The sequence below is a fragment of the Amblyomma maculatum genome, chromosome 8 (genome assembly GCF_055883805.1).
Source record: "Amblyomma maculatum isolate TAMU_Amacu chromosome 8, ASM5588380v1, whole genome shotgun sequence".
NCBI lineage: Eukaryota > Metazoa > Arthropoda > Arachnida > Ixodida > Ixodidae > Amblyomma > Amblyomma maculatum.
The window spans coordinates 26,951,936-27,096,114 of NC_139351.1; the positions used below are offsets into that span (position 1 = coordinate 26,951,936).

A 144,179-nucleotide genomic window follows, 5' to 3' on the forward strand; every position below is an offset into this window, starting at 1 on the left:
ACTGAACAACACTTTCTTTAAAAAGCCTTTCATGTAGGAATGAGGTTCCTTGAACTAAGAGGAGTGAAGGAAATCCTAATGCATTGTGTAGATGTGCATTAACTCTAGCCACTGCTATAAACTTTCACAGTAGCACAAGCCACATAACAGTGACTGTGGTCAATTCAAAGGTCAACTCACCAGTGCAAAAACACCCGTAGCAGGCTCAACGACCTCTGTGAAATACCGCTGGCTGGCCCTTTTCCTCGGCCCTTGAAAGGGTTTATTTTTCCAAAGTACCTGTAAAATATGAATAGTAAAATAAATTAGATTGATTTGGTGAGCGACGCTGCTAACAATGGTGCATTAAAAAGCAGAGGGGTGGGAGAAGCACAAAAGTAAAGATATGCATGGAGGAGTAGTTCCAGCATATACTCAATAATTTGTCTAAAAATGGCAAGGCCAGTGATGGTACGAAGGAGCACTGAACGAGGATAAAGAGGGTACGCCTCATTTCGCAAGTCGAGCCAATGTTTCGATAAGTAGACTTGTCTTCGTCTGGCATGACATGGAAATATGACATGGAAATGAATTTTGAGTATGTCAAGAATTGTTTTCCTTGGCTCCTCTTTTCTAATTACTTAGCTTCGTTAGTGTCGCAAAAATGAAATAATTGTTAAACCTAGCTTGCCATTATTTTGCAGTTATATCATGGGCACATCTTCCATATATTCTTATAAACTGAGGCAAATTCCCATATTTTTTTTCACCTTTCCCACGACTTTTTAGTTGCCTGTATCTATGCATAATCGAGCATTAAACACTATAATGCTCAACAAAAATATTGATTTATTTATACCACGCATTACTTTTGATTAGGATAGCACATGTTACCTCAAATATCTCCATCACCGGCCTTGGTAGAACGAGAGGAAGAAGATGGTTTACACGGTATGATGGAGCACTGAACAAGGTTAAAGGGGTACGCCTCAGTTCGCAGGTAGAGCCAACGTTTCGACAAGTGGACTTGTCTTCGTCTGGGCTTAGACGAAGACAAGTCCACTTTTCGAAACGTTGGCTCTACCTGCGAACTAAGGTCTGCCCCCTTTACCCTTGTTCTTAGATGAAGACAAGTCCACTTGTCGAAACGTTGGCTCTACCTGCGAACTGAGGCGTACCTCCTTTACCCTTGTTCAGTGCTCCATCATACCGTGTAAACCCTCTTCTTTCTCTCGTTCTACCAAAACCAGTGATGAAGATATTTGAGGTAACATGTGCTATCCTAATCAAAAGTAATGCGTGGTATAAATAAATGAATATCTTTGTTGAGCAGCATAGTGTTTATTGTTTGATTACGCATAGATACAGGCTACTAAAAAGTCGTGGGAAAGGTGAAAAAAAGTTTATGGGAATTTGCTTCAGTTTATAACAATATATGGAAGATGTGCCCATGATATACCTGCAAAATAATGGCAAGCTAGGTTTAACAATTATTTCATTTTTGCAACACTAACGAAGCAAGAGTAATTAGAAAGGAGGGGGCAAGGAAAATCACTCTTGACCTACTCAAAACTTATTTCCATGTCATATATAATATGACTCATATATTTTGGCATATAGTTGTCTAGAATGCCTTGAATGTTTATAGTGCATAATCTTCTTTTAGACTGAGTATGCTGAAGTGGTGAAGAGAAACATGCTTGGGACATCCTGATGGCAGACATGTTTACACTCTTAATATGCTCAACTATACAGAATCATTTCCTACTATACATGCTTCAAGAGGAAAAGAGGGTAATCTTCAATAGTAGTAGGTTGCAGTTAGGGCAAAATACTTAACTTACTTCAAGATGCAGCTAAATAAATCGAAGCAGCCTCTACATATGACGATGAGCAACAGCAATGACACAACATTTTCACATTGTTACAGTGAAAGCCTTAAATATCAGCCCAGAACACAGGACGCGAACTCAAAACCTTCAGGTAGTTACGTGGACATCACCTAGAGTTCAGTAAAGGAGGCTATTAGATCTCATTAACAAATTGGTTGCTTCCTATTCAACAAAGTAAATAGAATGTACTGTCATGCTCAATACGAGTTGCAACGCATCACGAGTGAATCAATTCTGGCATCCATGCAACAATAAATTAGTGAGCATTTAGGGAGAGCATGCAACTTGTAAAAATAATAAATGAACTCTGTTATCCATTTCTTCAACTGAATGAATAAATTGTGAGCAAGGCTATAGTCAGTGTGTGCCAAGAACATAGCTCTTACTGCACCTTGTGCGTTGTAGTGCATATTAAGTGCGACAGTACATTTTCAGAAACTTTTATGCAAATCAGAAATGTATTAAGCACTTGATGTAAAATGCATTACTAATATGCATGATACATGGACTTTTGGACTTTGAAACGCCCCTGCTACGTTTGAACGCATGGTGGACTCCTTACTCCGCGGCTTCAAATGGACGACTTGTCTATGTTACTTGGATGACGTGATTGTCTTCTCGCCCTCGTTCGAAAGCCATCTTCGTCGCCTTTCTTCCATCTTGGCACTTTTCCGCCGTGCCGGACTTCAACTGAACTCAAAGAAGTGCAGTTTTGGTCGCCGCGAACTTAAAGTGCTTGGCCATTTGGTGAATGCCACCGGCGTGCAACCCGATCACGACAAAGTTCGCGCTGTCAGTGCGTTTCCATGTCCCGGTTCACCCCGTGATGTCCGCAGCTTTATAGGACTGTGTTCTTATTTTCGCCGGTTCGTCCCAAACTTTGCCGCTGTTGCTCGTCCTCTCACCAATCTGCTGAAGAAAGGCGTTCCTTTCTCATGGGGACCAGAGCAGGCTAACGCATTCTCCACCCTCATCACTATTCTCACCAATCCTCCTGTGTTGGCCCATTTCAACCCGTCTGCCCCGACGGAACTTCGCACCGACGCCAGTAGCCATTCTTGCATTGGTGCCATTCTTGCACAGCGACAACGCGGCCAACATTGCGTTATTGCCTACGCCAGTCGTCTCCTGTCATCAGCAGAACAGAACTATTCTATTACGGAACGGGAGTGCCTGGCTCTCGTTTGGGCCGTTGGAAAATTCAGACCCTACTTGTTTGGCCGACGCTTCACTGTAATTACCGATCACCACGCCTTATGTTGGCTCTCTTCCCTCAAGGATCCTGCTGGCCGCCTCGGCCGCTGGGCACTGCGCTTGCAGGAGTATACATTTTCCGTTGTAAACAAATCCGGTCGGCTTCACCAGGATGCAGACTGTCTGTCCCGTTATCCTGTCGATCCCCCTTCCTCTACTGACCATGAGTCGGACCCCTGTGTCTTCTCTATATCGGATTTTTCCCACATAGCCGACGAACAGCGGCTGGACCCAACCCTCAGTTCTCTTATCGACCGCCTCCGCACACACAGCCGTGACTCTTCCCTCGCCCTGTTCTTCCTTCATGGGAATACGCTATACCGCCGCAACATGCGACCTGATGGCGCTGAGCACTTGCTGGTCGTTCCCCAACACCTACGCTCCGCCTTTCTCGAACAAATGCACGACGCCCCTACAGCTGGTCATCTTGGCCTCTCACGCACATACGACCGCGTGCGCCGGCGTTTCTTCTGGCCTGGACTCTACCGCTCTGTCCAACGTTATCTAGCCGCTTGCGACCTCTGTCAACGCCGGAAGAAACCCCCTGTGCTACCACCTGGACACCTGCAGCCGATTGCTATCCCGACTGAGCCATTTTCTCGTGTTGGCCTTGACCTCCTAGGGCCCTTCCCCGAGTCCTTGTCCGGAAACAAATGGATCGCTGTGGCCACCGATTATGCCACGCGGTACGTGATCACTCGCGCCATTCCAACCAGCTGCGCCACAGACGTTGCTGACTTCCTTTTGTACGACGTCATACTACACCATGGTGCTCCCCGTCAACTCCTTACCGACCGTGGCCGCTGTTTCCTTTCCCGAGTTCTTGAGGAAATACTTCGTTCTTGCTCCGTTCGGCACAAGTTCGCCACTGCGTATCACCCTCAGACGAACGGCCTTACGGAGCGTCTTAACCGCACACTCACCGACATGCTCGCAATGTACGTATCCGACAGTCATCGCGACTGGGATATTAGTCTGCCATTTGTCACCTTTGCATATAACTCTTCGCGTCATGACACTGCTGGGTACTCTCCATTCTATCTTCTCTTTGGAAGAGACCCCTTACTGCCCTTCGACACTTTGCTTCCCGCCGCTGGCCCCGTCACAACCTATGCCCGCGATACCATCGCCCGAGCCGACGCTGCTCGCCAGATTGCTCGTCAGAATCTCACCATCTCTCAAGAAACTCAAAAACGCCGCTACGACGCTCACCACCGCGATGTGCACTATCCTCCCGGATCTCTGGTGTTGCTCTGGCTTCCGTGCCGTCGTGTGGGGTTGTGTCAAAAACTTCTGCCCCACTACACAGGTCCTTACCGTGTACTACGCCCAGTGACCAACGTGACCTATGAGATTTCACCGCTCCACCCAAAGTCACCGACTGCTACAACCACTTCCGAAATCGTACATGTCGCCCGCCTAAAGCCATATTACTCCCCCTCCACATCGCACGCATAATACGCACCGGGACGTTGCCTTTTGCCGAGGGGGGTAGTGTTACCTGGAAACGCGGTACCAAAGTGATGTGCTCACTGACGAAGATGACGACCGAGGAACACGGGCACGACAAAGCGCTGAGAAAGAGGACGACGCTGACAGAGTGGACACTGCACGGCTACTGAAGTCTCAGCGTCGAGTTCAGCCCATCGCAGTGCTGTTACATTAAGTACATCCCCGTAACAATATTTACTAGTGTAAATTATTTAAGACTGCCATCTTGCCATGCTAATTACTTGCTAAGTAATTTTTTTACGCATGATAGGCACAACTAAAGAATGAACCAGCAGTTGTTCTACAGGCCCCTTCAGCAATTGCCATCAAACAGTTTCATGATGGCATGGTTGATCCAAGTGCAGAGTGTTTATTCACCTTTCCTAGTCATCAAAATAAAAAATATCACTTGTGCAAGTTGTTCTATGGAACCCCAATATATACAAAGCCTCATCAATGATTAAATTGCTCAAAATCTAGAGATGAAATTCTATTTATTTCCTAGCAACTAAAGGGCTTTATCCTTATAATAACACTTATGTCTTAAATATGTAACCAGTACAGAAATTACAACACCTGATGAAAAGATTTTTTTCCATCATTTGAAACTCATTTACCTCTGAGAAAACACCATAGTAAGAGGGCGCCAGGTGGATAGAAGATATTGAACACGAAGAACGCTCCAAGTAGTAGTGCCATTGCTTTCTCCATGCTTGCAATACTAATGCACTCTTCTTCATCTACTGCAAGCACAACTCGATGGATGTCCCCCATGTCTGAGCCTGCATGTGAAAACCACATTACTTCACATAAAACGTCATCACGGGTACACAAAACAATTATGATTTGCAACATACTTTGCATAAGTACACTGACAAATATGAAATGAATCTCGAGCATAATAACATACAGGACTATTGTTTCTATATTAATATAAACTGCCCAGTTGTAAGATGAGCAAGAACTCTCAGCATGGTGCAACCCGCCTTTCTTGATTTAGAACAAGTTTTTCTAGCAAGAGCACTGCTTCTACAAAATGAGGGTATCTATTAATGAGGAAATATAATAATATATGTACACAAAATAGACTCGATTGGAAAATGACTACTGACAAACCATAAGGATTACAGCTATCTTTGCCCATCTAAATAAAAAAAAAATGTTTACAATATCTTCTAGTTCTAGAAACAAAATTATATAAAAGTAATAGCACTGCGAACTCATACTATATTTGACTTTGTTTTGGCTCAAGAGAAGATGCCCCTGCGGTCGAAGAAAGACAAAATCTTGTTATCAAACACCTTTCTCTGCGCATGCGACCATGGTGGCGGCGCTGCCACGGAGGCGGCTCTCTGGGCAAAACGCAGCAGCGGGCAGCTCTACTGTGATGTTGACTGGAGTGTAACGCTTGGCACGCGGTTTTTTCCGCGCGTACGTTCGCCTACTTACGTACAGAGAAAAGCTGGCTGAGGCTCTCAGCGAACATCATCCCAGCAAAAAGAAAAAAGAGAAGGCATTGTTATCAAACACCTTTCTCTGCGGATTGGAGGTGGTCACGCGGTAGACGAAAGACAAGCTGGGGCACCATGGCCGCACTGTGGCCCGCAGCGACGAGTTATATGATAGCTCCCAAGAGCAGCGCCGAAGGACGCAGGTGTTCAGGCGGGCGCTAGGCCCCGTCGCTTGAGCAAATCGACTATGAGCGTCAGCAAGACGCCATCTTCCAAATTTTCCGCGCACGCCACATACCCTGCCCTGGCGGCTAGGCGTCAAAGAGAGATAAAACGATCTTCAAACAGACGGCAGCTCGCCAGGCATCGGATGTTAATCCTTTCAATGTCTGCAGTCACCAAAAGTAGCAAAACACTCAAAATTGATCCGTGCATTTTGATATAAAGAAAACAGCACATTAAAAAAAAAAAAAAGAAACCAGCCAGCGTTGTCCTGTGCTTTTAATAGGCGAATGCACACGTTGAAAATATGAGCCTCGTGACATCCCTCCGGTCAACACCGCAATATTTCAACCCGCTGCTGGGTTTCGTGCTTTTGAACACGCGAGAGCCCTCTCTGACTGCTGCTCTTCAATCACCGAGAACAACGTACCATTTAACTTATGCACCTGTATCACGCCCAACCTGCGGTCCATGCGCGCTTTAAACATTACTTGCACAATGCGCCGTGAGCACCCTGGCCGTGAGCCACGCCATAATCACATATATTCAGCAACCCCATCTCCACAGCAACTCCTTCCTAATCACCTCACGTAACCTTCCAATTTGTGACGTTAAGACGCACAAACCAAACCATGGACACACTTTGCACAAATACGCGTGAAAAAATCACGTTCTCTATACAAATATATCGCGCCTACAACTTTCCCTTAACGAATGCTAGCGGACAGCCTTCTGTCCCGGTGAGGCTGCCACAGCTAACGAAGCAAAGGAAATTGCAGCTAGGAAGGCTGTCACTGACCTGCGGCTCCACCCACAAGGTGTGTATATTAAGTGGAAGATATGTTTTGGGAAATCACGGTAATTGTAAATCATTTTTCAACCTGGTGTATCAACGGTTGTAGAATCTCGTCACTGAAAATATGATTGATATGAATTCACTTTGATGCGACCTTTGTACAAAATGCGGCAAACTTTGCGAACCAGAATAGCTGTACAATTTTGAAGAAAAAAAAAGACAAAATTTGCACCAAACAGCTCCAATTTACTGCTTTCAAATTAGGCAGCACTGGGTGCCAGAAATATAAGTGGATGTAACACTGGTTGTAGGTGCTCTTCCTAAATAGTGAACACTCACTGAAGACTGCTTGTAGCGAACATGACTCTCTTGTTCCTGCACGTACTTGTATGAGATAGTTTTATGCCGTTACGCAAGCCATCAATGGTCCGGAAGAATATTCGTACACGTTCGAGTTGCCATTCTATTCTATCTTGCTTAAAAATAAAAGCGTGGGCATCGATATGGAGGCTGATTCGCATCCTTGGGCTAGCGTTTGTCTGCGATCTTTGTGGGCATAATGTCGGCAGGCCAGACAATTAGGTGTAGCATGAATCAGTCGATTGAAGGATGTGCTTAATTATGATTTACCACTAATTTGATGGCATGATTCTATATCTACCAACATCCTCCCAGTTTGCCCAGCATATCAGATATTTGACACAGCTTTAAAACTGTGCGACCATTACACTAAATCTCCCAGAAAGTTGCTACTGCCCGCGCAAAAATGGTTTTCTGAAACAGCACCATGGAATATGTACAGCTGTATTGTGATTCCCAGCATAATCATTTGCTTAGGAGCCTATCAGATTTAAATAATGTTTGCTGTTGAAACAGCTTGTGCTTACGTCTTGGGTTAGCTAGGCCAACTGTATGCATCATGAGGTCATGAAAAGGCAAACCTGTATTTTGCACAAGTGGATGGAACGACAACACTTATCGCAGAGGCAATGGGAATGGGAAATGTAAATAACTGAATTCCTTTCATCATAGTTGTTGCAAACGCCAGCGGCCGGCGTTCGCCTGCCAACGGGTCGGCGGCGGCGAACCCGTTAGAGCCCAACGAGACTGATGGCTGGGGCAGAAATAACTCGGTTTATTGTCTGGCTTGGGTTTTTATACCAAGGCAAAGAAAAAAAGAAGAACGAAAGGAAAGCTACAAGCAGAGGCTGCCGTGACGCTTGGTGATGACGAGCAGAGCGGAGGCGGGCACACGTGGCGCTGACGAATCATTTAGCAGTTAGCAGCATCCCCCTTTTCTTGGAATCCATATCTTACTACGGGCCTCCTGACACGTGTTGACCGCCGCAGCACCGGACCCTCGATGTCGCTGGCTGTGGGAGCCTCCGTTCTCTCCAGCTCCACGTCTGAGTGATCCGCAGGTACTCCAGGGCAAGCAGGGGGAGTTGAAGCAGCAATGGGTGCATCGGTGCTTCTTCTGCGGAGCTGGTCCATGTGACGATGAACAACCCCGTTGTCTGTCTCCACTTTCACGACACGCGAGCCCGTGGTTTCCTTGACCTTGCCCGGCGTCCATTTCTCGCCGCTGCTACAGTTGCGGATGTATGCCGGATCTCCTGGGGCAAAGCTCCAGCCGGCGTCTTCCCGTGACTGGGCCTGGTCGACTGTCTTGCACCTGGGCGGGAAGCACATATCTAGTCTCGTGCGCAATCTGTACCCGAGCAACATTTCGGATGGTGAGCGCCCTGAGGGTAGCGGCGTGCTTCTATAGCTGCACAATATTCTTGCCAGGGCCTTCGTTATATCCCCTTCTGAGCACCTTTTAAGTCCATCTTTAATGGTTCGTACAGCGCGTTCAGCCAAACCATTGCTTTGTGGGTGATACGGCGGTGTTCGAATGTGTGTCACGCCGTTCCGCTCCATAAATTGGGCAAATTCCCAACCGATAAAAGGCGTCCCATCGTCAGAGACAACTGTGCGGGGTAGACCAAACTGACTGAAAATTGTCCGGAGGGCCTTGACTGTGGTGCAGGAAGTGGCGTTGGATAGGGGTATGGCCTCAATCCACTTGCTATGCGAGTCTACGATGACCAGGATCATCTTGCTTTGAATAGGTCCCGCAAAATCAATGTGCAACCGCGACCATCTTTCCTGCGTCTCTGGCCAGCTAACAGGTGCGTGGGTAGGCGGCATTGGAAGCACTTGAACGCAGGTTTGACACCCAGCAGCCACCCGTGTAATATCTGTGTCGAGACTGGGCCACCAGAAAGTAGACCGCGCAACGGTCTTCATGGAAGAAGCCCCTTGGTGTGCTGCGTGTAATAACTTCAAAAATCTTCCTCTGGCTGCTACCGGAATCACAACACGGTGGCCCCAGTAGAGCAGGTTCTGACTAACGGACAGCTCGTGTCACCTTTTCGAGTATTCCGCCATCTCCCTCCCTTCCATAACCAGGTGCCTCGGCCAACCCTCCAAGACACACCTACAGACCTTCGAGAGCACTGCGTCTGCTTGCGTGAGCACTTGCAGCTCCTTTAGGGGCACGGCAGGCTGGTCCCAGGCGTCCAAGGTCAACACGTACTCTGCCTCGTCCTCCGAATCCTCTGGAACCTGCTGAGATGGTAGCGGTAGGCGGCTTAAGGCATCCGCGACGAACATGTGCTTACCAGGCTTGTACTGTAACTTATACTTGTATGCGCCAAGCAGAATGGCCCATCTCTGTATTCGAGCAGCTGCCATGACGGACGTTTGCCTGTCATGCTTTAGGAGACCCAACAAGGGCTTATGGTCTGTAATGAGCGTGAACTCCCGCCCGAGTAGATAGTCTCGAAAACGCTGCACACCGAAAACTAAAGCCAGGGCCTCCCGCTCAATGTGAGAATAATTCCTTTCAGCGGCGTTTAACGAGCGCGAGCGAAATCCGATCGGACGATGTTCGCCATCTATGCGATGGGAAAGCGTGGCCCCAACACCATAGGGTGATGCATCGCATTCTAAAAATAGCTCTTGTTTCGGGTCGAAGTGCGTGAGCACCGGGGCCGTGGACAGCGCCTCCTTCGCTAAGGAAAATGCATCTTCTTCCTTAGAACTCCACACCCACTTAACACCCTTTTCGAGCAACCGGTACAGGGGGGCTAGCAACGTAGCCATGTCAGGCAAAAACTTGTTGTAGAACGTTACCATGCCCAGAAACGAGCGCAGCTCGCTCACATTTTGGGGGGAGGGCGCTGATTTGATGGCATCAACAGCTTTTTCAGTCGGATACAGTCCGTCCGCATCAATACGGTGACCGAGATAAGTGACAGACGTCTCGTGAAATCGGCACTTGTCAGCACGCAGCTTGATGCGATGCTCACGAAAGCGCTGAAGAACCGCCCTGAGGTGATTGCTTTCGCCATCGTGGTTTTCCGCAATTAGAACGTCATCGAGGTATGCTTGTACCCCGGGCAAGCCTTGCAGAACAGTTTCGATACGCCTCTGGAATATGGCCGGTGCAGAAGCAATTCCAAAAGGCAAGCGATTGAAACAAAACAACCCTTTGTGGGTGTTGATTACGGCCAACTGGCGGGATTCTTCGTCTAGCTCAATCTGATTGTAGGCATCCCTCAAGTCCAATACGCTGAATCGCTGCCCTCCTCCCAACTGAGCAAAAATATCATCTATAACTGGCAGCGGGTACTGTTCTATTTCACACACTAAGTTCAGCGTAACCTTAAAATCTCCACATATGCGCACTCGCCCATCTTTCTTGAGAACTGGTATAATAGGTGTGGCCCATTCGGCGTGAGTGATTGGTGATATTATGCCAGCTGCCACAAGCCTGTCCAATTCCTCTGAAACTTTATCGCGTAGAGCGTAAGGTACTTCTCTTGCCTTGCAGAACTTCGGCTGTGCTTGTGGCTTGACCTGCAGGTGCACTGGTGGACCTGTCATGCTTCCCAGGGCCTCCGTGAATAAGTCTGCGTAGTCCTCCAGAACGGCAGTCTGTACAGCAGGGGTCAATTAGCTGCGGTCCTGTGGCGAACGCAGAACATGTAGCACAGCTGCTTCTTTGGTTTCGAGTTTCTGCAGCAAATCCCGGCCACAAAGTAGGGGTCCTTCGCAATCTAAGACGATGAGGTTGCAATCGACAGCTGCAGTCTTATAGCGCACCCGCATAGGCAACACTCCGAGTACCGGCAGTCTCCCTAGATAGCAAGACAATTTAATCGTCGGTTTCTGCAACTTTGGCCATTGATTACTGTGTGCTTCGTAGGTTGTACTAGGAACGACACACACTGGCGATCCGGTATCTACATCCATTAACAGCTTGATGCCATTCCAGCTGAAAGTTTTTCTAATTGGTGGCACCAACAGTTCGTTTGTAGTCACTGACCATAGCTGGGCTGCACTAGTTTCGCTATCGCTCTCTGTATGCGCTGTGACGTTCACCGAATGGTTTCTTTCCTTTCGGCACATTCGAGCCAAGTGGCCTTGTGTGCCACAACTGTAACAGCGTCGGTGACGCATCCAGCGGGCGGCATTATCATGACCGCTGTTTCCACAACGCTCGCACTGCTTGTCACTCGCGTTCCGCTTCGCGCGCCAACGCCGCGGCATCTTTAATGCTAGCAAGTCAGAGGAGGCTTCTTCGTGGCTTATCTTCTGCGAATCAAGCTCTGCATGCTCGGATGCTATCGCAAGTGCTGTCGCTTCAGCTAAGGTAAGATCTTTTTTTGCTAGCAATTGTTTTTGCAAGTTCTTCGAACGGACGCCACATACGATGCGGTCTCTCAACATCCTGTCGAGCATTGTTGCAAAGTTGCAGTTCTGAGCAATTCGTCGTATTTCGACAATAAAATCTTGTACTGACTCCCCTTCGTGGTGTTGCCGGTGAAAGAACTTGAAGCCGAATAGATCTTTGAATACCCTCCGGCATGGCGCCTGACTTGCTACAGTGTGAGATATTGTCTTTCTCGTCAGACCTTAAACTAAGTGATCACTTCCCGGGTATGGTTATTCTGCAGGCAGGCCCTGGCCGTGCAAAGAGCCCTCTGGTGTGGAGCATGGATGCAGCGGTACTCCACGATGAAGAGTGCATTGCTGATATACGCCGAAAGTTGTGCTTGTCTGTGGAAGGCGCGGCGTGTCCGCATTACGACCGTGCTGAATGACGTTCTGCGCCGTATGCGCATAGTATACGTGGCGGTGAAACGCTTAGGTTCGCGATGCGCGAATATCTCGAGAAGCTGCGCGAGCGTTATCATCGCATCCTCGATTGGATTGAATTGCAAAACATTTATTTCGTCGCTCAAGCAGGTAGAAAGAGAGACGTACTAGATGGCCGCTAGTCCATGGCTGGCGGAGACCTCATTAGCCCACTCGATGGGCCGTAGTTGAATCTTCGGGTCCGAGCTGACCAGCACAGCTTCCCACTGCTCGGGAGAAGGGAGCTGTAATAACTCCACCGCAGGTGGATCATTTGAGCAGTTCCAGAGAATGTGACCATATGTCACTCTTTCACCGCATTTACTGCAGTTTGGGTTGTACTGGCCTGAGTAAATCAGGGCAAGCACCGCCGGATTTAGGAGGGAGCGTGTTTGTAGTCGGCGCCAGGTAACTTCCTGCTCCTTTGTTAAAGATTTCTTTTTTTTTTTTTTTTGGGGGGGGGGGATATGAGCGCCTTTTCAGCCTCAACTAATGGGGAATGTCATGAAAAGAAATTAACCCGTCCCTTGTGAAATTCGGGTCGGAGGGCGCGCTCACTGCCCGGTCGACGAAACCTCGGGATTGCGCGTGAGCCGCCTCGTTGCCCGGATTAGACGAGTGGGCCGAGACCCAGATTAGTTCAATTTTCCTAATCGGAGCAGGGGGGCTTTGGAGGATGCGGAGGGAGGTAGACGTGATGCGGCCCCTCACGAAATTGCGAATGGCTGTTTTAGAATCACTGAATATAATATCGGCGGACGTGTTTGCAATAGCTAAGGCTGTTGCCGCTTCCTCCGCCGTCTCGGAGGAGGTGGTTGCGATTGATGCGGCCGCCAACGGGGAGCGTTCCCATTCACAGCGGGCCAGTGCGAACGCTTGTCTCTGTGTATGCCGATATTCCGCCGCGTCCACGTAAGCTCGCCATGCGTCGGCCTTCGTGGTGCGCGGGGTGCATATTCTTGGGCAAGGGTTTAATGAATAGAGCTGTCCTAATGTGTGTAGGTAATTGTGTTTTCACGTCCTTCTCTGGAAGTTGTTCGCACATGTCAAGTCTGTACAGGATGGACCTTCCCGCGTTCGTGCGGGTGAGCCAGCTGGGAGACAAGGTGTGCCTCGCACAGCTCCGATGGTGTGTTGTGAACCCCAAAGGCTAGCAACCTTTCCGTAGATGTGCTTGCGGGAGCCCAAGGGCAGCCTTGTAGGCTCTCGACCATCATTCTCTCTGCAAACTGCAGTGGCAGGTACAGGAGGATTAGACAATCATGTTCAGTACAAAAGCCTGCACTTATCGACAGACATCTTTTTCTTTCATTCCTTTTCTTTTGCTGGCGATTCATTTGATGCGTCCTAGTCTTATTCACTGTGGCAGTGAGTCTGTTGATTGTTTCGGTGTTTTTGCGATTGTTCTGTATGTATACATGACCAGTATGTGCATGGTTTGAACCTTCCTGACCGGTTGCCCTCTCACACACACATTCAGGGCGATCGGGGTTGCCTGGTTTGCATTTCTTCCGCGCGGCTTGGCCCTGAAAACCAGCAGTTCCGATTTTGCGTGCGAGCATTCAAGGCCCGCTCCCGACGCGTAAGTTTCGATTATGTTGACTGCCTGCTGCAGCGTATCCTCTATTTAGCCGTCATTTCCCGTGGTTACCCACACGGTGATGTCGTTCGCGTAGAAAGTGTGCTGCAGCCCCGGCAGGGCAGCGAGCTTGGGGGGAAGTGTAATGAGTGTAAGACTAAAAGGCGAGAACACCGAGCCCTGTGGTGTGCCTCGGCTTCCCAGAGGAATGAGATCCGATTTAAGGCTAACTAGAGTGAGCTCTGCTGTCCGCTCGGATAGGAATCATCGGACATAATTAAATATTCGTTCACCAGGGTCCAATTTAGAAAGATTCGTGAGGATTGCCTCGTGCGAGACGTTGTCGAAGGCTTTACTTAGGTCTAGCCCGAGTACCGCCTTCGTCCCAGTTCCACATGGAGGGTCCAGCACATCCTTCTTAAGCTGTAGCATCACGTCCTACGTGGACAAGCTTGCCCTAAGCCAATCATTGTTGGAGGAAGGAAGTCGCGGTCTTCTGCGTAACTTTGCAGTCGGTTAAGGATGACATGTTCCATTAGCTTTCCGATGGAAGACGCGAGGGAGATGGGTCGTAGATTCTCGATCGAGAGTTTCTTGCCTGGTTTTGGGATGAATGTGACCCGCGCGTGCCTTCATTCCTGAGGGATCTCGAATTCCCTCCAGTATATGTTAATTAGTTCCGTCATGGCCGCGACAGACGTGTGGTCTAGGTTTCTGAGCGTTTTTTTTTGACACTCCGTCAGATCCCGCCGTGGTGGTGGTACGGAGCTGACTGAGAGCAAACCAGACCTCAGCATCTGCTATGTCGGTATCCAGGGTGTCGTTGGGGAGACCCTCATATGCGGGTAGAGGGTCTGTGTGGGATTTGTTCAGGTAGCGTGTTCGCAGTTCGGCAAGTAGCTCAGCGTCCGCGCCCTGGTATTGGTGAATTAATTTCGTGAGCCGGTCTCGTTGTGTGCATTTTGTCTGTGTGGGGTCGAGAAGTGTCGGAAAAAGAACCATGTCTTTCTGTTTCCAAGCTGCCCGTTCATATAATCACAGATTTGGCCGAATTGTTTTTCCTGCAGGTCTATAGTGTACGCTTCGATATGGCGCTCGAGTTGCGCTATACGCTTGCGTAGATTTCTATTGTGTCTCTGTCTCAATATTTTAGTAGGCTGGCATGCGCTTCCCACATGTGGAGTAGTTTGGAGTCAGTCGTCTGGTGCGGCTCCTCAGTCGGCGTCTCGACCGTAGTGGTCTTGACGTCCTCTTTAAGTGCAGCAATTCACTCCGTTAGGTTGTTTATCTGACTGGGGGCAGTTTTCTCTTGTAAGCGTCTGAACCTATCCCAGTCGGTGATGCGTGTGCGCATGTGGTGCAGTTTGTGAAATTTGTGTCAGATGTTGTTGTTGTTCTCCTCTAATGTGATGGCACATACCCACACAGGGGGATCGGCCAAGAATTGGGGCGCAGATATTAGATTTTGAGATGTATAATTACATCGGAAAAATAAAAAAAAAAATAAATGCTAGGGAATAGAAAAGGAAATGTAAATATGATAAACCAAAATATGAAAGAGTAAATACTAACGCACGCAGTAGGAGAATAGTAAGATTTATATGTACAGATTAAAACTTCGAAGCATATTAGCGAGGTAGACGTTTTGTTTCTATTAAAAAGTTTCTATTAAGAAGTGTGGTAATCTTCGTCTTCATAGCCACTGCCATGCATCGCGTGCTGGCGCGCTCGAGGACGAAGAAGTTGGTCGTTGTCGGTGTGAATCGCTACGCCTTACGCCCCGCTGCGAGTTCATCCCAAGCAGCTGGATCCGTCTGCATCAACTAAATAAACACACCCCTACAATTTGTGTAGATGCTGCTGGGTACGTTCCCGTCCACCCTGGAACTAAGAAGCCGCACATTACCCTCTGCTTCCAGTATGCCGGACGACACTGCCTCGACATCATCGCCCCTCCCAACCACCGTGCTGTGTTCTGGAGCTCTACGGCAGCGTGATCCGTGCCTCTTCAGTGGCACAGCCGACCAAGACGTCGACGACTGGTTGTCGGCATATGAACGCATCAGTAGTTACAATAGATGGGACGACGCTAGCAAGCTAAGTAACGTAATCTTCTATCTGACTGACGCGGCGAACCTCTGGTTTCGCAGCCATGAGGCAGACCTGCCATCTTGGTCTGCATTTAAAAAGAATTTTGCGGAAGTGTTCGGCCGCCCTGCAGTTCGCAAGCTCCGGGCAAACAACGCTTGCGTGAGCGCACTCAGCATGCCGAAGAGTCGTTCACCAGTTATATAGAAGACATCGTGGACCTGTGCAAGCGTGTCGATCCGCTAATGTCTGAAGCGGATAAGATCGAAAACATCATGAAAGGCATCTCTGACGACGCGTGCCAGATGCTCTGGGTGAAAAATCCTGCCACGGTCAGTGACCTTATCAAACTGTGCCAAAGCTACGACGTGCTTCGTAAGAAGCGCGCTTCTACCCGGCGGTCCGGTGGTACAGACGACGCCATCTCTACACTGGCGCTGGGCGGTTCTACCCCATCAGAAGACAGCCCTTTGCTTCAACAAATCAAAGCCTTCGTTCGAGAAGAGGTCGTCCGCCAGCTATCACTGGTCCCTCAGTTACAGGATACTGGCAGCCGTGCTCCTGACATGGCTCCGTCTTTGGCCCCTACCATACGGCGTGCTGTGCAAGATCACATCGCTGATATCCTTCCGCCCAGCCCTGTGCTGCCGCCCAGCCCCGTGCCGGCGCAAGTAACGGCACCACTGACTTACGCCCAAGTTGCGGCCAGGCCGCTAATGCCATCAGCATCTCTTTCCTACCAGGCCGCTCCTTCCAACCTTCCTTCGCCTTTGCCTGGGTCTGCATTCCATGTACCTATTCCAAGGGTACGCCAACGCCCTACGAACCCTTGGCGTACCGCGGACAACCAGCCAATCTGCTACTCTTGCGGGCTGCCGGGCCATGTCGCACGCCTTTGCCGCCAACGCCTTCCACCTTCTCGACCTGACCTCTGGAACTACTACTACGATACAGACCAGCCCTCGCTGAGAACTCCGCCCTGTTCCGACTTCGTATCTCGTGACAATCAAACGTATACAACTCGCCGATCACCTTCCCCTCGTCGCCGTTCCCCGTCTCCTCTTCCCCGACGTTCTACCGGCGTTGTTGAGGGAAACTAACAGTCGCAGTTCCCGGGGCAAGAACTGCGCTTTGTTCGAACTCTTCAAGTGTTCTCCCGCTAACGTAATACAAGTGTTTGTCGACGGCGTCGCAGTTCTCGCTCTTGTCGACACGGGCGCTGCCGTATCCGTCATCAGTGAAGCTCTTTGCCGTCGTTTTCATAAGGTGACCACCGCGCGCTTTCCGACTTTTCGCTTCGCACCGCCTGATCACAGCGCATTCATCCCTCAACGGAATGCACGGCCCGTGTTCTCGTCTTCTATGCCAACGCGGTCAAACGGACGAGCAGGGCAGGGTAACGGCTGCAACGAAACAGGGGACTTCTGAGGAGTTTTTCGGCGTTGAAAAGATTCGCAAGTGCGCACGAAATGTCGTACAAAGCGGTACATTCCACGCCAGTAAAATCGCAGACGTAGGCGCGCGTAGGTTTTCAATACGCCACCGTGAGCACATTGTGGGTCACCATGGTACGCAGCACAAATGTCGGCACGGAGATGACGCAGGATGACTAGAAGCCACTTCCGTCCATCAAGCATATAATTGCGGCGATAGAGAAGACCGTCACGAATGGAGAAGTGATGGGCTTGGCGGACGAGCGCTTTGGATGAATGACCGGGAGTAGGACTTGAGAGGAAATCCAAAAGTGCATTGATCCACGGGTCATTCCGCTACTCGGTAACCATGTCGACAATGGAAAGAGTCGGCAAATTGTAAGCACAGACGTGCTCAGACGAGGTATCTCTAGGCAATTAATGGCGAGCGGGAAAGAGCATCCGCGTCCGTATGCTTCAAGCCTGATCGATAAGTGACATGAATGTCAAACTCCTGGAGACGGAGAGCCCAGCGAGCAACGCGACCGGATGGGTCTTTCAGAGAGGCAAGGCAATTAATAAAGTTCACTCACTCACTCACTCAGAGAGGCAAGCCAGCACAAAGCGTGGTGATCGGTCACAACGTAAAACGGTCGGCCATACACGAATTTGCTCAGTTATGTGACAGTGTTGTCATTTGGCGTGTCATGTCTGATAATCTTCCAGTTTTTCAACCCTATCATAATGGGTATCAGATAAATCGGCTTTCAGCGTGCAAATGCAATTATTACAGCCAAACGATTCTGCCGAGACATGTGGCCATGTTACGTGATTTACTGTGACAAGCGTAAAAACATTACTTTTGGAACCCTTTTGCAAAGTATATAAAATGTTTCGCTTTATAACGCGGAAGAAGACTGCCGTCAGTGTCAACTGCTTTCGCTAACTCATCGCACGCTGTCATGTGACATACATACCATGCCAACAACGGAATATTCAGCCTGAAAAAAATCTTTAGGCACCAGCATGGAGCCACCCTATGAGCCAGCCGCTGCTGGGCAAGAATATGGGGTTAGCAGACGAACCTATACTGTCGTCTGCTTGCCATCATGCTGAAGCTAATATATTCATATATATTATTTCAGTAGAGAAACGCCAAAAATTTCTGAAGTAACTGAGTTAAAAAGAAGAGAAGTGTATGAACTACTGCCTGTACACAACAATATTGCCGTCTGCTAAGGGTGTCTGCTAAATGTCTCCGTTGCTTTCTCGCTTACAGACGACGTACTCGAGCGCAGAGCGGTTGCCACCAAGTTACAGCGTGAATGAGATAGCAAAAGTAAAATGACCTTAGCTACAGCTATCATTTGGAGGCAGAAAAATAAATGTGCGCTTATGCATTTTCGGGAGTGAAGAACGGCACATATTGAACAGCTGACAAATATGGAGAACTCCAAGAAACGAGGGCGGCCAACAAAATTACCTGGTGAGAGCAAAAAAACTTAACGGCATGTGTCTCCAGCCGACCGCGAACGAATCATCTATGTGGCTAGGCGTAGTGCAGACCTGAATAAGCTTACTGCTGCACTTGGCATAAACATAAAGACTGTTCGGTCTATTGCAGCCACTGACAGGAAAGAAGCGAAGAAGAGCGGTGGCTCTGTCCAGAAGCTTGGCGCAAACATCAAGGGCGCATATTGCGCGATATTGTTGACAGTAATCCATCGTCAACCCTGGTTGAGATCCGGAGTTGCCTCATAGAGAAGTTTCCGGAAATACAAATAAGTACATCCACTATCGACCGCCTTCTCGACGGACATGGCTACACTCTGAATCTTGCCACACCAAGGCCAATGGAAAGGAACCGTTGTGATGTGAAGCGCGATCGCCGAGGATACGCCCAATGGCTGCAGGACCACGGAAACACTGTAGCCCGCTACTACATGGAAAAAACAAACTACAATGTGTGGTGTTCGCGAAGCTTCGCCAGATCTAAGCGCGGTGTGCCAGCTGTGCAACTCTTGCCTAGCACGAAAGGCGCAAACGTGAACATCTTGGCTTGCATCTCCCTAGATGGACTGCTTCACTACAGGGTAGTTGAAAGGGTTCACTGGGCCGTATTTAATGAATTCCTTACTGAAGCCTCGCAGAAAGTATTGGAACAAGACGCTGATTTGCAAGCAGTTTTCATTTTCGACAACGCGCAAGCACATAGCCGCGCCGAAAGTGCAGTGCTGGCCTCAGAATGCCACTCTGTGAGATGGCTGCCTCCATACAGCCCATTTTTCAATCCCATATAAGAATTTTTTTCGAAATATAAATCTGCAGTGACAGCATTCTTGCGCGAGCATCAACAGGATTTGTTGACAACCCCACAAAATGTCACAAAGAAAGCCCACAGACGCGCACTTTTGGTCGACGCCGCGAAGAGGCCTAGGTGTTTGCAGCAGACTGACCCTTCCGAATGCGCAACACACGAAAGACACACATTTCCTTCGTTGAGCCGGCTCTAATTGCTGATGACATGTAAAACGCACACAACAGTTCAACGTGCACTACTCTCCTGTCCGAAGCTGGAACTAAATTATCGGTAGAAGAAAAGTTTTTTGTACGCAAAATAACCTTTTGTATATCTTGTTGCTCTTATAAAGTTCTGCATTGACGTCTTTCGTGATCACTCGCATATCATTGCATTGACACACGCATTTTTTTTTTTTTGCTTAAAAACAAGAGTCGGATCTAGCGTGTTGGCAATCAATAAACCACAAAACTTGGATATAGTCAACGTCTTCTTGACACGTTTTACATTGTTAAGGCGATTGGCGGGGCCACTAGTGCAGATTACTTGCTAACATGAGGTGTCATTGGCGACTGGGGAGCTATATTTTGTCGGTAGTATAAAATGTCTCTATAACAGCACCACGCGCTTGCAAAGGGACGGTAGCACAGACGCCTCACGTAAAAAAAATAATAATTTTATGTGTTATACGCACACAAACGTAAATAATAGGGACCGGACAGCTGTATGGGTGTCGCCGCCTCTCGGCGCAGCGCTCATTGCTAGCATGCGCCGGCGGGGCGGGCGCTTTGGATCGCGCTCTTTGTCGTTGGTTTGTGCGGAAATTGGAAATTTTATTGTTTAGATGATGTTGTGCGTGCATATATCCCCAGAAGAGTAGAAAGTTGGGCTAGTTGTGTTAATATGTTCGGTGAAATGAAGTCTGGCCAAACACGGCTGGCGAAAAGTGGTGCGTTGTTGGCTTCACCAGCAGCTACGCGAACTCGTCGGGCGCTTTTAAGTCGAATAATTTCTACGGGTTTCCACACAAGCATGAGTGGCGGAGGGCCTATAAGCACGGTTCTTTGAAAGACAGAGGCACGCATATACGTAGTTGGGTACTGTGCGGTCGTGGAAAGTGTCGAATGTTTCAAATTCCGGTTGCAACCGGATGCTTTGTGCCTTCTGTTCCCCAGGTGTGACGGCACGAGAGTTTCGAAGCCGAAGCCGCACTCATTCATCTGTAGTTCCTTTATTGGCAATTAGAAATTGAAGGAATTCAACAGCGTAAGTTACGACGCTAGCATTTCTTCGCTTGTGTACAAAAAAACTGCAGCACGGAAAAAGAAAAGGCAGCCACCATCATCGTTCAACCGCGTACGCTCTTCAGTGATGGGCAGAGACAATGTTTGTGCAGCTACTTTCACTGACAAGATAATTTACTTTTTCTCTTAATAGAAAGAGCAGATAAGGGACATGAACAATTCCTATTACCATGGTCTTTTTGTCCTTTCCCACGAAACACAAAAAGAGCTAATTGACATCTAGAATATGTCTAGGCCAAGAAATGGGCACTTAAAGAAGACTCATTTGAGTCGTTCTGTAGACCCAAGAGCTACAAGCCTTCCTGTAGCTCCGACTTAGCTCTGCTAACGCTACGCCAATAGAAGTCTTGAAAACTTCTCGCCTAGAAAATTTTTATACTTGTTCTAGACATTGCTTCTAGCTGTAGCTCTGCTATAGCTGTGCTAGTAGACATCTTTAAACCCTCTTGGCTAGAACGTTTCTATTCTTGTTTTAGATGTGTAACGATTTGCAGTTTGTGCTCATTGTCCTCAATTCTGCATGTGAGGTCACAGTGCTCTGCTTTGAGAGCATTTTTTTTTTCTAAATTTAATGAAATGACAGTTAAGTAGGAAGAAGCCGAATTGATGAAGGCTTGCACTTTGTACAACACAATAAGACACAGCTAGAGATGGTGCAAAATCAGTTCGGCTGAAGAGAATTAAAATTTTAATTTTTTTTATAGAATTTTCAATTTTACTCCTTTACCACCCCACCGATTATGTGCCTTCTCTAGCTGTTTCTTATAGTGCTGTAGAAAATGCAAGCCTTCAACAATTCACCCTCTCCCCATTTGACTGTAATTTAAAATTTAGAAAAAAGAATGCTCTCAAAGCAGACTATTGTGTGATCTCACATGCAGAATTGAGGACAATGAGCACAAACTACAAATCGCTATACTCAGTAGTGAATGCACATGCTGAATGTATGAAGAAAACATGCTTCTCCAGTCCGAATTTTTATTGCACTCCATCTACAAAAGTAAAAGCAATCAGCAAATAAACTTGTTGACAATATGGATTTTAGAAGCCTTTTTTGAAGGTTCTTCTGCAAAAGTAAATTCCAAACAACCTGCACTGGCAAAAGACAGTTAAGTTACGGGCATGAATGCAAATGCACTGGTGTAAACTCACTGGAACCATCCGGCCCGAAGGTTCTGCATAAAAATATTTTTTATAACTTGCATAGATATAAAAAATCATAATGCACACTGAAGGCATTGGCTGATGAGCTAAATTCAATGGCTTATCGTAACCTCCAGGTTCTGCGTTTTCCAGGGGTCTTTAAGACAGACAAGATTCCAGCAACCTGCAAGGACACAAAAAAGCTCAAAATAATCAAACGAGCCCAAGGCAGTGGCTTTTGAGCTACATGCCTGAGTTTTGTGGGGTTTTTAAGAAAAATATGCACGGAGAAAGGAAACACCAAAATACGGTGATACCACTAGCATCTATTCAAAATGCCCGGACCTACCATGAACGCCATTGAAATCATTCACCTAGTAGGCCATGCATGAAAAAAAAAAAATCCCTCATAGTTCGCACCACAAAACGAGGTCGAGGCAGTGGCCTTATGCTTAGGGCATTGACCTACCGTGAACTTGTAGTGTGTTTTAAGAGAAGAAAGTTTTATTCACCCTGTACATACACAGAAAACCTTAAAATGAGCTGAGGTTACTGATTTGAAAACGCTACGGTGCAAAGATGACAACAAAAACGAATAGGACACCATATGCGCACAACTACCAACTATTTATTGGAAGAAAACACGAATATTTTACATCTGATGCCAGTGAAGTGCCGGAATTTTTTTCAAACAGACTCATATAATTCCACATCTTCAACACGACCATTAGCAACAAAATAACTCCTCAAGATATATTACTTCAGTTCTACATTTGCTACCGCACATACTTAGTACGCATCAGTGAAGTTAACAAAGCCAATACAATACAGCTAAGTTGCTTGTTGGGCGAGTTGGTTGGACAGTACGTTAAAACAGCGCTAGAAACATGGACAGATAGAGAGACAAACACGCATTGCTATCTACCCGTGTTTCTTGCGAGCTAGTCAGACGCATCTGCGGTTCAACTTCGGCGCGCTGCATTCACCATACAAGAGAAGTGGAAAGTTACTTACTGTTGAGAAATATGAGCTCCATATCACAGCTCAGCAGTGGTTGTAAAATACAGCGCGGGAAAGCTGCAAAATCAGCGTAAATGTTCAAGCGCGGGAATCAAAGACAGCTCACCGAAAACACACCATCGAGAGCACGCTGAGCAACCGTTGAGCATGTCGAAAGACGGGAAAAAATGAGTTGAATGATCGGTGCGCGCGGGTAGCAAGCAGTCGCTAGAGACTGCAACGCCAAAATGCTAATAAAGCAATAACTGCCTACAAAACCCAACTATTAGAAAAACAATTATGAGTTTAATTTTATTTTGTTTTTTTGTTTTCAATTTACCCTTATGTTTTGCAAAGAAACAAGAAAAAAAAAACCTGAATTAATAAAGCAATTTTGACAAATTGTAAATTGCATCGGCATCGAGCAAAGCGCCACCACGCAGCAGGCTTCAGCGTGGGGAACGATGTATGAGCGTACGATCGGCTCTCCTGCTGACTGTTCTCTTGCCCAAGCAACAAACAACATTATTTGCTATGCATTTTCCGGCAGTGCGGTGGTTTTCTCGGGCTCCCAAGCAAGTCGGAGTAGAAGCATGTCATTCGCGTGCCTCCCGTTTTCTTTCAGGACCCGTATGCTACCCCAGTGCGGCCTTACGAGCGACAATACAGTGGTTTTCTGGTGTTGGCCAGGCAAGCTGGAATGAAGAGGCATTCGTAGCATAAAAAAGTGTTGTCATTCGCGTGCCTCCCCTCATCTTTCAGGACCGGTGTGCAACCCAGTGCAGCCTTAAGAGCGGTAGGTTAGCTGGACCGTAAATGACGGGGCTTTGGTTCCCGCTAGAACGAACCGCAGTTTCAAAGTTCGAGGTTATTTTAAAGCGGTCTCTTACCTTCTGTTCCTGATTATCAAATAATCAAGTTGAGACATTGGAGTAATGCAAAGCTGTCTAACAATTTATGTGCCGTAATTATTGCTTAATTCCGTGGCTGCAATAAACCATGCGTAGAAAATGTTCGCTGTGATTCGTGAACATTCTTTGAATAGGGATTCAACATTCTGAACAGGGGAAACATGGAGTATGTTTTGTGGACTTTTAGAAGTAAACGCTTTCTACAATAGTATTTGTGAAACGTTTCTGAATAAACATCGCTGAGAGGTCTTATCGAAAAATTTCTAATTGATGTCTCCAAAAAAACATATCTGAGACGTCTTTGAAACGGCGTCTTAGTATAGACGTGCTAACGAAGTTTTCCAGGAAACTTCTTTCCGTCGACGTCTGTGAGAGGTTCTGTTCTAGAACAAGATGTTTGTAGCCTTCCAGAGCTGTTTAAAGAAGTTTATTAAACGTTATGTGTTTCGTGGGTTTTCCTCTTCGTTTGTCAACCAATGACAGTGACATTTCAGAAGTCATTCAATACCGTAGGGTCACAAAAACTGCTATCGGCTTCATATAAAAGACGAACAAGAAAAAAATACATTTAATTGTTGAAAACGAGCATGAACGCAGTATTTTTTTCCTTTAATTTTGAAGGCACGCAGACTGCCGTTCGGAGTGTTAATAGTTCCCGCAGATATTTCTTCTTGAGTAGCATTATTTGTTTTTTATTTCGCATTCGCCTTGCACTTGACATGCGTTTACGTATTTTCTCAGCAGCGCCCATTCCCTGACCCGTCTAAATACAGTGTTTCTCATTGGCGTTTTAGTGAACGCGAGATTTCGTAATTATGGTAAAACAAGATGTTTTACCTCTCAGAAATTGCTTGTGTGGCAAATGTGTAAACAGACTGAGCGGCAGTCCAGCAAGCTGCAGTGACAATATATGTAAAAGAAATGGCTTTCAGTTGTCCGGAATCATTGACATGCAATAAGAAACTACCTACGTGGTTGTATCCCCGCCCACTCATCAGGTATCGCGGTCAAGTGTCGGCTCCGCAAGTTCGTGGTACGCTGAGAAAGTAGAAAACCTAGTAAGGAGCCATGTTCTTTTTGCAGTTCTTAGTTCCTGCTTCCTACAAGTTCTGGTTTGGAGTTTTCTTGAAAGCCTTGTATATCCCTGCTTTCTTATCTAATTGATAAACGCAGCTCCTTGTTAATCCGCGGTTTGTCCATTCTACGCGTCTAGATGATACGACCCTAGAGGAAATATATTTGGCGACCAAAGAGAGCAGTTTGTCTCTGAACATGTCCCATAATGTTTCTACATTGCGCTGACTGCTACGTTCCAGAAATACAGGCAGGAATAATTCCAACTCCTCATTTATGGCCTCATAATTACCCTGTTCATACATAAAAATCTGTCTAGGGCAATTCTTTACAATTTCTGACTGTTTGCATACTATTGCTGCACATACAACCTCATGATCACTTATTCTTGGCGCTGCCATAACTGATTCCACCAAATCTTCACTGTTACTAATGGGCAAGTCTAATGTACTCCCTCCAGCTGAGCCATAACGTGTTCGGAAATTAACAAACTGAACGAGTTAATTCTTCCGTACCAGCTCACAGAAGGCAGACTGGAGGCCAGAGCCGCTTGTTGCCACAGGATAGCGGTCACGCCATACAATTTCAGGCATGTTAAAGTCAACTCCCAGTAGAATGGTTTCCGATGACAATGCTGACAGTGATTGTGAAAGGCTACGAAATGGCTCTATGCTTGTTGACGACGGTGGCTTGTAAAACGATCCCACCACAAGGCTCCTACCGCTAGAAAGCAATATTCTACACCAAACACACTCTGAACAGACGTCATCGTAGTGTAACGGCGCACTCCGTATTCTGTTATGCACAAGGATGAGCACTCCTCCGCGCCGTCGTTGCCAAGCGCAGCAATGCGGCCCGCTAACTCGAGCGGTTGATCTGCGCGAGACGAGGCATTTCAGAGAGCAACAGAAGGGGAAGTTGGGCGAGTTGTAGGTTGTTCATGATGGTTTCGTGGGCGCTCTTTAACACAGATACAGATATGTCTGCTTAGTGAAGGTATTCATCACACATTTGGACAAAAAGGATAAAAGGTTGGTGTGCATTCAGATCCCAAATAGCAGTCTTCGAGTGTGCTTCATAAGGAAGGTATAAAACTGAACCTGAACCAGCGCACACATGGGCTAGAATTTGGAGGCTCATGATGGTTACGCTGAAATTGGTGACAACACTAGGAGCTGTGAAAAGGAAAATGAGGTGTCTTGCACACCCATGTGGTAAGAGAATCCATTCTGTGAGAAGGAAATTGTAGCAGAGAGCGGACGAGAATCGAGTGGTGGATGAGATTGAGAAGTCTGCATAACTAAAGTTGGCTACAGCTGGCACAAGTATGGAAGATTCTGCCTTGCAGCAGACTTCATTTGGCTGATGTACAGCTAACCAGTGTTCCTATCAGTGAACTACTTGTACCACAGCTAAAAAATTCACTGCATCAGCCTCGAGCAACACAAATATTTAACCATGTCCAATCCAGGCTAGCTGGTGATTCGTGACTTCCTGTAACACAAGGGAGAAAAAAGCTTTGAAAAATACATGGATGAAGGCTGGAATCTCACCTTCCTTCATCCTTGAGTGTTTGCTTGTCTGTCTTGTCCGACATAAAGCTTGTATGCATCTGGAAAGTTTCTACACACTGCACTGAGAAAGAGCGCTAGTCTTGCTGGGTAGTTTGCAGCGCATCTAAGTATGGCAAAGCCTGCTGAAAGTAGAAGCTGTCCAGCTTGAATTTCATTGCCAGCCTATTATCCATGCCTCTGCAAAAACTACAATATGCGTCCACTGTAGTTCTAAACAGTACATTTGCCCCATAACTTGCACAAAATATTCACTTGATTCTTTTAGGTGTGGAACATCATCTATAATTTCGACACAAAAGTCTTCACATGCAACTGCTTCTTGAAGTGACGAGGCCCTCTTACTCCACGGACACTTCACTTCGATGAGCCCAAAAGGAGAGTTTTCTTTGGGGTTATTGGGAACCAAAGCTGGAGTTTGGATGGGATGGATGGAATATAGGAGCGTCCCCTTTGAAACGGGGTGGTAGCAGTAGCTATCATGCCCATTTTTCTCCCTATATCTTAATTATTGATTTAGAATGGTTACCTAAACCATCATTCTATTTATTAAATTTTGTTCCTACATTACTAACATTATGTCACTTCTCTGTTAGTTTCCACCGCCGGTTTAATCACCAGGCCACTGTTATCTCTAAACCCCAGAGCTTCAGGAACAGTGATTGCGCCTGCACCAACTTCCGGATGGATACCATTACATTCGATTATAATATGGGCAATTGTTTCACTGGAGTTTCCCCATACAGCACATGCGTCATCTCCATTGTTAAATTTCTTTTTGTAGCTGCGTGTTCTAACCGCCGTATTCACAAACACGCCTTCACTCGAACTTCTACTCCAAGCGGCCCTCGAGGCCTGCTTTTCGTTTCAGAAAGCAATCTCCACTCGAATCGCTCCTCCAGCGGCGGAGAAAACGAGTTTTCTCGAGAATCTCGAGTCTGCGACGACGCTACCTTGGTCGCTCCTCGACCGCCACTCCGCTTGTAAACATGGCCGACATCGCATCGCTCGCTCGCTGTGTGGAATTCGTTCTACCGGTATACCAAACTTTTCACGAAAGAAGATACGACAAGGATGCACCGAACCTTTCTCTAAAGCATCAGCTGAGAGTGACAGTGACCCGGGACTTCTGGTACGCTATCGTTTTATGAATGCGGCCATGGCTAGCCTCCGTCCGTCCCTGCCGCTCACGCCGAACATGGATAACCGTGATCAGCCACCGACGTCTGTGCTGTTTGATCTTCGCATCATCGCATTGCGCTTGTGTGGCGCGGGCACATTTCAAGTCGTCACTGGATAAATGGACAACCTTTTCGGAACCCACCGAGTGCAGAGTTGAGGCGCTATTTGACCGTAAATGGTGAGCTCGCCCGCGGCCGCAGTCGAGCGGCGGCGGCGCACTCTCCGGGGCTCGCCCTGCGCGCTTCCGGAGACGGCGCCGAACTTGTGGGGGAACAACGTGTTGTATGCATTAAGCTGGCGAGCACCGGAGGCGCGGTGGGACTGTGCGGACATTTGTGCTGCACCCCGCGCATCAATGGCTCGCCCGTCGCCCGAGGGTACGTAGTACGTCTTCGGACGCGCGGCGCTGTCGAGGGAGCGCGTTGGTGTGCTCGTCCTACGGAGAGATATTCGCGGCTGACAAAGAGCATGGCTTTCCAAGCACGTTTTCAATTAGAGCTCCCTACTTCTTTGGAAACCGCGCGCGGCATTTTCTTCTGGAGAGTCGAATTCAGTGTGCAAGAGCTGCAATGCGCTGCCAGAGCCATATGCCCGTAGACGGCCGGTCTCCGGCCGTGGCCCGTAGGAGTTCGCGGCTTGTACTTTTTTTTTCCTGCAATATATTTTGACGTCTGTCAAAGCCCCGCCGACAATAAAAAAATGTCTGCCAAAGCCTGGAAAAAAAAGAAGGTCTGTCAAAGCCTGGCAATAAAAAAAAGTAAAAAGGCAAAGCGGCAAAGGCAGAGCGTAGATCTCACACCAAATAATAAACCGAAGTATTCACACCATTTCTCGAAGCCTACGTGCCTACGTCACCAGCAGCGACGGTTGCCAGATGCAAAAACATTTTCGGCCATTTTTCACAGCGGTCCTTTTCATCCAGCTCCCAAAACAAGTTACACTATGCTGTTAATGTCAAAGTCGCTTGCGAAAGTTGGTTAGAAGACTTGGCATGAAAGACTGAGCATGTTACACAGTTCAGCACGCAGTTTTCGGGCCAAAAGTTCATCTTAATCTCGTCCACATATGCTACTTGCGCTGCTCCGAGTGGAGGAGGTATTCTCGAGGAGAACTTGTCGGAGGAAAAGCCGAGGGGCGTTCATGAATCCGAATCGGCCCTGGAGTGGAGTAGTGGCTGTATTCTCCGCTCCGAGGAGTGGAGGTGGAGCGTCGAGTCGAAGCGCGTTTGTGAATACGGGCGTAAGGCACCCTGATCTAGCTTCAAAAAGTAGGGCACTGCCTCTTGAGTTATCAAAGAAGTTTGCTCCGCGACGCCAGCGCTCGATTTCTAGCGGAGCTGAGAGGAACTACAAAACCTACGCGCATCCGCGCCCGCGCTCCGCACGACTGTCTGCGGAGTCTGCGCAGCCCACTCGCTCGGGAGCGCGTGCCACAGGCAGACACACGTGCAAGCGGAGCGGGAGAAGGAGAATGAAGACGAGGAGGGATGGTCGTGCGTCTGCGCGCGCAAAGCCGGCGCTCTTTGCCAGTGGGGTTTCTTATTTTTGCTTTTTTCTGTGCCCCGGCTGACTAGAGGCTGGGTGGTGGTGGTGGTGAAAATTTAAATTTTATAATACATATAGGTATGTACACTAGGTGGGATGCCTAGACAGGCACTCCATTGGCGTTTGCCGCAGCCCGGGCGCGCTGCGTTAAGACCTTTTGGGCCTCTAGGGTGCAGCAGCCGGAGAGGGTCGCCTCCCAGTTCTCTCGGGTGGGGTTGGGGATAGGGGGCAAAGATGGGGTTTTCTGGCAGGCCCACACCATGTGGTAGATGTTAGACACCTCCCCACAGTGCGAGCACAGACCGTCGAATTGCGGATCAAAATGTTTTAGAATAGCCGGGCACAACATTGTATTGGTGAGCAGGCGCAGGAGCACCCGCTAGTTAGCCTTCCCCACCCCTTTGCACGGGGTGGGAAGAGTTTGGTGCGTAGATCTGTAATATTCCCATATTTCTTTAAATTTGTACACTGGGCTGAATCAAAATCCCGGTCCGCGTCGGGTCCCGTGGGAAATGCCCGGAGAGAAAGCGCGCGGGCGGCGGCGTCGGCTGCCTCATTCCCTTGGAGACCTTGGTGACCTGGAGCCCGAACGAGAGATCGGTACGCGGGATCCGAATCTCGACTGCAATTTTTGTATATGCGGTAAGCTAGAGGAGCAGTCCACTCTTGATGGACGTTCCGACAAGCCCCTCGCGAGTCGGTTATGATGTATTTGGAGGAGGAGTCAGAGGCTGCGAGGGCGATGGCAACCTCTTCTGCGTGTGTTGGTGACATCTACTGTTTTGCCTTTGTGGATCACCGCGGCTGTGTACCAACCCCTAGGGTTTGGGCCGGAGACATCCACATAGAAAACTCCTGGTTTGCTTCCATAATGGCAGTCCAAGGCTTCCGCCCGCGCCAGGCGCCGACCATTATGGTCCTCTTTGGACATGTTGGCGGGGAGAGGCCGCACATGGAGGGCGCATCTCCATTTTTCGGGAATGCGACATCTCTCCTCTGTGAGTTGGGTGTGTTGGATGTGAAGTCGGGCAAGAAGACGGCGACCCGACTCTATCTTTGTTAGACGCGTGTACTGATTGGTGAGGTGGGCCTCCCGAAGCTCCTTGAAAGTATTCACCACACCCAGCGCCATGAGACGGCTGGTAGAGGTGGAGACCGGGAGGTCCAGTGCTCGTTTCATGATTTTACGGAGGATAACTTCGAGAGTATCCTCCTCCTGTTTCCGCAGGTGGAGGTAGGGAGTCGAATACAAGATTCGATTCGTCACGAATGCGTTCGCCAGCCGCAAGGCGTCCTTGCATCGGAACCCACCGCGCTTGTTGGAAACCCGGCGGACCATGCGGCCCACCTGGTCCGCCACCTGCCGGAGCTTGGCGAGTATTGTGTCGCATCGTCTCTGGTTGTGTATAAAGAGTCCAAGAACTCTGATTTCCTTAGATTCTTGAATGGGGCCGCTTTGCAAGGTGAGATTGATTTGAGTCGAGCATGAGCGCGAGGGGCGCAGATGCACGAACTCAGATTTCTGCGGTGAGCATTGGAGACCACAGCCGCGGGCATAGCGGTCCACTATGCTAGCAGCCATTTGCAGGCTTGTCTCCATGTCCCCCAGACGCCCTTGCGTGGTCCAGAGGGTGATGTCGTCGGCGTACAGCGCGTGCTGCACACCTTCGACCGCACCCAACAGAGCAGGCAAGCGCATCATTGCAACGTTGAATAGCAGAGGGGACAGCACTGCGCCTTGCGGAGTGCCCCTCGTGGTGAGCAAAAAAGGTCCGTGTTCTTGATCCTGTATTCGGATATAAAACAGTCTGTCTGTGAGAAATTGTTTGATGTAGTTGAAAGTGTTCGTGCCGCAGTGCGTTTGACTCAAGTGCGTGAGTATGACCTCGTGTGTTACATTGTCGAATGCCCCTTTGAGATCCAGGGCGAGGACGATTTTGTCGTTTCTTGTGCATGTGATGGGGTTCAGTATTTCGCGGTCGAGTTGAAGCAGGACATCCTGCGCGGATCTGTGTGGGCGAAATCCGAACATGGTGTCCGCGAAAGTGTTGTGTTGTTCAAGGTACTCAGACAGCCGATCCCGCACCATCGTCTCCATCAATTTGCCCACACACGAGGTGAGAGAGATGGGTCGGAGGTTGTCCGTGTCGACTGGTTTCCCAGCTTTGGGAATAAAGGTGACGAGAGCCGTCTTCCATTCAATGGGAAGGGGGGTTTCCCCTGTCCAGATTGCATTGATATAGTCAAGAAGGCACTGGTGCGCCGTGTCAGGGAGGTTCGCCAGAAGTTTAACGGTGACCTTGTCCCTGCCTGGCGCAGTGCCCTTCTTCATTTTGGCCAGACTGGCCCGCAGATCGTGGAGCCGGAATGGGTTATCCAACTCGCTGCCTGCATAGGAATAGGCCGATCCGCGGGGGTCCTGAATTGTGCACAGGTAGCGATCGCGTAGCGCCACTGCCAGCTGCATTGTGTTTCCTTGGAATAAGTGCATGGCTTTGTGTAGGTGTTTTTGCGTTTCCGTGCGTGTCTGTGTTGGATTGATGAGGGCTCGGAAGAGCCGCCACGTGTTGCGGCTCGACATTTGCCTCGTCGCCGTGTTGCAACGGTCCACGCATTTAGAGTCAGCGAGTTGGGCCGCGTACTCTGCTGCCTGCCTGGTGAGATCCGCAATGCGAGCTTTCAGCTTCTTGTGTTTCTGACGCTTCCAGCGGCGCGTGAGGCCACGGCGTGCTTCCCAGAGATGCAGGAGGTGGTTGTCCACGTCCGTAACTTGGAGGCACGTTTTTTATCGGTGCTTTCGAAAGTGAGACATTATGATTAATTGATCGCCGCGAATATTGTTTTCAAAGAGCTCTTGTTGGCAGGCTCAGACATTAAAAAAAAAGCATGAAAGCGAATTCGCTACTCGAAGGCAGGCCCCGCCGGGGTGGTGCAGTGGTAAGACGCCCGACTACTGTGCCGGAGTTCCCGGGATCGAATCCCGGCCTCGGCGGCTGCGTTTCGATGGAGGCGAAACGAAGTGGCGTCCGTGTGCTGTGCGATGTCAGCGCACGTTAAAGATCCCCAGGTGGTCGAAATTACTCCGTAGCCCTCCACTACGACCCCCCTTTCTCTCTATCCACTTTCACTCCCACCTTCATCCCTTCCCTTACGGCGCGGTTCAGGTGTCCACAGAGCAAGTGTGACAGACTGCGCCTTTCCCTTCCTATGAACCAACCAACCAACCAACTCGAAGGCAGAGGCAAGCGACAAGTATTTTGAAGAACTTGAGGCGGCACCTCTTGATGTCTCTTCCACGTTGTTCAGAGAATAGGGTCCAGCCTTCTCGTTGAGAATGGACCATTTGCGGAAAAGCTCCTGCGCATGCGCGACAAAGGAGCAACTAGCGCCCTCTGTAGGCGATTTGGTTGGAAAAGATGACAAGCCAGCGCTGCCTGGCCGTGCATTCTTGCGCTGTTGAGCGGTGGATGATTTCAGTTTCTTGTCTCGTGTGTTTCTTGTGTGTGCCCGTGGCTCGAGATAACTTATGCATTAAAAAAAAAAGTCGGACACGTGAAAAAAGGCCGTCTGGATATTTCATGACTGGTCCCCGAGCGCGCGTCGTCTGCTAACGTAGTGTGCTCGGTGTCCTCTAACGCTGCTGCATTGCGGAGGCGCTTTTGTTCTCCCCCGTTTTTTTTTTCTTCATTTTTTTTGTCGGTGCCATAATCTATTCTTATGAGTTTTGTTTCCTTCTAAAGCCGCACCATTTACGGAAAAGGGGCCATCTCTGCCTTCAGACAAGGTAGTGTAGAGCTTCCCTTTGACACATAAATTGCTGGAGTGAGTTCTATACCTTCACCAAGAACTATCGACTTGCACAGTACGCCCGTGCAAGAAGAAGCATCCTAGTGCCCTCACAGAAACACTCAACAGCAGCCGTGCTACATGCTGACAGGTTTCGCTGAGCCTTCAATAAGGAGTAAAGAAACGCAGCATTGTTCACTATTGCATGCAGTCTAAAGACAACTATTTGACTGGAACGCCTTCTATCTAAGTTAAGCATGCGCCATGCAACAGCGACACTTGTACGTATATATAAAGAGGACCACGACGACATACAAGGCGCGAAAGACGAAGCCGTTGATGAGGTCGGTTGGGCCCATCCGGCCCTTTCCGAAGTAGCTGGGCGTTCTTGCTGTATTTGGCGCTTGCTGCCAAATCAACACATATCGGTTTTATAAGAGTTCTTCCATCGACAGATTCGGTGGGAAATGAATTTTATATACTTGTATGAACATCCACCGTAAATCCAACAATACAATAACAAGGTGCGCTATACCTGAACAGCGGGAGCACGGCAGAGTGCAGTTTACGCAGGAAGCGGTCTGTCAGTAAGCGAAGCTCTCGCGTATGAGCGCAAGCGTGGTTGAGATAATACGAGTCGTTTAACAATCAGTAAAGTCTGGACTACATCAGAAGCTGCAGGGACGAAGTCAGCAGGAACTCTTGCCTTACATCAGAAAACGCAGACAACATTTGCGCGTGTTACAAAATAGTGCATCCCATGTCACTGCAACACTCATCTGCGCATTAGCGCTCATGCAATACACGTTCATTTTGTGTACCAGCATTCTGCACAAGAATGATACACATGTTTCTAACCAAAATATCTCACACCGCAACGCAATCGCAGTGAGTTCAAACGATGTGGCCCGAATCAACAGCGAACCATGGCATTGTCGCATAAACACTGCGGTCTTCATGGATGCTGCTCACTTTCACCATACTTATTAGTGGTATGAATATTCAAGTTCCTGACATGGCCTTCCTCCTTTAAGAATCGGCCGGGATGCGCCTGCAGGCGAACAGTTGAGGACGGAAACTGCACGTATTGCTCATACATGGCCATTATTCTGGCTACAACCCGAAAAGTCGGCGCTCTACATCGTTCTCCTTCTATGTTATCCTCTTTCTTGAGCATATGCACGTTTTCAGCAAAAGAGCAACACTAAAACAACAATTTAAACGCACGTGAAGCGCCGAACGCTGCCTTGCGCATGCCAGTTCGAGAATCCATTTCCAACCAAAAGTGCCGGCGAAGCTTTCCATTTTGGACGACAGGTGGCACTCGCTTTTCCGCCACTATCGTCAACGTAGGATTTCTCAACCTCCATGGAGCGAGGAAGGCATCTAAATGGGTGGAACTATATGCGGCGCTGAACGACGAAAATGTCACCCTCTACGCTGTTGCAGAGACCCACCTACGTAACTCAGAAGAGCCTCCAATTCACCCCGGATGGCAATGGGCTGGTTGCAACCGCAACGGGGACTGTCGCAAGGGGGGAGGCGTGGGTGTACCTGGCGCAGAAACGTCTCATGGGTACCAATGACGGACTCTTGTGATGAACACTTGTGGGTGTCTGGCAACATCGGCGTGCCGGTGCTTGTGGGCGTCGTATATCTCACAGTTGCACGTGGAAAACACGATGGAAATGACAGAGTTGTGCAGTGCATAATCGAAGATGTAAAGCGACGGGCTCCACATGAGGTGCTATTGATGGGGGACTTCAATGGACACATTCAGCCTACTGACGGATTCCAGGACCGGAACGGGGAGTTGCTGATGCGATGTGCCCACGAGCTCTCAACTCGAAATCGTCAACCTTCGGGCCGACTGCGTGGGTGAATTCACATGGTGCGCTCGCAGCAGCCGTCCCACTATAGACTATGCACTGGTGTCCTCAAAATTAGCGGCCCATATCACAAAGCGGCCCATATCACTACTATGTGGTGGCGTAGCGGTAGAACATCCGCCTCGCATGCAAGAGGACCGGGGTTCAAATCCCGGTGCCGCGCAATTCTCCACCGGATGAAAAAAAAAAAAAAAGAAAAAATCCGCGTGTCGATGGAATTGCATAAACAGGTTTGGGGTGCGACCTGATGCCGGTGAACACTTCCGGCAACGCACTCCCTCACCAGAACAGGAGTTGGCCACCCTGGTGCAGTAATTGGCCACAACCTCCTATGATAAGCTCCATAAAACCCCGGCCCTCAGTCACCAGCGGCTGCGTAACAACTGACCACGGCGGCGGTCAGACCTGTGACGCAGCAGGGGGTGCTAAGAAAGCCTGGCTCCGCTGGACAGGCCGCCATTGGAAACTGACCCTGGCAACGTTTAATGCTAGAACCTTAGCTAGTGAAGCTAGCTTAGCAGTGCTGTTAGAGGAACTAGAGGGCATGAAATGGGATGTCATAGGGCTTAGTGAGGTTAGGAGGCCGAATGAGGCATATACTGTACTGAAGGATGGGCATGTACTGTGTTATCGAGGTTTACCAGAGAGGCGACAACTAGGAGTAGGTTTCCTTGTCAATAAGTATATAGCGGGTAATATAGATGAATTCTATAGTATTAATGAGAGGGTTGCAGGCATCGTAATTAGGCTTAATAAGCGGTATAAACTGAAGGTTGTACAGGCCTATGCACCTACATGTAGTTATGATGACCAGGCAGTTGAAAGCTTCTATGAAGAGGTAGAATCGGCAATCCGAAAAGTAAAGACGCAGTATACTGTACTAATGGGTGACTTCAATGCCAAGGTAGGGAAAAAACAGGCAGGAGACAAGGCAGTAGGTGACTATGGCATTGGTTCTAGGAATAGCAGGGGGGAGTTACTAGTTGAGTTTGCAGAGCGCAATAACTTACGAATCATGAATACCTTCTTCAGTAAACGGAAGAACCGGAAATGGACATGGAAAAGTCCTAACGGAGAGACTAAAAATGAAATCGACTTCATAATGTGTTCAACCCCCGCCATTGTGCAGGATGTAGAGGTAATCGGGAAAGTGCGATGCAGTGACCACAGGATGGTGAGGTCCCGAATTAGCCTAAATCTGAAGAAAGAACGCAACAGATTAGTAAGAAAGAAACCCATCAACGAATTAGCGGTGAGGGGGAGGGCAGAAGAGTTCAGGATCTCGCTACAGAATAGGTATTCAGCTCTAGCTGAGGATGGCGACATTACCCTAGAGGCAAGGAACAATAATTTCAGAGATATCATTACTGAGTGCGCGGTACAAGTAGGCGGTAGGATAGTTAGAGAGGATACCGGTAAGCTGTCTAAGGAGACGAAAGATTTGATTAAGAAACGCCAGAGTATGAAAGCTTCCAATCCAACAGACCAGATCGAATTGGCCGAGATATCAAAGCTAATCAATAAGCGCAAGGTGGCCGATATAAGGAAGTATAACATGGAGAAAATTGAGCATGCTGTAAAGAACGGGGGAAGCCTTAAAGCGGTAAAGAAGAAATTGGGCATAGGCAAAAACCAGATGTATGCGATAAGGGACAAGGCGGGCAACGTCATCACTAATATGGACAAGATAGTCAAAGTAGCCGAGGAGTTCTATACAGACCTCTACAGTAGCCAAAGTAGTCAGGACCGTAATGAGATTGGCGGTAGGGAAAAACAGTCAGACGTTCCACCAGTGACGAAGGACGAGGTCAAGAAAGCACTAGAAACTATGAAAAGGGGGAAATCAGCTGGAGAGGATCAGATAACTACAGATTTGCTGAAGGACGGGGGGGATATCGTGCTAGAAAAACTGGCCACCCTGTATACGCAGTGCCTGGTGTCATCGACGGTACCGGAACCATGGAAGAATGCAAACATTATCCTCATTCACAAGAAAGGGGACTCTAAGGACCTTAAAAATTACCGACCAATCAGCTTACTGTCTGTTACGTATAAGGTATTTACTAAGGTAATCGCTAATAGAATCAGGACAACCTTAGACTGCAATCAAGCAAAGGATCAAGCAGGGTTTCGGAAACGGTACTCTACTATCGATCATATCCATACCATCAATCAGGTGATAGAAAAATGCTCGGAATATAACCAGCCCTTATACATAGCATTCATTGATTACGAAAAAGCATTTGACTCAGTTGAAACCTCGGCGGTGATGCAGGCATTGCGAAATCAGGGGGTAGATGAGCCGTACGTGAAAGTGCTGGAAGATATATATAGTGGCTGCACAGCAACCATAGTTCTGCATAAAGAAAGTAACAAAATTCCCATAAAGAAAGGTGTTAGGCAAGGAGACACAATCTCCCCAGTACTATTCACAGCTTGCTTAGAGGAGGTATTCAGAGACTTGGAATGGGAGCAGTTAGGGATAAGGGTAGATGGAGAATACCTGAGTAATCTGCGATTTGCTGATGACATTGCCTTGCTAAGCAACTCGGGGGATGAACTGCAAATAATGATTGATGACCTAGACAGAAAAAGTAGAAAGGTAGGCTTGAAAATCAATATGCAGAAGACTAAGGTAATGTTCAACAGCGTCGGAAAGGAACAGCAGTTTACATTAGGTAGCGAAATACTGGAAGTAGTAGGCGAATATGTCTACTTAGGACAGGTAGTAACCGCAGATCCGGACCATGAAAAGGAAGTAACAAGAAGAATAAGATTGGGATGGAGCGCATTTGGCAAGCACTCGCAGATTATGACTAGCAGCTTACCGGTATCGCTCAAGAGGAAAGTATACAACAGTTGCATCTTGCCTGTACTCACTTATGGGGCTGAAACGTGGAGGCTAACCAAGAGAGTTCTACTTAAGTTGAGAACAACCCAGAGGACTATGGAACGAAAAATGGTAGGAGTAACATTAAGAGATAGAAAGCGTGCAGAGTAGGTCAGAGAAATAACTCAAGCTACCGACATTCTAGTGGAAATTAAGAAGAAGAAATGGACATGGGCAGGACATGTAGTGCGAAGAGAGGATAACCGATGGTCACTGAGGGTAACAAACTGGATTCCAAGGGAAGGAAAGCGTAGCAGGGGGCGGCAGAAAGTTAGGTGGGCGGATGAGATTAAGAAGTTCGCAGGGGTCAAGTGGATGCAACTAGCACAGGACCGGGTTAAGTGGAGAAATATGGGAGAGGCCTTCGCCCTGCAGTGGGTATAATCAGGCTGATGATGATGATGATGATGATCACAAAGGTGCATATAGATGAGGATGGACGCTTCAGCTTGGGGAGCACCCACAACCGCCTCTTGTCTTTCTCGTCTTTCACATGGCGCCAACGAAATGCGAAAAGACACGGTCAAGCCCGCCTGCACCTACCTACTAGATCCTACGAAGCTGTGGCGATGCAGTTCGAGCGGAGTAACGTGCGGATTCAGGCAACGACCTATGACGCATACGTCGATGAGCTCAGACGCATCATGCGCCAACACGAGGTGCGCTCCAGCGCAAGGGGCAACACACAGCGGAAGCCTTGGTGGGATCAGGAAGTGGGGCAAGCCCTATAGAAGCAAGGAGATAAGTAAACCGTGTACACCGTAGAGCTATCAAGCTATCTCCTGCTGAAGACTGTCGCCCAGCATGGGAGGAGTACCTCCGGTGCAAGCACCACATGCAAGAGGTGGTGCAAAGGAAGATAGCCCTCTGCAACCATCGGCAATTGCAGGAGATTGTGACTGCCGGTCGCGACGGAGGCCGACGGTTTTGGTCGTATGTGCGGACACTGGATCGCGAACCACCCAAGCAAGACCTAAGGGATGAAGCGGCGGGATTTCCGATCACTGACCTCCCCCGCCATCTGACGCGACATATGCAAAGAGTGTATGACCAACCACACTGCGAACCGTGTGGAAATGACGCAGAAAGCCGCCCTGAACTGAACAGTTCCGAAAAAAATATTTCATGGCAGGTGACGCCGCGAGCATTAGAGCAGGCCATTGCACACATCGGGGCGCAAACCGCACGAGGCCTTGACGGCATTCCAGCAGGCTTGGTCAAATGTCTAGACACGCAGGCACGAGAACTGGCCGCAATATACACAGGCATCATATCGGGTGACCCTGTGCCCAGTGATTGGTCTAAGGGGCGCGTGTGCTTTGTCCCTAAGAGAGGAGGTGACCGAGGCCTTCTCCGGGACTACAGGCCAAGCACAGTGACTAGCGTGCTGTACCGGGTTTTTGCACACATTATCAAGAAATGGATGGTCTCCTGGGCCGAAGCACACGGCCACCTCACGGAACTGCAGGCTGGTTTCCGACAGGGCCGACGGCTAGAGGACAACATCTTCACCTTGACCCAATGCATCGAGATCGCCCGTCAACAACTGCAGGGTCTTGTCGGCTGCTTCTTGGACGTCGCAAAGGCGTATGATAGCGTCCCACATGAGCCCCTGCTACGCCGCATGAGGACGATCGACATGCCACGGGAGTGGACTGATTTGCTGAGGCGCCTATACACCGGTAATACCGTGGTGGCCAGCCTCAACGACAACAGCTCAGAGCCAGTCGTCGTCCGAAGAGGCCTGAAGCACGGATGTCCCCTGTCCCCACTCCTGTACATGCTGTACACTTCCGAGATTGAACGGCTGCTTATCGCGTCGGGCACAGGCTTTCGGCTCTCCTTCTCATGGGCAGGTCTCCCGGAGACATGGACGCTGCCAGGGCTAGCGCATACGCGGACGACCTCGTGCTACTAGCCGAGAACGAGGCGCAACCGCAGACCCTGGTGACCATATGTGCTGACCACCTATCTACACTGGGGCTGAATTTCAATCCTCTCAAGTCAGCTGTGCTGCGTTTTTCTGGCTCGCCCGAAGACACCCTTGCGGTGCTGCTGCCCTGTGGAGACCCCATACCGCGCGCCGCGGAGTACCGTTACCTTGGAGTGCTCCTCAACACACAAGGAAAAAGACCTCAACTCGTGCGTGCCATATCCTCAGACGACAATGCCTTTGGGGGTGCAATCGATATATGATGGTGCGCGATTTGTGGAAGGCTGTACATGTGCCGGGGCTGACCTTCGCAAACGCCACTTTGTGCATATCTACCCAAACGAGGGAATGGCTGGAACGCGGACAACGCGAGGTGGGACGACTGGCGCTCGGTTGCCACGGTCGCGTTGCTGTGGAGGCCATCCAGGGGGACATGGGCTGGTCAACGTTCGAGGCCCGCGAAGCCCAAAGCAAAATTGGGTACGAGACCAGACTCCGCGCCATGGACAATAACAGATGGGCGAGGAGGCTGTTCCGGTATATACACATTGCTGGCATTCGGACAAAATGGTGTGCTCGTGTGCAGACACTACGACGGAAATACGGCGCGCAGACGGACACCCAATACCAGACCGCCTTGCCCAAGACCATCATAGGCACCCTTATACAGCAGGCGGAGAACGCGCAGTGGAGTGCTGCTGCCCAAAAAAAGACGACTCTGGCGCTATACAGCGCACACAAAAGAGTGATCTCCGCTGAAACGCTGTACAACAGCACCAGTACCGCACTCCTGTTTGAAGCACGAGCGGGAGCGCTTCGCACACTGGTGTACCGCCGCTACTTCGACACCGCCCCGGAAGTTCAAGCGGCGCTGTGCAGAGCCTGCGGGATCGAAGAAGAATCGACGGAGCACGTAGTCCTCAAATGCACAGTTGTCACCCCAGCCGAGAGAGGGCACCACGCTACCCCTAGCACTTGGATTTACAGCAGCGGTACAGTGCTCGTAGCAGCGGAGTGCGGCATGGAGTGCGGTGAACGCGGCGACAACAGTGGCAACAGTGACAGTGCTACGTCAGTCACAAAATCCCGTCTCCGCATGTGGTGGACACTCATCCACCGTTAACTCTTCTTTTTTTTTCTCTCTTTTTTTGGCTGGAACGCAGTTCAGTGTCCACCCGTTACAAATGCTGCATTCGATTTAGCCGTGGTTCTCTGCAGCGCCGGAACCGGTTCACGGTGCGCTGCACCAAAGCGCTCGATTCACAGCATTCTCTGCACCACTGTCCGCGATTGATTTTAGGTGCAGTCGTGGTGCCGCTGTGGTGCAAAGAACCGCGGCACCCTCCGAGGAGGAAGTGCAGAAAAGTGGTGCACGTGTTGACGGCACTAGCAGACGACGCGCGCTGCCAATGAGATGCTTAAAAACATCGATTATCGACTTAGGGACATTTTTTCCCGCCGTCGACGGATCCAGCGTCATTCCCTGTGAAATGGCAAGTTCCTCTGAGGTCTCTTGTGACAACCTGAATACCCTCTCGAGTTAAATATCTGGCAACGGCGCTTCAGTTGTACGGGAACTTGGTTATTGCGGTCTGTCCGAACCAGTCGCTCTCGGTCTGAACAACGATGTTGCCTCGAAGGAAAGCACGGCGTAGGGCTCCTCATCCTCACTGTCGAATGACTCCAAAAATTCCTTAAAATTGACTTCGACGATGTTGTCGTCCACGACGTCGCGACGCACCGCGAAAACTTAAAGCTCGCGGCGCACGGGAACTCGCGAGCAGACGACTAGCTCGTCTGAAGTGGCGCTGCTGACGCGCTGCACCTGAACCACAAAACTGGAACTGCACCTCACCGGTATAGTGCTCTAGAAGATTGGGCAGTGTGTCGACCGCGCCGCGAAATGCATGGGAGCGAGGGGCCGCTTTTGCGATGACGGAGGCGCCGCAGCGCAGAGGGCGCCACCAGCAACTGGTGTGTCAGCCGTCCGAGCGCCCGCGTATGCGCGCTGTGCGGCGGGGCGGATACCGCGCGGACTGTACGTTCTTGTTTGCTTGTGCGTCGTCTCGAGCTGTTCGCGACAAGATTTTACAAATATGCCGGTTAACGGTGCTCAGTACTGTTAGCAATCACCTAATTTATTTTCCATTTTGGCCGTCGGCAACACCTCGGGGAAGTAACATGACAGGAGTTGGCTCCGAAGAAAACAGCTTGGAGAGGGCCGGCGTACGACTCACACAGCACGCTTCACTCGCCGTACAGCTTGCTTTAGCATTCCTAAAGCACCTAATTCACGTCCAGAAATGTAGTCGTTTTGAAGAGAGGGCAGTTTGGATGGCAGGATGTATGAAGAAGTGAAACATACAACACGTGCGTTCGAGCGCTGACTAAAACTGGTCACAGTATAACCCCATTATCAAAACAGTCCAAAATGGTATATTCCGTTGTTTCCCACGCCAACTATGCCGACTATAGTACGTCACTGAAGCCACAAGAGAAGTCGGCATTCAGTTGGAATGAATGAAATGTGGACTACCCCGCATGGAGGTAGAGATGACCTAATTGTTCAAGAAAATGTTTCCATTCTAGGGTACGCAAGTCACCGGTAATATGCGTCATTGCCTCCAGAAGATTGCTCTAGTCCTGTTTTATGTACATACAAAATAAAAAAAAATGGATAGCTTTGAAAAAGAAATAACGACGGAAAATAGAGGACGCAGAGGTTATAGGGTATACGCTTATTCGCTTCCGCTAGATCATCCTTCTGCGAAAGAGAGGTTGTGAGGCCGGCACGGTTTCTCACCACGAACAAAAATAGCGCTATAGTTTCGAAGCTAGGTCGCAATTTACTCAAAAATTTGGCTCGATGCACGGTCCTTTAATTTCGACTGCTTTGCACTTCAGATTTTGCAAACTTCCTGTAAAATGTGAAGGTTCAAAAAGTTGACCTACTTGGAGCACCAGAAAAGCTCCCACTTGAATCAATGAAATTTATAGTGTTTTTGCGGCTTCGCTCTTTGCGAAGTATGCGAATCACGACAAGAGTTCCCAAAGGGAAAATAATTAAATTCCCTTGGAAGTATTTCACGTGTAATATCAACCTTGTTAACAATTATAGTCTGGTTAGTACTGCAAAGAGCACCCGCGGCAAGTAGCCCCATTATATATAGTCCGGTAAGCAGTAGTTGCAAGTATATCCAGTCGATTACTCATATTTCATACTACACACTCAAAGAATAAACACGTATTATGTCCGCGTTTGATTTCGGCATTATTTTAATTGCTTGCGTATTAGGTGTTCGTCATCTTTTTCGCATTTTTCCGCTTTCTCTCGGTGCGCGCCAAAAACTGCATCATACCTGCCAATTCGACGCGTAATTATCAGTGCTTTTATTTTTGTTTGTTTGCTCTGTACCATTTGATGCCAGTAAAGAGTCCGCACTCAAGTGCCCACTATGAACGTATTACGTATGTGACAGGTTTAATTTTTGACATTTTATTTGAAGAGCTGTACTTGACTTTTTTTTTTTCGTCTAAACAGCTGGTTCACCCTTTGGTTAGTGGCACGCAAACAAATGTCCGTGATATACGTATATGTTAATCACGAACAAAGAATAAATGCTTGAGTCTCGCATACCTTATTTTTTTTTTTTTTGCCGGTAAATACCACAGTGCTTTAAATTAGTACGGTAGTGAATAAATGTGTTTTGCTCGCACACTGTATCTGTAATTTATATAAGCGGTGATTAGGGCACATAAAGAACACCGATTAAAGAGATATATTACAGATTACTGACGATTTAAGATAAACGTTGCTATGTATTAATAAGCGCAAGCTGCAAAATGTAAGCAGGTGTTCGTAAATAAGGTTTGTAAAAAATAAGTGTTCCTAAGGAGGCCTTACGAAGCACAAGCTTTGATTCGCATGTACACTATTTTTCTCCGCGTGTTAATAGCGCTCCTGGGCAGTAGCCTTTATTCCCTTACAAGAAAAACGAATGCAAAAAAAAAAACACGCTTCGTTGCAAACATTAAGTACAAATTGCTCATCTGGTCGATTTGTAACTGTCCGCAGAAAGAAATGTTGAGAGTTTCACATAGCGATTCAAACATAGCGCGCTGCTCCGAAGGACTACCCAAGCGTGCACAATGTCTTCAGATAGACGTAAAAGAACGGCAGGGATCAGTTTAAGCACCTGGAATAAGTCGCCTCTTTATTATTATCACACTAATTGCGTAGCGTCTGAAAATCGCTTCAAAGAGAACCGCACCCCTCCTCTGTACCCCCGCCATCCCGCGGCCGCTACGCGCCGAGCGGCGAACGTGGCACCCCTGTTGCACGTCGCGCCCTCTTGCGGGAGTCGGTTCCTGTCATCGCAAAAGCGGCCCGCTCTCCGGCGCCGGTCGTCACACTGCCCAATATTCTAGAGCACTATATCACCGGCACCCGACTGGCACCGGCGGAACTTTTTCAGAACTGATGCCGAGAACCAGTTCTGAATCGAACGAACCTAAAGGGTGCAGCCTCAAATCGTCATCATCATGGTCGATTGATACGCGTGTACACAACGACGAGTGCTCCGGGCGCTAGTTGGGGAGCTTCCTTTCCATTTGTGACTGCTCACTTGAAAGGGGCCTATTAAACTCTTTGGGGACAGACGTTTTAGGCGATGCAGCCGGCGCCATGGTGCCTGTTATCGGCGCGTTTAGAACGCGTTCACTACAAAGGCACAAAGCATGCCGCCTTACCCTTTGGTTCCGACTGACAGCGGTCAGGGGGAGTTTGCTGCTTTGACGCTGCCATCCGAAATCAATGACCTACCTACCCCAGATAACCATGAATATTCAGAGGATGTCCACAAATAGTCCTAATGTCCAATGTCACTTGTCGATATTGTGTGGATATTGAGAGGATTATTCGATGAAAATAATCATTTAGTGGATATTCTAAAGATATTATTTCGTGGATGTTCTTTCAGTGTATAGGAATCTAGGAAAAGTGCTTAAAAGCTTTGAGTGGATGTATATTTAACTTGAAGTTATAGCACAAACATATTGCGCATGTGTCGTCTCATACAGGGGAGAGATGTTTACTTAATGTTTGGTCCTTTTTTTTCTGAAGGAATTATTTAGGCTATCGACTGGCGCATTTGTTTTTTTTTTTTCATGCTGCCAACACGTGCGGAAGGCCAAACTTTGTAGAGACTCCTCACGTTGTGCTCACAGTCCCAAACGCTAGAGTTCCGAAACGAGAACCAACAACAGAGCTGGCAGCTTAGTAGCCACGGTCATCGCCACCGGCCGCGCCGCTAGCGCCACCGCCAGCATTGCTGTGGCAGCCGCCTCAGTTTGCTGCGTTGTTGTGGTGGTTCGTTCGCTTGTTTCTTTTTTTTTTTTTTCTTTTGCGTGTTTGTGTTGTTCTCGCAACGGCGGCCTTTTTGTTGTGTGCTTCACGTAGTCCCGCGTCCAAATTCGGCCAAGCACCAGACGACTATGCGGGAGAACAGCTAAAATGGTGAGTGTTGATGTTACTGTTTGGCAAACAAAGTGTTAGGGTTCGTTTCTGGTATTGTGCAATTTTAGTGGCGGTGACTTTACCAGTCGGTTATCATTTCGGTTGAGGGCATGCATTGCTAAAAATACACGACGTTTAGTTCGAGCTGGGATGATTGAACCGTCCATGTGGGCAAAATACACAGTGCCGCTTCTTTGCCTCTAGAAAGAAGCATGCGTGTTGGACTTGTTCAATAGGGATGGCAGCCAACCTAGAGGCAATCAGATGCGATTTTGGGTGTCTAGAAAAGCCTGAACTTGAATAAAACACTTTGCAGGGCAGTCCCGCCGCCTACCATATACATTACCTCTTATTAGTAAAGTGGACAGCTTCCTAGCGCAGCTCTAGAAGGCAGTTCCGGCCTTGTCTTGTGATGGTGAAAGACTACCAAGAGCCCATCTTTCATTGTTACTCTCGAATATATAGCAGGCATTCAAGGGCTTGGGTTTTGATAGCTATTAAAGTTCTTATCTTTAAATTTGCTATGTTTTTGCTCTTGTTTGGGAGTCAGCTGCAGTTTTCTGAATTTAATCATTTTTTAACATTATCTAAAATTTTCCTGTGTTCATTCCTTGAAATTTCCTTTCATTTAAGTTGTCATGCTTAGTGACACCCTGGTGGTCTTGTATGTTTTTTCTTACACATGTTGCTTTTTAATTTAAGCTGAATGTTGCCCCGGGAACACTGGAAGATTGCATCAAAATCCTTTCCACTGTTTGCGAGGCCCAGCATATGTTTACGTTGTATGTATGTGTATATTGTTGGTGTAATTACACCAATGAACAGTTTCCTTCCAGGATACCCACCATTTCACTTTTTTTTTCCTGTTTATATTAAAAGGGCTGTCTTTACCACTTCTTGCAGTGTGCTTACAATATGAGTTTTTGCCATGGATTTTCAAAATATTTTGTGAAGAATAGAGTGCTGCCTCCACAAGTGTGCTTGTTTAGGATATACTGCCAGTGCATTGCAACTGCTGCTGAGTTCATTTTACCAAGCTCAGATTGCATCAATGAACATGCTTCATTTGCATCATACCCACCGTTCTACTTTTTTCATGTTTGTGATAAATGTGCTGCCGTTACTATTGTCATGTATTTATATATGTGCATTTGTATATTTGCAGGTCATCAATGTGCACCCCGGACTTGATATCACAGAGGCAAAATAAAACATAAATGACCAAATAAACATGACTGTACAACAACAATAATTTTTCTTGGTGATTTTCAGCTGTTGCTGCAAAGTATGAAATCAATTACTTAGTGCACTCTAAATAAATAGTATTTAGGGCATTTCCCCCGAAGAGAAGTATATTTGCAGGATGGTAGTAGCTGCACAGTAACGCCCACTCACCCTACTTTATAATAAGCCAGTAATTGCTCAATAATATCCACCCAGGTGGAGCCATATGGTGCTTGGGTGGGCGTTATTGAGCAGTTACTCGCTTATTATAAAGTAGGGTACTCCTAATGCACAACTCGCAGCACCAAAAAATATATTGGTTAATAGCCACACAATATCATTTAATGTCTCATCAATATTGTGTGTGGACATGCTGTGGGCATTATATGGGCGTCCACAAGCGTCAAAATGGACATTCCATGGATGTTATGTCAACATAATATCAACTTCTGTAAACATCATATGGACATCGGATATCTATTTATGGATGTTCATTGAATATCCATTGAATATGATATGGTTTTCTGGGTACCTATAATGATGAGGGGCTTCTTAACGACCTGGGTCCCTGAAGAGAAGCCGAGGCATGCCATTTTTGCAGCAGTTTCCTCTCTTCACGAGACGAAGAGCGAGGAAATGCCTGACGACTTTCCATGCAGGCGGGGACATCTCTCCACGGAAACCTTCGTATTCTTAATTCCACAGCTACGCTGTGCAATGCCTAGTTCAGTTATCTCCTCTAGCGAATGCGCAGTCTTAAGCTCCCGAAGCAGGGTCGCCTATGAGGATAGATCGAACGATTGACGTATGTGTTTTCCTTTATAAGTGCCAAGTGATGGCATTAATGACGTATATCTGTTTCTTGAGGCCGACTTGGTTCCGCGATACTGCTGCGGCACCGCCAGTTACAAACTGAGGTGCGAGATACGAGCGGTACGAGATACCTAAAAAAAAAGCCGACAACCACCGTTTCAACGAGTTTTGCGAAAAAGCGCGTCGTCCCTTTTTAATTCCAGTTCTTTTTCTTTTTTCTTTTTTCCCCCTTTGTTGGAGCGCGACGGCAGTTAGAACGCGGCCGGAGGAGGCAAGAAACAACCGAGCGCGCGCGCAAACACATGCTGGAAAGCAGCGCGGAGCAGACGACAGCATGCCTTTCGATGCGGCGGGGAGCAGACGACGCGGCAGCGCTGCGCGGAGGTTTTGACAGGCCTCCGTGGAGGGCGCTGACGCACAGAGCGGCGCAGCGCCCCCTGGCCCAGGTTTTCTCCCCTATACACGACACGGTCAGGTGTTGCGCCGAGCCATGGAGATGCTGGACGCACCATAAGACCGCGTGTGTTGATAATGACATTGTGGCCGATATGTTCCATGCACTGGATGTAGCGCTGCACAGCTTGCGGCTCATTTGTCGTTCCATGCCTGCAAATATTCAAGAATGGAGAGAACTTTAAACCTTGCATAGTGGAGGCTTTTTCAAAATCATTTCATTATTGTGTCCTTATCTACCCTTGAAGTGTTGCAAAAGCTAATTAAAAAAATTGTTTTGAAACAGCCTGCAATCCAGACAAGTTAATTTATAAGCAGCATAATCTCTGCTTATGCTTGGGTGCTAATGTTAAGACTTGCACAATCAAAAGGTCTGTTCAGGGCAATGTCTGCCAACATACATATATTACAACAGCTACGGAATGACAAAAAACAAGTCTTCACAGCACAAAAAAAAAATCTTAAAAACGCTAAGTATACATGGTTCATACAGTTTACCACCCCAAAAGGGTTTGGGCTTTGAGAAGGACAGCGGTAGAGGGCTCCAAAGATTTCAGCCACCTGGGAATCTCTACATGCACTCGTATCACACAGTAAACGAGTGCTTTTTGCTTTCATTGAAAAACAGCCGGCATGTCTGGGATTGAGCACAGATCCCTGGGATTAGCAGTCGAGCGCCCTTGTCACTGAACCATCACAACAGGGGCTTAAGGAGACATGCAATCAATATTAAAACTGACTTACCTCACTATAGGATTCGAGAACCTCTTTGGTCTCATATTTGCGACACCATGTTCCATCCAGGCAGCCTTTCTTGCTAAAACAGCCCCAAATTTCGATGCTGTCAGCCTGTTCATTCTTTCTTTTTGCCATGTGGCACTCAGCACTTGTTGCCTTGTGTTCAGTTCAAGTGCTGTAGCATCTGCACTACAAATCTGCAGCCCCTGGAGATAAAGCATAAAATTACAAAAAATATGACTCAGTGGTGAATTGCTAAACTACAGTGTTTTATTGCTGAAAACACTGCATGACATGCAACAAGAATACTTTTAAAATTAAAAATGTATTACCTGGATAATTGGGTTGTTTGCCAGTTCTGCAGGTGGACACCAGCTATAATCAAGAGCATAAAACCTGTATGGCTCAGTGCTTTTCTGCAGATTCGTGTGTGATGTGGCGACCTCACTCCACGGTATTAAGCAATCAAATGCACTCGGCAAAAGGGGCAAATGGATAGACTCTGCTGAGCCAATAAAAGATGGCCCAGCTTGTGTTGCGACATGGTCATAAGATGTGGCCTGCGCCAGAATGGCTGCAAAGCAGCTGTGTGTGTCTTTTAAGCCTTCTGCCAGCTCCTCTGTCACCTTGACCTGTTATTCCATGGAGGGAATCTCGTATCCAAAATCAAGCTTGGCTCGCTTTTGGTCAGCTAGCTGCCCTTCAGCAACCCGACGCCAATTTACTTTCATTACGTCTTCAGGCGCCACAGCTTTCCTTGGCCTCCTCCATTGTTGAGGCAGTTCTGTGGGCGCGAGTTCCACGGGAGACTCCTTGCAGCCCAGTTGTTGGAGCAGCATGAGCTGCTTCAGCAGATCTATCAGATGGCTACAGTAACCAGAAATTCCAGCAGGGCAACTACAATTTGCTTTTTCAACACAGCCCCTGGCAAGCACCATTTGCACAGTATATGGCTCTGCAGTCTTCTTCCTGCTTCTGTAGCACACACATTGCACAGTGACTGCAGGTCCACTTACACTGAAAAAAAAAAATTGAAGGTTTAACTAATTAGTAAGCACCGCTTATTCCACATTAGCACGTTAGTGCATGTCATTTATGTTATCTTTAGACCCATATTGTACAGATGGCAAGCATCAGAAAAAGGATGCACGCCTGCCTGGCATGAAACTATGTAGTTCAAGTACCAATTTCCCTATCACATCTTAGGCATTGTGGTACCCATAATGTATTGAATGGCTTCCAAACAGCGCTTGCCGCATCGAAAAAATTATGCTAAGGGATAAACCCCGCAATTTTTGCTGCGCGTGCCAAACGGCATTGACACGACCACGTCGAAATGGCTGAAATTCCTTAAAGGTTTGGGACGTACAGTCGTGAGCAAAAGTGAAGAGACCATGCCATTTGAGAAAACTACCCGCCAGCTTTTTCTGACAGGGAAAAAGGTATTTCTGAGGAATGCATTAAAGTACCATGCTTTAGATACTTTTCTTGCCGAAGCAATCTTCTCTGGTACATCGTTTTATACATCAAAAAAGCAATCACAGCAGTTAGCGTGGTCTCTCCACTTTTGCTCACGACTGTACATTAAATTCCTGTTAAAGAGAGCAGTAAATGACAGATACACGGCTATGGATTCTTTCCTCACCTACGACTTCGCCGCCGAGAACGCAGAACTGAGGATTGCGAAAACAGTTGCTTGTGCCTTGAGAACAGCTCAATCGCTGTTTCGCAAGTTTACAGAAAAAAAAAGAACTGCCAGAAACTCCTTTCCACTAGTTCCCATCCTTCCTTGAAAGGTTTCGCGCTATGAGTCAACAAAGCTGTCCTTTTTACGTATTCGTGATAGTTGACGATCGTCACGCAAAATGCGCTTCTTCTTTAACATCTGACTGTAAAGTAGCGATTAGAGATATCTGATACAGTGCATGAAATACTGATAAACGAAGTTTACTCACCCGTTGAATTTCTTTGTTTTGAGCGTTGGCAGGCATACATAGGACTCTGGCACAAGTTTGTAACTGTGCTTCTCTTGGCGTTCGGAGGATGTTTTAGTAGCGCAGTACTGCTCTACGAAGTAGTCGAGGGGAAATTTCGGCAGTATAGACAAATCCATCGTCTATTCTTCTGACATTTTTTCTTCTTTGCATGCAAGCAAACAACGTGAAAAGCACAGCACGAAAACAGACACAGCTAGCGCGGCGACAGCAGCCCAGCAGACCACAGCAGACTCTACCGACTGAACCCTTGAACATGGCATCCGAGTCGACGATTCGCCGAAGGTCCGATAGATGGCAGCAATTTTGCATAGGTCTACAGAGGGTGACGTAATGTTGTTGCTGAAAAATAATTAGGCCAATAGGTTAATTAGGTAGTTATTACAGACAAAAAGTGTAAAAGTTGTCCAAAGCAGTTGTTTGGTTTGTGGGGTTTAACATCTCAAAGCGACTCAGGCTATGAGAGATGCCATAGTGGAGGACTCTGGAAATTTTGACAGTTGTAATTGAGAGTGGTAGAGGTTATTGAGTGGTGTCAATTGGTAGAAAGTGACGTAATGTGTCCGAAAAAACAATTTGGCCAATAAGTTAATTAGGTATTTAATTAGAGAAAAACAAGCAAAATCGTGTCTGCAGCAGTTGTAACTAAGTGGTAGAGGTTAATGAGTGGTGTCAATCGATAGAGGGCGACATAATGTTGTGTCCGAAAAAATAATTAGGTCAATAAGTTAATTATGTAATTATATAAGACGTAAAATGTAAAAGACAAAAATGGTCTTATTAACTAACAGTTTGGCACCACATTTGAATGTATCAAATAATAAAATAGGTTATTAGATCAGTCAAGGTGAAGTCAAGGATGTGACATCACGCAATTTTAAGTAAAGCCAAAAAAGGGCATAAGAAGAGATTGGCGCGCAATTTCAAAGTTCAGTTCAGTTCAGTCGTGTCCGACTCTTCGTGACCCTATGGACCATATCACGCCACGCTTTCCGGTCTCTCACTTTCTTCCTAACATCACATAACTTAATCTGCAGCGCCTCAAGGATGCCATCTAACCACCGCGTTCGCTGCCTACCCCTTCTCCGGTGACCCTCAACCTTTCCCAACATCAAATCTTCTCTCTTCTCATCAGATGACGAAAGTAGCGGAGCTTTAACTTTAGAATTTGACCCTCCAATGAGCAGTCAGGGTTTATGGTCGACAATATCGACTGATTTGATCTTCTGGCAGTCGAAGGAACTCTCAAGAGCCTCCGCCAGCACCACAATTCAAACGCGTCAATTCTTCGGCGGTCAGCTTTCTTCACAGTCCAACTCTCGCATCCATACATCACAACTGGAAAGATCATAGCACGAGTTATGCGGATCTTGGTTAGCAGTCTAATGTCTCTGCTCTTTACTAAGCGGTCAAGGCTAGCCATGGCTCTCTTTCCAAGAAGTAGTCGTCTCCTAATTTAATGGCTGCAGTCTCCTTCCGGGGTAATCTTGGAGCCCAAGAAGAGAAAAATCTGACAGCTTCCACGTCTTGTCCCTTGATGCTCTAGGACTTGATAGGGCAAGACGCCATGATCTTTGTCTTTTTAATGTTCAGTTTAAGCCCAAACTTCACTCATTTCTTGTACGCTCATCAGAAGTCTCGAGTTCCACTTCACTTTCTGCCATTAAAGTGATATCATCCGCATATCTAAGGTTGTTGATACATTTTCCAGCAATCTTCACTCCAGCTGAAGACTCGTCCAGACCGGCCTTCCTCATGATGCACTCAACCTGTAGGTTAAATAGGCAGGACGACAGTATGCAGCATTGTCTCACTCCTTTCTCAATCCGAAACCAATTAGTAAGACCATGCCCAGTTCTGACTGTGGCCTCTTGCCCTTCATACAGGCTCCTGAGGAAACCGATGAGGTGAATTGGAACTCCCATCTCTTGGAGAGCTTGCCACAATCTACTGTGATCTACGCAGTCAAACGCTTTCGCATAATCAATAAAGTAGAAGTAGATGGGTTTCTGGAACTCTCTTACTTTTTCCATGATCCAGTGAAGGTTGGCAATCTGGTCTCTAGTTCCTCTTCCCTTGCGAAACCCAGCTTGCACGTCCGGAGGCTCCCAATCCAAATACTGCTGCAGCCTACCTTGGGGGATTTTCTACATCACCTTGCTAGCATGCGAAATAAGCGCGATCGTGCGGTAGTTGGAACAATCTTTGGCACTGCCTTTCTTTGGAATGGGGATCTAAACTGACCTCCTCCAATCCTGCAATTTTGCCACTGCAGGATTGTCCAAATCTTCTGACATAATGTATGCAGAATGTTAACAGCGTCATGGTTGAGGTTTTGAAGCAACTCAGCTGGAATGCCATCAATTCCGCTAGCGTTGTTCTTAGCAAGGCTGGCTAAAGCCCATTCAACTTCACTCTTCAGGATGCCCGGCTCGTGATCAGTACTCACAACAGTCTTATGTTGGGTTTGCACATCCGGGTCCTTTTTGTACAGTTCTGCTGTGTATTCCTGCACCTCTTCTTTATCTCTGAGGCTTCAGTGAGGTCCCTGCCTCGTTTGTTATCATGCCCAGCTTAGCACAGAAGCTTCCTTTGATATCTTTGATTGTCTTATACAGAGCTCTTGTGTTCCTCAATTGGCTGTTGTCCTCAATTGCTTGGCACTGTATGTTCAGGAAGGCATTCTTATCTCTCCTTGCTATTTTCTGAAAATCCGCATTGAGAAACTTGTATCTTTCTCTTCCCACCATAATATTTGCCATTCTCCTTTCCTCAGCTATTTGCAAAGCCTCTTCAGATAACCAGTTTGCTTTCTTGCATTTCTATTGCTTTGGAACTACCTTAGTAGCAACTTCTTGCATTATATCACGAACATCAGTCCACATCTCTTCAGGCTCTCTGTCTTCTAGATCTAATTCTTGAAATCGATTCCTCCCTTCCACAGCATATTCTGATGGAATTGAATCCAGATCATACCTGAAAGGCCTTCTAGTTTTCTGCGTTTTCCTCAATCGAAGCTTAAATTTGGCAACAAGAAGCTGATGATTGGTGCCACAATCAGCCCCAGGCCTTGTTTTTACTGCTTGTATAGCGCTTCTCAGATCTGCCAGCAAAGAATATAATCAATCTGATTCCTGTACAGACCGTCCGGTGAAGTCCATGTGTACAGGCACCTCTTGTGCTGTGGAAAATGAGTATTCGCTATGGTAAGGTTGTTTTTTTTTGACAAAACTCTACTAGCCTCTGCCCAGCTTCATTTGGCTCACCAAGACCGAACTTAGAAAAACGACGTCTGATGATGGAGTGCGGTCTAAAAGACATTACAGGTCAGCATAAAATCTCTCAACGTCAGCTTCTTCAGCAGTAGTGGTTGGTGCATAGACTTGGATAACTGTTATGTTGAAAGGGTGACCTTAGATCCGAAGTGAAATCATTCGGTCGTTTTTGGGGTTGTACCCTAGCACTGCTTTGCCCATTCTTCTGTTTACTATGAGAGCGACCCCATTGCTTTTCCTGGATTCGTGCCCACAATAAAAGACATAATGGTTGCTGGAATTAAATTCTCCCATTCCGGTCTACTTGAGCTCGCTGATACCCAAGATATCAATGTTCAATCTGTCCATTTCTCGTTTGACGACATCCAGTTTACCTTGCGTCATAATCTTACATTCCGTGTTGCTATGTGATATATCTCCTTGCAACATCGGACTTTCCAGTCGCTTCCCGACACATCCACAACTGAGCGTCGTTTTGGCTTTAGCCCAGCCACTTCATTTGCCCTGGAGCTACTAGGAATCGCCCTTTGTTCATCCCCAGTAATATGTGGGACACCTTCCAACCTGGGGGGCTCATCTTCCGGCGCCATATCATTAATGCTATTGTGACTGGCCATAGGGTTTTCTTGGCGAAAAATACTGGAGTGGGTTGCCATTACCTTCTCCAGTGAATCACATTTTGTCAGAACTCTCTGCCGTGACCTGTCTATCTTGGGCGGCCCTACACAGCAAAGCTCACGACTTATCGAGTTTCGCAAGCCCCTCCGCCACGACAAGGCAGTGATCCATGAAGGGGGGATTTGAAAGTACCGAAGACTAAAGTAGTTAATCAGAAGTTGATGAAAACAGGGGTACATAATACGTGGCGTGAAATTGCTACAGCGATGAGAGAGGCGCAACTTTGGAGACTGTGTTCCACCATACATGGCAGCAGAAATAATCTTCAGGTTCGAAAAAGACTGAAGATGTGACTGCGAAACCTGTCTTCCACGAGAGTGGTGTGTTCGATATGGAGTCGAGAAAGAAGGTGGCGACCTGACTCCGTTTGCGATAAACGCGTGTACTGGTTTGTAAGGACCGCCACCCGGAAAGTGTTCACCCTAAGGGTCATAAGACGGCTGTGTGATATAGTGATGGGGAGGTCCAGGGCACGCTTAATAATTTAGCGAAGGATGACCTCAAGGGCATCCACCTCTTGTCTCCGTAGGTGGAGATAAGGTGTCGAATAGGGAATCCGACTGGTCATGAAGGCGTTTGCCAGCCGCAAGGCATCCTTACTTCATAACCCCCTGCGTTTGAAACCCGGCGGACCATGCAGCCCACCTAGTCCCCCAACTTACGGAGTTTGGCCAATGTAGTGTCTGACATTCTGTGTTTGTGGATGTATTCATCTAAGCCAGACAGACTGTGGCCTCAACACATTCCAATACATAAAGCAATTTCTTACGGATCGTCAATCCTACATTCGCATCGAAGATAATGAGCATGGTCCTTACCTACTCAGCATGCGGGGAACCCCCAAGGCGCCATACTTTCCCCGCTGCTCTTCAATCTGGCTATGATGCAACTGCCTGCCCAGCTCAGTTAACAGCTTCCGTCTGCTATTCCTAGAGCCAATACTATATTCATCCTGCCTGGTCTCCAGCCTGCTATTTGCCTACCTTGGCATTGAAGTCGCCCATCAGTAGAGGATACTGCTTTTTTGCTTTCCCCATTGCTGATTATATATTTTTGCAGAAGGTTTCGACTGCCTGGTCATCATGACTACTTGCATAGGTGCTTAGGCCTGTACAACCTTCACTTTATACCACTTATTAGGCTTGATTACGATGCCTGCCACTTTCACAGTGATGCTATAGAATTTATCTGTTACCAGCTATGTGCTTATTGACTCCTAGTTTTTGCCTCTCCAGTAAACCTCTATAACACAATACATGCCTGCCCTTCAGTACAGTATATGCCTGCTTTGGCCTCCTATCCTCACTAAGCCCTATGATATTTCGTTTTATGCCTGCTAATTCCTCAAAGAGGACAGCTAAACTAACCTCACTAGCTAGGGTTCTAGCATTAACCGTTGCCATAGTAAGTTTCCAATGGCGGCCTGTCCAGCGGAGCCAGAAATTCTTAGCACCTTCTGCTGCGTTACAGGTGTGACGACCACGTCCATGGTCAGTTGCTCCGCAGCCACTGGGGACTGAGGGCTGGGGGTTTGAGTATTCATAAAAGGTTGTAGCCAATTACTACATCAGAGTGGCCAAATCCTGTTCTGGTGAGGGAGTGCATTTCCAGAGGTGTTCACTGGCAACAGGTTGCGCCCCAAACTTGGTGACGTAATGCCATCAGCAGACGGATATTTTTTTAATCCGGTGGAGAATTGTGCAGCACTGGGATTTGAACCATAGTCCTCTTGCACGAGAGGCAGATGTGCTATCTCTATGCCACCGCTGCAACGTAAGTAATTTCCTCCAATTCACTTATGTATGTTCCAGGCTTCCCTAGCTTTTGAAAGTTTTAGTTGTATTGAACGCAGTGCAAAATGCATTATACCTAAGCTACCGGTACACTGCCATTATTCCCTTGCTCAGCTAAATTTGATAGTAAAACATTGTAGCAGCCCACTTGGAGCAGTTTTGGAGTAATATTGTGTTTTGGAGCAGGGAAAGCAGTTTGGAGCACAATGGAGCAAATGAAGCAGCGTTCTGCCCCTGCAACTGTACTCTTTCGCCAAGATGAAGATTAAGCAACAAAACCAGATAGAAAACCATTCTTGATATGAATGGGCTCAGAAACTCACGGAACTTGGCCATAAACATTATTGAAGCTTTCAAAACTAGAACTGCTGTCAAGTGAAAAATTTTAAATTTTATTTGTGTTCAAATGGGGGCCTGTTAGTTTTAATGAACCACTGAGGATTACTGCCTCCAGTTGTTGACCAGAACTGATTCTATCCCTCTATATTCTTTGAACATTTGCACAGAAGTAGAAGACATTTATTGTTGAGAAAGTGGTGCTTCAAATATGTGCATCAAAATTGTGGTGTCTTTAGTGAGGAGGACCATTTACCACCAATTTAAAGCAAGTGTAGTCCCTTCTGGACTCCATGGCAGGAAACTGGTGCTGATGCATGCACTTCACTTCTGTAACAGGCCTGTGACCATTGCATGTGACAGTGACAGCTGCGTCTTATTTTTGGGTCTTTTCTAGCTTATCAAGAGCTCGTTTTTGTGAGTGGCCCCTCTGTGAGTCAAATATGCTACTATGTTGATAAAGTTCAGCTTCTACTCCTCCTCTCTGTCTTTTTAGTTTCAAAAACATTAAGGCAGACCTTCCTGGCTGACAGCCTAACATCCCATCAAATGTCAAGACATTTTTCATCCATAGCTTGTCTTTGTTTCTTTAATAATTTGCAAAAGTAAAAAACTATTCACACTTCTGATGTCAGACTGGCTCGTCATCACTTCCTTTTCGGTGGTTCGACGCCAAGTTTTCTGGCAACATCGTCCTGAAAGAAAGTGGAAACATTTTAATGCACGTGACTGAAGTACAAGAAATGGTGCTTGCTTACCCAGCCGCCTGCTGCTGCATGAATCTGCCCAATCTCCCAGCTATTGGGCAGATTTAGTACAGACACGAAATGTTTGGTTGTGTTTTCTTTTTGTAAATATTCTTAAGACCTTAGTGCACACTGATTATGTAGCATTTTTCTAAAACCATTAAATAATGTATAAATTAATTTTTGCTCTCTGCAGTTTCAGTTGCTGAGCAATAGCTGTAGCATCAAATGCCAGCACAGTAAAATGACGTTACTTTGACCTCCATTAATTCAGAAATTTAGACACAAACTGTAAGTCCTGTCCCAGCCAACAGCCAAAGTAAGCCACTGTCATCAGACACTCACTAATATGGACAAAGGCGGCCATGCACTGGTTGATTAGGATGGGCAGCCATGTCAAGGTATTATCGGTGAAGCCAGCAACCACCCAACCAAACAGACCTCTATAAAAGAATTGTATGAAACAGGAATTCTCATGTCTGTCAGAGATGCACACTCTGGCAGGCGTGACGACGGTCAAAGTCCTCCACCACCGAAATATAGCCGAACAACACAGTTTCAGTTTCGCTCCTCTCGCAATCACGCTGCTACCATCGGCACGTGCATAGGACGTTTGTATAGGTTTGGACTTTGCTCTGTGTGCCGCTGGTGTTTTAGCTTCATGTAATGATTGCATCTCGCCATTCTAACACCTATTTATCTTTTGCAGCATATTTATCTCTTGCATCTACCTGCTTTCTCGGCTCTCCACAAAATGCAAAGAGACTGTTTTTGTACAGCCACCCCTGCTACTGCGTTGCATTGCAAAAAAGGCTGCAGGGGCACATGCACTTTACCGAAATAATTCATAAGGCAAAGCGTTAGAAGAAACCGCAATATTTGTAGTCGTAGCTCAGTTTTCACCTCATGTATAGACACCCATACTACAAGACTTCATTTGATAAACATGCTGTAATTAAAATTTTTTTTGGCAGTTTTTAAGAGATATTCAACACCGAACATTTCAGCTCTTCACTTCAAGGTGAAAGTAACGAAAATTTGTTGTATCAGTGTTGAAAAAAAAAAGAAACTGCAATATACTTGTTCCTTTATTGCTTTAAGAGGCAGGGTCATAATGTACCAAGAAGCGCCAATAAAAATGCAGTTTTCACGCCTTCAATAAAATGTAAGTGCTGACATAATGATGTAAATATAAATGTACTGATGTAAATAAGTACCATGTGATAGTCATTCCCTCAGTTGTTGACTAAAGCTGAAGCAGCATAAGAGAAGACGTTCAATTTTAAATTACGTAGCAGTTGCTGGTAAATGCCTCGTGGCTCCATGTATTCGAGCTTCAAATGAACAATTAAAAGGAAGAAAACATGGAACCAAAATTATGTGTCAATAGTACGCTGTCAATGGACTATAACAGTCATTTAATTTATTTGTGCATTTATCTCTTTGGAATGATATGCAATATATTAATAATCATGCATCATCACAGCATTTGCCTACAACTGCTAAATAATTGAATTTCTTCTCACATGCAGTTCTGGTCTGTTTCATTAACTGAATGATGGATGCTATGTGCAAGATGTGCTTATGTCACCTAATGGTTTGTGGTGTTATGTCCAAAAGAGCCTCAGGTTATGAGGCATCAGTTCCGGGTTTCCCAGGATCGGGATGAGGTCCCGGGTTTTGGCACCAAAATATATAGAAGGTGGAGGGCAGGTATCAGGATGCCTCTAGATGCTTTTAAGTCCTGGCTGTACTTGGCTATTGATCTGCCAACATGGTGCTCAGTCTCCGCTCAAACCTCCTCTTTCTCTTTGTTTCGCTTGCAGATGAATGCGAATCTGCAACACGCTCCGTGCCCTGAGGTGAGACGTAGCTCGAAGCTATAACAGCGTCACATCAATGGTCTCCGATGCCCACCGTGATGAAGTCGGTGCAGACATCTCGCTTGTTAAGCTTGTCAACGATGACACTCTATACTCTGCAAACACAGGCTTCCAACATCCGCAATTGGACACCAACAGTGCTGAACAAGATGGATCCGTAGCGACGTGGCAGCCCAGATTAGACTAGTACGATATAGCCCATACTCTGTCTAATTCGCTGATTCGTCGGTGCTGAGTGACCACAATACATTGTTGATTGCGCTCGTCCGTGATCTGCTTGTTTCGCGCCGTGGTCCACTTGAGGGTTGTAACTGACGAGATATCATCACTGATCTGCTCGAGCGTCATCATAGCCATAGGTCCTTGTCAATGATGCACAATGTTCACAGGGTCCATTTCTGTTGGACAGAGACCAGCGCACTGCCCCTTTTGTATCAGCTGTGACAACACTTACACTCTTTCTAAGGGACGTTTTTATGGGGGTTCACTTAGCTGTTCCGTGTTTTCTAGAAGAGTGACAGTCTCAATGCCCAAAGCACCGATGGTTTCATGCAGTTCGTGCTGTATGTCTAGCTTGAGGCTCACTTCGTAAAGCTCCTGCCTGCTCTCAGTCATCTCAGCTCCCGTCGTGCAGGGCGCGATATACTCAATGTGGAACAGCTGACGTAACACGGACGGGGCGCAGGACTTGGGCGCTTAGGCGCCATCTGCTGGTTGGAGCCCTTCTCCCTGGCATGAAGGTCTTATTGTGACTTTACTCCACTTCACTGTAAGCATGATAGGCTTTCACCTAGTTCATCAGCATAAAATAGTGAATTCAATGCAGAAAGTTCACAACTACATCTCGAAGTTTATACGCACATCCGTTGACGTAAACATTGACACAACTCACACACACACACACTGGCACAACACAACACTCTGACAAAAAACTCTGGGTTTCCACCGTGTTCTTTTTCTGTGCACTGGCCTTGCTTTCTTTCTGTGCTTGTGAAACTGTGGCCGGCACTTTTCCAGGCTGTTCGATGGTGCGTTGTTTTTCTTCATCTCCCTTGCGCACTGTATAAGTGCTTGCGGCATTGCCCGACCCCATTCTTTCGTTTGTGCAACAACACTAGAGACAAACTTTTCGTTTGCCACCTCGGTCTCTTTCGCAAGCTCTACAGAAGTCGGCATGTCTGCTAGAGTCATTGACAAGGCATCTTCCTCTCGTATGCACTCCCTAGAAGTTGCAGTCGTGAGCTCTTCGAGAGACGCTAAGTATCTCTGCTGTTTGCTGCCCTTCATGTCTTGTTTACAGCCACTCAATTTAACTTTCATCATCCTCCCCCTTAAAAGTATTGTACCTCCCCAATCCGATAAAGTCAATTCCTTGAATGATCACTCCATAGGTATGTCGTCAGGCGCATTTTCACAGTTTTCTTTCTTTGACGGCTCGAAAACAATCTTGCTTGTAAATTGCTCATAACTCTCTGTCTCCTTTGGATGCGTGTAATTAACTCGATGCTTTTATTACTCTGCGAGAACTCTGCCTGGATCGGCCCTTTATTGCAATGCGCTTTTACCAGAGGTGTGTTCCACAGTACGGCAGCCGCTCCTCGGTCATTGCCGGCATCGCTCTGGGCACATTGAAAGTTATTACTCTTTTTCATGACTCTGAGCAATATCTCGGTGTGGTCAGATTCCTCCAATAATGCATTTTCGAGCTGACTCGTAAAAATGGAAGTCAGGCATTGATGTGACCGCAATGGAACTTTGGACTTGTTTTTCTTTAAGCTCAGTGACAGAATCAACGGTTAAGCCGAAAGGAGATTCGGCGACAATCTCCGATAAAAAACTGCTGTCTTCGTAGAACAATGGCTGTCGGCAGCAGGAGCAGGCACCTGAAGGGTCTCGATGTGGTGACAAAGAAGCATCATTGTCTGCACGGCAGTTTTCTCATCTTCTAGTGCAGCTATGGCGTCTTCTGCACAAGCGTCACCTTTAAAAGCGTGCAGCTTCTCGTTCAGTTCGCGCAAGCTGTAGCTGCATGCTTCTAGTCTCGCCTGATTAAGCCTTAATGCAAGAATATTTACTGCGCTCGAATTCAAAAGTTCTCTTGCCTGAAGTAACAGCAGGGCCAGAAAAGCTAGTTGAATATCGTGTTTACTTTTGATGCGGTTGTGATGATGGTGATTGTGGCGAGTGTGCGGGTGGCTCGAAAGGAAGTGAAGGGTGGCCGCGTGCGGGGCGTGCCAGTGCGCGTGAGTTTGTTCCGACAAGCGAACGGGTCGGACGTTCCTGGGCGTCGCTGGCGGCGGAGTTCATCGTCCTGGGCCTGGCGTACAAGGCCGGCTCGCCAGCACCTGCCGGGCACCGGGTCCGGGGTCTGGTACTGCCCAGCGCTTCGCCATCCGGCGAACAGCTTGCGGAGGCAGCTCGACCGCTACATGGTGCCTGGCCGCCGCACTTGTGCTGCCGCACTGGTGCCGCACTTTGCAGTACCCGGGCGTGACGCGGTACCCCGCGGTACACCGCAGTACCCCGGACTGTGAAGCAGACGCCGGACACAGACGCCGGAGCGTGGCCTGCCGCGCTACCGAGTCCTCGGGTGACTGGCTGGTCTTGCCTCAACCGGACTCGCCTGCACCGGCATCTAGTCCACAAGCGGAAAACCAGAAGTAGGACGGTTTTGTGTTGGGACATATCCTATTAGGATAAGCTAGGCTGTATGCATGTCTGTTGCCAGTTACGTTAATTGGTCAAGAAAAGAAAAGCGTCCGTGTGTCTGTGAACCTGCTCTGCTACCTGCCCAGAGCTCCTGAACGGACCTGGGCCCATATATAACATCACAGCGGTCCATGGTGTCTCGATGCAGATCTCTTCTTTCTGTCCGGTGGGGTTCGACTGCGGAGCTTTTGGTATCTTTCTGGAGGCTTGTTGGCGTTCCTCTTGCTACATCCAGGAAGAATTGTTGGAGGAGCTCACATTACCTTCCCGGGTTTTGGCACCAAACAATATATATAGTCAGAGGCGGCCTGGTGCCTGCCCTCCTTCTATAGGATGCTGTAACGGCCAGCCCTAGATTATGCTGACCACTTTGGATTCTTGAATGATTCTTGAACACATCAGGCAACCCACCACCTTCCACACTTCCCCCAGATCCGTTCTTGTCCCACGTTTCCAATTCACAAGTTCTGCACCAGCAAACATGCGCTCTCCATGTTCGCACCCTCTCCCCCGTAGTCTTACTCGCTAGGAGGAGGTATCAGTCCGCCAGGTTCGGGCAGGGGCGGCTCTGATCCCATCTGTACATTATCAGTGCTGTGAAAAAAATCTGCCAGTGACTGACAGGTGCCCTCATTGTGACACTGCATCCGAGATCTGTGATGTGCATCACTTGTTGTGGACGTGCTCAGCAACGGCTTCGGTTAGAAAATGGCTAATCATGAAGGTGGGCCTGCGGTGGAACCGTGATTGTGATTACGACAAGTGGACAATGGATAACCACTACACCGCCATCCTCTGCGACTACCTTAGTGAAACTGGACTTCACTCCATCTTTTAACTTCCTATCTCCTGCATTCCATTCCCCCTTTCTCAACTTATGCCTTGTGGCAAACTTCTCGAATAAATAAAAAAAATACACGCATAGTGTTCTGCCTCCAAAAAACTTGGTTGCCGCGACCAGGTTTGAACTTAGTCCCCTAATACAGTAGTTGAACACTTTAGATGTTCAGCCACCTCTGTGCATCCAACACCCTTGAAATGGTTTCTAAGGAATGGCCCTCATAATTCCCTATAGCACCTATGCAGACTGGCTGAAGTGCTGTAGTGAATTAACACTAGGTTTTAGTGATTACACAATCACTATTAGGCTCACTATGCCCACTGCACACCAAAGACGTACCTTATACATTTTATTATAATAATTATATTAATAATATGGCATCTCTCACAGCACGAGTCGCTTTGAGACGTTAAATCCAACAAAAGCAAAAATTATATAATATGTGATATTAATCCTCACTGCTAACGCTCCAGCAGAACCTCTCCGTAGTAAAGTCACTTGGACCAGTGAAATCAAATCTTTGCTAATCTGTTGTTGGCAGTGACATGGCACTGTCTGTAAATAAATGGCCACTTAAACCTGTCTCATAGAATTTAAAAATAAATACTACAAACACTGTCCTTTTTTCTCGTATCTCTGTATATTATTTTTAAATTGCCAGATTTTAGGCTTGCACATTGTAAAGTATTGATTTAGCATTATTACGCAATGTTTCTATGAATCGAACATGAGTTTAATTTCATGTGAAAAACAAAACTTTGCATAAAAGTGAAGCTGCTGTGTCTGCCATTTAAGAGTCAATAGTTAAGAAATGTGCGCGACGCAGTCAAGCACAGCAAAACTGCACACGCCATGCCTCCACTCCTAGCCGCCACTGTTTCCTTTCCCTTCTTTGCGCTCCACATTTACTCTCTTACTTTCTAAACATACTATGACGACCTTCTTTCCACGTTCGTAGCCAGCTTTTTTTTTTTCCTATGTGCCGCATGTTTTGCCTCTTGGCTTCAAGGACCACTTAACGTCGGCTTCTCCTTACAACTAAAGAGCACAGTGGTAAAGCCATAAAAAAAATGCCATTTATTTGCTTTCTACCAAAGAAAAAAAAAATTGCCTTACAACCAAAGTTCGCGCTTTTGCCGCAATGTCATTTCATAGCAAATACAGCACCATGACAAGATGCACTTTCCTATAAAATATATTTACCATGAACAAAAAAAGTTGCTTATAGAAGAACTGGGACTTCCGTCTCGCTTTACTACCGTAAAACCTCCTTGAAATGTTTTTTTAAAATGCTGGTATTACAGAAAACATATGATTTGAAGGCCTGACTTTAACAAAATTACCTGTTAAATGGGGTAGAATTGAGACTTTCACTGCAGAAGTGTAGATAAGCATATACACATCAAGTATGAACAGCTCCTTTCTTAGCTGTCTCAGAATTCAGTCTGTATTTGCGTTGTCCTCAGCAGATAAGAAATTTAATAACAAATCGGGTTCGCAATAGGTAATGACGAGCTGGGATCACTTCCTCGGTTGCTTCCGCATGCTTCACAACCTTGCACCAGTGACATGTGAAGAAGCCATTGCAATTGTTTACAGTCACCACATCCTTGCTCATGCTGCGTAGTTGACATTATCAAATGGTTCGCCCCTATGCCCCCAAGTCATCGCAAAGAAGCCTCTGCATTTCTCCTCATGAATCATGTTTCCGCGAAAACGGGCACCTCATACGTTGGCATTCTTTGATGCACATAGCCACCGCGGCGGGTGAGCACCGCTGATAACATTTTCATGTCATGAGCGCTCATTAAGACATGCTTGGTTGACCGCAAAACATAATTTATGACCACAGTCAGTAGAAATTTCGGATGTAGTAATCCAAAAATCATGTTACCGGGAACGTATCAACCAAGAGAAAAATATTCCAAGTGTATATTCCATATCTGAGTTTACTACAGTGGAACTATACATTATTACATATCATTTATATACTTCCAATTATGTATTACAGATGTTTTATCACTTCCCTGACCTAAACACTTGAATATCTAGTCATTTCTTAGTTGATGAAACCAGAACTGCATTCACAAAATACGAAATTAGAATTATGCTAGACAAACTTAAAGGGGACTACATATAACATCCGAGTGTTATCACAAGTTTGTCTTAACAGATACGTCTACAAAAATGAGAAAGATCACTGAACAAGGATTGATGGAGAGCCTCAGTTCACAAACGAAGCCAACATTTTGACAAGGGGACTTGCCTTCCCATGCGAAGACAAGTCTTCTCGAAACGCTGGCTTGGCTTACAAACTTAGGCTGCCCTCAAAACCCTGTTCAGTGCCCTTTCATACCGTGCAGCCATCTTCTTTCCCTTTATCTATAAGTTAAGATGCTAGGTGTTTACAATACATATTACAGCGTCTCTAACAGTAGCCACTGGGCGACTGCTATTTGTGAGCCTCGTGTACCCGATGGAAGACGCTGAAGATCTGCTTTGGACCGCTCTTGGCTCTCGTACCGGTGACATCCAGGGCAATCACATATTAAAACCTTGCAGTTTTTGCCCAAACAACCACGTGACAATAATATAGTGACGAACTAATGACTAATAACATGCAATGGTGTGGGCAGCAGCACATGTGCCGAGCCATCAGCAATAAACTATACCATTGCCACCCGTGATCAAAGGATCGTTCTTTTACTGGCTACCACGTAATGATGTTGTTACATGAAAGTAATCAATAAAATAGCCTTCCAGAAAAAGGATAATTGCAAATAGAGTGTTTATTGCATTATTCATGAACTGAGCTGGAACCTGAGAGCAAGACACTAGCTCACTTTATCCAACTTGAGAAAGCAGCTTTTTTCTTTTTTTCTCCCCTTTTTTTCTCTCACTATATACCACTGCAGTTTTTACTCATGTCATTTTTTTCTGCCTTTTTGCATATCCTCTTTGAGAATTAGGGGCATCAAACGATCTGCAACTCTTCATTCATTTATTCATACACTCGCTCCCTCACTCTCTTTTTTTCTCTGTCCTCTTCCAAGTGCTCCCATAGATCCTATCAAAGGTTGAAAAAATTAGGAACATCTCAGAAGTTTTCTAAACATGGGGCTCCACCCCAGCTCCCTATTGTCTGCCATGTCGTATCTGCAGTTTACAAGCTAAAATGCACATGTACACATTCAGTTCATACATACTGGATTCCCAAGCCAATCAGAATACTCGTAACCTTGATATCAGTGCTATGACAACACTCAGTGCAACCAAAGAGAAGCACATGCGGAGTTTGCAGCATTCAGCTGATGGTGTCTGCCACATGAAGCACATACCGCAAACTGTATCTGGCTGCCATGATAGCAGATGCCACCTTCAGCATCACATTTTGCCATGTGTCGCCTCTCGGGGTCGCCTGGCACCTGGACTGGAACACTTGGGTCTGCCTGTGATAAAGGGGAGAGAGCAAGAGTTCAAACAGCACTTTCTGCATGATACAGGAATAAAGTTCTGCTTGACCAACAACTTAAGGTGGCGGAGGGGGGGGGGGGGAGGGTTTTAAAAAGTAATCGAATCGACTGCTATAGTTTGCAACTTCCGGATTAACCACTTCTCTTTTCTGTAGTTTGCAGAAAATATATAGTGTCATGCTTTGGTATTCGTAACTTCAAAAATGCTTTTCTGATTAGTTTTTGTTGTCACATCAAGATAAAAAGTGACTGACTTCAGAAGCGCATTGCCTGCATTTTCTTGTCCCATAAAAATGTTTTAAAATTCAGACTGAAAAAACACAAAAAACACAAAGGCAGGGTTAAGAATTAACATGCAGAAGACTAAGGTAATGCTGAACAACCTGGGAAAGGAACAGCAGTTTAAAATAGGCATCAAAGAGCTGAAAGTGGTAGGCAAATATGTCTATTTAGGACAGGTAGTAACTGCAGATCCAGACCATGAAAGGGAAATAACAAGGAGAATAGGATTGGGATGGAACGCATTTGACAAGTACTCACAGATCATAATTAAACCTTACCAGTATTGCTCACGAGGGAAGTATATAACAGTTGCACCTTACCTGTACTGACCTATGGGGCTAAAATGTGGAGGCTAACGAAAAGGGTTCTACTTAAGCTGAGGATAATGCAGAGAGCTATAGAACCAAAGTTGTTACGTGCAACATTAAACGATAGAAAGCATGCAGAATGGGTCAGAGAAATAAATCGAGTTATTGAGATTCTAATGGAAATTGAGAAGAAGAAATGGGCATGGGCTGGCCATGCAATGCCAAGAGAGCATAACCGATGGTCGCTTATGGTAACAAATTAGATGTCAAGGGAAGGAAAGCATAGCAGGAGGTACAGAAAGTTAGGTGGGCAGATGAGGTCAAAAATTTTACAGGGGTCAAGTGGCACGCAGCTAGCACCGGGCCGGGTTAATTGGAGGAATATCGGAGAGGCTGTATAGTTTAGCTAAAGATGATGATGGGTTCGACACCAGGTACTCTGCCTTCGAAACGGGCCTACAACCCTGCAGCAACACTTAAAAATTCAGCCAAGTAAGTTGAACCAATGGAATTGTCTTATGGAAGGCTTGAAGACGTCATGTTTCATCCATAAACCTTCGAACTGTAATATGGCCAAAATTGCACTAAATTTGTAAAGTGGTGCATGCATAATGCAATAATTCTTTTCGAGCCCGGGACACAATGAGATGATAGCACCAGTCCCATATCTGAGACAGCAACATGGTTTGCTTTGCCATCGCGGCAGATGATGCAAATATCCAGCACCTTATCGAATGAGGCAAGTACCCCAAACAAACTTGGTATATGCCAATATCTCCAACCAAACATATTTTCTTTGCAAGGGTTGATGTCGAAAGGACTCAGTGCTTTAGCTGGGAGAAGCATTCTATGGGATTCATATAACTGTAACATCCAGTAGTTGTTTAGCCCCTGTGCACAAGAAGCATTGGGAAGAAGCCCCTGCGCTTTTCCTGTCCATGACGTGCGTCTGAAGAAATGAGCCCCTCACATTGGTTTGTTGTCGCCCTTTGATGCTCTCTTTTACCACCAGGGCCCCACAGAAAAGCTGTCAGAAAGGGGTAGCACTACTGCTGCTCTTCAGCCTATGCCCCACTTCCCAAGATCCGATCCGCTCGTGTGCTAGCACATGTGAGGTCAATTGCTAAATGCATTATGTGACCATAATTTTTCAAGGCTTTGAACACAGTAGTTGGAAAATTGCGTTATTCTGGAATGTATTGACCAGTAAGTAGAGAGGTTTCATACAAATAAATAATTTGTTCACAGGAAAGGAAGGAAGCAGTATCTGTCACATATGTTCTGTGCACACCTGAACCACACCGTAAGGGAAGAAAGGAAGGTGGGAGTGAAAGTGGAAAGAGAAAGAGGAGACGTAGTGGAGAAAGAAGAACCCTAGGTGGTAAAAATTTCCAGAGCCCTTCACTGCAGCGCCTCTCACAGCCTAAGTTGCTTCGGAACATTAAAATCCATAAACGAAACCAAACTCTAAAGGATAATGTATAGAATGTCCCGCTGAGAATGTAACCCAGTAGTAACAACAGCCACCAAACTCATCTTTACCACTGCTCACTATAAAGTGCAATAACCAGTACTGATTTGAATATCCAAATGCGATATAAAATATATTACTATAGACCCACTGCTTGGGCAGCGTACCTCCTTTTCTCATGAAGTTAGGCGATGTACCAATCAATGGTTTCCATATCAGTCCTAATACCTCAAGCAATGCATGTCCTAGGGTTGCAGGCGACTTTTACACAAATCTGCAGTCAACACACTTTGTTCTGACAAGCTTTAGCTGCTTCTGGTTATTAAAATGAATGCAACTGAAACTTCATTGCTTAAAAACAAGAGCTCAAAAATCTTTCATTGTTTTCAACAAATATTATTTGAAAGCATTTTTTATAAATAAGGACTTTTTGTGCCACCATTTCTTTTTATTTTTCATTATTGTAATTGCAGTTTTACAGTCTTTTTTCTTTTTGAAACTGCAGGCCACACCACTTACAGGCTCCTGAGACCGTGCCATGTTCATGAGGTCCTGCATTCTGTCTTCAAAGCCCGGAGCAAATGCAGCAGGGTTGATTGCAACAAAGCATTGGCCCTGCAAAGTAAAACAATTGTTTGGATCTTTTTCACAATGCAAAGCAGCTGCCCTACATATTTCAGATTGTCTGCAATGCAGGGAGACACACACTGTGATGCATTTCCACGGTGCTTGAATTCAGGCCTCCATATTCCAGAAGAAAAGTATTTTTACAGGTAACAATAAACAATCTTCTGCGGCAACACATGTCACATTTGGATCTACTAGATAATTAGGTGAGAGTCAAGACAGAAGAGCTAAGCAGTGAGCTTGTTCACTATGCCACGATTTAAGTCATTTGCCACATTGCTGATACACTTGCATAAAAGGTGAGTGGTGATTATATTTTAAAAGGGACGATGACGACATGTGATGTGCTCGCAGGTGGAAGGTGGAGAGCAACGAAGTGTGTGTGATTCGTGCTGGGCACCGCTAGCATGAAGTTGTTCGTCTGGTCAGCTATGCCTTTGTAAATATCTGTAAATACATCCGTGTATCTACATTACAATATTTATCCGTTTCAAGAAACCTCTAAAGGCCCTTGTCATGAGGGTATCCGATGGGGGGTAAAATTTGAAACACGAAGATCATTTCTAGCTCAACGTGCATACAAATTATTGCTCAACGTGCATATAAACTATTGCATGCAGACACATGGCAGCCCAAGAAGCAAGATCCTCTTCATAATATCCCATGTTTCAAATTACACCTTATTAATTACTATGTCGAATGCTTCAAAAGCTTTTCGTCACATCGTATGCATAATCCCAGCAAGCTAGCCTCATATTTCACCAAAGTAAACACTTTGTATTCGCCCAAATAGATAAAAAAAAGAAAATATCCAAAAGGTTTTAGTTCGTTCTAACTACTTTCAGTTAATTTCAGCTGATCACAACTGGTACTGAATTGGCATTAACTTGTTCCAGGTGCCTACCAGCTAGAATTCAGTGGACCCCAGTCAGGATCAAGTAGAATCAATGGGTTCTAGCAGACTTTTAAATTGGAGCCAGCGCATACCAGCTAGTAAACCAACTGACCTCTGCTTTTACTGCTGTTGAGGCCGGTTGTGTGATTGATTAATTTGAGCGTGAGCACTGAAAGCTGTGACAAAAATGATAAATTATTAGTTAGAGGTTATGACTGCTATAGTTGGCAGACGCAATCAGATATTTGCCGCTGCTGAAAGCGGAGATGCGAGATTCTCAGGCGAGCTAACGTTGAAGATATCATCATGAAACTCTTCCAGCAAAAAGCTCAAAAAACACTTATAGAAACTTGAAGACTTTTCTTCATTTGTTCAAGAGTGGAATGAAAACAGCAGACATGTTAGACGAATTCACGTGCCACTTAAACCTTGAATTGTTGTGAAATACTTTAACTTATATGTGCTTCTTTGTGCAAGCAGATATTGCTTCTGTAAAAAAGAAAAAAATAGGAGGGCGCTTAAGCTTCGTTTTGTAGACGCATCTACGGCGGCAGTGTCTTCTCAGTGACACGAGCTGCATACGCTATCTAGTGAAATTTAAATTTATTTCGTGAATTGAAAGCAGCAAAGGTATGTGATACTACATGCAGAAGTTCTTCCTTCTGTTTTAAAAGTGGAAGTTATGTGTGAAACGTAAATATACTGGCTGTGTAAATATGGACAATCTGTATAAATATAAAGATATATATTACTTATTATTTGAGCTTGTTAAAACTCATTTCGTGCCAATTCAGTAACGATGTCATTTTCTAGAGGCACTACCAGTTCGAAAAGATTTACCTTCCGGTATTACGACAGCTTTTAGAGTAATAAACAAAATTTGCTCAATTATATCAGCACATGAAACAATATCGCAGTTTTTGTAGAAATACTGTTTGAGGCGAGCTTCAATTTGTCTTGCTGGATGAATCCACAAAACTGCTAGATGATTGGTAGCGTAATAATGGTAAGAATGTACAAACAGCTTATGAACAAGACCCATATCTATTTACTCTACGCTCACATGCAGCCTGCACTCTCGATTTAGCCAAGAAAATAAACACTGCAGAAAGCTATTTTTCATGAATGCCAATTCTAATTTTTGAGGGAGGATGTTGTGTGTCTGGTCATCTCCTAGAATAGCCCAGACTAGATATGCCAGCCCGTCCACATGCTCACCAGGAAAGTGTATGCTCAGGAGTGTTCATAAACAGTCCGCAGATTCTTCCCGAGTAAATATGGCCTCTATTCTCTGCAGAAAATAGTAGAATGCGTCAAGTCTCTAATATGACAATAGGGGGCAGGGTGGGAGGAGTAAGGAGGGGGTTTGGGGGAGGAGGAAAGATGGGTTATGGGGGCCCTCTTAATTTTTTTGAACCGGGCCATCGTCACTGTTAATCCGGCCCTGCAAAGATCCTTCGCTCCCATGCCAGTGTTGCGAAAAGAGCATAATTCCCTGCTGCCCATGCCATGAAGGAGCTCAATAAACATGACATTCCTTTCCGCTTACATGGCAACATTATTGAGGTTAGGAGGCCAAATGAGCCATATACTGTACTGAAGGGCGGGTATTTATATGTTATCAAGGTTTACTGGACAGACAAGAAAAAGGAGTAGGGTTCCTTGTCAATAAGGATATAGCTGGTAACATAGATGAATTCTATAGCATTATAAGAAGGTAGCAAGCATCATAATTAAATCTTATGTTAAATTCCAATGGCAGACTCGGGTCAAGTTTTTCTGCTCCGTTTGGGCATGTTGTATTCCAATGGCAGAATGGGAGCGAGAGCTGTCTGTTCCAATGGCAGATTGGGATCAGGTGTCGATCCAGAATCGCCTGGATCCCGCCAAAATTGGTGGATTTGGCAGGAAGAGCGTATGCCACGTCTCATGTTTCCGCTTCTGCTCCCTGCTACCGGCACATTCTTGCTTCCTCGTCGCTGCACGGTTGTTTGAGCAGCTGTGGATGGCATGAAAGCTGCGCCTGCTAGCCACCCTCGAAGGAGTCAACTTTCGCTGCGGAACCCAGCATAACATAATGCAAAAACTCCACGTAATACGGGGTGCGATTTGAGGATAGCAAAAATGGAAAAAAAGTGTTTTGCCTATAGTGCGAGTGAGGAACGCTAACAAAAACATCTATTCAGCCTGCATTTCACGGTCACCTCACGAGGCATGCATGCCCAGCACTCACGCGTCCAATACCACGCTGCACCTGGGCGTCAAATAGCAACAAGTAAGACTATGTGCCGGTGACAGCCGACTCCACTTCTTACGGAGACACGCCCGAGTAGAGAATTTCTGTGGTAAATGCGAAAATGCGGTCCTCTGGTCATTCTAGACCAGTTTTTGGCTTCCAACACAGGCACGGGACGACAGCACAGAAGCTGCTCGTTAGCATGCGCCATGCGCGCGTCTGTTCTAGCAGGAAGTATTCTCGGATTAAGGGGTTTTGCAATCATCGTCTGGGTCGTCGTCTACTAAGTCACAGCTCAGTAGACAAGCTTTTTCTTAGTAGCTCTTCCTTGGTGCCACTGAAGGCATTTGATACCATGCATTCTCCGAAATTGCGACCTATGATCTGCTTGGAAATGCCGGTCAAGTATCTGTCGTCCGGCAGCAGGGCATGGCCAGCATAGCTGGAGAGGCCCATGAGGGACCAAATGTGGTGCTGCATTCACGGTCGCAATACCGTGCAAGGTTTACTCTCTTTGCTTCTGGCCACTTGTGTGCAGCCAGCGCCATGGTCACGAGTTTGATGTGAGTGTGGCTATGGTTAAACAAAAAGCGTCGAAACCCACACCACCTTAAGGTGGCGCCCCCTAACACTGGCAGCCTGATGCTGATGGGCTGAATAATAACGAAACCAGAATTGTGAACTCTGGCGGAAAATCTTTCGGAACTGCTTATAACACGGGGTGGAAACCTGACATGAAACGTCATAAAAGAATGAAAAAAAAAACTCGTATTTTATATAGGTTTTCAACCGTATTTGTTTTTATTTTATTTCCTTAGAATGGCTAGTCAGTTAGGTCGTGTAAAGGATTCCTGCTCAGGGCAAATCATCGCAGTTTTAACACAACCGCATCAAAATTTCCATTCTCCAGAAAACCTGGAATCAGCACTGAGCAAAAAATTTGGCCATCGCTCTGGCAGGTGGTGGTTGGCAGGTGATAAGGCCACGCACTGACCAATCGTCAGGTTGTGTGACGTCACTAGACAACCTGACATGGCCGAGTTGGCAGGTGGTGGCAAAAGGTGAGAATCAAACTCTATGGCAACCCTGAATCCCGAGTTATGACACACTGGTCATAGGCCACGCAGAGATATTCATACAGCTTGGTTAAAGGGCCCTAGATGTCCAAGTTGGAAGGTCCTTCCCCTAATCTGCTACCTTCCCACTGTGTGCTAGTTTGTGTTTGTGCGAAACGATAGAGGGACACATTAAGTGAAACGTGATTAAGTGGATAGACAAGTATATGCACCCATAGTAGGAGCAATTAGTATTGTTGCATCATACCCTTAAAAAAATGTATGTCCTCTAAACTGTTGCTGCTTTCTAGAGATTAATCCAACATTGGAGACACATTATTGCTGCCTTGAAAAGAGCCAGGATCAACTCTTGTCTCCCTGAGGCTTGCACAGAGCAACATAATTAAGGTTCGTCTAATTCCAAGACTTTCCAGCAATCCATAAATATGTTAGGCAAGTCCTACAGAAATATGGTGGCGGAAGTTCCTAGTGCGGGCATCCCAGGTCCCCTGCACCTACAAACCAATTACCGAGTGGAAATCACTACCCCAGCACATACCGAGTCTTTATCGTTTTACCCGGTCAAATCGTCAAATGCCAACAAACTGCTTTGAGGTGCATTACAGTAGTGGTGTGGGGGAGAGGAAAGGAAAATAAAGCAGCACTTGAATTGTACCAAAAGTTGAAATAACTGAATACACAGGTGCAGAGCGCCACACTCTGGATAAAACATCAGTTCAAGGGTTAAATAAGAAAACCAGGAAGCTTTGAACTTTGACCTCAACCCCAGACCTTCAACCTTAATGTTACGCGCCTTGTTATTTCTCTTCTAAACGTAGCCCAGATGACCTCCACCACAATAGTGTTCTTGCATGTTATATGTACCAGATTTATCCATGTTAAATCATTGTCAAAAAGTGCAATCTACTAACATCCACCAAGCTGCAACTTTTAGCATTTTTTTAGCTGCATTTTTAGCCAGCAATTCTAGTTGTGTGTATCTTCCTTAGTTCTAGGATTTTTTTTTTTTTCATGTTTCTGTCCTGTGCTCTGATAGTTCTAGAGTTTCAATGTGTGTTGCTCCATGCCCATGTTTGTGGCTTCAGATCATTGGTTTCTGTCAAGACATATCTGCAAGGTTGAATAGCCAAAGGCAGAGTACTCAAATTACCACTTGCAGTGTTTTGAATAACTAAAGTTTTTTTTCTTTTTTTGCATTTCAGTTGTGGTTTACTGTGCGGTTATTATTCTGTTGCTTTGACCTTCTCACCCCCCCCCCCCCCTTCTTTTGCAGAAAGTTTTAAGAATTGTACCCGTGAGATATATATCTTATCAAGGCTTTTTGCAAAGCCTGTCCCTTTGCACGAAGGTGTATCTGCACCAAACCTGCTTAGGTGGACTAATCATCTACCCGGTATTGTAGTTTTTCCTGGTACTGCCGCTTTTATTTCTTTTGCAGGCCCCAGGATCCCTGGTTCCAGGTTGAGAAATACATACTGAAGAAACATTTTATCTTTTCACTCCATGACCTACTTTCTTCTCATCCACTTTCCCCCTCCCAGCTTTTCTTCTTCGGAAGCAAAAGCATATTTAAATCCCTGCCAGTGATGATCGCTTTGCCCAGACGAAGACAAGTCCACTTGTCGAAACGTTGGCTCGACCTGCAAACTGAGGCATCCCCCCTTTACCCTTGTCCAGTGTTCCTTCATACCATGTAAACCATCTTCTTCCTCTCGTTCTACCTGACTTAAGTCTTGTGTCCTGAGGTGCAAATAGAGCCAGGTCACAAAAAATAAAGAAATGTAGGCAATGCTGGAATTCCACCCAATACAAGCCTTTATTTGCTCGGCCACACAGGAGGCGAGCAACACTGACCACAGTATGTGGAACATTCCTCGGAAGAAAGGTTGTGCCTACCAGGCTTCATTAACACTTCTTTTTGGGCGAGTTGGTACATATTTGGAAAACTTTGAAAGAGCGCAAACACACACGACCACTAAAGACAAGAGACGAGACTCGTCTCTTGTCTTTAGTGGTCGTGTGTGTTTGCGCTCTTTCAAAGTTTTCCTACCAGGCTGTTGCCAGTGGAATGTCTCCCATTTCCCAATCTTATTGAAGGAGCTCATTGCCACGACACTTTATAGCCGATTCTGACACAGCTAAGACCTAAAGCATACGTGTAACACAAGCCTACAAAAGTGACCCACGGCTCACTCGTCCTCAGCAGTGCAGAAACCATAGCAAAAAGATCATGCAAGGCAACGAAAGGAATTCCCCTTTCTTTTGGCATACACATTGGTGAAGTCTTCAGCAAAATAAGATCGCCTCTCAAACGTATACTAGTTGCCGTGCAAAAAAACCTCAAGGGGAGGGAGGGGGGAGTGGAGTGACAGCTTTCATTTGGCCCTTGTCCCTGAGCATATGCTTTCAACTTTATCAAAACATCTTGCCAGTTGAGCAACGCTTTGCGACAATAACAACTGAACCTTGACATAACAAACCAGGATCCACACGAACCAGATCTGCAGTGTCTGTGACGTTGAGCCAGGAGCGAATGTTGCTTCCATAGTGGGTCCCACTTAGCACGCCACAGAAGAGGTCGACCATCATGGCCAGGCCATAGCCCTTGTAGCCACCTGAAAACGGGGCACATCATACACAGGGCGCATGTTGGGAACCAGCTGCACTATCCACAGTCACCCCTGCAAGTGGAATACGTTGGCATTCGGCTGCCTTGCCAAAGATCACATTTCACCTGTTCCCTTCTCTGTTTAAACTAGCAGAAAAAGTCAGCACAAAACCAGCGTTGTGGATGTCTGCTATGAAGCAGTGCACCATTATTTGCTCACATGCTGCCTGCCAAGTTGGCTGGTACGCCTTCTGTGTGAAGCAGCTGCTTTTTCCTTCCCAATAATGGAGTCACCAGTAGCAGGATAACTGTCACGGTGAAGTGCATCAGTGTAGTGTGCACTGTCCTGACTGCCTCTCCATTGTTTGAAGCCTAAATTCTGAAATAATGGATATTTAAAAAACTAAATTTAAGGCATAGTTAGATAGCCAGAAGAGTGAAGAATGATATGTTGGAAGCAGTTTTTTTATATGTTAATTAATAGTAATTTTACGGCCTTATGAACTTCAGTACCGAAATTGGTTGTACTAATTACCACTAAATTAATCAAAATAATTTTTTTTAAAACCAAAATTCAAAAATCTATTCCCAACATTAAACACAGCATACTTTCAGCTTCCCATTGCAAAAAGAATTTCAGCTCTATGTGACTTGGTTGCAGAGATATCAAGACCGCAAAATCGACAGTAGTCAAGAATTTGAGTTTTGAGAAAAGTACAAAAAAACAAACAGGGGACAGTTTAACAGATATTTACAGTTGCACTAGAGATATTTACAATAAGAAATGGCTAGTAGCCACCAGGAATGTAATCTTTTTGCCTGCTGGTGTCCAGGTGCCGCTTCTTGAGCACTCCTTGGAGGTTTTCAGCGATGGCATGTTTTCGAGCACATTTTTGCTCTCGGCGCCCATCCTTCCCTGCCATTCTTTTTGCAACCTTTGCATTGGCACTGAGGCAAAGTTCCTTCAGTATTGCTGAAGATGTTCTCTTGCTGCCGGCATTAAATCGCATCACTGCCTCAGCCACGACAACTTCAACAGTATATAGTGATGCGTGGCGCTTCTTGGCCCCATATCAAGGAGTGCACTCTCTCAGTGCTATTTTGTGTTTTACCTCTATGGCAACGCTCCAAGAGCTTCTTTTCGGATAGCCGCTCAAAACAGGAAGCAACGCTTTTGAAACATGAGGTGGAAGATTGTAGCGGTGCTTTGGAGTAGGCTCCCCTCTGGCTGCCGCCGCATTCTGTATGCACCACGAGTCCGGTCTCAATGGGCACAGGCTGTGGTTAGACACCTCATCAGTGGATGTAATGTGATCAGTGTAGGCTCTCCTCGGGCTGCCGCCGCATTCTGTATGCACCATGAGTCCGGTCCCAATGGACACAGGCTGTGGTTGGACATCTCATCAGTGGATGTAATGTGATGATAAGCGGCCATCACTGCCTTCTGGGTTGGCTCTACATCCCCATTGTGCGATTTTAAAGCCCAGGCATAATATGAGCTCAATTTTGTCACAAGGCTTCCCGTCAGTCTGCCCTTGCCTCTAAGATTTTCATTACCTTTGCGCTTTTACAGCGCATTGCACAATTAAAGGCGTGATGTAGAATGCTTCTCCCAGCTAAACCGTGGAATCCTCGCAGTTCAAATTTTGCACAGAAAAGGTATTTTGTCGCTAGTATTTTTTAATACCAAATTTGTTTGGGGTACTTGCCTGATTCGATCAAAATAGTCAGATGTTCCCATCTTATGCGGCGGCGATGACGCCAGACGAACCGCTGCCCCAGCGATGGTATTGGTGGCGCCACCTCATGCTGCTTACAACTCTGTAGCAGGAAAAAGAAGGGGCGAACGTTTTGGCAGAAGGTTTGAGTTGTTGTAAGTACCCCAAACAAAGTACTAGCGACAAAATTCCCTTTCTGTGAAAAATTTGAAATGCGAGGATTCCACGGTTTAGCTGGGAGAAGCATTCAACATCGCGCCTCCTAATTGTGCAACACCTTATACAACAAAGTCCGCAGGGCTGCTCCTAACGCTTTTAAAGCCCAGGCATAATATGAGCTCAATTTTGTTACAAGGCTTCCCGTATGTCTGCCCTTGCCTACAAGATTTTCATTATCTTGGTGATTTTACAACAAAGTCCGCAGGGCTGTTCCCATACGTTTTTCTGAGTTAATTTTTTGCATAAGTGCCCAGCCTTCCAAGACTGATAAAATGGGTCACCTTCTTTCGGACCTCGTTCGCAGCCGGCACAGAAGTTGCTCAAGACAACATAATCGAGCACAAGACCAGTGAAAAGCTCGATGACGGTCCCCATGTCTATGTGGGATGTGTGGCCACGCGTCATCCACGTTTCGTCGTACTATACGGCGATGATTCCAGCGTTACCAAGGTCTAGCTCGTTGTACAGTTCTCGCACTGACGACCACGCACACTCTTGAGCCACTTGTTCGGCTGCACGATTCGCTGCAGGCATCAGTTTCTTCTTGACGTAATCTTACCAGGTTTTTGCATGGAGACCGCGTCGAGAAATGTTCATCGTCGAAAATATATCGTTCAGAGCTGTCTGCTGGTTCCCAGTGCTCTGTATGGCACAAGCAACGAGCATATTTACGACGAACGGATTAATTTTTTGCTTCGCACCCTCCGCACATACCCACGGCGAACTCCATGCAAACGATGTCTCTCCGCAGTTCAAACACCGAAGCACAAGTTTAAAGGCGAGGCCATATTCTCGCTCACCTTTTTCGAATTCCACATCGCCGCCGCACGTTTTACAGCTCACTAGTTGCAACGAACTGTAGAGCGGCGAAGCTTGCCTCGTCGAGGGGACATGCCGCTGCGCTGTTGTCAGGTAAACAACCAGTCTTCCGCTTCGTTGCCGGAGTTGAGGCGAAATCTTGAAGCTTTTATTTCGTTTTTATCGTCTTTTGGCCGACATCTGAGGGCTGCAGCATCACTGTATTGCGGCGAATGCGGGTGCTGCCGCCAGCAGCTTCCCGAGCCGATGAGCCTGCTAGGCCTACTTCCGCAGCCTCGCCGACTCTATCGCTCGGCGCGAGGTCATTTTCGGCACGCACAGTCGGAGCAGGGTGTCTTCATAATCTCGATTAGCGACTTCTTCCTTAGCCTCCCAAATGTATGCCGGGAATGGACTTCGCGCACTGAACCAGGCATCGTTGTCACCACAGTCACACAACAAAACGCGTCGCGTCTCTGCTGCGTTGGCCCCGCCGGGGTGGCGCAGTGGTAAGACGCCCGACTACTGTGCCGGAGTTCCCGGGTTCGAACCCGACCTGCGCTTCGATGGAGGCGAAACGAAGTGGTGCCCGTGTGCTGTGCGATGTCAGCGCACGTTAAAGATCCCCAGGTGGTCGAAATTACTCCGTAGCCCCTCCACTACGGCTCCCCTTTCTCTCTTTCCACTTTCACTCCCACCATCCTTCCCTTCCCTTACAGCGCGGTTCAGGTGTCCACAGAGCAAGTGTGACAGATACTGCGCCTTTCCCTTCCTGTGAACCAACCAACCATCTCTGCTGCGTTGCGGGTACATCGAGCGTCGAGCAGACACTGCCAGCTAGCTCCACCAATGAGATGGCGCCCTCCGATCACATGCGCTCCGACAGCCAATAGCGCTAGAAATGTGACGTTTTCTTTTTTGTTTATTTCGCGGCACCCCATAGACTACCACGGCCGGTCTCAATGCGCGCACTGTTTGCGACATTTGCATAGAGTTGTTGAACGGCCACTCCCACCGCGTTGAGCAAGAACATGACAACCGTGTCTTATGCAGTCACAACGTGCAAGTGGGGGCTAGTACGTGGATCTGAAAACACTGCATAGTATCACCTGGCACAGTTGGATCATTTGCGACTGACATGAGTAAAAGTGAAGCAAGATATATGAGTGAGAAACCAGCGTTAGCAACCATTTATTTTCCTCTTAATGGCCGGCACAGTCAATGTGGGTACTTGAAAGTGTATTTTGGCAAATGCATGTGCTGTTTGTGGCTGAGAAAAGAAGCCTCGTGAACCAACCTTTCTTTCATGGCACCACTCATTCCTGAAGAAGTTGAGTTGGGATCGACATAGCGCTGCAGTGTGCACTTATGTGGCAGTGTCAGCGCATTGGTACGGGCATGATCATAGCCTTTTAGAGAAAGAAAGCGCCATATGATACACTCTCTGATCACTTCTTCGGGATAAGACTGTAATTTCCTCTGGTAGCCGTCAGCTTGGTGAAGCAGGAAAACAGCCTTTTTCTCCCCCTTTTCCGCGTCTGAAGCAATATTTTTCAGAGCTGAGTAACGTCTGTCGTTTCGATATGAGATCACCTTCCTCTCTGCTTCTAATTGCTGCTGTGCTTTTGAGCAGTTGGAGCGACAGTACGCTACCTGCGAACGCAGCCTAGATATCATTAAAAGGTATCGACTTGCTCGTTGTGCATCGTTGTTTGTTGTTTGAGTGCCTATGGTAGCTCTCTGCTTAGTCTCACGCTCCGGCGACTCTAGCACTGCACCCTCGCATTCTGGCTCTGCCTTTCGTTTTAATGGTTTCCCAGAAGGAGCAGTGTCTCAAACTTTTGGGGTTCTACGCACTTTTTTCGCACTGGGTGCTAGGTAAGAAGGATATCCTTCAAATACAGTTGGCACTGCTCCGGGAACCAGTTTTCTTATCTTGCGGTCACTTACGTAGTCACTCTCCAAAAAGTGCTTGCTACATACTGTAGTCGACGGTGATCTGTCATTAATGATGAGATTTTCCCGAGAAATGTTTCTTTGCCATTTCCTGGTGAACTGGAAACTGATGAAACGACACACCGGGAGTCTTCCCGGATCGCGACTGACAAAGCGGCACACAACAGTACACCATAGCCACCAACACGCGCAGCTTCACTTCACAAGTTTTTGAGGCGAGTACCCATGAAAAGTCTGAGGCAAAAACTTACTGAGAAACGTGATCTTCTCAGCAGGGCGCTAAAAGCTTGAACCACACAGGAAACTTTTCGTTCACGCACACAGCGGCAAAACCAACACGCAAAAAAATGGGCACACGTGCGCGCCGACTTGCTTCTCAAAACGTGCTCCGACGCCGCCGCAGCAACCCTAGCATGGGTTAGAGCACGGCCGGTCTCGAGGGAGAGCGCACGCTCTTTCTTACGGCCTTCTCAATCGCCGCGGGAACAATGGGAACTTTTCTCCTTGAGTTACGCTCTCCACCGCCGCAAGGGGCGCGACCTGCTCACTGTTCGCTCCGCGTCTGCTTCAGCGGCGGCGGGTGGCTTTTGCATGGTTTCGCGCTGTCACTCGCTTGTTTCGTGGTAAGTGCAGCCCGAAATGAAAGGACACAGCAGGTACATGCTGCAGCGACATGTCGTCAGCGTACTACACCGTGTCTTTATATAATAAACACTGTCGCTCAGCAAACGTTCGACAAGCATATGACATTTAATGCGGCATGGTAGCTACTGTTGTCTATTTTAATCCGAATTTTCCCCGAGCCTGCACAAAAATAGCAAAAAAAAAACAAAAAAAAAAACAATGAGCAACGATCACATCGAAGCTCTTCAAGGCTAACATTACAGCAACTCGTCTGCAACAGCAAAACCGTCTTTCAGCATTAGATTCGAAACCATCCATATATAGCACCGAAGATGAAAATAATTTCATAAAAATGTAATGTAAGTTGAATAATGCTTGCATGATATAAAGTATTAGTAGACAACAATAACAAGGATAATACACTCAAAATTGCCGGTGTTCTGTGAAATTTTGAGTCCAGTGCACACCGTTATGTACAAAAGCAGTGATTAATTACAATTCTTTTTTCTCAATAAAATCCTTTTGTTTTTATTCATGACTCATTGTTATGGATGACTCGCTTTATGGACAGTTTTAGTCGGGAACCAGTGTTCATATTAACGAGGCACGACTGTAACAGTCAAAGTAAAGACTGTCAGGTTGAGTTTTCAATATTATCATTTATATGTTAGCAAATGTGTTGTATTTACACATTATTTTATTTTGCAAATATATGCTATTTTAATGAAATTTTACATATTATGCTTATTATGAAAACAATAAAGAAATGGTTTGATATTCATATGACACCACTTGTGCTGGAAGCGGTAAAAAGAGGCTGATATATGACGCAGCTGGTGATACTCGATTGCAGTGGCTGACAAACGAGTTCACTTGCTATATTGAAAGCATACAAGAAACTTCTAAAGTGTTAAAGAAGGAAACTTTCACTGAAGAAACATTTCAAGAAATGCTGTTCATCACGAATCTACTGTACAAGTGGTAGAATACCTCCTAGGGAAAGGTGTCGGCTCCGTCCTCACCAGGAAACTCGATAGTGGCCTCATTGAGGCTCTCTTAGGGAAAGTAAGGCTAATGTGCGGAGAGAACGACCGGCTAAATGCGAGGGCCGTAACAGCGGCACTTGGCCACATTATCAAGACGGACGTTTCATCTTGGAGCAAAATCAAGGCAGTTTTCGTCAATGCCGAAGAAGTCATATCTGGTCGGCGACAATCAGTAACCGAGGAAATGAAGGAATTGTGGTGGCATCTCATGTCATCCCATTACTGTCACATATTCCGGTTTAGCTTACGTCGGTGGATACATTGATAAGTTAATCAGTGACATCGGGTGTGACGTTGCGCTATCTATCTTGAAACTAGCGAAAGAAGCTGCCCCATATGTACACTCTAGCTTCTACGAGAACAAGAATTATAGTGGACTACATTATTCGAAACCAGAGTTTATTTCCCTATTGAACAAGGTTTCCTTAAAAAAAAAAGAGAAACTCGTGCCTCTACCACACACAAATGCTCTCGAAGTACTTCAAATCCTGATTCAAGCAGCGCAACTGAGAATTTGCCATTGCTGAGTTGCCCTGAAGGAATTAATAGCCTAAAAGGTCTGCTTCTTTGATATCTGAAAAAATTATCAGAATCCTTCTTGTCAATTATGCCAAGAAAGTGACAGACAGGAATGACAGGCCAGCTACCTATATGAACACACCGGCCAGGAAGATTGAGACTGAATTTTCTAGCCGCAGGTCACGTTTAGATGAATTGATGAATATGTAGTACAATTAATGCATAACTTTGAAGGACAATTTTTTTATTGTTTGCCGCTCTACTCAATTAAGCATAACTGTTCATGCCCATTTCCTTGATTAAAAGTTGTTGTTTATCTATGTATTTAACCGACTACGTCGGTTATACACGTACGTGCATCAGTCTAGAGACTACATATACATATTCTGTCTTTCAACCGACTGATTTGTTTTGGTCGCAGCTAGAACAGCTCACTCCACTAGACAACTGCAATTTTAACTATATGCGTAAATTTTGTTCGTTACTCTGAATCTGAGATGCGCCATGAATTTTCGCCGGTGCCTCTTTGCTCTAAACGAAAACAGAAGCGGTTGACAGAATCTCCAGCCAACAGTTTGCTATGCACTCACGTCAGGTCGCGCTACACCTGCTTATAGCTTTTGAAGGAACACTGCATAGCCTGATAAATTTATTTCTGTACAAAAGCTAGGGGCAAAAAATGTTGAAGTAAGTGTACCAGCTTCATTCGACCGCGCTCTGCCGCACTGACGAAGGTGCGCGCGCGCGTGAGCGGTGTTGACTATATTTTATTCCTCGTACACGATAAATCATAGACGCTGATTACGGCGTCTTTGTATAAGCCATAAGGGGTGAAATGTCAGGACCTGTCAGTTGCAACTGAAGCGGGCGGAGCGAAGAGCGAGCGCGCGTTTCCCTTGCGCGTGAACGGCGGTAGCAGAGGTGCAGCAGTGGGGAGGTGGCGACCCCACCGAGGCGCGGAGGGCGGTGGAAACAGAGCCCATTGGTGAAGCCGTAAGAGAAGAGAAGCGCACTCTCCCTCGAGACCGGCCGTGGTTAGAGTTGGCTCGCAGCGCCCTTTCGCGGAGACCAGCGGTGGCGAAGCGCAGAAAAAAATGCATTGTCCCCTCGGCGCCTTCTCAGGCCGTAAGGGAGGGAGCACGCGCATTGAGACCGGCCGTGAGCCTACAGGGAACAGGAGAGGTGGGAAATTGCAGCTAAAAGGCGGCTCTTTCAAATCAGACCAAGATGGATGCGGTGCCGCGCATAGAACGAGCAATACGCGTCATGGAATATTGCAGTTTTTTTTTCCACGAATTTCAGGTGAAATTAGAGCGACTTCGGTTCTATAAATTGCTATTCAGATTAAAATATCGATCTTTGATGCAAGAAATTTCGAAAATAGGTGGGTGGATAGCCACTGATTTCGAAAAATTACATTTTCTAAAAAGTGATTTTTTCGCGATTTTTTTGGTCCAGAAGACCCATGTCCCCCTTAAGTGGTGACTGATCATCTACCCGGTATTGTAGGTTTTCCTGGTACTGCCACTACTATTTCTTTTTCACACCACAGGAGTTCCAGGCTGAGAAATACATACTGAAGAAAACATTTTTTTTTACTCCATGACCTACTTTCTTCTAGCCCATCCTCCCCCTCCACACTCCTTGACCTAGTACTACTTTCTTCTCACCCACTTTCCCCCTCCCCAGCTTTTCTTCTTCCGAAGCAAAAGCGTATTTAAACCCCTGCCAGTGATAATCGCTTTGCCCAGACGAAGTCCACTTGTCGAAACGTTGGCTTGATCTGCGAACTGAGGTGTACCCCCTTTACCCTTGTTTATTCGTACCTGTAAACCATCTTCGTCCTCTCGTTCTACCTGGATCCTATTTTCGAAAGAGGCTTATAGATTTTAACTGTTCCGATTTATGAACAAAACTCCACTTCAGATTTTATTTTGAGACAAAAAAAAAATGTCGCCAGTTTGTAGGGAGGGTTTATTAAGCAGGAAGAACTTGAGATTTCTCCTTTTTTTCCCAGAGTCGTCCATCCCTCCACCCATCAGTCATCAATGGAAGCACGGGGTAAGCTGTGATCATGGCTCCGGCTTTTCGCATCGTTCACTTCAAAAGGAATTTCCTTCAGTCAAGCATTCCAATGACTTTGTGGCAGTGGACAACACTCGCCCCAATCATCGCATGATAAAGCGAACGTACTGAAAACCAGGCTTGCAGGCCTAGCAAGTCACTGCTCGCACTCCTATCAAGGGCGCTGTCACAAAGGAAAGTTCCCTCCCCTCTTCCCGCCCCTACAACTAGAGCTAACGTCAAAAGATACACACTGTAGTTTTTGATACAGCACAATGGATGCAGACGAGAAGGGGACACAATGAAACACACATGGGTGCTGACTTACAACTGACAAGTCACGGCGCAGAAGCCCATATTTTCCTAGGTGAGCCACGCATCAACCACAAACAACAAGAGAAAAACATGAAAAGGAGAAGATAGTCAGAGAAACTTACTGTCAAAATGGTTTTCCTGCTAGCAGTAAGAAACCTGATTTCTTTGTCGGATAAAAGAACCGATGGTGTGCTAATGTTTGAGTCTTTGCTAGATACTATGTTAAATGCCTCAGTCACCTCTCTTGTGAGCTTGTCTGTGTGATGACAGATGACTTCACATTCATCGAATTCTGGACGCCAATTAATGGGAACATTTCCTGGAATGAGTCGCCTAAGTGGCCTTTGAAACAGTTCTTCACATAGTTTTCATGCTCACGCAACCAGCCATTTAGATACCTGCCCATTTACCCAATGTAAATCTGATGTAAAGAACCTGATGTCGAGAACGATGTAAAGAACGGTGTCAAAGGCCACTCAGCGGCTCATTCCAGGAAATGTTCCCATTGCCATTCAGAATTCGATGAATGTGAAGTCATCTGTCATCACACAGAGAAGCTCACAAGAGAGGTGACTGAGGCATTTAACATCTTATCTAGTAAATAATCATGAGCACCATGGGTTCCTTTATCCCACAAAGAAATCATGTTTCTTACTGCTAGCAGGTGAAACGTTTTGACGATGTTTTTTTTTACTAGCTTTTCCTTTTAATGTTTTTCTCTTTTTGGGCCACCAACTAGCCCCAGCTTCCACATTAGTATACAAACTGATGTGATGGCTGCATGGCATCTTGGCACGTTGCCAAGAAATGCGGTGCGAGCTGTGACGGCGTGAAATGGGATGCGTTAAGACCTAAATTTTATTTTCGAATTCTAAGCAGAACAAAAGGGGGGGGGGGGAGGATTCATTACGCGAGTGGGCTTGCAAGTAAATACGGATACTCTCAATAGCAGGCACCGCTAGCTGTGACGAGTTAATGGATCTGTTACTCTCGGAAATTGGCAGCCTGCACCGTGGGCCACTGCTCCATGGTTCCATGTCTCGCACCTCTTTCTGTTTGAATGTCGCACTGCTCCAACCATTATGTGGTTTTGGTTTTCCCCTGCTCCATTCCCGCCGCAACGGAGAGGAAACTGGCTGTGAGAATGAGGAGACTGACATAGGAAAAGATTGATTTGATCAGTTTTTAAAACCACTCAATAAATAAAATGATGTTTTTTTTAGACTGCTTGGTTTTCCAGATGCTTTTTCGGCCCCTTGAGGATCCGGAAAATCAGTTGGTGGCTTATGTCAAAAAAACATTTGTAAAGTTATCAAACTGTCACACTGTTTCCTAGAAAATGCCATAATACATCGCTGCAATGCCGTTCACGTTTATCAGACATCACCCTTCAGCACAGCAGAATATCTGATACGCTGCAGAGTGCTCTGTGGTGACGCCGCGCGTCGGTGCCCAGGAGAGATAAGATTCCGGGGCGGCGCGTGCCACCAAATGACCCCCGTTTATTCTCATGACAATGTTTATATACAGGTGACAGTAGGTTGTGCTCGTGATGAAATAGCGCCCTCTCTACACAACATCTTTCCCCCCTTGGATAAACAACAAAAATGCATGCTAAAACTCAAGATTGCTGCAGGCAGGCAAAACGAAACAAACCAGAACACTAACTAGTATATTTAGGTTACATAATCCCGGTACCACGTGGGCACTGTCCGTTGTCGCTGAGATCTACGCGGCACCCCTGCAGCCACATTTTCCGTCCGCCCAGTGGTTCCTTGCTGTTGAGAATGTTCCATTTGCTGCCCATCAAGCACAACACACTCTGCACCAGAAGTCTGAGAAAGTTCTTCATGCAGTGTGTCTGCCTCTGCCGCATCCTGCACAGACTCCTGACGATCATCACCCGATGTTGCAGTGTCTGCTGTTGCCAAAGCCATGTCCCGAGTATCAAGGCCTGCAGGAGACTCGAAGTAAGGCACATCCATCTCCAACCCGACTGCTACAGCACGATGCCCCTTCACTTTCTCAACCAACAGCGGTGCATCTTGTTGACCTCCCTGGGCAACTACTGACAACTTCGACGCATTCCATTTCTTCCCATCTGCCAGCAAAAATGAATTCCTGCCTATACGCTTCTTCACCTCCAGGGGCAAGGAAAACTTCTGCTCGCTTTTTAAGCCGAAACCTCGTCGTACCTTCACAAAATCCCCCACGTTGATGGTGGAATCTCTGGCACCCCGTTTCTCATCCGTGTAGCTTTTCACTTGCTGTTGCCGGTTCTTGACCCGCTGGTGTAAGTCTGCCATGTGCGCCACTGGCTCATCGAAGAATCCTTCTCCTGGAAGGCCAACCACATCTAAGCGAGTACGAGGTCTCCTTCCGTGTAGCAAGAATGCTGGAGACACCCCTGTTGTGGCGTGTGGTGTAGCCCTGTAGACACTCAGGTACTCCAAGATGGCTTCCTTCAATGGCCTGCGCTCCAGTGACGCAGTCTGCAGGTACTCCTTCAGAACGCGATTAAACCTTTCGACCTGGCCATTGCACTGAGGGTAATACAATGATGTCACAGAATGGTCAATACCCCTGGTCTTTAAAAATTCCTGAAAGTATGTGGACATGAATTGACGGCCATTGTCTGTGACCACACTTCCTGGGTACCCTTCCCGTGCAAAAAGCTCTAGCAAGACCTTAACTACTGACTGTGCGGTTATAGATGAAACAAAAACCACTTCAGGCCACTTGCTGTGATAATCCACGATTGTTACTGCAAACCTGCAGTCAGGCGGTGCACGTTCCATTGGCCCCACAATATCTATTCCTAACTTATGCCATGGCTTCTCAGGCCATTCTACTGGCTGCAATGGTGCTGTCATAGTTTTTGCAGACTTATCTGCGGCTTTACAAACTGCACAGTTCCTGATGGCATTTTCCACATCGTCATCCATCCTGGGCCACCAGTACAACTCTCGTAGCCGTTGCTTTGTTCTGACAATGCCCGGATGAGATTCATGAGCAAATGCAACAAACTTGGATGTGAGATCTGCTGGAGGCACTATACGCTCTGCATGAAACAACAACCCCTCCACAACAGACAGTTCATCCCGAATGCGTGCGAACAACAACAGTTTTCCTGCGAGCTCCTTTTTTTCTGGCCACCCAGATACGACATGCTGCATCACTTGTTGCAGCAGTGGGTCATTCTGTGTTGCTTCCTGTAGCTGATTTTTCATAACGACACTTGATATTGCAGCAACTACCTCCTCCAAAGGCTCACCTTCCATTGATGGCACGGGCAACCGGGATAGTGCATCAGCCACCACATTGGTTTCTCCCTTTGTGTACTGTACGGAGAAGTTATACTGCATGAGTCTTGCACACCACCTTTCAATTCGAAGGGGACGCCGACCTGTGCCATTGCTGGATAGCAAGGTCACTAGCGCCTGATGGTCAGTCCTTAAAATAAATTTTCGGCCCCACAAATACACATGCCAATGCTCGCAAGCCCATAGGCACGCTAATGCTTCCCGTTCTCCGGTAGAATACTTGCGCTCTTGTGGTGACAAGGTCCTGGACGCGAATGCCACCGTGCGTGACTCCCCATCAACAACTTGTTGCAACACAGCCCCTAACCCGTAGGCTGAAGCATCAGCAGTCACCTGTACCGGTAGCGCGCTGTCGAACATGGCCACAGTGCCGCACGATGCCAGCAGCGACTTGGCCTTGCAGAAACTGTCTTCCGCACTCTGGTCCCAGCAGAACTCCTGTCCCTTGCGAAGAAGCCGCCGCAATGGCTCCACTTCCTCTGCGTAATGTGGAATGAAGCGAGAATAATAGCCAAGAAGTCCCAAAAAAGAACGCAGACGAACCACATCAGTCGGTGGCTGCGCGTGAAGAATCGCCTCAACTTTCGACTTGAGGGGCCTGAGCCCTTCAGCACTGACATGGTGGCCCAAAAATGACAGTTCTTGCACTTCAAACACACATTTCTTGTTTTATTGCAAGCCGGCTTTAGCAATACGTCGCAATACCTCACGCAAGTGGTTGGTGTGTTCCCCCTTTGTCCTGCCGAAGACAATGATGTCATCAATATAGAACAGAGCGCCATTACAACCCTTCAATATCTCCTGCATCATCCGCTGAAATGCAGCAAGGGCCGAAGCGAGGCCAAAACATACTCTGCGGAAACGGAACAGCCCTTCATGCGTCACGAACGTTATTTCTCGACTGCCTTCAGCCAGCTCCACTTGGTAGTATGCGGATGCCAAGTCTAATTTTGAAAACCATGCTGCCCCATTCAGCTCGTTCAAAAGTTCCTCAGTATGAGGCAGTGGAAATCCATCAGCCACCACTGCTTTGTTTGCTTCCCACAAATCTACGCAGAGGCGGATCCTTCCATCCTTTTTCTTCACTACAACTATCGGCGACACCCACTGTGACGCGTTTACACGCTTTATGATGCCTTCCTGTTCCAGTCTTGCTAACTCATTAGAAACTTGTTCTCTGAGTGCCAAGGGCAGGCGCCGAACATTCGCTGCCACGGGCTTCACATCGGCGCGCAGCTTCACTTCATGCACAAAGTCTTTTGCCAAACCCAATTTATCAGAGAAAAGGGAAGAAAACTCGCATAATTCTGGGGGCAGCGACTCGGTGCTCACAGTCATCTGCGAACATGCCAAAGATGCTCTATCAATGCGCAACCGCGGCTGCTTGACTGCATCTAAACCCAACAATGCCATGCCCTGCGGAACCACGTGAAAACAAACGTTGGCAGATACACTCCCGTACACCGTCTTGGCCACAAAACACCCCATGACCGGAATTGTTTGGCCAGAGAAGTCCCGCAGCGTCGCTACAGCAGGACCCAAGTCAAACCGGCAGGCGAACTTTTCTTGGTATAGATGTGAGGTAAAATGGACACAGCTGAGCCCGTGTCTACCAGCAGCTGGACTAATTCGTCCTCGATGCACACATCAACGGCCAAAATCCCCCATTTCACCTGCGTCACTGTCAGCACGCCCAACACCTCTGTGCAGTCTTCATCTCGAATAGCGCGCACTTCTGCTTCTCCGCGACTTTCACACACTACTTGGAAATGCCCTATCTTGTGGCACCATGCACAACGCTTCCCTCGCGCCTTGCATTCCCGCGAGTTGGCTAAGTGTCCTGCTGAGCCGCATCGGTAGCACTTGCGCACCGAGGCCGACGAAGAACCGCCCCTCAGCGGCTGACCTCTTGCCTCCGTCACTCGCTGGACCGGGTAAGCGTCGTAACCGTCTTCATACAGTCGAGCACTGTCTACCGCCTCTTCGTACGCCCGCAGGATGTCAACGGCCTGATCCAACGTAATCGTCGACCCTTTCAGTAACAGCTTCTGTCGCAGTTCTACACTTCGAATGCCATCCACAACCTTATCACGCAAAGCTGTCTCAAGAAAATCACCAAAGTCGCAATTCTTCGCCAGTTGCCGGAGAGCAGTGACGTAGTCCCGTATCGGTTCGTCTGGAAGTTGTCGCCGCAGCGTGAATCGGCGACGCTCAACAAGAACATTCACAGCGCTTGTGAAATGGCGTTCCAGCAAGGCGAGCGCTTCTTGGTTAACGTCCGCAGAAGCTTTGCTCGTGACCGGTCCCGGAGTAAGCGTGCGGAAAACCCGACGGCCTTCAACGCCTAGGCATTGCAATAGAATGGCCCTCTTCCGTACCTGCGATTTCTCGTCGAGTCCGGTTGCTTGTAGAAAATTTTCGAAGTCCTCCTTCCATTGGTGCCATGGTACAGGCGGTTGTCTAGGTACTTCCAGGAAAAGGCCCACTGGCGGTAGCGCAAACGAATCCATCGCCTGACACGCCTCCCGCGCGTGACTAGCCGCAATCCTGTAGTCGAGATGGCCAAATGTCAAGCCGCAGGTCTGTCGACTGTGCCAGTATGTGGTGACGCCGCGCGTCGGTGCCCAGGAGAGATAAGATTCCGGGGCGGCGCGTGCCACCAAATGACCCCCGTTTATTCTCATGACGATGTTTATATACAGATGACAGTAGGTTGTGCTCGTGATGAAATAGCGCCCTCTATACACAACATGCTCCTTGCCCCAGCAAGTAGCACCTCCTGCGGTCGCTCTGCATGCATAAAGCTGTGTCAAGTGCACGGTGTTGAAAACCTGATGGCAGTGCTGTGATATCGCATGGCGAACTGAGAGTGTGGGTGAACATCGTTTTCGTCTGTTGTGCTTAGTTTAAATGAGATGCACTTGTGATGCGGGAAAATACGACAGCTGACTGAAGGCTTCCACTTGCTCTCATGAAACCTGCTTTGCTGCTGATGGCGATGTAGAAATCAACTCCGCTCCAATTTTAACTTACACATTTGCATTTATAGTGAGTGGTAACAGAGTTCGACCTCTAGTGATGGGTGGTAGCTTCTCCCGAAGCACCATATCCACTACAGGCTTGATGCAAAGTCAGCTCTTGATGCTAAAAGCAAGCGGTATGCCACCACAATGTGGGCAGGCAGCTAGTTGCTTATGAAGCGTACTCTCAGAGTATGTGCACCCTATTCACGCTTCTAAGCAACTGTTAAGCTGGTCTGTTCTATACTTATTAATTAGAGATATATTAAACTATTTTTCAATCTCCCTTGAGCTTTATAAGCTGGAATAGATTATATAATATCCATCACTTATGTTTTATTTAAAGACCAAAGAAATGTCTAATTATGTTCACAGAGTGTTGAGATTTCTGCAAGTTGCTGCTCATAAGGCAGTGTAAAATTATGGATTTTGTGCTCTCACAAACTTTGGATGTTGGGAGAAAAATGATCTTTTTGAAACTGCACTTTAAAAAGGCTGCACCAGCACATCAGGCGAATCTTTCAGAAGTGAAAAAAATACTGGGAACACAGCCAAGATCAGTCCTCATGGCCGCTTGTTTTCTGAGAGAAATTCGACCCCAAGCCAACATGAAAACACTGTGCCACTTTCACAACAAGTAAAATTAAAAACCTACTCAGTGAACATGAGCAATACATCTGCAAAAGAGCAGCAATCTTAGGTCAATAACAGCAGCCTCTGTGCGATGAGCTCGACTGAGATGAGGAAATATGATCACAACAGCACTATTCTAGGCAGCTGCAGAGGTGATGCCACCGCTTGAAATACAATGCCACAGAGTAGAGTCCTCCATTTGTTGTCTGAAGGGTTTTTGAAATTTGCGGGCAGAGAGAATGTCGCTTGGCGGTGTCGCATGGAACTATTTCCTTAAACCGTGACGTCATGGGTGAGTTGACTGGCAAGCCTTGCTAAAAGCTGCCATTCGCTGCGACCACTGCAGCCATGACGTCACGGACACACTTCCGGTAGCTGCGAAAGTCGTCTGCTCGTGCGCTGCTCGAACTCTGTTCGGGCTGTTACACAGCTCGCCGCCCTTATCGGTTAGGTGGCAATTGTCCATTGAGTACAACAACCGAAGCGACGCAGGGATCGGCAGAACGAAGCTGCATTTACAAATATCCGACGAGTAGCTTCCGTCAACAGACGCCGTCATAACCTCGGTTAAACGACGCAAACCGAGGTCGTCAAGCTCGGTTTGCAATAACCGCGGTTAGTGGTGTAACCATGGTTTGGTCCGCCGTGTAACATAGGGTAACCACGGGTTCACGGTTACACTAACCGTCGCTGCGCGAACTGGCGAACTCCTCAGGCGTGTGCGAGCGAGGACGGGTTGACGCTACACCAGCGAGCGAGCGCGCGGCAACCGGAAGTTCGTTGAAGTGACGTATGTCTGGGCAGAGCTTTGAACTTGCTTGTATTCTTTATTTTTTTATGGCTCCCTTCGGCGTACGAGTTGAGAGGGAAAATTGGAAGGGTCATTTTTAATCGCCGATATCTCTGGTGTTGCAGAAGCTAGATCGAAAATTTTTGCGGGAAAATGATGGGTGGTTCAATAACTATCAGTGTTATGGCGTTGTTTACCCTTCTTGGTGACCCCTTTCAAGGGAGCTTTAAAGGGAGAGCTTAAGTGTCCCTATTGACTTTATTGAATAAGGCATACTGTTATTTGGTAAACATTCTCACTTCTACATAAAAAGACACACACCACACTTTTTAGATTTAAATGAGTCAGGCTAAAAATAAGGAAGTTCTTGAACCATGGTTAGAAGATATTGTAAATAATTAGTAAAGCTTTCATGCTCCTAAGATTGAAGAAGTCAGAATTATTGTGCACATAAAGCAAAATACAGTGAATATATATATCGAGCCCAAATGTTTTGACTTAATAGATATGTAGGACAGGCATTTGGCTCCGGAATCTTCAGCGCCTGAGGCTAAAGTAATATGATTACAATCGCAGAACGCTAGCTTTGACGCTTGTGCTGAAGAAAGCTATATCAGAAAAAAAGCTTATTACAGATATATCAAACACCCATCATCCCCTTGAAAACCTTATGTAAAAGTATAGGACAGTCTCACAGAACATCGATCTTCAATCTCCCCCTTCACTTTATACACCGAACAGTACCCCATAGTTGTGCACGAGGCACTTCACTAAATGGTGCTCTCTAATCTGTTTTTGTGCACAGAGTTAGGTCAGCTGCGCATCCTTGAGAATCTGCTGATAGTGCAAGTGGGGCAAGGCACTGTGAGGAGGCACACGTGAGGTATGCTTGAGAGTGGCCTGAGTAGTCTCTTGTACCACTCATTTCTCCATACCACATCACAGTCATGCGGTGAAGAAGGAAAAGTTGGATGCAACCCAGCAGGTGTGCTTTATTCGTTTCCCTAATCACGGAGACCACCTCTGCCTTAATCATAACAAGTGATCATTCTATTTATGGTGCACTAGCAACTGGAACTTATAATAGGCAGTGGCTAGAGCCAATCAACTCCTCCCCTACAGGATGCCAGCTGCCAAAAAGATTTTGTCAATAAACCCTTTCCTTTACTCTCCTCCAAAAGTGGGTAGGGTGCCTTGTTAACACCACACCTCTCCGTTCAGGGTGGTGACATAGGACAATGCCACCATATTGGTTCATCCGCTTCATAGGCTCACCATTGTGGCCACCACATCACGAAGCTGGAATTATTGTTACCAGCACAGCGAAACGGCACCAACTTGACATAAAGCAAAAAGTGATGCACCAAGGATGACGGGTAAATAAGCACACAAACACATAAAGGCGAGGAGCTTTCAACTATCACCTTCTTTTCAAGACGGTTTCTTTCGCACGCCTGCAATGACTGCATTGTAAAGCAGGAACGCTTATTCTCTGTGAAATAAACGCTTTAAGCCACAGTTTCAAATTGGCTAGTTTGAAAGACAGACAAGATGAATTCAAATTTTGGAGGAGAACACTAGGTCCACTTGGAGAAAAGACACATTTGGCTTACTTACTCAAGGATTTGGCACATAATGAGCAACACCTGCACGACTGTCAAAATATACATTATTTAAATGGCACAAGATGACACATATAAACACTTTCTTTTAGCCCCGCTGATTGCATACAGCGGAAGAACTGCATAAACTCGACACCATGCATGCAAGATGACGAATGATGGCCCCAGAGTGTGCATGGTCTGTCCTCACAGGTGAACTGCTCCGTCTGGAGAACTGTGAGGCAACCAATGTCCTGGTTAAGGCAGGTGCGGGCCTCACAGTTCTGCACAAATGAAGCAATAATGAAGCAATCTGCTGAATCAGCTGCTCCCTGCCGTAGAAGAAAAGCTCTGTTGCAATTGCCCGCAATTTTTGTAGCGAGAACTACATTGGCTACAGCCTCGCTATTTCGCCACGCCTGTCCGTGCATGTCCAAAGAGTGAAGAAAGAAGAAGAAAAAAAAGAAGATAGATAACTCTGCAGTTGGTAGAGGCGAACGCTAACAGCGAGCTGCTAGGACAAAAGGTTCGTTCGAACATTGTGACGGTGGTGTGCCCCAGGGTCCCGATGTATAAGCGATGTTATACCACTAGAAGTGTTCTACATCCGAATGAGAAAGGTCAACGACAAGAGGCAAGGGGCGCTCACGTGAACTGATTCCCCTGTGGCATAAATAAAGTTGGAACCATAGAGTAAATTACCATGAGCAAAAGCCATGTGTTTACTTTCAAGCCGAACCTAAGCGTAGCCATGCAGATTGCTCTTGTGTCCAGGTTTAATGAGAAGCTAAACTCCAGCAAGATTTTTCGCAAGTTTGATAAATGCAGACAAGCCCAGAGTTTCAATTCCTTATCAAAAATGTGGACTCTCATGAGCCACCTCGGGGTCAGTGTTCAGTAGTTTGCATCGGAGCATTTTGTGCAATCACTACTGACGAACAGAAAATGTACTGTACTTGTGTAAAAGGCATGTTATGATATGATGTGAATAAAACACTGGAAGGCACAGCTTTAGTCTCTGAACCACTTCAAATCTTCCAATTAAAAGGCCTTTGCTGCTCCGCAACAAATGGCATTGATTTTGTGTGCAGGCAATTGGTGTTGGCAGCTGCCTAACTGCTATAATTTGAGTGCCTGGCTTGCTCCCTGTTGATGCCCCTGCTTTGCTCATTCACCATGCCCAAAGCCTGCCATCATGCACTGCTGCTATTGCATGTCTCAGTGCAAACTGACTCACAGAAGAAAGAAGGCAGGTGTACATTTTTCTGAGATACAGCTCAATGCAGTGTATGTGAACAAAGAATTGTTTCATAGTTTTTGAGGTCAAACTAAAACGGAAATGGCATTGATTTTCTGCCTCAACGGCTTATCATTGCTAGGATCTGCACTATGCAAGAACTGCATTCAAAAGCTGCTTGCAAGATGTATCTAGGTCGCATGAAAATTTGCTGTGCAACATCAGATTGTGCTATCATAGCCATTTATTCTGTTCATTACTACAAAACTGAGAAAAGAAAGAATTGTTTCATAGTTTTTGAGGTCAAACTAAAATGGAAATGGAATTGATTTTCTGCCTCAACTGCTTATCATTGCTAGGATCTGCACTATGCAAGAACTGCATTCAAAAGCTGCTTGCAAGATGTATCTAGGTCGCATGAAAATTTGCTGTGCAACATCAGATTGTGCTATCATAGCCATTTATTCTGTTCATTACTGCAAAACTGAGAAAAGAAAGAATTGTTTCATAGTTTTTGAGGTCAAACTAAAACGGAAATGGAATTGATTTCCTGCCTCAACTGCTTATCATTGCTAGGATCTGCACTATGCAACAACTGCATTCAAAAGCTGCTTGCAAGATGTATCTAGGTCGCATGAAAATTTGCTGTGCAACATCAGATTGTGCTACCATAACCATTTTTTCTGTTCATTACTGCAAAACTGAGAAAAGCAAGAATTGTTTCATAGTTTTTGAGGTCAAACTAAAACGAAAATGGGATTGATTTTCTGCCTCAACTGCTTACCATTGCTAGGATCTGCACTATGCAAGAACTGCATTCAAAAGCTGCTTGCAAGATGCATCTAGGTCGCATGAAAATTTGCTGTGCAACATCAGATTGTGCTATCATAACCATTTATTCTGCTCATTACTGCAAAACTGAGAAAAGCAAGAATTGCTTCATAGTTTTTGAGGTCAAACTAAAACGGAAATGGAATTGATTTCAACTGCTTATCATTGCTAGGATCTGCACTATGCAAGAACTGCATTCAAAAGCTGCTTGCAAGATGTATCTAGGTCGCATGAAAATTTGCTGTGCAACATCAGATTGTGCTATCATAGCCATTTATACTGTTCATTACTGCAAAACTGAGAAAAGAAAGAATTGTTTCATAGTTTTTGAGGTCAAACTAAAACGGAAATGGAATTGATTTTCTGCCTCAACTGCTTATCATTGCTAGGATCTGCACTATGCAAAAACTGCATTCAAAAGCTGCTTGCAAGATGTATCTAGGTCGCATGAAAATTTGCTGTGCAACATCAGATTGTGCTATCATAGCCATTTATTCTGTTCATTACTGCAAAACTGAGAAAAGAAAGAATTGTTTCATAGTTTTTGAGGTCAAACTAAAATGGAAATGGAATTGATTTTCTTCCTCAACTGCTCATCATTGCTAGGATCTGCACTATGCAAGAACTGCATTCAAAAGCTGCTTGCAAGATGTATCTAGGTCGCATGAAAATTTGCTGTGCAACATTAGATTGTGCTATCATAGCCATTTATTCTGTTCATTACTGCAAAACTGAGAAAAGCCAGAATTGTCTCATAGTTTTTGAGGTCAAACTAAAACGGAAATGGAATTGATTTCAACTGCTTATCATTGCTAGGATCTGCACTATGCAAGAACTGCATTCAAAAGCTGCTTGCAAGATGTATCTAGGTCGCATGAAAATTTGCTGTGCAACATCAGATTGTGCTATCATAGCCATTTATTCTGTTCATTACTGCAAAACTGAGAGGGGCTGCGTACTCGTCAAGCCGCCAAGTGGCAGCTTTTTTTCCGTGGCCCTCCATCTGTATAGCCCCTGATGGAAATAAAGGTTATTATTATTAAAAGAAAGAATTGTTTCATAGTTTTTGAGGTCAAACTAAAACGGAAATGGTATTGATTTTCTGCCTCAACTGCTTATCATTGCTAGGATCTGCACTATGCAAGAACTGCATTCAAAAGCTGCTTGCAAGATGTATCTAGGTCGCATGAAAATTTGCTGTGCAACATCAGATTTTGCTATCATAGCCATTTATTCTGTTCATTACTGCAAAACTGAGAAAAAAAAGAATTGTTTCATAGTTTTTGAGGTCAAACTAAAACGGATATGGAATTGATTTCCTGCCTCAACTGCTTATCATTGCTAGGATCTGCACTATGCAAGAACTGCATTCAAAAGCTGCTTGCAAGATGTATCTAGGTAGCATGAAAATTTGCTGTGCAACATCAGATTGTGCTATCATAACCATTTATTCTGTTCATTACTGCAAAACTGAGAAAAGCAAGAATTGTTTCATAGTTTTTGAGGTCAAACTAAAACGGAAATGGAATTGATTTCAACTGCTTATCATTGCTAGGATCTGCACTATGCAAGACCTGCATTCAAAAGCTGCTTGCAAGATGTATCTAGGTCGCATGAAAATTTGCTGTGCAACATCAGATTGTGCTATCATAGCCATTTATTCTGTTCATTACTGCAAAACTGAGAAAATAAAGAATTGTTTCATAGTTTTTGAGGTCAAACTAAAACGGAAATGGAATTGATTTTCTGCCTCAACTGCTTACCATTGCTAGGATCTGCACTATGCAAGAACTGCATTCAAAAGCTGCTTGCAAGATGTATCCAGGTCGCATGAAAATTTGCTGTGCAAAATCAGATTGTGCTATCATAACCATTTATTCTGTTCATTACTGCAAAGCTGAGAAAAGCAAGAATTGTTTCATAGTTTTTGAGGTCAAACTAAAACGGAAATGAAATTGATTTTCTGCCTCAACTGCTTATCATTGCTAGGATCTGCACTAAGCAAGAACTGCATTCAAAAGCTGCTTGCAAGATGTATCTAGGTCGCATGAAAATTTGCTGTGCAACATCAGATTCTGCTATCATAGCCATTTATTCTGTTCATTACTGCAAAACTGAGAGGGGCTGCGGACTCGTCAAGCCGCCAAGTGGCAGCCTTTTTTCCGTAGCCCTCCATCTGTATAGCCCCTGATGGAAATAAAGGTTTATTATTATTAAAAGAAAGAATTGTTTCCTAGTTTTGGAGGTCAAACTAAAACGGAAATGGTATTGATTTTCTGCCTCAACTGCTTATCATTGCTAGGATCTGCACTATGCAAGAACTGCATTCAAAAGCTGCTTGCAAGATGTATCTAGGTCGCATGAAAATTTGCTGTGCAACATCTCATTGTGCTATCATAGCCATTTATTCTGTTCATTACTGCAAAACTGAGAAAAGAAAGAATTGCTTCATAGTTTTTGAGGTCAAATTAAAATGAAAATGGAATTGATTTTCTGCCTCAACTGCTTATCATTGCTAGGATCTGCACTATGCAAGAACTGCATTCAAAAGCTGCTTGCAAGATGTATCTAGGTCGCATGAAAATTTGCTGTGCAACATCAGATTGTGCTATCATAGCCATTTATTCTGTTGATTACTGCAAAACTGAGAAAAGCAAGAATTGTTTCATAGTTTTTGAGGTCAAACTAAAACGGAAATGGAATTGATTTTCTGCCTCAAACTGCTTACCATTGCTAGGATCTGCACTATACAAGAACTGCATTCAAAAGGTGCTTGCAAGATGTATCTAGGTCGCATGAAAATTTGCTGTGCAAATTCAGATTGTGCTATCATAACCATTTATTTATTCTGTTCATTACTGCAAAACTGAGAAAAGCAAGAATTGTTTCATAGTTTTTGAGGTCAAACTAAAACGGAAATGGAATTGATTTTCTGCCTCAACTGCTTATCATTGCTAGGATCTGCACCATGCAAGAACTGCATTCAAAAGCTGCTTGCAAGATGTATCTAGGTCGCATGAAAATTTGCCGTGCAACATCAGATTGTGCTATCATAACCATTTATTCTGTTCATTACTGCAAAACTGAGAAAAGCTAGAATTGTTTCATAGTTTTTGAGGTCAAATTAAAACGGGAATGAAATTGATTTTCTGCCTCAACTGCTTATCGTTGCTAGGATCTGCACTATGCAAGAACTGCATTCAAAAGCTGCTTGCAAGATGTATCAAGGCCGCATGAAAATTTGCTGTGCAACATCAATTGTGCTATCATAACCATATATTCTGTTATTAATGCAAAACTGAGAACAACAAGAATTGTTTCATAGTTTTTGAGGTCAAACTAAAACGGAAATGGAATTGATTTTCTGCCTCAACTGCTTATCATTGCTAGGATCTGCACTATGCAAGAACTGCATTCAAATGCTCCTTGCAAGATGTGTCTAGGTCGCATGAAAATTTGCTGTGCAACATCAGATTGTGCTATCATAACCATTTATTCTGCTCATTACTGCAAAACTGAGAAAAGCAAGAATTGTTTCATAGTTTTTGAGGTCAAACTAAAACGGAAATGGAATTGATTTCAACTGCTTATAATTGCTAGGATCTGCATTATGCAAGAACTGCATTCAAAAGCTGCTTGCAAGATTTATCTCGGTCGCATGAAAATTTGCTATGCAACATCAGATTGTGCTATCATAGCCATTTATTCTGTTCATTACTGCAAAACTGAGAAAAGAAAGAATTTCATAGTTTTTGAGGTCAAACTAAAACGGAAATGGAATTGATTTTCTGCCTCAACTGCTTATCATTGCTAGGATCTGCACTATGCAAGAACTGCATTCAAAAGCTGCTTGCAAGATGTATCTAGGTCGCATGAAAATTTGCTGTGCAACATCAGATTGTGCTATCATAGCCATTTATTCTGTTCATTACTGCAAAACTGAGAAAAGAAAGAATTGTTTCATAGTTTTTGAGGTCAAACTAAAATGGAAATGGAATTGATTTTCTGCCTCAACTGCTTATCATTGCTAGGATCTGCACTATGCAAGAACTGCATTCAAAAGCTGCTTGCAAGATGTATCTAGGTGGCATGAAAATTTACTGTGCAACAACAATTGTGCTATCATAGCCATTTATTCTGTTCATTACTGCAAAACTGAGAAAAAAAAAGAATTGTTTCATAGTTTTTGAGGTCAAACTAAAACGGAAATGAAATTGATTTCCTGCCTCAACTGCTTATCATTGCTAGCATCTGCACTATGCAAGAACTGCATTCAAAAGCTTCTTGCAAGATGTATCTAGATCGCATGAAAATTTGATGTGCAACATCAGATTGTGCTATCATAACCATTTATTCTGTTCATTACTGCAAAACTGAGAAAAGCAAGAATTGTTTCAGAGTTTTTGAGGTCAAACTAAAACGGAAATGGAATTGATTTTCTGCCTCAACTGCTTATCATTGCTAGGATCTGCACTATGCAAGAACTGCATTCAAAAGCTGCTTGCAAGACGTATCTAGGTCGCATGAAAATTTGCTGTGCAACATCAGATTGTGCTATCATAGCCATTTATTCTGTTCATTACTGCAAAACTGAGAAAAGAAAGAATTGTTTCATAGTTTTTGAGGTCAAACTAAAACGGAAATGGAATTGATTTCCTGCCTCAACTGCTTATCATTGCTAGGATCTGCACTATGCAACAACTGCATTCAAAAGCTGCTTGCAAGATGTATCTAGGTTGCATGAAAATTTGCTGTGCAACATCAGATTGTGCTACCATAACCATTTTTTCTGTTCATTACTGCAAAACTGAGAAAAGCTAGAATTGTTTCATAGTTTTTGAGGTCAAACTAAAACGGAAATGGGATTGATTTTCTGCCTCAACTGCTTACCATTGCTAGGATCTGCACTATGCAAGAACTGCATTCAAAAGCTGCTTGCAAGATGTATCTAGGTCGCATGAAAATTTGCTGTGCAACATCAGATTGTGCTATCATAACCATTTCTTCTGTTCATTACTGCAAAACTGAGAAAAGGAAGAATTGTTTCATAGTATTTGAGGTCAAACTAAAACGGAAATGGAATTGATTTCCCGGCTCAACTGCTTATCATTGCTAGGATCTGCACTATGCAAGAACTGCATTCAAAAGCTGCTTGCAAGATGTATCTAGGTCGCATGAAAATTTGCTGTGCGACATCAGATTGTGCTATCATAACCATTTATTCTGTTCATTATTGCCAAACTGAGAAAAGCAAGAATTGTTTCATAGTTTTTGAGGTCAAACTAAAACGGAAATGGAATTGATTTTCTGCCTCAACTGCTTATCATTGCTAGGATCTGCACTATGCAAGAACTGCATTCAAAAGCTGCTTGCAAGACGTATCTAGGTCGCATGAAAATTTGCTGTGCAACATCAGATTGTGCTATCATAGCCATTTATTCTGTTCATTACTGCAAAACTGAGAAAAGAAAGAATTGTTTCATAGTTTTTGAGGTCAAACTAAAACGGAAATGGTATTGATTTTCTGCCTCAACTGCTTATCATTGCTAGGATCTGCACTATGCAAGAACTGCATTCAAAAGCTGCTTGTAAGATGTATCTAGGTCGCATGAAAATTTGCTGTGCAACATCAGATTGTGCTATCATAACCATTTATTCTGCTCATTGCTGCAAAACTGAGAAAAGCCAGAATTGTTTCATAGTTTTTGAGGTCAAACTAAAGCGGAAATGGAATTGATTTCAACTGCTTATCATTGCTAGGATCTGCACTATGCAAGAACTGCATTCAAAAGCTGCTTGCAAGATGTATCTGATGATGATGATGATCTGGTTTTTTTTGGCGCAAGGGCATCTTAGGCCAAAGAGCGCCAAACACATGGTGAAGTATCAACTGAAGTTAATAAAATGTCCGATGTGTGGTGTTTATGATGAACTTAAAAACGGTGGTGTATAGGGCCTAAAAGTTATTTCGGAGTGTATAGTCTAAAAACAGTGGTGTATAGGGCCTAAAACACTGAATTTCGATGTATAGTGGTCCGAGTAAAAGGAAAAAGAAAGCTATCTAAGTAAAAGAAACGGGCTTACGCCCACGTTGATGAATAATTCCATACAAAAAGCCTACTTTAAATAAATATTTAAAAACTCTATCTAAAGAAAACATTGGATCATCACCAAGAAAGATGGACGGATGTGTGGGTATATGTTGCTTATGTAATTCGGGAAAATGTTGTCTCCTTTGCTGTTGAAGTCTCGGACATTCAATTAAAACGTGGATCACTGTTAGTCGGTCTCCGCTTCTCGGGCAATGTGGTGCAGGAGAGTTTGTTAAAAGGTAGGAATGTGTTGTATATGTGTGACCTATCCTCAGTCTGCACAGAGCTATTTCTTTGAATCTGTTTCGTTTTTCTGTAGTGTACCTGCCTATTGTTGGTTTTATTGTGTGTAGTTTATTCTCAGTTGCTGTGTCCCATTCCTCTTGCCATTGTTGTTGAATCATGTTTTTGATGTGTGGCTTGAGGTCCTGATATGATATGTTGTCAATGTCTGCAGTGTTTCGAAGGGCAGCTGATGCAGAAAGCCTATCAGCTGCCTCGTTACCTGGAATACAGCGGTGGCCTGGCACCCAACACAGTGTAATTTTGAGTTCTAGTTTGTTGGCAGAGATAAGAGTGTTATAAAGAGAATTCAGGACTGGGTTCTTATTATGCCACTTCCAAAAGGATAGGAATGTTACAACACTGAGGGAGTCTGTATAGATGATCGATGTCTGTATTTTATTTTCTATAATGTGTCTCACAGCTAGCAGGATTCCATGGCATTCAGCGGTAAATATACTTGTATGGCTGTTCAGTGTTTTTGAAAGTGAAAATTGCGGTCCATGTGCTGCACAGGACACTTGAGCAGACTTTGAAGCATCACTGTAGTATTCATCACAAGTGTACTTCGCCTGAAGTGACATGAAGTGCTGCTGTATGGCAATGGGGGATGCGTGCTTCCCCACTTCAAGAAACGACAGGTCACAATTAACACCGTGCATTTCCCAAGGGGCAATTAGGTCTCTTATGGAAGTTGTATGAAGACTGGTAACCGGAACGTCCATATGTTCAATATGCGTGGCAACTCTGATTGGGTATGCTGGTGTTAGGGATGGTTTTCTTGAGAAAAGAGCTATGCCAGTTTTATCAAGCAGGAGCCGCCGACATGTATGATCCAGTTGGCACAGTACCTTCATAGCATAAGTTAGAGAAGTAAATTGTCTCCTTCGTTGCAGTGACCATCGGTTCGCCTCGACATAAAGGCTAGCAATTGGGCTAGTTCGAAAAGCGCCCGTGGCGAGGCGAAGTCCGAGGTGGTGCACGGGATCGAGCAATTTTAGCGCAGAGGATGATGCTGACCCATAGACCATGGAGCAATAGTCAATGCGTGATAGAACTACACTATTCAAAAGGCTCAGAAGGCAGTCGCGGTCTGTGCCCCATGACCGGTGAGAGAGAATTTTTAGCAGATTCATTGCTTTGAGACACTTCAGTCGCAACTGTTTTATGTGGGCAATGAAAGAAAGTTTTTCATCAACAACTACGCCAAGAAATTTGTGTTCCTTTTTAAGGGCTAGGCTCTGACCATTCAATGTTATGTTGGGGTCAGGCCTGATGCCACGCTGCTTAGAGAAAAGTACACAAACACTCTTTTCAGAGTTAAATTTAAACCCATTGTCATCAGCCCACCTGGACAATTTGTTTACACCTAGCTGAATCTGTCGTTCACAGATGGCCAGGTTGCAAGATTTAAAGCTTATCTGGACGTCATCAACATATACAGAACAGAAAATAGTTTTTGGCAGCACGCTTTTTAAAGAGTTCATTTTGACTATGAAAAGTGTGCAACTGAGAACACCACCTTGAGGGACACCATTTTCCTGTATGTACTGCTTTGAATATGCATTGCCAACACGAACTTTGAATGTCCGTTCAGACAAGTAACTTCGTATTGTATTCAACATGTTCCCTGTGATGCCAAGAGAGAAGAGGTCGCGGATGATACCATAGCGCCAAGTGGTATCATATGCTTTTTCAAGATCGAAAAAGACAGATAAACAATGTTGTTTATGTACAAAAGCATCCCTTGCATAAGACTCAAAGGCAATGAGCTGATCAGCTGTTGACCGCCCAGCTCTAAAACCAGCTTGATTTTGATGAAGAAGACCATTGTATTCAAGGAAATGGAGAAGACGACGATTAACCATTTTTTTAAAAAGCTTGCATAAACAGCTGGTTAGTGCGATAGGCCGATAACTAGCAGCAAGTGTGGGTTCTTTTCCGGGTTTTAATATGGGGATGATGATCGCTTCCTTCCATGCTTTAGGAAAGCGTCCTGTGGCCCATACTTTATTATACAGGCAGAGTAGGGTTTCAAGAGTGTCCACATGCAAGTGCTTGAGCATTCCATATGTGATCCTGTCAGGACCTGGTGCTGTGTTACCACATGCGTCTAGTACAATCTTCAGCTCCTGCATGGTGAATGGGCTATTGTATCCTCCAGTGGATGGTCTTTTATCATGTATGTGCTTCTTCTCCTCTCTTGCCTCGTGCCGCAAAAAGGAATCTGTATAGTGCGCTGAGCTGAATATGTATTCAAAGTGTTGCCCTAGTGTGTCTGCTTGGTGTTCAAGAGAGTCACCACTGGTGCTGACAAGGGGCGTTGAGATTGTGCTATATCCTTTGAGTGCTCTTATCCTGTTGTGAACTTTGTGTGCATCCGAATAAGAGTTCACAGAAGAAAGGAATGATGACCAGCTTTCTCGCTTGGAAATGCGTCGAACACGCCTGCCATTTGCCTTTGCACGCTTAAACGCTATTAGGTTTTCGGTTGTGGGGTATCGGCGTAGTTTCGACCATGCCCTGTTTTGAGTTACACGGGCAGTCTTACATTCTGCATTCCACCAGGGTCTTCGTTTATTTCGTCGCTTACTTGACGTCTGTGGAATGTATTTTTCTGCTGCCTCTATAATGTGCAGCGTGATCAAGCGCTGAGTTTCATCAACGCCTAAGTCAGTAACTGATGAACAAGCCAATGATGTGTGTTCCCTGAACATCTCCCAGTTGGCTGCATATTCTTTAAACTTTCTAGGATTAGACGCATTTTCATTTTTATTACGAGCATACTTTACAGAGATCGGAAAATGGTCACTTCCATATAGATTGTTAATTACAACCTACTCTGTAGCTGCTAAGAGCATTGGAGAGCCAATAGCTAAATCTATGGATGTGTATGTGTTATGTAATATGTTGTAGTATGTTGGCTCTTTTGTGTTAAGTATGCAGGATCCAGAGGACAATAAGAATTTTTCGATTAGCACATCTCGGGAGTCCGTTATAGTACATCCCCATAATGGATGATGTGCATTAAAGTCTCCGACCAGCAGCCATGGTTCTGGAAGTTGATCAATTAGGTTTTCAAAACTTTCGCTACATAACCTATAATCTGGAGGAATGTACAGAGAACAAACTGTTGCTATTTTACCAAAAATTAATGCTTGTATTGCCACTGCCTCTAGGTCTGTATTAAGCGAGATGCTTCGGCATGGGATTGATTTTTGAGCTACAATAGCAACACCGCCAGAGGGGCGTGTGCTGCCTTGCCTATCCTTCCTGAATATGTGATACTGCTTGAGGAAACTTGTGTCTGCTGGTTTTAAGTGGGCCTCTTGCAGACAAAATATGTTTGGTTGGTGCTCGGCAAGGATTTCATATACATCATCCAGATTATTTAGTAGTCCCCGACAGTTCCAATAAACGATACTCTCAGTAGCCATTTTTGTAAGAGCGGGATGTGGATGAGACAGTGGGTTTAAGAGTCGCCGCCTTTATCAGGTGGCTTAACTGGCGTATGTTTTTTTAATTTGAAGCGGTCCGGTGGGCACCGCCTCTCATTGGCGGACTCCCTAGGCGCCACTGACGCTGCGGAGTCCACGCTAACCTCCATCGCCTCTGGTGTAGGCATGGAGGCAGGAGGTTTTTCCAGAGGAACCAGGTTCCTCTCAGATGTCTTTGCTGTCCCGGAGGTCTGGGAGAAAGTGACCTCCGGGATTGCAAAGATTGGTGCAGCCGGTGGCTGCTTAGTGAGGAGCCGTGGTGGGAGCACGTCAGCAGCATTGCACTGCGTGCCCACCGTTACTAGACGCGGCCTGGCCCCTCTGCGGGCTGCGTTAGCATAGGGAGCGGAGGAAAGCATTCTGTGCTTTTTTCGGGCCTCTCCGTATGTTATCTTCTCAGTTATCTGTATATTGATTACTTCTTTTTCGGCCTGAAAGGCTGCACAGGACCGTGAGTATGCAGGGTGGGTGCCCTCACAGTTCACACATTTGTAGTCAGTTGCACTGCATTTATCGGTTGCATGGTCATGCGCGCTGCATTTTGCACAGGTAAGGCGTCCTCGACATGTCTGGCTACCATGCCCGTACCGCTGACACTTGAAGCACCTGCGGGGGCTTGGTATGTACGGGCTAACTTTGCATCGGATAAATTCCACATTGACAAATTCAGGAAGTGTGCTCCGGTTGAAGGTGAGAACAATATGTTTCGTTTTTATTTCTTCGTTCTTTCGCCTGATTGTTATTCTTCGTACTGCTGTTACACCTTGGTTCTGTAGGCCATCAAGGAGATCTGATTCTGTTTCGTTTAGGAGGTCTCGCTCAGAGACAACTCCCTGGCAGCTGTTAAGACTGCGGTGGGGTGATACCTGAACGTCAAGGTGAGCAAACGTTTTTGTTATGAGAAGGTTGTCAGATTGGCTTTTGTCTGATACCTCTATTAGCAGGTCACCGGATCCTAGTTTTTCGCTTTGTGGTTTGCCCCAATGATGGCTTTCAGAGTGTTGGCAATCAGAAAGACTGACAGTTCATTTACTGGTTGAGATTCGGTTACAGAGTGCAAGACAAGAAATTTTGGAAAGTTCTCAGTTGGTGTACTGATTTTTTGCGTCACTTCGGTGCGACTCCTTTTCGGGGGTCGATCAGGTTTTTTTAAAGGTAGTTTTTCCATGCAGTATGGATCGTTTTAAGGGGTCCTAATATATGTCGCCTCTGGTTCACCCTTATACGCAGAGGAAGGTCCCGGAGCCCCTCGCCTGGTGGACAGGCGAGGAGCCCATCGGCCGAGGCTTGACCATGTCCTCGACCGCCACCGTTCAAGGTTTCTTCCCTTCACCTCTCAACCTATCGCCACGGTACGGATTACAGCTTCGATATGGGGGCTCAGGGTCCGTGGTGGCACCAAGCACCAACACCTAGTTTACACAAGGTGCCCTTGCGGGAGCAAGATGTATCTAGGTCGCATGAAAATTTGCTGTGCAACATCAGATTGTGCTATCATAACCATTTATTCTGTTCATTACTGCAAAACTGAGAAAAGCAAGAATTGTTTCATAGTTTTTGAGGTCAAACTAAAACGGAAATGGAATTGATTTCAACTGCTTATCATTGCTAGGATCTGCACTATGCAAGAACTGCATTCAAAAGCTGCTTGCAAGATGTATCTAGGTCGCATGAAAATTTGCTGTGCAACATCAGATTGTGCTATCATAGCCATTTATTCTGTTCATTACTGCAAAACTGAGAAAAGAAAGAATTGTTTCATAGTTTTTGAGGTCAAACTTTAATGGAAATGGAATTGATTTTCTTCCTCAACTGCTTATCATTGCTAGGATCTGCACTTTGCAAGAACTGCATTCAAAAGCTGCTTGCAAGATGTATCTAGGTCGCATGAAAATTTGCTGTGCAACATCAGATTGTGCTATCATAGCCATTTATTCTGTTCATTACTGCAAAACTGAGAAAAGAAAGAATTGTTTCATAGTTTTTGAGGTCAAACTAAAATGGAAATGGAATTGATTTTCTTCCTCAACTGCTTATCATTGCTAGGATCTGCACTTTGCAAGAACTGCATTCAAAAGCTGCTTGCAAGATGTATCTAGGTCGCATGAAAATTTGCTGTGCAACATCAGATTGTGCTATCATAGCCATTTATTCTGTTCATTACTGCAAAACTGAGAAAAGAAAGAATTGTTTCATAGTTTTTGAGGTCAAACTAAAACGGAAATGGAATTGATTTCCTGCCTCAACTGCTTATCATTGCTAGGATCTGCACTATGCAAGAACTGCATTCAAAAGCTGCTTGCAAGATGTATCTAGGTCGCATGAAAATTTGCTGTGCAACATCAGATTGTGCTATCATAGCCATTTATTCTGTTGATTACTGCAAAACTGAGAAAAGCAAGAATTGTTTCATAGTTTTGGAGGTCAAACTAAAACGTAAATGGAATTGATTTTCTGCCTCAACTGCTTACCATTGCTAGGATCTGCACTATGCAAGAACTGCATTCAAAAGCTGCTTGCAAGATCGCATGCTAGGTCGCATGAAAATTTGCTGTGCAACATCAGATGGTGCTATCATAAGCATTTATTCTGTTCATTACTGCAAAACTGAGAAAAGCAAGAATTGTTTCATAGTTTTTGAGGTCAAACTAAAACGGAAATGGAATTGATTTTCTGCCTCAACTGCTTATCATTGCTAGGATCTGCACTATGCAAGAACTGCATTCAAAAGCTGCTTGCAAGATGTATATAGGTAGCATGAAAATTTGCCGTGCAACATCTGATTGTGCTATCATAGCCATTTATTCTGTTCATTAGTGCAAAACTGAGAAAAGAAAGAATCGTTTCATAGTTTTTGAGGTCAAATTAAAATGGAAATGGAATTGATTTTCTGCCTCAACTGCTTATCATTGCTAGGATCTGCACTATGCAAGAACTGCATTCAAAAGCTGCTTGCAAGATGTATCTAGGTCGCATGAAAATTTGCTGTGCAACATCAGATTGTGCTATCATAGCCATTTATTCTGTTGATTACTGCAAAACTGAGAAAAGCAAGAATTGTTTCATAGTTTTTGAGGTCAAACTAAAACGGAAATGAAATTGATTTTCTGCCTCAACTGCTTACCATTGCTAGGATCTGCACTATGCAAGAACTGCATTCAAAAGCTGCTTGCAAGATGTATCTAGGTCGCATGAAAATTTGCTGTGCGACATCAGATTGTGCTATCATAACCATTTATTCTGTTCATTATTGCAAAACTGAGAAAAGCAAGAATTGTTTCATAGTTTTTGAGGTCAAACTAAAACGGAAATGGAATTGATTTTCTGCCTCAACTGCTTATCATTGCTAGGATCTGCACTATGCAAGAACTGCATTCAAAAGCTGCTTGCAAGACGTATCTAGGTCGCATGAAAATTTGCTGTGCAACATCAGATTGTGCTATCATAGCCATTTATTCTGTTCATTACTGCAAAACTGAGAAAAGAAAGAATTGTTTCATAGTTTTTGAGGTCAAACTAAAACGGAAATGGTATTGATTTTCTGCCTCAACTGCTTATCATTGCTAGGATCTGCACTATGCAAGAACTGCATTCAAAAGCTGCTTGCAAGACGTATCTAGGTCGCATGAAAATTTGCTGTGCAACATCAGATTGTGCTATCATAGCCATTTATACTGTTCATTACTGCAAAACTGAGAGGGGCTGAGGACTCGTCAAGCCGCCAAGTGGCAGCTTTTTTTCCGTAGCCCTCCATCTGTATAGCCCCTGATGGAAATAAATGTTTATTATTTATAAAAGAAAGAATTGTTTCATAGTTTTTGAGGTCAAACTAAAACGGAAAGGGTATTGATTTTCTGCCTCAACTGTTTATCATTGCTAGGATCTGCACTATGCAAGAACTGCATTCAAAAGCTGCTTGCAAGATGTATCTAGGTCGCATGAAAATTTGCTGTGCAACATCTGATTGTGCTATCATAGCCATTTATTCTGTTCATTACTGCAAAACTGAGAAAAGAAAGAATTGTTTCATAGTTTTTGAGGTCAAATTAAAATGAAAATGGAATTGATTTTCTGTCTCAACTGCTTATCATTGCAAGGATCTGCACTATGCAAGAACTGCATTCAAAAGCTGCTTGCAAGATGTATCTAGGTCGCATGAAAATTTGCTGTGCAACATCAGATTGTGCTATCATAGCCATTTATTCTGTTGATTACTGCAAAACTGAGAAAAGCAAGAATTTTTCATAGTTTTTGAGGTCAAACTAAAACGGAAATGGAATTGATTTTCTGCCTCAACTGCTTACCATTGCTAGGATCTGCACTATGCAAGAACTGCATTCAAAAGCTGCTTGCAAGATGTATCTAGGTCGCATGAAAATTTGCTGTGCAACATCAGATTGTGCTATCATAACCATTTATTCTGTTCATTACTGCAAAACTGAGAAAAGCAAAAATTGTTTCATAGTTTTTGAGGTCAAACTAAAACGGAAATGGAATTGATTTTCTGCCTCAACTGCTTATCATTGCTAGGATCTGCACTATGCAAGAACTGCATTCAAAAGCTGCTTGCAAGATGTATCTAGGTCGCATGAAATTTTGCCGTGCAACATCAGATTGTGCTATCATAACCATTTATTCTGTTCATTACTGCAAAACTGAGAAAAGCAAGAATTGTTTCATAGTTTTTGAGGTCAAATTAAAACGGGAATTTAATTGATTTTCTGCCTCAACTGCTTATCGTTGCTAGGATCTGCACTATGCAAGAACTGCATTCAAAACCTGCTTGCAAGATGTATCAAGGCCACATGAAAATTTGCTGTGCAACATCAGATTGTGCTATCATAACCATATATTCTGTTCATTACTGCAAAACTGCGAAAAACAAGAATTGTTTCATAGTTTTTGAGGTCAAACTAAAACGGAAATGGAATTGATTTTCTGCCTCAACTGCTTATCATTGCTAGGATCTGCACTGTGCAAGAACTGCATTCAAAAGCTCCTTGCAAGATGTGTCTAGGTCGCATGAAAATTTGCTGTGCAACATCAGATTGTGCTATCATAACCATTTATTCTGCTCATTAATGCAAAACTGAGAAAAGCAAGAATTGTTTCATAGTTTTTGAGGTCGAACTAAAACGGAAATGGAATTGATTTCAACTGCTTATAATTGCTAGGATCTGCATTATGCAAGAACTGCATTCAAAAGCTGCTTGCAAGATTTATCTCGGTCGCATGAAAATTTGCTGTGCAACATCAGATTGTGCTATCATAGCCATTTATTCTGTTCATTACTGCAAAACAGAAAAGAAAGAATTTCATAGTTTTTGAGGTCAAACTAAAACGGAAATGGAATTGATTTTCTGCCTCAACTGCTTATCATTGCTAGGATCTGCACTATGCAAGAACTACATTCAAAAGCTGCTTGCAAGTTGTATCTAGGTCGCATGAAAATTTACTGTGCAACATCAATTGTGCTATCATAGCCATTTATTCTGTTCATTACTGCAAAACTGAGAAAAGGAAGAATTGTTTCATAGTTTTTGAGATCAAACTAAAACGGAAATGAAATTGATTTCCTGCCTCAACTGCTTATCATTGCTAGCATCTGCACTATGCAAGAACTTTTTTTTTTTTTTTGTGTTGGGTTTTATGGCGCATAAGCAACTAAGGCTATCATGCGCCATGAGCGAGGTTAATGTATGTTCTGGTTGCAAAAGAGGAAATGGATATGTTTAATCTATAGTTTATTTAAAAAGCTTCCTTCTTCTAGGAAACTGAGAACAGATGCTAGGTTTACAAGTGCTCTTTCTCCTAAAAGCAAGGTGGGATGGAATGGGATGGTATGATTGTAAAATATAGTAAAATGTTTTCTCCGTAGTGCCTCAAGTTTTGAGCATGTAATTAGAATGTGGTTTACAGTGAGTATCTCGTCGCATTCTTCACAGGTCGGTTTGTTATGTTTCATTAGCAGAAAGTTATGTGTTAGATGTGTATGTCCAATACGAAGACGGCATACTATCACTTCCATAAAACGTTGTTGATGTGTGCTCGATTGCCATTCTCCTAGTACAGGCTTTATGAGACGCAACTTATTATTTTCTTGGTTGTTCCATCTGGACTGCCATTTATTCATCTGTTTATGTTTTATTAATTTCAAGCAATCACTATGTGGTATGTTTACTTTCTGAATCAATTTGTTGTGGGCAAGTGCAGCACATTTGTCTGCTCTTTCATTGCCGTCAATGCCTACGTGACTAGGGACCCAACAGAACACTATGTTATGTCCTTGTGTCGTGATCATTTTTACATTATGTATTATGTCACCGATTAGAGGCATGACAGCATTTCTGTGATTTAAAGCCATCAGTACACTCAACGAATCGGTGTAGATGACACTGTTCCCAATGCCTTCATTCACTATTTTTTCTACAGCTGTCAGGATAGCATAGGATTCAGCTGTAAAGATTGATGCGCACTGAGGAAGCCTAATTATTTGTTCCCAGTTCTCTTCAACTACGGCACAGCCAACATAAGTAGAAGTTTTTGATCCATCTGTATAAAACTCTGTATAATTACTGTACTTTTCTTTTATTGTGCGAAATTCTTGTATTATATGCTCTTTAGGAGTTTGGCTTTTGTTGAAGTGTGTTAGAGTGAGATCGCAGACATTTGGAAGTTTGTACCATGGGGGTAGGGGGCTGTTTTTTGGTGCAGTGTCGGGCAAGGTGTCCAGAATTTCTAACTCACTGCAAATGTTTTCGAAACGCATTATCAGTGGCCTCGTCGCTTGTGGTTTATTTGTGAAAATTACTCGTGAGCGGCATGTTGAGACTATTGGATAGCAGAGGTGTTTTTTCTGTGACCTTATTCTAAGGACATAAGCACATGTAAGTGAAGCCCTTCTATCTTTCAGCGGAGGCTCGTTCGTCTCTGCATATAGACTATCAACAGGGGATGTTCTGTAAGCGCCACAAGAAAGGCGTAAACCTAAGTTATGTACCGGGTCCAATTTCCTTAGGTATGATGGTCTAGCTGACCCGTAGACTATGGACCCGTAGTCCAAGCTAGACCGCACAACAGATCGATATATATGTAGAAGACACGCCCTATCAGACCCCCAGTGTTTCCGAGAGAGAACCTTCAGTATGTTTAGAGATTTTATGGCTTTCCTCTTTAGGATGTTTATGTGAGGCAGGAATGTTAGTTTTCTGTCGAACGTTACACCCAAAAATTTATGTTCGCTCTTTACTGGCAACTCAATCCCATTTAAGTGTAACTTGGGATTGATCTGTATACCTCGTTTCAGCGAGAACATTACTGCCACGGTTTTCTGTGGGGAAAATTTGAACCCATTTTTAAAAGCCCATGAGTCTAGTTTATTTAGTGTTAATTGTACTTGTCTTTCACAAATTGATATGTTTGAGGATGTGCAGGCTATTTGAAGGTCGTCGACATACAGCGAGAACATAATGGATTTTGGGATTACCTTGCTGATAGAATTCATTTTTACAATAAACAAAGTTGTACTTAAAATGCACCCCTGAGGTACCCCATTCTCTTGAATAAAGTTCCTCGAGAAGGTGGTACCGAGACGTACTTGAAATGAACGACCTGATAGAAAGTCCTTCAGAACATTTAGCATCCGGCCTCGGATGCCCAAATCTGCTATATCGCGTAGGATCCCGAACCTCCAAGTCGTATCGTATGCCTTTTCCATGTCAAAGAAAACGGTGAGGCAATTTTGTTTATGTATGAACGCTTCCCTGACAGTATTTTCAAGACGCACTAAGTGGTCGGTCGTTGCACACCCTTTTTTAAAACCACACTGATGAACATTAAGAAGTTTATGAGATTCTAAGATGAAAGTTAGTCGGATGTTTAAAACACTTTCAAAACATTTTGCTAAACAGCTGGTCAGAGCTATGGGTCTGTAACTGCCCGCTGAGGTCGGCGGCTTTCCTGGTTTCAGAAACGGAACAATAACGGCTTGTTTCCAAGCCTCCGGGAGTTTACCCAGAGTCCAAATTTTGTTAAAGAATTTCACAAGTGCCTCTACAGAGGATTCGGATAAATGAGCCAGCATTTCGTAATGAATTTCGTCAGGACCAGGCGCAGTCTGTTTTCCAGCAGCAAGGACGTTCTTTACTTCTTGGAGTGTAATAAAACTATTATATGATTCATTTCTGCCACCACTTGTTGGGAGTTTTTGTTTCTCAGCTATGTTTTTGTATTTTAGGAATGTTTCTGTGTAGTGTGACGAACTTGAAACGTGTGCGAAATGTTCGCCTAGTATATTGGCCTGTTCTTCTATGCTAGTCTGAACACCAGGGGCTGTGAGGATGGGAATTGTAAACGGGGAAAAGTTTCCACAGAGTTTACGAACTTGTTCCCACATTTTCTTTGACGTCATTGAGCTATTTATTGACGTTACATACCTCTGCCACGATTCTTTTTCAGCCTTTCGACGAATAAATCGTGCTTCTGCTCTTGCCTTTTTAAATGCTATAAGGTTTCCTTGGGTTGGGTACCTGCGGAAAGTTCCCCAGGCCTTATTTTGTTTCTTTTTTGCATCCCGGCATTCTTGCGTGTACCAGGCTTTGTTACTGCTATGCACAACTCCCGAAGACTGTGGAATAGCTAGTTTTGCTGCACGTATTATGCAATTAGTAAACCTTTCATTCAATTCATCTACAGTGAGCTCCTCTGAGAAAACTTCTTCCAGATTGGCTTTGGACTCGAAAAGTGGCCAGTCGGCTAAATGGAGCTTCCATCGTCGCGGTTTGCTTGGGGTGACTTTTGGTGATGATGACATGCGGATTAGTACTGGTAGGTGATCACTCCCATATGGATTCTCTAAAACTTCCCATTTAAAATCATTAAAGAGAGAAGGTGAACAAAATGACAGGTCTAAAACACTCATCTTTCCCGTGCTCGGAGAGCAGTAGGTCGGTTTACCCGCGTTTAGTAAGCAAATGTTGTTAGATAGAATAAAATCTTCAATAATTAGGCCTCGCGCATCAATTTTTTCGCTTCCCCAGAAAGGAGAATGTGCATTAAAATCACCAACTACCACATAAGGTTCCGGTAGTTGATTTATAAGGTTTTCTAAGTCATTGAGAGCTATTTTTCGATGTGGCTCAACATACACCCAGCACACCGTGATTCTTTTAAATGTAAGCAAGGTGGCTGCCACTGCTTCAAACTGAGTGTCAAGTTTGTATTCACTAGCTGCAATATCATTCCTTACAATGATAGCAACACCACCCGAGAGCCTGCTAACGTGCTCTCGGTCGCGGCGAAAAACTTTATATTTTTTTAGTATGTTTTTATGCTGCGCACCGAGATTGGTTTCCTGAACGCACAGTGCTGCGGGTAAGAATGAAGCAAGAATGTCTTTTATATCGCTGTAGTTTCTTAAAAGTCCTCTACAGTTCCAATGAACTAAGAACGCCATTTTATATGAGGAAGGTTGAGAGACTAAGTTTTTTCTGGCCCGGTGATTCGGGCCTTTTCTTTTCTAGTTCGCTCCAAGGAGCTCCGTCGCCTGTCAGATGTTGACGGCCCCGGACGGTCGTCGTTTGTTGTGTCCATTGCGTCCTCGGACGTGCTGGACGATTGTGCAGACTGCACAGACACATTTGTGGTAGATCTCGCCGTTACTGGAGAGACCTTGGGGCCAGCTGACCTAGAGGCCCGCGCAGCCTGCTTTGGGGGTGGTGGAGCAGCCCCAGCTACTTCCACCGGGGACGTAGAGGTCCCTGCCTTAGGTGCACCGTGTGTCACCTGGGCAGGTTCCAAAGACTGTTGTGACGCCGCCCCCTTTTGCGTCACAACAGAATAAGTTGGGGTGTGAGTGGACGTGAGTTTCTTACGTGCGTCCCTGTAAGTGAGGTTTTCTTTGACTTTTAGTGTGATGATATCTTTCTCTTGTTTCCATGTTGGACAGGTTCGTGAGTAAGCAGCGTGGCTGCCCTCACAGTTGATGCAAAGATGCGTTTCGGATTCACAGTTCTCAGTGGGATGCTCGTGGGAGGCACACTTCGCACATGTAAGTTGGCCTCGGCAAGTCTGTGAGCCGTGGCCATACCTTTGGCATTTGAAACAGCGACGCGGGTTAGGTATGTACGGTTTCAGTTTTATCTTCGTGTACCCTACCTCCACAGCCTCGGGCAGTGTGCTCGATTCGAAGGTAAGGACTAAGTGCCTGGTCGGTATCTCTTTGTTATCCCGTCTGATTTTAATTCTGAACACATTGATGACATTTTGTTCTCTTAGTCCTTCAAGGAGTTCTTCTTCACTTAGGTATTTTAGGTCGTCATCTGAAATGACTCCCCTCACCATGTTTAGAGAGCGGTGTTTGGTGACATTAACTGGGCATTCCCCAAAGCTGGTTACTGTAGGAAGTTTTTCATTTTGATGATGGTACATAATTTCCAAGAGTAGGTCGCCATTTGGAAGTTTTTTGACATTGTATCCTTGGCCTATTGCTTCAGTCAATGTCTTGGTCACGACAAAAGGAGATATTTCCCTAGCTGTTTTTTGAGGGTCTTCACTGTGCACCACGTGGAAGCGTGGGAATCTGTTTGCATTCTTTAGAAAGAAGTTTGCAGTTTCATCGGTCCGTCCCCTTTTTCGGGAACGATCATTGGAGAGCAAAGAAGAAGCCATGCAGTAAGTTTTTGTTCAGCCGGGGTGGCGGCCACCCACCATGGAGCCCAACGAGGGGACGGGACAGGGACTCGCAAAGCAGACCTGCCCGCGCCAGCCGTACACCCCGACTATAACCAAATATGGCATAACGCAGGGTGGTTAGCCACACAAGGTTAACCCTCGCCGCCTGGAAGTAGGAAGAAACGAAGAAGGTAAGAGAAGACAGGACAGTTGTAAGAGAGAGGATAGGAAAGTGAAAGATGGAGGGGAGGACAGGAAAAGGCGACTGCCGATTTCCCCCGGGTGGGTCAGCCCGGAGGTGCCGTCTGTGGGAAGCGTGGGCCAAAGTGGTGTGTTGCCTCCGCCGAGGGGCCTTAAAGGTCCAAACACTCGGCATCGGCTCAACCACCAGGATCCCCTTTTCCCCAGACACGGCGATGCCACGCACGGCTAAGCGTGGGTGCTCGGGGTCCGTGGTGTCGCACAGTACACGCAAACATCTGCTTTAACAGATGCCCCCTGGGGGGCTATTCAAGAACTGCATTCAAAAGCTGCTTGCAAGATGTATCTAGGTCGCATGAAAATTTGATGTGCAACATCAGATTGTGCTATCATAACCATTTATTCTGTTCATTACTGCAAAACTGAGAAAAGCAAGAATTGTTTCAGAGTTTTTGAGGTCAAACTAAAACGGAAATGGAATTGATTTTCTGCCTCAACTGCTTATCATTGCTAGGATCTGCACTATGCAAGAACTGCATTCAAAAGCTGCTCGCAAGACGTATCTAGGTCGCATGAAAATTTGCTGTGCAACATCAGATTGTGCTATCATAGCCATTTATTCTGTTCATTACTGCAAAACTGAGAAAAGAAAGAATTGTTTCATAGTTTTTGAGGTCAAACTAAAACGGAAATGGTATTGATTTTCTGCCTCAACTGCTTATCATTGCTAGGATCTGCACTATGCAAGAACTGCATTCAAAAGCTGCTTGCAAGATGTATCTAGGTCGCATGAAAATTTTCTGTGCAACATCAGATTGTGCTATCATAGCCATTTATTCTGTTCATTACTGCAAAACTGAGAAAAAAAAGAATTGTTTCATAGTTTTTGAGGTCAAACTAAAATGGAAATGGAATTGATTTTCTGCCTCAACTGCTTATCATTGCTAGGATCTGCACTATGCAAGAACTGCATTCAAAAGCTGCTTGCAAGATGTATCTAGGTCGCATAAAAATTTGCTGTGCAACATCAGATTGTGCTATCATAGCCATTTATTCTGTTCATTACTGCAAAACTGAGAAAATAAAGAATTGTTTCATAGTTTTTGAGGTCAAACTAAAACGGAAATGGAATTGATTTCCTGCCTCAACTGCTTATCATTGCTAGGATCTGCACTATGCAACAACTGCATTCAAAAGCTGCTTGCAAGATGTATCTAGGTCGCATGAAAATTTGCTGTGCAACATCAGATTGTGCTACCATAACCATTTTTTCTGTTCATTACTGCAAAACTGAGAAAAGCAAGAATTGTTTCATAGTTTTTGAGGTCAAACTAAAACGGAAATGGGATTGATTTTCTGCCTCAACTGCTTACCATTGCTAGGATCTGCACTAGGCAAGAACTGCATTCAAAAGCTGCTTGCAAGATGTATCTAGGTCGCATGAAAATTTGCTGTGCAACATCAGATTGTGCTATCATAGCCATTTATTCTGTTCATTACTGCAAAACTGAGAAAAGAAAGAATTGTTTCATAGTTTTTGAGGTCAAACTAAAACGGAAATGGAATTGATTTTCTGCCTCAACTGCTTATCATTGCTAGGATCTGCACTATGCAAGAACTGCATTCAAAAGCTGCTTGCAAGATGTATCTAGGTCGCATGAAAATTTGCTGTGCAACATCAGATTGTGCTATCATAGCCATTTATTCTGTTGATTACTGCAAAACTGAGAAAAGCAAGAATTGTTTCATAGTTTTTGAGGTCAAACTAAAACGGAAATGGAATTGATTTTCTGCCTCAACTGCTTACCATTGCTAGGATCTGCACTATGCAAGAACTGCATTCAAAAGCTGCTTGCAAGATCGCATGCTAGGTCGCATGAAAATTTGCTGTGCAACATCAGATTGTGCTATCATAACCATTTATTCTGTTCATTACTGCAAAACTGAGAAAAGCAAGAATTGTTTCATAGTTTTTGAGGTCAAACTAAAACGGAAATGGAATTGATTTTCTGCCTCAACTGCTTATCATTGCTAGGATCTGCACTATGCAAGAACTGCATTCAAAAGCTGCTTGCAAGATGTATATAGGTCGCATGAAAATTTGCCGTGCAACATCTGATTGTGCTATCATAGCCATTTATTCTGTTCATTAGTGCAAAACTGAGAAAAGAAAGAATTGTTTCATAGTTTTTGAGGTCAAATTAAAATGGAAATGGAATTGATTTTCTGCCTCAACTGCTTATCATTGCTAGGATCTGCACTATGCAAGAACTGCATTCAAAAGCTGCTTCCAAGATGTATCTAGGTCGCATGAAAATTTGCTGTGCAACATCAGATTGTGATATCATAGCCATTTATTCTGTTGATTACTGCAAAACTGAGAAAAGCAAGAATTGTTTCATAGTTTTTGAGGTCAAACTAAAACGGAAATGAAATTGATTTTCTGCCTCAACTGCTTACCATTGCTAGGATCTGCACTATGCAAGAACTGCATTCAAAAGCTGCTTGCAAGATCGCATGCTAGGTCGCATGAAAATTTGCTGTGCAACATCAGATTGTGCTATCATAACCATTTATTCTGTTCATTACTGCAAAACTGAGAAAAGCAAGAATTGTTTCATAGTTTTTGAGGTCAAACTAAAACGGAAATGGAATTGATTTTCTGCCTGAACTGCTTATCATTGCTAGGATCTGCACTATGCAAGAACTGCATTCAAAAGCTGCTTGCAAGATGTATATAGGTCGCATGAAAGTTTGCCGTGCAACATCAGATTGTGCTATCATAACCATTTATTCTGTTCATTACTGCAAAACTGAGAAAAGCAAGAATTGTTTCATAGTTTTTGAGGTCAAACTAAAACGGGAATGGAATTGATTTTCTGCCTCAACTGCTTATCGTTGCTAGGATCTGCACTATGCAAGAACTGCATTCAAAAGCTGCTTGCAAGATGTATCAAGGCCGCATGAAAATTTGCTGTGCAACATCAGATTGTGCTATCATAACCATATATTCTGTTCATTACTGCAAAACTGAGAAAAAGAAGAATTGTTTCATAGTTTTTGAGGTCAAACTAAAACGGAAATGGAATTGATTTTCTGCCTCAACTGCTTATCATTGCTAGGATCTGCACTATGCAAGAACAGCAATCAAAAGCTCCTTGCAAGATGTGTCTAGGTCGCATGAAAATTTGCTGTGCAACATCAGATTGTGCTATCATAACCATTTATTCTGCTCATTACTGCAAAACTGAGAAAAGCAAGAATTGTTTCATAGTTCTTGAGGTCAAATTAAAACGGAAATGGAATTGATTTCAACTGCTTATAATTGCTAGGATCTGCATTATGCAAGAACTGCATTCAAAAGCTGCTTGCAAGATGTGTCTAGGTCGCATGAAAATTTGCTGTGCAACATCAGATTGTGCTATCATAACCATTTATTCTGCTCATTACTGCAAAACTGAGAAAAGCAAGAATTGTTTCATAGTTCTTGAGGTCAAATTAAAACGGAAATGGAATTGATTTCAACTGCTTATCATTGCTAGGATCTGCACTATGCAAGAACTGCATTCAAAAGCTGCTTGCAAGATGTATCTAGGTCGCATGAAAATTTGCTGTGCAACATCAGATTGTGCTATCATAACCATTTATAATGTTCATTACTGCAAAACTGAGAAAAGCAAGAATTGTTTCAATGTTTTTGAGGTCAAACTAAAACGGAAATGGAATTGATTTTCTGCCTGAACTGCTTATCATTGCTAGGATCTGCACTATGCAAGAACTGCATTCAAAAGCTGCTTGCAAGACGTATCTAGGTCGCATGAAAATTTGCTGTGCAACATCAGATTGTGCTATTATAGCCATTTATACTGTTCATTACTGCAAAACTGAGAGGGGCTGAGGACTCGTCAAGCCGCCAAGTGGCAGCTTTTTTTCCGTAGCCCTCCATCTGTATAGCCCCTGTTGGAAATAAAGGTTTATTATTTATAAAAGAAAGAATTGTTTCATAGTTTTTGAGGTCAAACTAAAACGGAAAGGGTATTGATTTTCTGCCTCAACTGCTTATCATTGCTAGGATCTGCACTATGCAAGAACTGCATTCAAAAGCTGCTTGCAAGATGTATCTAGGTAGCATGAAAATTTGCTGTGCAACATCTGATTGTGCTATCATAGCCATTTATTCTGTTCATTACTGCAAAACTGAGAAAAGAAAGAATTGTTTCATAGTTTTTGAGGTCAAATTAAAATGAAAATGGAATTGATTTTCTGTCTCAACTGCTTATCATTGCAAGGATCTGCACTATGCAAGAACTGCATTCAAAAGCTGCTTGCAAGATGTATCTAGGTCGCATGAAAATTTGCTGTGCAACATCAGATTGTGCTATCATAGCCATTTATTCTGTTGATTACTGCAAAACTGAGAAAAGCAAGAATTTTTCATAGTTTTTGAGGTCAAACTAAAACGGAAATGGAATTGATTTTCTGCCTCAACTGCTTACCATTGCTAGGATCTGCACTATGCAAGAACTGCATTCAAAAGCTGCTTGCAAGATGTATCTAGGTCGCATAAAAATTTGCTGTGCAACATCAGATTGTGCTATCGTAAACATTTATTCTGTTCATTACTGCAAAACTGAGAAAAGCAAGAATTGTTTCATAGTTTTTGAGGTCAAACTAAAACGGAAATGGAATTGATTTTCTGCCTCAACTGCTTATCATTGCTAGGATCTGCACTATGCAAGAACTGCATTCAAAAGCTGCTTGCAAGATGTATCTAGGTCGCATGAAAATTTGCCGTGCAACATCAGATTGTGCTATCATAACCATTTATTCTGTTCATTACTGCAAAACTGAGAAAAGCAAGAATTGTTTTATAGTTTTTGAGGTCAAATTAAAACGGGAATGAAATTGATTTTCTGCCTCAACTGCTTATCGTTGCTAGGATCTGCACTATGCAAGAACTGCATTCAAAAGCTGCTTGCAAGATGTATCAAGGCCGCATGAAAATTTGCTGTGCAACATCAGATTGCGCTATCATAACCATATATTCTGTTCATTACTGCAAAACTGCGAAAAACAAGAATTGTTTCATAGTTTTTGAGGTCAAACTAAAACGGAAATGGAATTGATTTTCTGCCTCAACTGCTTATCATTGCTAGGATCTGCACTATGCAAGAACTGCATTCAAAAGCTCCTTGCAAGATGTGTCTAGGTCGCATGAAAATTTGCTGTGCAACATCAGATTGTGCTATCATAACCATTTATTCTGCTCATTACTGCAAAACTGAGAAAAGCAAGAATTGTTTCATAGTTTTTGAGGTCGAACTAAAACGGAAATGGAATTGATTTCAACTGCTTATAATTGCTAGGATCTGCATTATGCAAGAACTGCATTCAAAAGCTGCTTGCAAGATTTATCTCGGTCGCATGAAAATTTGCTGTGCAACATCAGATTGTGCTATCATAGCCATTTATTCTGTTCATTACTGCAAAACTGAGAAAAGAAAGAATTTCATAGTTTTTGAGGTCAAACTAAAACGGAAATGGAATTGATTTTCTGCCTCAACTGCTTATCATTGCTAGGATCTGCACTATGCAAGAACTGCATTCAAAAGCTGCTTGCAAGATGTATCTAGGTCGCATGAAAATTTGCTGTGCAACATCAGATTGTTCTATCATAGCCATTTATTCTGTTCATTACTGGAAAACTGAGAAAAGAAAGAATTGTTTCATAGTTTTTGAGGTCAAACTAAAATGGAAATGGAATTGATTTTCTGCCTCAACTGCTTATCATTGCTAGGATCTGCACTATGCAAGAACTGCATTCAAAAGCTGCTTGCAAGATGTATCTAGGTCGCATGAAAATTTACTGTGCAACATCAATTGTGCTATCATAGCCATTTATTCTGTTCATTACTGCAAAACTGAGAAAAGAAAGAATTGTTTCATAGTTTTTGAGATCAAACTAAAACGGAAATGAAATTGATTTCCTGCCTCAACTGCTTATCATTGCTAGCATCTGCACTATGCAAGAACTGCATTCAAAAGCTGCTTGCAAGATGTATCTAGGTCGCATGAAAATTTGATGTGCAACATCAGATTGTGCTATCATAACCATTTATTCTTTTCATTACTGCAAAACTGAGAAAAGCAAGAATTGTTTCAGAGTTTTTGAGGTCAAACTAAAACGGAAATGGAATTGATTTTCTGCCTCAACTGCTTATCATTGCTAGGATCTGCACTATGCAAGAACTGCATTCAAAAGCTGCTTGCAAGATGTATCTAGGTCGCATGAAAATTTGCTGTGCAACATCAGATTGTGCTATCATAGCCATTTATTCTGTTCATTACTGCAAAACTGAGAAAAAAAAGAATTGTTTCATAGTTTTTGAGGTCAAACTAAAATGGAAATGGAATTGATTTTCTGCCTCAACTGCTTATCATTGCTAGGATCTGCACTATGCAAGAACTGCATTCAAAAGCTGCTTGCAAGATGTATCTAGGTCGCATGAAAATTTGCTGTGCAACATCAGATTGTGCTATCATAGCCATTTATTCTGTTCATTACTGCAAAACTGAGAAAATAAAGAATTGTTTCATAGTTTTTGAGGTCAAACTAAAACGGAAATGGAATTGATTTCCTGCCTCAACTGCTTATCATTGCTAGGATCTGCACTATGCAACAACTGCATTCAAAAGCTGCTTGCAAGATGTATCTAGGTCGCATGAAAATTTGCTGTGCAACATCAGATTGTGCTACCATAACCATTTTTTCTGTTCATTACTGCAAAACTGAGAAAAGCAAGAATTGTTTCATAGTTTTTGAGGTCAAACTAAAACGGAAATGGTATTGATTTTCTGCCTCAACTGCTTATCATTGCTAGGATCTGCACTATGCAAGAACTGCATTCAAAAGCTGCTTGCAAGATGTATCTAGGTCGCATGAAAATTTGCTGTGCAACATCAGATTGTGCTATCATAACCATTTATTCTGCTCATTACTGCAAAACTGAGAAAAGCCAGAATTGTTTCATAGTTTTTGAGGTCAAACTAAAACGGAAATGGAATTGATTTTCTGCCTCAACTGCTTACCATTGCTAGGATCTGCACTATGCAAGAACTGCATTCAAAAGCTGCTTGTAAGATGTATCTAGGTCGCATGAAAATTTGCTGTGCAACATCAGATTGTGCTATCATAGCCATTTATTCTGTTCATTACTGCAAAACTGAGAAAATAAAGAATTGTTTCATAGTTTTTGAGGTCAAACTAAAACGGAAATGGAATTGATTTTCTGCCTCAACTGCTTATCATTGCTAGGATCTGCACTATGCAAGAACTGCATTCAAAAGCTGCTTGCAAGACGTATCTAGGTCGCATGAAAATTTGCTGTGCAACATCAGATTGTGCTATCATAGCCATTTATTCTGTTCATTACTGCAAAACTGAGAAAAGAAAGAATTGTTTTATAGTTTTTGAGGTCAAACTAAAACGGAAATGGTATTGATTTTCTGCCTCAACTGCTTATCATTGCTAGGATCTGCACTATGCAAGAACTGCATTCAAAAGCTGCTTGCAAGATGTATCTAGGTCGCATGAAAATTTGCTGTGCAACATCAGATTGTGCTATCATAACCATTTATTCTGCTCATTACTGCAAAACTGAGAAAAGCCAGAATTGTTTCATAGTTTTTGAGGTCAAACTAAAACGGAAATGGAATTGATTTCAACTGCTTATCATTGCTAGGATCTGCACTATGCAAGAACTGCATTCAAAAGCTGCTTGCAAGATGTATCTGTTGATGATGATGATCTGGTTTTTTTTTTGGCGCAAGGGCATCTTAGGCCAAAGAGCGCCAAACACATGGTGAAGTATCAACTGAAGTTAATAAAATGTCCGATGTGTGGTGTTTATGATGAACTTAAAAACGGTGGTGTATAGGGCCTAAAAGTTATTTCGGAGTGTATAGTCTAAAAACAGTGGTGTATAGGGCCTAAAACACTGAATTTCGATGTATAGTGGTCCGAGTAAAAGGAAAAAGAAAGCTATCTAAGTAAAAGAAACGGGCTTACGCCCACGTTGATGAATAATTCCATATAAAAAGCCTACTTTAAATAAATATTTAAAAACTCTATCTAAAGAAAACATTGGATTATCACCAAGAAAGATGGACGGATGTGTGGGTATATGTTGCTTGTGTAATTCGGGAAAATGTTGTCTCCTTTGCTGTTGAAGTGTCTGACATTCAATTAAAACGTGGATCACTGTTAGTCCGTCTCCGCATCTCGGGCAATGTGGTGCAGGAGAGTTTGTTAAAAGGTAGGAATGTGTTGTATATGTGTGACCTATCCTCAGTCTGCACAGAGCTATTTCTTTGAATCTGTTTCGTTTTTCTGTAGTGTACCTGCCTATTGTTGGTTTTATTGTGTGTAGTTTATTCTCAGTTGCTGTGTCCCATTCCTCTTGCCATTGTTGTTGAATCATGTTTTTGATGTGTGGCTTGAGGTCCTGATATGATATGTTGTCAATGTCTGCAGTGTTTCGAAGGGCAGCTGATGCAGCAAGCCTATCAGCTGCCTCGTTACCTGGAATACAGCGGTGGCCTGGCACCCAACACAGTGTAATTTTGAGTTCTAGTTTGTTGGCAGAGATAAGAGTGTTATAGAGAGAATTCAGGACTGGGTTCTTATTATGCCACTTCCAAAAGGATAGGGACGTTACAACACTGAGGGAGTCTGTATAGATGATCGATGTCTGTATTTTATTTTCTATAATGTGTCTCACAGCTAGCAGGATTCCATGGCATTCAGCGGTAAATATACTTGTATGGCTGTTCAGTGTTTTTGAAAGTGAAAATTGCGGTCCATGTGCTGCACAGGACACTTGAGCAGACTTTGAAGCATCACTGTAGTATTCATCACAAGTGTACTTCGCCTGAAGTGGCATGAAGTGCTGCTGTATGGCAATGGGGGATGCGTGCTTCCCCACTTCAAGAAACGACAGGTCACAATTAACACCGTGCATTTCCCAAGGGGCAATTAGGTCTTTTATGGAAGTTGTATGAAGACTGGTAACCGGAACGTCCATATGTTCAATATGCGTGGCAACTCTGATTGGGTATGCTGGTGTTAGGGATGGTTTTCTTGAGAAAAGAGCTATGCCAGTTTTATCAAGCAGGAGCCGCCGACATGGATGATCCAGTTGGCACAGTTCCTTCATAGCATAAGTTAGAGAAGTAAATTGTCTCCTTCGTTGCAGTGACCATCGGTTCGCCTCGACATAAAGGCTAGCAATTGGGCTAGTTCGAAAAGCGCCCGTGGCGAGGCGAAGTCCGAGGTGGTGCACGGGATCGAGCAATTTTAGCGCAGAGGATGATGCTGACCCATAGACCATGGAGCAATAGTCAATGCGTGATAGAACTACACTATTCAAAAGGCTCAGAAGGCAGTCGCGGTCTGTGCCCCATGACCGGTGAGAGAGAATTTTTAGCAGATTCATTGCTTTGAGACACTTCAGTCGCAACTGTTTTATGTGGGCAATGAAAGAAAGTTTTTCATCAACAACTACGCCAAGAAATTTGTGTTCCTTTTTAAGGGCTAGGCTCTGACCATTCAATGTTATGTTGGGGTCAGGCCTGATGCCACGCTGCTTAGAGAAAAGTACACTAACACTCTTTTCAGAGTTAAATTTAAACCCATTGTCATCAGCCCACCTGGACAATTTGTTTACACCTAGCTGAATCTGTCGTTCACAGATGGCCAGGTTGCAAGATTTAAAGCTTATCTGGACGTCATCAACATATACAGAACAGAAAATAGTTTTTGGCAGCACGCTTTTTAAAGAGTTCATTTTGACTATGAAAATGGTGCAACTGAGAACACCACCTTGAGGGACACCATTTTCCTGTATGTACTGCTTTGAATATGCATTGCCAACACGAACTTTGAATGTCCGTTCAGACAAGTAACTTCGTATTGTATTCAACATGTTCCCTGTGATGCCAAGAGAGAAGAGGTCACGGATGATACCATAGCGCCAAGTGGTATCATATGCTTTTTCAAGATCGAAAAAGACAGATAAACAATGTTGTTTATGTACAAAAGCATCCCTTGCATAAGACTCAAAGGCAATGAGCTGATCAGCTGTTGACCGCCCAGCTCTAAAACCAGCTTGATTTTGATGAAGAAGACCATTGTATTCAAGGAAATGGAGAAGACGACGATTAACCATTTTTTCAAAAAGCTTGCATAAACAGCTGGTTAGTGCGATAGGCCGATAACTAGCAGCAAGTGTGGGTTCTTTTCCGGGTTTTAATATGGGGATGATGATCGCTTCCTTCCATGCTTTAGGAAAGCGTCCTGTGGCCCATACTTTATTATAGAGGCAGAGTAGGGTTTCAAGAGTGTCCACATGCAAGTGCTTGAGCATTCCATATGTGATCCTGTCAGGACCTGGTGCTGTGTTACCACATGCGTCTAGTACAATCTTCAGCTCCTGCATGGTGAATGGGCTATTGTATCCTCCAGTGGATGGTCTTTTATCATGTATGTGCTTCTTCTCCTCTCTTGTCTTGTGCCGCAAAAAGGAATCTGTATAGTGCGCTGAGCTGAATATGTATTCAAAGTGTTGCCCTAGTGTGTCTGCTTGGTGTTCAAGAGAGTCACCACTGGTGCTGACAAGGGGCGTTGAGATTGTGCTATATCCTTTGAGTGCTCTTATCCTGTTGTGAACTTTGTGTGCATCCGAATAAGAGTTCACAGAAGAAAGGAATGATGACCAGCTTTCTCGCTTGGAAATGCGTCGAACACGCCTGCCATTTGCCTTTGCACGCTTAAACGCTATTAGGTTTTCGGTTGTGGGGTATCGGCGTAGTTTCGACCATGCCCTGTTTTGAGTTACACGGGCAGTCTTACATTCTGCATTCCACCAGGGTCTTCGTTTATTTCGTCGCTTACTTGACGTCTGTGGAATGTATTTTTCTGCTGCCTCTATAATGTGCAGCGTGATCAAGCGCTGAGTTTCATCAACGCCTAAGTCAGTAACTGATGAACAAGCCAATGATGTGTGTTCCCTGAACATCTCCCAGTTGGCTGCATATTCTTTAAACTTTCTAGGATTAGACGCATTTTCATTTTTATTACGAGCATACTTTACAGAGATCGGAAAATGGTCACTTCCATATAGATTGTTAATTACAACCTACTCTGTAGCTGCTAAGAGCATTGGAGAGCCAATAGCTAAATCTATGGATGTGTATGTGTTATGTAATATGTTGTAGTATGTTGGCTCTTTTGTGTTAAGTATGCAGGATCCAGAGGACAATAAGAATTTTTCGATTAGCACACCTCGGGAGTCCGTTATAGTACATCCCCATAATGGATGATGTGCATTAAAGTCTCCGACCAGCAGCCATGGTTCTGGAAGTTGATCAATTAGGTTTTCAAAACTTTCGCTACATAACCTATAATCTGGAGGAATGTACAGAGAACAAACTGTTGCTATTTTACCAAAAATTAATGCTTGTATTGCCACTGCCTCTAGGTCTGTATTAAGTGAGATGCTTCGGCATGGGATTGATTTTTGAGCTACAATAGCAACACCGCCAGAGGGGCGTGTGCTGCCTTGCCTATCCTTCCTGAATATGTGATACTGCTTGAGGAAACTTGTGTCTGCTGGTTTTAAGTGGGCCTCTTGCAGACAAAATATGTTTGGTTGGTGCTCGGCAAGGATTTCATATACATCATCCAGATTATTTAGTAGTCCCCGACAGTTCCAATAAACGATACTCTCAGTAGCCATTTTTGTAAGAGCGGGATGTGGATGAGACAGTGGGTTTAAGAGTCGCCGACTTTATCAGGTGGCTTAACTGGCGTATGTTTTTTCAATTTGAAGCGGTCCGGTGGGCACCGCCTCTCATTGGCGGACTCCCTAGGCGCCACTGACGCTGCGGAGTCCACGCTAACCTCCATCGCCTCTGGTGTAGGCATGGAGGCAGGAGGTTTTTCCAGAGGAACCAGGTTCCTCTCAGATGTTTTTGCTGTCCCGGAGGTCTGGGAGAAAGTGACCTCCGGGATTGCAAAGATTGGTGCAGTCGGTGGCTGCTTAGTGAGGAGCCGTGGTGGGAGCACGACAGCAGCATTGCACTGCGTGCCCACCGTTACTAGACGCGGCCTGGCCCCTCTGCGGGCTGCGTTAGCATAGGGAGCGGAGGAAAGCATTCTGTGCTTTTTTCGGGCCTCTCCTTATGTTATCTTCTCAGTTATCTGTATATTGATTACTTCTTTTTCGGCCTGAAAGGCTGCACAGGACCGTGAGTATGCAGGGTGGGTGCCCTCACAGTTCACACATTTGTAGTCAGTTGCACTGCATTTATCGGTTGCATGGTCATGCGCGCTGCATTTTGCACAGGTAAGGCGTCCTCGACATGTCTGGCTACCATGCCCGTACCGCTGACACTTGAAGCACCTGCGGGGGCTTGGTATGTACGGGCTAACTTTGCATCGGATAAATTCCACATTGACAAATTCAGGAAGTGTGCTCCGGTTGAAGGTGAGAACAATATGTTTCGTTTTTATTTCTTCGTTCTTTCGCCTGATTGTTATTCTTCGTACTGCTGTTACACCTTGGTTCTGTAGGCCCTCAAGGAGATCTGATTCTGTTTCGTTTAGGAGGTCTCGCTCAGAGACAACTCCCTGGCAGCTGTTAAGACTGCGGTGGGGTGATACCTGAACGTCAAGGTGAGCAAACGTTTTTGTTATGAGAAGGTTGTCAGATTGGCTTTTGTCTGATACCTCTATTAGCAGGTCACCGGATCCTAGTTTTTCGCTTTGTAGTTCGCCCCAATGATGGCCTTCAGAGTGTTGGCAATCAGAAAGACTGACAGTTCATTTACTGGTTGAGATTCGGTTACAGAGTGCAAGACAAGAAATTTTGGAAAGTTCTCAGTTGATGTACTGATTTTTTGCGTCACTTCGGTGCGACTCCTTTTCGGGGGTCGATCAGGTTTTTTTAAAGGTAGTTTTTCCATGCAGTATGGATTGTTTTAAGGGGTCCTAATATATGTCGCCTCTGGTTCACCCTTATACGCAGAGGAAGGTCCCGGAGCCCCTCGCCTGGTGGACAGGCGAGGAGCCCATCGGCCGAGGCTTGACCATGGCCTCGACCGCCACCGTTCAAGGTTTCTTCCCTTCACCTCTCAACCTATCGCCACGGTACGGATTACAGCTTCGGTATGGGGGCTCAGGGTCCGTGGTGGCACCAAGCACCAACACCTAGTTTACACAAGGTGCCCTTGCGCGAGCAAGATGTATCTAGGTCGCATGAAAATTTGCTGTGCAACATCAGATTGTGCTATCATAACCATTTATTCTGTTCATTACTGCAAAACTGAGAAAAGCAAGAATTGTTTCATAGTTTTTGAGGTCAAACTAAAACGGAAATGGAATTGATTTTCTGCCTCAACTGCTTATCGTTGCTAGGATCTGCACTATGCAAGAACTGCATTCAAAAGCTGCTTGCAAGATGTATCTAGGTCGCAAGAAAATTTGCTGTGCAACATCAGATTGTGCTATCATAACCATTTATTCTGCTCATTACTGCAAAACTGAGAAAAGCAAGAATTGTTTCATAGTTTTTGAGGTCAAACTAAAACGGAAATGGAATTGATTTCAACTGCTTATCATTGCTAGGATCTGCACTATGCAAGAACTGCATTCAAAAGCTGCTTCCAAGATGTATCTAGGTCGCATGAAAATTTGCTGTGCAACATCAGATTGTGCTATCATAGCCATTTATTCTGTTCATTACTGCAAAACTGAGAAAAGAAAGAATTGTTTCATAGTTTTTGAGGTCAAACTAAAACGGAAATGGAATTGATTTTCTGCCTCAACTGCTTATCATTGCTAGGATCTGCACTATGCAAGAACTGCATTCAAAAGCTGCTTGCAAGATGTATCTAGGTCGCATGAAAATTTGCTGTGCAACATCAGATTGTGCTATCATAGCCATTATTCTGTTCATTACTGCAAAACTGAGAAACGAAAGAATTGTTTCATAGTTTTTGAGGTCAAACTAAAATGGAAATGGAATTGATTTTCTTCCTCAACTGCTTATCATTGCTAGGATCTGCACTATGCAAGAACTGCATTCAAAAGCTGCTTGCAAGATGTATCTAGGTCGCATGAAAATTTGCTGTGCAACATCAGATTGTGCTATCATAGCCATTTATTCTGTTGATTACTGCAAAACTGAGAAAAGCAAGAATTGTTTCATAGTTTTTGAGGTCAAACTAAAACGGAAATGGAATTGATTTTCTGCCTCAACTGCTTACCATTGCTAGGATCTGCACTATGCAAGAACTGCATTCAAAAGCTGCTTGCAAGATGTATCTAGGTCGCATGAAAATTTGCTCTGCAACATCAGATTGTGCTATCATAACCATTTATTCTGTTCATTACTGCAAAACTGAGAAAAGCAAGAATTGTTTCATAGTTTTTGAGGCCAAACTAAAACGGAAATGGAATTTATTTTCTGCCTCAACTGCTTATCATTGCTAGGATCTGCACTATGCAAGAACTGCATTCAAAAGCTGCTTGCAAGATGTATCTAGGTCGCATGAAAATTTGCTGTGCAACATCAGATTGTGCTATCATAACCATTTATTCTGTTCACTACTGCAAAACTGAGAAAAGCAAGAATTGTTTCATAGTTTTTGAGATCAAACTAAAACGGGAATGGAATTCATTTTCTGCCTCAACTGCTTATCGTTGCTAGGATCTGCTCTATGCAAGAACTGCATTCAAAAGCTGCTTGCAAGATGTATCAAGGCCGCATGAAAATTTGCTGTGCAACATCAGATTGTGCTATCATAACCATATATTCTGTTCATTACTGCAAAACTGAGAAAAACAAGAATTGTTTCATAGTTTTTGAGGTAAAACTAAAACGGAAATGGAATTGATTTTCTGCCTCAACTGCTTATCATTGCTAGGATCAGCACTATGCAAGAACTGCATTCAAAAGCTCCTTGCAAGATGTGTCTAGGTCGCATGAAAATTTGCTGTGCAACATCAGATTGTGCTATCATAACCATTTATTCTGCTCATTACAGCAAAACTGAGAAAAGCAAGAATTGTTTCATAGTTTTTGAGGTCAAACTAAAACGGAAATGGAATTGATTTCAACTGCTTATAATTGCTAGGATCTGCATTATGCAAGAACTGCATTCAAAAGCTGCTTGCAAGATTTATCTCGGTCGCATGAAAATTTGCTGTGCAACATCAGATTGTGCTATCATAGCAATTTATTCTGTTCATTACTGCAAAACTGAGAAAAGAAAGAATTTCGTAGTTTTTGAGGTCAAACTAAAACGGAAATGGAATTGATTTTCTGCCTCAACTGCTTATCATTGCTAGGATCTGCACTATGCAAGAACTGCATTCAAAAGCTGCTTGCAAGATGTATCTAGGTCGCATGAAAATTTGCTGTGCAACATCAGATTGTGCTATCATAGCCATTTATTCTGTTGATTACTGCAAAACTGAGAAAAGCAAGAATTGTTTCATAGTTTTTGAGGTCAAACTAAAACGGAAATGGAATTGATTTTCTGCCTCAACTGCTTACCATTGCTAGGATCTGCACTATGCAAGAACTGCATTCAAAAGCTGCTTGCAAGATGTATCTAGGTCGCATGAAAATTTGCTCTGCAACATCAGATTGTGCTATCATAACCATTTATTCTGTTCATTACTGCAAAACTGAGAAAAGCAAGAATTGTTTCATAGTTTTTGAGGCCAAACTAAAACGGAAATGGAATTTATTTTCTGCCTCAACTGCTTATCATTGCTAGGATCTGCACTATGCAAGAACTGCATTCAAAAGCTGCTTGCAAGATGTATCTAGGTCGCATGAAAATTTGCTGTGCAACATCAGATTGTGCTATCATAACCATTTATTCTGTTCACTACTGCAAAACTGAGAAAAGCAAGAATTGTTTCATAGTTTTTGAGATCAAACTAAAACGGGAATGGAATTCATTTTCTGCCTCAACTGCTTATCGTTGCTAGGATCTGCTCTATGCAAGAACTGCATTCAAAAGCTGCTTGCAAGATGTATCAAGGCCGCATGAAAATTTGCTGTGCAACATCAGATTGTGCTATCATAACCATATATTCTGTTCATTACTGCAAAACTGAGAAAATCAAGAATTGTTTCATAGTTTTTGAGGTAAAACTAAAACGGAAATGGAATTGATTTTCTGCCTCAACTGCTTATCATTGCTAGGATCAGCACTATGCAAGAACTGCATTCAAAAGCTCCTTGCAAGATGTGTCTAGGTCGCATGAAAATTTGCTGTGCAACATCAGATTGTGCTATCATAACCATTTATTCTGCTCATTACAGCAAAACTGAGAAAAGCAAGAATTGTTTCATAGTTTTTGAGGTCAAACTAAAACGGAAATGGAATTGATTTCAACTGCTTATAATTGCTAGGATCTGCATTATGCAAGAACTGCATTCAAAAGCTGCTTGCAAGATTTATCTCGGTCGCATGAAAATTTGCTGTGCAACATCAGATTGTGCTATCATAGCAATTTATTCTGTTCATTACTGCAAAACTGAGAAAAGAAAGAATTTCGTAGTTTTTGAGGTCAAACTAAAACGGAAATGGAATTGATTTTCTGCCTCAACTGCTTATCATTGCTAGGATCTGCACTATGCAAGAACTGCATTCAAAAGCTGCTTGCAAGATGTATCTAGGTCGCATGAAAATTTGCTGTGCAACATCAGATTGTGCTATCATAGCCATTTATTCTGTTCATTACTGCAAAACTGAGAAAAGAAAGAATTGTTTCATAGTTTTTGAGGTCAAACTAAAATGGAAATGAAATTGATTTTCTGCCTCAACTGCTTATCATTGCTAGGATCTGCACTATGCAAGAACTGCATTCAAAAGCTGCTTGCAAGATTTATCTAGGTCGCATGAAAATTTACTGTGCAACATCAATTGTGAAATAGCCATTTATTCTGTTCATTACTGCAAAACTGAGAAAAGAAAGAATTGTTTCATAGTTTTTGAGGTCAAACTAAAACGGAAATGAAATTGATTTCCTGCCTCAACTGCTTATCATTGCTAGCATCTGCACTATGCAAGAACTGCATTCAAAAGCTGCTTGCAAGATGTATCTAGGTCGCATGAAAATTTGATGTGCAACATCAGATTGTGCTATCATAACCATTTATTCTGTTCATTACTGCAAAACTGAGAAAAGCAAGAATTGTTTCATAGTTTTTGAGGTCAAACTAAAACGGAAATGGAATTGATTTTCTGCCTCAACTGCTTACCATTGCTAGGATCTGCACTATGCAAGAACTGCATTCAAAAGCTGCTTGAAAGATCGCATGCTAGGTCGCATGAAAATTTGCTGTGCAACATCAGATTGTGCTATCATAACCATTTATTCTGTTCATTACTGCAAAACTGAGAAAAGCAAGAATTGTTTCATAGTTTTTGAGGTCAAACTAAAACGGAAATGGAATTGATTTTCTGCCTCAACTGCTTATCATTGCTAGGATCTGCACTATGCAAGAACTGCATTCAAAAGCTGCTTGCAAGATGTATATAGGTCGCATGAAAATTTGCTGTGCAACATCTGATTGTGCTATCATAGCCATTTAATCTGTTCATTAGTGCAAAACTGAGAAAAGAAAGAATTGCTTCATAGTTTTTGAGGTCAAATTAAAATGGAAATGGAATTGATTTTCTGCCTCAACTGCTTATCATTGCTAGGATCTGCACTATGCAAGAACTGCATTCAAAAGCTGCTTGCAAGATGTATCTAGGTCGCATGAAAATTTGCTGTGCAACATCAGATTGTGCTATCATAGCCATTTATTCTGTTGATTACTGCAAAACTGAGAAAAGCAAGAATTGTTTCATAGTTTTTGAGGTCAAACTAATACGGAAATGAAATTGATTTTCTGCCTCAACTGCTTACCTTTGCTAGGATCTGCACTATGCAAGAACTGCATTCAAAAGCTGCTTGCAAGATCGCATGCTAGGTCGCATGAAAATTTGCTGTGCAACATCAGATTGTGCTATCATAACCATTTATTCTCTTCATTACTGCAAACTGAGAAAAGCAAGAATTGTTTCATAGTTTTTGAGGTCAAACTAAAACGGAAATGGAATTGATTTTCTGCCTCAACTGCTTATCATTGCTAGGATCTGCACTATGCAAGAACTGCATTCAAAAGCTGCTTGCAAGATGTATATAGGTCGCATGAAAATTTGCCGTGCAGCATCAGATTGTGCTATCATAACCATTTATTCTGTTCAGTACTGCAAAACTGAGAAAAGCAAGAATTGTTTCATAGTTTTTGAGGTCAAACTAAAACGGGAATGGAATTGATTTTCTGCCTCAACTGCTTATCGTTGCTAGGATCTGCACTATGCAAGAACTGCATTCAAAAGCTGCTTGCAAGATGTATCAAGGCCGCATGAAAATTTGCTGTGCAACATCAGATTGTGCTATCATAACCATATATTCTGTTCATTACTGCAAAACTGAGAAAAAGAAGAATTGTTTCATAGTTTTTGAGGTCAAACTAAAACGGAAATGGAATTGATTTTCTGCCTCAACTGCTTATCATTGCTAGGATCTGCACTATGCAAGAACTGCAATCAAAAGCTCCTTGCAAGATGTGTCTAGGTCGCATGAAAATTTGCTGTGCAACATCAGATTGTGCTATCATAACCATTTATTCTGCTCATTACTGCAAAACTGAGAAAAGCAAGAATTGTTTCATAGTTCTTGAGGTCAAACTAAAACGGAAATGGAATTGATTTCAACTGCTTATAATTGCTAGGATCTGCATTATGCAAGAACTGCATTCAAAAGCTGCTTGCAAGATTTATCTCGGTCGCATGAAAATTTGCTGTGCAACATCAGATTGTGCTATCATAGCCATTTATTCTGTTCATTACTGCAAAACTGAGAAAAGAAAGAATTTCATAGTTTTTGAGGTCAAACTAAAACGGAAATTGAATTGATTTTCTGCCTCAACTGCTTATCATTGCTAGGATCTGCACTATGCAAGAACTGCATTCAAAAGCTGCTTGCAAGATGTATCTAGGTCGCATGAAAATTTGCTGTGCAACATCAGATTGTGCTATCATAACCATTTATAATGTTCATTACTGCAAAACTGAGAAAAGCAAGAATTGTTTCATAGTTTTTGAGGTCAAACTAAAATGGAAATGGAATTGATTTTCTGCCTCAACTGCTTATCATTGCTAGGATCTGCACTATGCAAGAACTGCATTCAAAAGCTGCTTGCAAGATGTATCTAGGTCGCATGAAAATTTACTGTGCAACATCAATAGTGCTATCATAGCCATTTATTCTGTTCATTACTGCAAAACTGAGAAAAGAAAGAATTGTTTCATAGTTTTTGAGATCAAACTAAAACGGAAATGAAATTGATTTCCTGCCTCAACTGCTTATCATTGCTAGCATCTGCACTATGCAAGAACTGCATTCAAAAGCTGCTTGCAAGATGTATCTAGGTCGCATGAAAATTTGATGTGCAACATCAGATTGTGCTATCATAACCATTTATTCCGTTCATTACTGCAAAACTGAGAAAAGCAAGAATTGTTTCAGAGTTTTTGAGGTCAAACTAAAACGGAAATGGAATTGATTTTCTGCCTCAACTGCTTATCATTGCTAGGATCTGCACTATGCAAGAACTGCATTCAAAAGCTGCTCGCAAGACGTACCTAGGTCGCATGAAAATTTGCTGTGCAACATCAGATTGTGCTATCATAGCCATTTATTCTGTTCATTACTGCAAAACTGAGAAAAGAAAGAATTGTTTCATAGTTTTTGAGGTCAAACTAAAACGGAAATGGTATTGATTTTCTGCCTCAACTGCTTATCATTGCTAGGATCTGCACTATGCAAGAACTGCATTCAAAAGCTGCTTGCAAGATGTATCTAGGTCGCATGAAAATTTGCTGTGCAACATCAGATTGTGCTATCATAGCCATTTATTCTGTTCATTACTGCAAAACTGAGAAAAAAAAGAATTGTTTCATAGTTTTTGAGGTCAAACTAAAATGGAAATTGAATTGATTTTCTGCCTCAACTGCTTATCATTGCTAGGATCTGCACTATGCAAGAACTGCATTCAAAGCTGCTTGCAAGATGTATCTAGGTCGCATGAAAATTTGCTGTGCAACATCAGATTGTGCTACCATAACCATTTTTTCTGTTCATTACTGCAAAACTGAGAAAAGCAAGAATTGTTTCATAGTTTTTGAGGTCAAACTAAAACGGGAATGGAATTGATTTTCTGCCTCAACTGCTTATCGTTGCTAGGATCTGCACTATGCAAGAACTGCATTCAAAAGCTGCTTGCAAGATGTATCAAGGCCGCATGAAAATTTGCTGTGCAACATCAGATTGTGCTATCATAACCATATATTCTGTTCATTACTGCAAAACTGAGAAAAAGAAGAATTGTTTCATAGTTTTTGAGGTCAAACTAAAACGGAAATGGAATTGATTTTCTGCCTCAACTGCTTATCATTGCTAGGATCTGCACTATGCAAGAACTGCAATCAAAAGCTCCTTGCAAGATGTGTCTAGGTCGCATGAAAATTTGCTGTGCAACATCAGATTGTGCTATCATAACCATTTATTCTGCTCATTACTGCAAAACTGAGAAAAGCAAGAATTGTTTCATAGTTCTTGAGGTCAAACTAAAACGGAAATGGAATTGATTTCAACTGCTTATAATTGCTAGGATCTGCATTATGCAAGAACTGCATTCAAAAGCTACTTGCAAGATTTATCTCGGTCGCATGAAAATTTGCTGTGCAACATCAGATTGTGCTATCATAGCCATTTATTCTGTTCATTACTGCAAAACTGAGAAAAGAAAGAATTTCATAGTTTTTGAGGTCAAACTAAAACGGAAATTGAATTGATTTTCTGCCTCAACTGCTTATCATTGCTAGGATCTGCACTATGCAAGAACTGCATTCAAAAGCTGCTTGCAAGATGTATCTAGGTCGCATGAAAATTTGCTGTGCAACATCAGATTGTGCTGTCATACCCATTTATAATGTTCATTACTGCAAAACTGAGAAAAGCAAGAATTGTTTCATAGTTTTTGAGGTCAAACTAAAATGGAAATGGAATTGATTTTCTGCCTCAACTGCTTATCACTGCTAGGATCTGCACTATGCAAGAACTGCATTCAAAAGCTGCTCGCAAGACGTATCTAGGTCGCATGAAAATTTGCTGTGCAACATCAGATTGTGCTATCATAGCCATTTATTCTGTTCATTACTGCAAAACTGAGAAAATAAAGAATTGTTTCATAGTTTTTGAGGTCAAACTAAAACGGAAATGGAATTGATTTCCTGCCTCAACTGCTTATCATTGCTAGGATCTGCACTATGCAACAACTGCATTCAAAAGCTGCTTGCAAGATGTATCTAGGTCGCATGAAAATTTGCTGTGCAACATCAGATTGTGCTACCATAACCATTTTTTCTGTTCATTACTGCAAAACTGAGAAAAGCAAGAATTGTTTCATAGTTTTTGAGGTCAAACTAAAACGGAAATGGGATTGATTTTCTGCCTCAACTGCTTACCATTGCTAGGATCTGCACTATGCAAGAACTGCATTCAAAAGCTGCTTGCAAGATGTATCTAGGTCGCATGAAAATTTGCTGTGCAACATCAGATTGTGCTATCATAGCAATTTATTCTGTTGATTACTGCAAAACTGAGAAAAGCAAGAATTGTTTCATAGTTTTTGAGGTCAAACTAAAACGGAAATGGAATTGATTTTCTGCCTCAACTGCTTACCATTGCTAGGATCTGCACTATGCAAGAACTGCATTCAAAAGCTGCTTGCAAGATCGCATGCTAGGTCGCATGAAAATTTGCTGTGCAACATCAGATTGTGCTATCATAACCATTTATTCTGTTCATTACTGCAAAACTGAGAAAAGCAAGAATTGTTTCATAGTTTTTGAGGCCAAACTAAAACGGGAATGGAATTGATTTTCTGCCTCAACTACTTATCGTTGCTAGGATCTGCACTATGCAAGAACTGCATTCAAAAGCTGCTTGCAAGATGTATCAAGGCCGCATGAAAATTTGCTGTGCAACATCAGATTGTGCTATCATAACCATATATTCTGTTCATTACTGCAAAACTGAGAAAAAGAAGAATTGTTTCATAGTTTTTGAGGTCAAACTAAAACGGAAATGGAATTGATTTTCTGCCTCAACTGCTTATCATTGCTAGGATCTGCACTATGCAGAAACTGCAATCAAAAGCTCCTTGCAAGATGTGTCTAGGTCGCATGAAAATTTGCTGTGCAACATCAGATTGTGCTATCATAACCATTTATTCTGCTCATTACTGCAAAACTGAGAAAAGCAAGAATTGTTTCATAGTTCTTGAGGTCAAACTAAAACGGAAATGGAATTGATTTCAACTGCTTATAATTGCTAGGATCTGCATTATGCAAGAACTGCATTCAAAAGCTGCTTGCAAGATTTATCTCGGTCGCATGAAAATTTGCTGTGCAACATCAGATTGTGCTATCATAGCCATTTATTCTGTTCATTACTGCAAAACGGAGAAAAGAAAGAATTTCATAGTTTTTGAGGTCAAACTAAAACGGAAATTGAACTGATTTTCTGCCTCAACTGCTTATCATTGCTAGGATCTGCACTATGCAAGAACTGCATTCAAAAGCTGCTTGCAAGATGTATCTAGGTCGCATGAACATTTGCTGTTCAACATCAGATTGTGCTATCATAACCATTTATATAGTTCATTACTGCAAAACTGAGAAAAGCAAGAATTGTTTCATAGTTTTTGAGGTCAAACTAAAATGGAAATGGAATTGATTTTCTGCCTCAACTGCTTATCATTGCTAGGATCTGCACTATGCAAGAACTGCATTCAAAAGCTGCTTGCAAGATGTATCTAGTTCGCATGAAAATTTACTGTGCAACATCAATTGTGCAATCATAGCCATTTATTCTGTTCATTACTGCAAAACTGAGAAAAGAAAGAATTGTTTCATAGTTTTTGAGATCAAACTAAAACGGAAATGAAATTGGTTTCCTGCCTCAACTGCTTATCATTGCTAGCATCTGCACTATGCAAGAACTGCATTCAAAAGCTGCTTGCAAGATGTATCTAGGTCGCATGAAAATTTGATGTGCAACATCAGATTGTGCTATCATAACCATTTATTCTGTTCATTACTGCAAAACTGAGAAAAGCAAGAATTGTTTCAGAGTTTTTGAGGTCAAACTAAAACGGAAATGGAATTGATTTTCTGCCTCAACTGCTTATCATTGCTAGGATCTGCACTATGCAAGAACTGCATTCAAAAGCTGCTTGCAAGATCGCATGCTAGGTCGCATGAAAATTTGCTGTGCAACATCAGATTGTGCTATCATAACCATTTATTCTGTTCATTACTGCAAAACTGAGAAAAGCAAGAATTGTTTCATAGTTTTTGAGGCCAAACTAAAACGGGAATGGAATTGATTTTCTGCCTCAACTGCTTATCGTTGCTAGGATCTGCACTATGCAAGAACTGCATTCAAAAGCTGCTTGCAAGATGTATCAAGGCCGCATGAAAATTTGCTGTGCAACATCAGATTGTGCTATCATAACCATATATTCTGTTCATTACTGCAAAACTGAGAAAAAGAAGAATTGTTTCATAGTTTTTGAGGTCAAACTAAAACGGAAATGGAATTGATTTTCTGCCTCAACTGCTTATCATTGCTAGGATCTGCACTATGCAAGAACTGCAATCAAAAGCTCCTTGCAAGATGTGTCTAGGTCGCATGAAAATTTGCTGTGCAACATCAGATTGTGCTATCATAACCATTTATTCTGCTCATTACTGCAAAACTGAGAAAAGCAAGAATTGTTTCATAGTTCTTGAGATCAAACTAAAACGGAAATGGAATTGATTTCAACTGCTTATAATTGCTAGGATCTGCATTAAGCAAGAACTGCATTCAAAAGCTGCTTGCAAGATTTATCTCGGTCGCATGAAAATTTGCTGTGCAACATCAGATTGTGCTATCATAGCCATTTATTCTGTTCATTACTGCAAAACTGAGAAAAGAAAGAATTTCATAGTTTTTGAGGTCAAACTAAAACGGAAATTGAATTGATTTTCTGCCTCAACTGCTTATCATTGCTAGGATCTGCACTATGCAAGAACTGCATTCAAAAGCTGCTTGCAAGATGTATCTAGGTCGCATGAAAATTTGCTGTGCAACATCAGATTGTGCTGTCATACCATTTATAATGTTCATTACTGCAAAACTGAGAAAAGCAAGAATTGTTTCATAGTTTTTGAGGTCAAACTAAAATGGAAATGGAATTGATTTTCTGCCTCAACTGCTTATCACTGCTAGGATCTGCACTATGCAAGAACTGCATTCAAAAGCTGCTCGCAAGACGTATCTAGGTCGCATGAAAATTTGCTGTGCAACATCAGATTGTGCTATCATAGCCATTTATTCTGTTCATTACTGCAAAACTGAGAAAATAAAGAATTGTTTCATAGTTTTTGAGGTCAAACTAAAACGGAAATGGAATTGATTTCCTGCCTCAACTGCTTATCATTGCTAGGATCTGCACTATGCAACAACTGCATTCAAAAGCTGCTTGCAAGATGTATCTAGGTCGCATGAAAATTTGCTGTGCAACATCAGATTGTGCTACCATAACCATTTTTTCTGTTCATTACTGCAAAACTGAGAAAAGCAAGAATTGTTTCATAGTTTTTGAGGTCAAACTAAAACGGAAATGGGATTGATTTTCTGCCTCAACTGCTTACCATTGCTAGGATCTGCACTATGCAAGAACTGCATTCAAAAGCTGCTTGCAAGATGTATCTAGGTCGCATGAAAATTTGCTGTGCAACATCAGATTGTGCTATCATAGCCATTTATTCTGTTCATTACTGCAAAACTGAGAAAAGAAAGAATTGTTTCATAGTTTTTGAGGTCAAACTAAAACGGAAATGGAATTGATTTCCTGCCTCAACTGCTTATCATTGCTAGGATCTGCACTATGCAAGAACTGCATTCAAAAGCTGCTTGCAAGATGTATCTAGGTCGCATGAAAATTTGCTGTGCAACATCAGATTGTGCTATCATAGCAATTTATTCTGTTGATTACTGCAAAACTGAGAAAAGCAAGAATTGTTTCATAGTTTTTGAGGTCAAACTAAAACGGAAATGGAATTGATTTCCTGCCTCAACTGCTTATCATTGCTAGGATCTGCACTATGCAACAACTGCATTCAAAAGCTGCTTGCAAGATGTATCTAGGTCGCATGAAAATTTGCTGTGCAACATCAGATTGTGCTACCATAACCATTTTTTCTGTTCATTACTGCAAAACTGAGAAAAGCAAGAATTGTTTCATAGTTTTTGAGGTCAAACTAAAACGGAAATGGGATTGATTTTCTGCCTCAACTGCTTACCATTGCTAGGATCTGCACTATGCAAGAACTGCATTCAAAAGCTGCTTGCAAGATGTATCTAGGTCGCATGAAAATTTGCTGTGCAACATCAGATTGTGCTATCATAGCCATTTATTCTGTTCATTACTGCAAAACTGAGAAAAGAAAGAATTGTTTCATAGTTTTTGAGGTCAAACTAAAACGGAAATGGAATTGATTTCCTGCCTCAACTGCTTATCATTGCTAGGATCTGCACTATGCAAGAACTGCATTCAAAAGCTGCTTGCAAGATGTATCTAGGTCGCATGAAAATTTGCTGTGCAACATCAGATTGTGCTATCATAGCAATTTATTCTGTTGTTTACTGCAAAACTGAGAAAAGCAAGAATTGTTTCATAGTTTTTGAGGTCAAACTAAAACGGAAATGGAATTGATTTTCTGCCTCAACTGCTTACCATTGCTAGGATCTGCACTATGCAAGAACTGCATTCAAAAGCTGCTAGCAAGATCGCATGCTAGGTCGCATGAAAATTTGCTGTGCAACATCAGATTGTGCTATCATAACCATTTATTCTGTTCATTACTGCAAAACTGAGAAAAGCAAGAATTGTTTCATAGTTTTTGAGGCCAAACTAAAACGGGAATGGAATTGATTTTCTGCCTCAACTGCTTATCGTTGCTAGGATCTGCACTATGCAAGAACTGCATTCAAAAGCTGCTTGCAAGATGTATCAAGGCCGCATGAAAATTTGCTGTGCAACATCAGATTGTGCTATCACAACCATATATTCTGTTCATTACTGCAAAACTGAGAAAAAGAAGAATTGTTTCATAGTTTTTGAGGTCAAACTAAAACGGAAATGGAATTGATTTTCTGCCTCAACTGCTTATCATTGCTAGGATCTGCACTATGCAGAAACTGCAATCAAAAGCTCCTTGCAAGATGTGTCTAGGTCGCATGAAAATTTGCTGTGCAACATCAGATTGTGCTATCATAACCATTTATTCTGCTCATTACTGCAAAACTGAGAAAAGCAAGAATTGTTTCATAGTTCTTGAGGTCAAACTAAAACGGAAATGGAATTGATTTCAACTGCTTATAATTGCTAGGATCTGCATTATGCAAGAACTGCATTCAAAAGCTGCTTGCAAGATTTATCTCGGTCGCATAAAAATTTGCTGTGCAACATCAGATTGTGCTATCATAGCCATTTATTCTGTTCATTACTGCAAAACTGAGAAAAGAAAGAATTTCATAGTTTTTGAGGTCAAACTAAAACGGAAATTGAACTGATTTTCTGCCTCAACTGCTTATCATTGCTAGGATCTGCACTATGCAAGAACTGCATTCAAAAGCTGCTTGCA

The 144,179-nt window shown here is 44.3% G+C and overlaps 1 protein-coding gene and 1 pseudogene across 3 annotated transcripts; both read right to left on the reverse strand.

Annotated features, from left to right (window-relative positions):
- Positions 1-26,448: 26,448 nt before the first annotated feature.
- LOC146180801 (uncharacterized) lies at positions 26,449-50,750 on the reverse strand (annotated as a pseudogene). Its single transcript, XR_014700399.1, has 6 exons — positions 50,575-50,750; positions 48,952-49,636; positions 48,626-48,825; positions 47,893-48,034; positions 38,695-38,710; positions 26,449-27,039 (listed from the first exon to the last, which is right to left on the reverse strand). The product of XR_014700399.1 is annotated as an uncharacterized LOC146180801 (transcript).
- Positions 50,751-56,625: 5,875 nt separating this feature from the next.
- LOC146180802 (uncharacterized) lies at positions 56,626-91,189 on the reverse strand. 2 transcript variants are annotated; one of them, XM_084576147.1, is made up of 5 exons: positions 90,811-91,189; positions 75,739-75,857; positions 68,924-69,023; positions 66,213-66,319; positions 56,626-57,390 (listed from the first exon to the last, which is right to left on the reverse strand). In XM_084576147.1, exons 1-5 carry the CDS (start codon positions 90,875-90,877, stop codon positions 57,343-57,345), a joined length of 441 nt encoding a protein of 146 aa, XP_084432273.1. In that variant the 5' UTR covers positions 90,878-91,189; the 3' UTR covers positions 56,626-57,342. The 2 variants fall into 2 exon arrangements, with proteins under 2 accessions (XP_084432273.1, XP_084432272.1); XM_084576146.1 differs by having other exon boundaries at positions 56,649-57,390; positions 66,213-66,323; positions 68,928-69,023; positions 90,811-91,178.
- Positions 91,190-144,179: the final 52,990 nt, after the last annotated feature.

Excerpts from the sequence above, each read along its gene's own strand:
- LOC146180802 (XM_084576147.1), bottom strand. The coding sequence starts at position 90,877 with ATGGCACCAATGGAAGGAGGACTTCGAAAATTTTCTACAAGCAACCGG. Across the intron at positions 69,024-75,738 it reads TCACAGACACTGCAGATCTG|GGCCAATGCTTTGTTGCAAT; the intron begins GTTCGTGTGGAT and ends TTTACTTTGCAG. Across the intron at positions 57,391-66,212 it reads GCAGCCAGATACAGTTTGCG|GACGATGTTGCCAGAAAACT; the intron begins GTATGTGCTTCA and ends ACTTTCTTTCAG.